Source organism: Coregonus clupeaformis, chromosome 12, assembly GCF_020615455.1.
Source record: "Coregonus clupeaformis isolate EN_2021a chromosome 12, ASM2061545v1, whole genome shotgun sequence".
Classification (NCBI taxonomy): domain Eukaryota; kingdom Metazoa; phylum Chordata; class Actinopteri; order Salmoniformes; family Salmonidae; genus Coregonus; species Coregonus clupeaformis.
In genome coordinates, this window is record NC_059203.1 from 39,143,552 (window position 1) to 39,287,730 (window position 144,179).

General features: G+C 44.6%; 3 protein-coding genes and 1 pseudogene across 3 annotated transcripts; 2 read left to right on the forward strand and 2 right to left on the reverse strand.

Annotated features, from left to right (window-relative positions):
• Window positions 1–1,081: 1,081 nt before the first annotated feature.
• LOC121578530 lies at window positions 1,082–4,239 on the forward strand. The gene is made up of 2 exons (XM_041892897.2): window positions 1,082–1,186; window positions 2,454–4,239. Exon 2 carries the CDS (start codon window positions 2,498–2,500, stop codon window positions 3,797–3,799), a length of 1,302 nt encoding a protein of 433 aa, XP_041748831.1. The 5' UTR covers window positions 1,082–1,186; window positions 2,454–2,497; the 3' UTR covers window positions 3,800–4,239.
• Window positions 4,240–16,558: 12,319 nt separating this feature from the next.
• Window positions 16,559–32,151, forward strand: LOC121578778 (annotated as a pseudogene).
• Window positions 32,152–33,385: 1,234 nt separating this feature from the next.
• On the reverse strand, window positions 33,386–36,391 carry LOC121577622 (G-protein coupled receptor 84). The gene is made up of 2 exons (XM_041891365.1): window positions 36,227–36,391; window positions 33,386–35,386 (listed from the first exon to the last, which is right to left on the reverse strand). The coding sequence occupies exon 2, from the start codon at window positions 35,383–35,385 to the stop codon at window positions 34,150–34,152; it is 1,236 nt and encodes a 411-aa protein (XP_041747299.1). The 5' UTR covers window position 35,386; window positions 36,227–36,391; the 3' UTR covers window positions 33,386–34,149.
• A 1,850-nt stretch (window positions 36,392–38,241) lies between these two features.
• On the reverse strand, window positions 38,242–102,109 carry LOC121577621 (zinc finger protein 385A-like). Its single transcript, XM_045224068.1, has 8 exons — window positions 101,830–102,109; window positions 84,886–85,049; window positions 76,745–76,855; window positions 48,031–48,202; window positions 46,909–47,232; window positions 40,187–40,374; window positions 39,254–39,340; window positions 38,242–39,087 (listed from the first exon to the last, which is right to left on the reverse strand). Exons 1-8 carry the CDS (start codon window positions 101,837–101,839, stop codon window positions 38,821–38,823), a joined length of 1,323 nt encoding a protein of 440 aa, XP_045080003.1. The 5' UTR covers window positions 101,840–102,109; the 3' UTR covers window positions 38,242–38,820.
• Window positions 102,110–144,179: the final 42,070 nt, after the last annotated feature.

The window sequence follows — 144,179 nt, forward strand, 5'->3', positions numbered from 1 at the left end:
AGAGAGAGAGAGAGAGAGAGAGAGAGAGAGAGAGAGAGAGAGAGAGAGAGAGAGAGAGGTGAAGGGAACTGGCCGGTAGTTTCATCACACAGCAGCAGATTGGACATATCACACAGCAGCAGATTGGTCATCCTGCAAGCAGAGAGCACAGGCGCAAAAATGTACTCATCTACTTTCTGAGTTTAGTTTATTGTCATCTCTAAAACAAGCTGTTATGTACATGTGTATGCTGCTGTTACACCCATCATTGCATAAAAAAATGGAATATACAGTAAATAGCAAAAACGGACTTCAAATAACTAAATATTTTGCGATTGTTTGATTACTGAACCATCAGGATGCTCATTAATTCAATCTGGAACATATTGTTCAGTTCTCTTATAAAACACTTGGCCAGCACAAGAGGAGGGAATGGGATGTACCTCGGCTGACACAACAGGACTTAGACAAGCGTGAGAGAGGGAATCCAAGTACTGTATACTGATGGCATCCTCAGGGCAGAACTATACTCTGCTGAAAGCTCCCAGTGCCAAAGACATGGGCTTTCATCCTCTTTCTATAGAGAGAAAGACTAAGTGAATAGGGCCTCTGGAGAAAAAGGAGGTGCATTTTCCCTTAGACTTCAACACGAAGGGTTCTTGTTTGTAATGAACAGGGGTGTTGGAGTGTCTAGTGTGTTGAGAGGGGTATGTTCTGCGGTGGTGCCGTTGTGGTGCTGTAATTTTGGCAGTAAAACTTCAAATAAAGGGGGTTCATTGAGTCAGCTTTGTTTAATTTTGTAGGACTAATGATCGGTGGGATTGATGAAGTCTTCACACTGGATGACCTTCATCTCTCCCGCTTCTTGACCAGAAAGAAAGATCCGCCCAGGGCACGCAGTAAGATTGCTGCCACGTATCTGGGCCAAAAACAGAGAGAGAGAGAGAGAGAGAGAGAGAGAGAGAGAGACAGGGGCAAACAAACAAAACAGCTTTAGAAAACATGGACCCTCTCCACGTGAATCAATATTCTAGCCTTGTCCTAACTGTTGAGCAATGAGGCCAACTCAGAAAAAGAGAGAGGGAAAGAAAGTGGGTAAGAGAGAGGGAGGGGTGAGGGGTGTCATCGTTTGGGCAAAAGCTGTGTTAAATAGTGAAGTAACCTGGCTCTGAGTATCACACACCAGGCATTTGGACGGACATTTGAGGTAAGTGTTGAACAACTGTTTATTAAGATGCATATTAAAATATTAATTGTTTATTTTTAATGTAAGTTGTGGGTGAGTAAACTGTAAACTATTGAAATGACATTATAGTTAGATAACAGAGAACATCGAGGGTGGTAAAAATGTAATTTTCTACTTCATAGCTGTCTGATAAATGATTGGAAAATGATCAGTCAATACTACAACTTTGGACTATAAAATACTTTGTTCTTCTCCACATCAAAACTCACATCCGTCTGATGAAGACAGACAACCAATTATATTCAAAAATAATATGAGACATTTATGAAAAGTCAAAGAAAAGTGAAGAGGCATACTAACTGCTTTACAAACTTCTTAGGGCCGGGACCCCTTTTGTGATTGCAAATTCATCAGGGACCCACTCATAATCAGAATACAACTCGAGTGAGACAAATAAATTATAGCAAACAATAAGTTTTACTGCGACTTCGGCAGTGTATGGTCAGACGAACCAAGTCATGGCCTTGGGATGGAACATTTAAAAGACCTGCCTCTTGGCGTTGGATAATGTTTTGGGGAGTTTTCAAGCAATTCCTGCAATTCTACACATTTTGTCATGGGGCAGAGATATTTTGTTATTGCAGCTATAAAGCTAATATGCAATTCTACAAATGTGTCATGCAATGAGGCAAAGAGAAAATTGAGCAGTTTTAAACCTTAAATTACATTTATGTAAAATAAAATATTGGGGAGAATACATGAAGTATTGAGATGAAAAATGTATAATTGGTTGAGTATTGTGGATACCAATATCCCTGTAAACCTCCCAGGCCCATGTTGCCCAGGGTTAAGAACATAAATTGTAGATTAATAATATGACCTTGTTTTCTATTGTATTGCACCCTCTAAACCTATTCCACGGATCCCTTGGCCAAAATTAATTTAATCTGTTGTTGTTATTAATATTCTCTGTGTACCCCACTTTGAGAACCCCTGACATAGACAACATGATATTCAGGAAAGCACATTGCTGTATTTGTTTTGAAGGACATAATGCAGCAGCAAAGAGGGCTTAGCTAGAGAGCTAGAGTTGGCAAAAAGCCAGTTGGAGTGTTTGCCCCTTCGCATGTTGTGATTAATTCCTTCAATGACAGACCAAGCCAAAGCGAATCGTTTAACAACCACATTGGTTTTGACAAATAACAAATGTTGAGTAAAAGTTTACGCAAATGTGCTATTTAAAAAAACATTGATTTTGACTAACTGTGTTCCTCAATGTCTTCCCCAGATTCCTGTGTGCGGCTGTATTGGAGTAGAACTCTCACAGGTAAAATGATGCATCCTAAGATGAAGTGGCTGTTTCTGATCCAACTACTGCTGATTGAACAGGCTCTGTGCAGGACACCAACTCCCCCTGCTCTGAAGAACACTCTCTTAGGGGAGGGGGACACTATCAAAAAGGGGCAGCAGTTGCTCATTGGGTCCCAGACCCAGCTTAGTCTTCCATCAGGTGCAGCGGAGAGTGCGGCCCCTGAAGAGTGGGTGGTGCAGGATGAGGCCAGGGCCCAGTCTGCCCAGCGTGTCGTCACCACGCTGAAGGCTAAGCTGCAGGGCCGAATCCTCATCCAGGCCAACACCAGCTGTGAAGAGCTGCTGTCTGCCTCCACCCTGCAGGACCTCTCCTCCACCCTGTTCCCCCGGGAGCTCCTGGGCCTCTCCCTGGTGCCGGTGCTGGTGGTGGCAGGCTGTCCCCGGGAGGCCCAGACCCTGGTGCTCAGGCTGTACAACCTGCTGGGGGTGGAGGACACTGAGGAGCTCCTCATAGAGGTGGAGAGTCTGATGGCGAGGGGAGCACCCCACCCCAGAGCCACAACACCCCATGCCTCACATGTAGGGAAGATCCAAGCAGAGCGCCACCTCCGGGCAGTGATGTTCAACATCCAGCAGCTGGCCAGGGCTGGGGAGGGCCGTAGGGGGCATGGGGCCTCTAGAAAGGGGAAGCAAGAGGAGCAGTGTCAGGGCTGGACCAGGGTGAATGGGACCCTGCTGTTGGGGAATGTGATGGAGGGAGCCACAGGGGGGCTGGAGGAGGCGGTAAGGGCCTGTGAGAGCCTGGGGTCCCAGTGTGCGGGTGTGTCCCATAACAGAGGGCAGTACCAGGCAGTTCTGAAGCCAGGCAGCCGGGTGGTGCCCACTGAGGACTCTGACTCAGAATGCTGGATTCGACAGTGCCAGGTGCAGGAGGAGAAGTCACCTGTGGCCTCAGGGCGGCGGGCACGGCGCAGCCCCCAGCGGAACTGCGTCAACAAGAAGGAGGAGCGCGTGTACAACGTGGTGGAGTGGATCCCTGTTGTCAGCACCCTTTACAACCTGGGCACAGCCGTCTACTACACCTCTGTCAACTGCTCCGAGATGGCCAAGGAGAGAGCCATCCTCAGCGCCGTCGACCTGGGCACAGATGCCCTCATGGCCGTCACTGGGGGAACGGTGGGCGTGGCGGGCTACGTTGCCGGGGCAGGGGTGAAGACGGGGGTGAAGGCTGGGATCAAGTACCTGCTGTCCTCCATGAAGCAACAGGAGGACCTGATAGTTAATGAGTACAGTTGGGAGGAGGGAGTCATTATCATACAGTAAACAGCCAGTAGCCTGGTAGGTAGCCAGATATGATTTTGCTTCAGCCAATGGCAGCATAAAGAGATGTTGCGACCAGGAAGTGGTCTCAGGGAACTCCTGAGTCAACCCTCTCATACCACCTTGACCTCTCCTCCACCCCATCCTCTCAACCCAAACCCCTCCTCTCCTCCTTCAGTACTATTGATCAGGTCAGACTCAATTTCCACCTCTGATACTTCAAGTGCAGGGACTATTGTAACGGTACTACCTTTCAGTTGATGTGTTGTTGTTCTGCCTCCTCTGGAAACAGATGGTGCAAAATTCAAGCTGGCTATTTGTAAAAATGTAAACTCATTGATTTATAAGCAACTTTTCATTGCCATGAAAGTGTGCAACTGCCCTTGAACAAAAATCATTGATTGATTAAATGATAATTCTAGATAGTTGTTTTTTTACGACTACCTTTGAGTGTCTTCTTTGACCAAATCCAGAACTTCATCATTATATCAGGTAAGAATTATTGTACTAATGAGTCATGACTGATTGAATATAAACTTTTAGCTTAGTCATTGCAAAGGAACTCACAACACTTTTCCAGAGCCTTTCAGTGTGTTTACCATGTTAATTCCTTAGTCGAGGAACTTGAAGCTCTCGACCCGCTCCACTACAGCCCTTTGTTTCTGTATGTCGCTCTGAATAAGACTATAATGTAATGTCAAATTATGTGACTCATTACAGCACAATGGTCAGTAAAAGCAATTATTACAGTTGTATATTGTTATACTTCCAACATGTAATCATTTGTATTTTTTATGAAAGGACCTGCATGAGAAAGCAAGCTGACAGTCATTCACTGGAAGAAAAGGACGTGCCAGAACTTTGGCGATTACTAAGTATTTTTTTAATTGAGCAGAATTACTGTCTTACCTCAATTAGCCACAAAATCCCTAGTTTGAAAGCAACTGTTTTTCTAGAAGCTGTGATGCGCCATTTTCCCTACATTTTCCCCCACTTGGGCCAGCCCCCTAGCAATTCAAGTTCTAGCCAATGAGCTTCAGCCCCTCGACATTTGAGTGACAGCTAGCAAGATGCACACACAGCAGAGCGAGAGAGAGAGTAATGACATGTTTTACATTCCAAATCAAATCAAATTTTATTTGTCACATGCGCCTAATACAACTAGTGTAGACTTTACCGTCAAATGCTTGCTTACGAGCCCTTCCCAATGATGCAGAGTTTAAAAATAATAATACAAATTAAATAGTAACACAAGAGGAATAAAATACACAAGAATGGAGCTATATACAGGGAGTACCAGTACCAGATCAATGTGCAGAGGTACAAGGTATTTGAGGTAGATATGTACATGAAGGCAGGGTAAAGGATCAGGATAGATAATAATAAGAGTAACATAAAGACCAGAGTAGCAGCAGCAAATAATGAGTACAAAAATGTGTATGTGTGTGTGTGTGTGTGTGTAATATGTATATAAGTGTCTTTGTGTTGTGTCGGTATGCGTGTGTGTGTTGTGTGTGCGTATGTAGTGTATGTGAATGTGTGTGTATATGGTGTGAATATACAGTGCCTTTGGAAAGTATTCAGACCCCTTGACTTTTTCCACATTTTGTTACGTTACAGCCTTATTCTAAAATTGATTAAAATGTTTTTCTTCCCTCATCAATCTACACACAATACCCCATAACGACAAAGCAAAAACAGGATTTTTGACATTTTTGCTAATTTATGAAAAATAGAAAATGGAAATATCAGATTTACATCAGTATTCAGACCCTTTACTCAGTAATTTGTTGAAGCACCTTTGGCAGCGTTTACAGCTTCGAACCTTCTTGGGTATGACGCTACAAGCTTGGCACACCTGTATTTGGGGAGTTTCTCCCATTCTTCTCTGCAGAACCTCTCAAGCTCTGTCAGGTTGTATGGGGAGCGTTGCTGCACAGCTATTTTCAGGTCTCTCCAGAGATGTTAGATCGGGTTCAAGTCCGGGCTCTGGCTGGGCCACTCAAGGACATTGAGACTTGTCCCGAAGCCACTCCTGCATTGTCTTGGCTGTGTGCTTAGGGTCGTTGACCTGTTGGAACGTGAACCTTCACCCCAGTCTGAGGAGCAGGTTTTCATCAAGGATCTCTCTGTACTTTGCTCCGTTCATCTTTGCCTCGATCCTGACTAGTCTCCCAGTCCCTTCCGCTGAAAAACATCCCCACAGCATGATGCTGCCACCACCATGCTTGCGTAGGGATGGTGCCAGGTTTCCTCCAGACATGACGCTTAGCATTCAGGCCAAAGAGTTCAATCTTGGTTTCATCAGACCAGAGAATCTTGTTTCTCATGGTGCAAGAGTCCTTTAGGTGCCTTTTGGCAAACTCCAAGTGGGCTGTCATGTGCCTTTTACTGAGGAGTGGCTTCCATCTGGCCACTCTACCATAAAGGCCTGATTGGTGGAGTGCTGCAGAGATGGTTGTCCTTCTGAAAGGTTCTCCTATCTCCACAGAGGAACTCTGGAGCTCTGTCAGAGTAACCATCGGGTTCTTGGTCACCTCCCTGACCAAGGCCCTTCTCCCCCGATTGCTAAGTTTGGCTGGGCGGCCAGCTCTAGGAAGAGTCTTGGTGGTTCCAAACTTCTTCCATTTAAGAATGATGGAGGCCACTGTGTTCTTGGGGACCTTCAATGCTGCAGAAATTTGTTGGTACCCTTTCCCAGATCTGTGCCTAGACACAATCCTGTCTCGGAGCTCTACAGACAATTCCTTCGACCTCATGGCTTGGTTTTTGCTCTGACATGCACTGTCAACTGTGGGACCTTATATAGACAGGTGTGTGCCTTTCCATATCATGTCTAATCAATTGAATTTAGAAAAGTTTGTGGTCATACGCACATCCTTAAAAACGTAGGTGCTGGGCTAATGAAGAATACTAGTAAAGAACAAGATGGCCCACACACTCTTAAAGCTCCCAATTCACTGCTTTATTGACAAAGTTTAGATCCGAAACAGATCTTTGTCAGGTCAAACAAACAAACAGAGTGCTCACATCCCAAAATATACACATTTCTTCTCACGTGATGCATGGTCGGTGCAAAAACAATGTGTACCTCTAATAATTTGATGTCAATGAGATGGACACATGTAGTAGTTACAGAAAATAATATATATTTACAAAATGACCAAGTAGGAGACCTGGAAGGCAAGACAAATCAAAGTGACATATTCATATAAGAACTGGTCTGATCTCTTGGTTCAGACCTTTAGGAGACATGGTACACAAACGGTGAATCCAATACAATTCTCTTCTCAATAATAGATTTTCAGTATCTCCCCCCTCCTAGGAGTCTTAACATGTTCGATACCAATGTATCTCAGAGAGCTAATGTTGTGACGAACCTCCATGAAATGCGCAGCCACAGGGTTTCTCTGGTCAAGGGTCCTGATATTACTCCTGTGTTCTGCTATCCTTGTTTTCAGAGCTTGTTTAGTTTCTCCTACATAGCACAGACCACAAATACACTTGATCATGTATATCACATTTAATCTTAATGGCCTTGCCCGTAATAGGGTGATTGAACATTGTGCATTTGCTCGTAAAGTTACACTGGGTACATCGGCCACATCTATAATTATCATCCAGCACATAGTCTAGGAAGGGACTACATGGCACTGGTGGAAGATGTTGGGGGCGCGTCTGAAGACTACCCGCGGGGTTCTTTAAACTTATTTTCCAATTGTGGATCAGTGCTCAAGATGTGCCAGTGTTTTTTAATGATATGGTCGAACTGTTTGCCAAGTGGGGAGTACTGAAGGAAGCATTGAACGCATTGGTCAGGAGGGCGGGTGGTTTGGGCATGAGGCTGTCATCCTGGGTCATATTTTTATAACGATCCCTTGCGTCATGCAGCCATTCCTCTGGGTAACCCCGCTGTCTGAAACGTTCATACAGCTAATTGGCTTATTTGTCATAGTCACTGTGTACTACAAATCCTGCGTATGTGACTGTATTTGCTGATGGGGAGGCTCTTTTTTAGGGGTGTAGGGTGGAAGCTGTCTCCGCATAACAGGGAATTCCTGTCCGTCGGAATCCTGTATAGGTCCGTGATAAAGCCACACCCCTCCCTCTTTATCAAAATGTCAAGAAAACTAGTTTCATGCGCATCAGAGGTGAGGGTGAATTTCAGATGTTCACTGCTTGTATTGATGAAGTTCCTCTGCTGTGCCCTGGAATAGAAGGAATACGTAATCAATTAAGCGTTTCCAGAGCCTGATATGGCGCAAGAATGGATTGTTAGGGCTGAAAATCACATTCTTCTTAAACAACCCAACATACAGATTGGCATAATTCCGTGCCATTCTACTACCCATAGCAGTTCCTTTCTGTTGAATGAACATTTACATTTTAGTCATTTAGCAGACGCTCTTATCCAGAGCGACTTACAGTTAGTGAGTGCATACATTTTTTGTTATTTTTGTTTTTTCATACTGGCCCCCGTGGGAAACGAAACCACAACCCTGGCGTTGCAAGCGCCATGCTCTACCAACTGAGACATGTCATTTTCAAACATGAAAAAGTTCTTAGTCAGAAAAATCTCAGCAAGTTCAACAATACAGTTAGTGGTAGGGAGTGTGCCAGTGGGTCGTTGACTAATGTCAAAGTCGCGTCAATTCAAATCTGGTATTAGGAACAAAAGAGGTCAACACGACTTCTAAGATATACTAGTTATTTTAATTAATGCAAAAACCTTCAATGGTAAATATGATGTTTCGTATATACGGGCTCTCTGAGATGCCTCGCAGGACACCCCAGAGAACTAAAAACATTGTTTCAGATGCAATACTCAAATACTCTGACAGAGGGAATTTCCCACTTCTCTGCTGGCCAATTAGAGTAGAGGACTGAGTGTGGTTTAAACTTACTCAGCCAATCCATTGATGCACCCCTGTTGCCAGCCTCTTCTGTTACCAGGCATACGTTCCTCATAACAACCTGTCATAGTGAGAAGAGCCAGCTCCCTTAGACATCATTCCTATGTCCAAGGAAGGTTCACAGATCACAAAGAACCAGTATAGTCTAGCATTTGGAGACACATCCTTATCTCCCTTTACCCCCTAAAACAGCTCTTCACATCAATCACAGCCTCCCAGGTGTCACAGCCTACATTAGCCCAGTCAAGAATGCATTCTTTCTAAGTTAGTCATCCCATCAATTTAGGAGAATAATAAATCCCCAATACTAAGATAGTGTGCCATGGCTTCTAGGCCTCCCTGGTGGGGTATATTAGTATACAGGGGTTCAACATCAAAGCAAGATATAAGCATCTCCCATTGATATTGTGCATTGTCTTGAGGGTGTTAATCATGTCCATAGAATCGTGTACATATGCAGGGGGTGACGCCACACTGGGTTTTAGAAAGAAATCTACAAAAGCAGAAATGTTTTCAGTCAATGAGCCAATGGAGGCCACAATAGGTCTCCCTGGTAGATTATCCAATCGTTTGTGGATTTTTGGTAAGGCATGGATAATGCTCCTGATTGGATTGTCTACTTTCATTAACTCATTATTTTTGCACAATGTCTCCTCTTTCCACAAGAGACTTCAGCTTGCAGTGAATCTCATCTTTGAACAGTGGTGTGGGGTCACGTGACAATTTCTGATAGAAAGTGATGTTCAATTGTCCCCGGATCTCATTCACATAGTCATATAATATATATATTTTTAAATCATCCAATGCTTGTCTCTGTTCTTTAGGGAGACTCTGTATTCTCATTTCTTATTCAGAATCTGACATATTTTTCCACCAATCTGCAATATGTTTCTAGGGAGGGATTTCTGTATCTGGGCTTTAACGGCAAAAGTTGGATTTCCCATAAATCCGTAGTACCGGAATTGACCATATAATTAATCAATTTATGTTGTATTCCGCACCAAACTTAAGAAAAAACAATTACTCTGCATATATTACTCTGCATATAATGTATATAATAATTGTATTTTGCATTTTAATTAGATCTGTGATAGTGTAGGTACAGTGGGGGAAAAAAAGTATTTAGTCAGCCACCAATTGTGCAAGTTCTCCCACTTAAAAAGATGAGAGAGGCCTGTAATTTTCATCATAGGTACACGTCAACTATGACAGACAATCTGAGAATTTTTTTCCCAGAAAATCACATTGTAGGATTTTTAATGAATTGATTTGCAAATTATGGTGGAAAATAACTATTTGGTCACCTACAAACAAGCAAGATTTCTGGCTCTCACAGACCTGTAACTTCTTCTTTAAGAGGCTCCTCTGTCCTCCACTCGTTACCTGTATTAATGGCACCTGTTTGAAAAGACACCTGTCCATAACCTCAAACAGTCACACTCCAAACTCCACTATGGCCAAGACCAAAGAGCTGTCAAAGGACACCAGAAACAAAATTGTAGACCTGCACCAGGCTGGGAAGACTGAATCTGCAATAGGTAAGCAGCTTGGTTTGAAGAAATCAACTGTGGGAGCAATTATTAGGAAATGGAAGACATACAAGACCACTGATAATCTCCCTCGATCTGGGGCTCCACGCAAGATCTCACCCCGTGGGGTCAAAATGATCACAAGAACGGTGAGCAAAAATCCCAGAACCAGACCTAGTGAATGACCTGCAGAGAGCTGGGACCAAAGTAACAAAGCCTACCATCAGTAACACACTACGCCGCCAGGGACTCAAATCCTGCAGTGCCAGACGTGTCCCCCTGCTTAAGCCAGTACATGTCCAGGCCCGTCTGAAGTTTGCTAGAGTGCATTTGGATGATCCAGAAGAGGATTGGGATAATGTCATATGGTCAGATGAAACCAAAATAGAAATTTTTGGTAAAAACTCAACTCGTCGTGTTTGGAGGACAAAGAATGCTGAGTTGCATCCAAAGAACACCATACCTACTGTGAAGCATGAGGGTGGAAACATCATGCTTTGGGGCTGTTTTTCTGCAAAGGGACCAGGACGACTGATCCGTGTAAAGGAAAGAATGAATGGGGCCATGTATCGTGAGATTTTGAGTGAAAACCTCCTTCCATCAGCAAGGGCATTGAAGATGAAACGTGGCTGGGTCTTTCAGCATGACAATGATCCCAAACACACCGCCCGGGCAACGAAGGAGTGGCTTCATAAGAAGCATTTCAAGGTCCTGGAGTGGCCTAGCCAGTCTCCAGATCTCAACCCTATAGAAAATCTTTGGAAGGAGTTGAAAGTCCGTGTTGCCCAGCGACAGCCCCAAAACATCACTGCTCTAGAGGAGATCTGCATGGAGGAATGGGCCAAAATACCAGCAACAGTGTGTGAAAACCTTGTGAAGACTTACAGAAAACGTTTGACCTGTGTCATTGCCAACAAAGGGTATATAACAAAGTATTGAGAAACTTTTGTTATTGACCAAATACTTATTTTCCACCATAATTTGCAAATAAATTCATTAAAAATCCTACAATGTGATTTTCTGGATATTTTTTCTCATTTTGTCTGTCATAGTTGACGTGTACCTATGATGAAAATTACAGGCCTCTCTCATCTTTTTAAGTGGGAGAACTTGCACAATTGGTGGCTGACTAAATACTTTTTTCCCCCACTGTAGTTTATTTATTGGCCTGCATGTGTCCAATAGAAAATAAACAGGTATGTCCTGTCTGCACAACCATTAAAATGATCAGAGAGAAAAAATTAGAAAATCCTTTGAGCCTTAGTAGTTGCTCAGTGAAACATTGTTGACAGTATAAAAGAGATGTTATTCACAGTACACTCAGAAAATAAGAGTGCTTTGGGGCACCATTTCTGCCTGTAGGAGAACCAAATAAAAAAAAGGTTCCAGATCAAACCATTTAAGATCAGATAAAACACTTTCTTTCTGAGAGTCTAGATTATTTATTGTAACACAGCTCACTCTCTTTATTGACAATCAGGTAAAACAGAGAATGACTGTTGTAGCCAAATGTTGGGCGCTGGGACAGCATCAGTGGACTAGACTGGGAAGGCTTACTGTCCATGTCTACAGGGGCGCCAGGGATGTGACCCGGCAATAGTGCAACCAATACAACTATACTACTTTGGCAAGACTGCCCTACAAAAGCAAAACGCTGTAACTATGAATTTGGTAAAACATCTTTGATCTGTTGTAATGGTTTCCTGACACAAGAACAAGCCAGTTGATCAGAATATATCATGGATTATCAGAAATTGCTGTCTGTCCAGACAGAAAAATAATTTGAAGTCAGATTTAGCAGTAAAGTAAATTGAGTAGTTCCTGCATTTGACATTTGTAGGGCAGAAGTGGGAGCCTAATAGTCATATCTTACTATCAATAAATAGCAACTATACAATAAAATATAGGCCTACAACATTTTACAATCATGGAGGAACCCAGTCTAAGTAGGCTACCCCTCAAGTACAGCCATAGAAATAAAATAACATAAACTATTGCATTAGGTAAAACTGACCTCCTAAATCTTTCTGTTGAGCACTTTGGCATTACAAGCCAGTTGTTAAAAGTACTCCTAGGGTCATTGGAAGTACTATACAGATACCCAGTTTCTGTCTGGTTCTCTGCTAGTCTGGAGTCAGGCCAATAACTAACTCCAATAACTGAATCAGCCTTCTTAATCAGTTTTTGATTTTGTTCCTAATGTGGACAATTTAATATCCAAAATAACCCTCTACTTACTACCTTATTCTGGAATTATTATGATATTCAACAATTAGCCTAGGATTTTGTGTTCATATTGACAGATTATAAAGATGCACATTGCCCATCTACAAAGAAACGTGTCCAAACTGTGCCCAAAACCTTGGGGTGAGGGCTAAAAAATTTAAGTTCTGTGGGGCCCCACAGACCTACAAAGAAAGAAAAACACAGAGGCTGGAAACAATAGGGGAAAAAAATCTAACAAGGGGGTCCAAGACTGAAGCTGAATTCGTCAAAGACTGTGGATAATGCATACGTCCATGTGAGTGAAAATATTGTCGTTACAAGCATATCTGCTGAAATTTAGTTTGTTGAGGCAGAATGGAAACTTTTTTGTAAGACAATAACTTTTCAACCCTTTGAATGTACAGCCACGAGCAAGGAGACTTGTGTGACTTTCCTTTGACATTGTACAGAAATAACATACTTTGTGGTTTCAGCTTCATAGTCTAAAGGCAGCAGGGTATGTCCCCATACTGCTTCCGGGGAAAAAGAAGAAGACGGGGGGCCCAGGTCCTCACCACCTCTAGGGACCTGTCAGAGGAGGAGATGGTGGCCTTAACTGCCCTTAGATTTGTGTTTGAGAAGTTACTCTACTGTACGCATACTTGGTTAATATACACTGAGTGTACAAAACATTATGAACACCAGGTGAAAGCTATGATCCCTTATTGATATGACTTGTTAAATCCACTTCAATCAGTGTAGATGAAGGGGAGGAGACAGGTTAAAGAAGGATTTTTAAGCCTTGAGACAGTTGAGACATGGATTGTGTATGTGTGCCATTCAGAGGGTGAATGGGAAAGACAAAAGATTTAAGTGCCTTTGAATGGGCTATGGTAGTAGGTGCCAGGCGCACCGGTTTGAGTGTGTCAAGAACTGCAACGCTTTTGGGTTTTCCACGCTTAACAGTTTCCCATGTGTATCAAGAATGGTCCACCACCCAAAGGCCATCCAGCCAACTTGACACAACTGTGGGAAGCATTGGAGTCAACAAGGGCCAGCATCCCTGTGGAACGCTTTCGACACCTTTTAGAGTCCAAGGTGTAACTCAGTATTAGGAAGGTGTTCTTAATGTTTTGTACACTCAGTGTACATGCAACATAATGTCATATTGCAATGAGAACATAGCATTTTACAAACAACATCATATGACTCTATAAGAGAATACCCCAATAAAGTGCCATAAGGGATGGATGCAGATTAACGCAAATATTATTTACTTAGTTTATAACCAATGATGCTACACTAGCCGAAGTATTTTTATGAAAAAAAGCATGTTTTTAAGTACCATCGCGCTCAAACAAAAAATGTTGGTGTGTTAAACCAATATACATAGAATGAAGGGTGGTTTGCACACAAAATATACAAAACTTCTGAACTTCCTCTTTCATTGTTTTGCCTTTCAGCAGGCAAGGGAATAAACTAACACAAACATTTCGGTGTCCACCTTCTTCAGCGTATGTCTGGTTTCAGATATCAGTTATCTAAAGTGAGACACAGGCGTAAATGATAGTAAACAACAGGACCAAGTTTTTCAAAACTTTTCTAATCAGATTTCGGCAATTGGATTGGATTAAATGTTAGAATTGGGTATTTCAAAACTGAGAATGAGATTCTAATCCTTGACACAAGTGTGAATGATAGTAATCAACAGTTGATTAACAGTTGGTTGGCATTCTCACATGTTTTCGGAGTGGATCATGTACTCACCTATAACAAAGACACTTAAAATATATAAAATCTATAGTGAGCAAATATTGGCTGAAGTTGTATCTATTCACACCCTTACATTTATAAAATTTCCATTCAAATGAATAAACAATTGATTCTCAAATGACATCTTTGTTGTAAAACCGTAAGCACCAGGAGAGTGCCAGAATCTCCGTCTACAGTTATGGACCTGTGTTTGTCATTTTAGCCTTTTTATTTTTCCCAGAATCACACAGTGCCATCAAAATTCAAATTCCTATGATGTACAGTGGGGAAAAAAGTATTTAGTCAGCCACCAATTGTGCAAGTTCTCCCACTTAAAAAGATGAGAGAGGCCTGTAATTTTCATCATAGGTACACGTCAACTATGACAGATAAATTGAGGGAAAAAAATCCAGAAAATCACATTGTAGGATTTTTTATGAATTTATTTGCAAATTATGGTAGAAAATAAGTATTTGGTCACCTACAAACAAGCAAGATTTCTGGCTCTCACAGACCTGTAACTTCTTCTTTAAGAGGCTCCTCTGTCCTCCACTCGTTACCTGTATTAATGGCACCTGTTTGAACTTGTTATCAGTATAAAAGACACCTGTCCACAACCTCAAACAGTCACACTCCAAACTCCACTATGGCCAAGACCAAAGAGCTGTCAAAGAACACCAGAAACAACATTGTAGACCTGCACCAGGCTGGGAAGACTGAATCTGCAATAGGTAAGCAGCTTGGTTTGAAGAAATCAACTGTGGGAGCAATTATTAGGAAATGGAAGACATACAAGACCACTGATAATCTCCCTCGATCTGGGGCTCCACGCAAGATCTCACCCCGTGGGGTCAAAATGATCACAAGAACGGTGAGCAAAAATCCCAGAACCACACGGGGGGACCTAGTGAATGACCTGCAGAGAGCTGGGACCAAAGTAACAAAGCCTACCATCAGTAACACACTACGCCGCCAGGGACTCAAATCCTGCAGTGCAGATGTGTCCCCCTGCTTAAGCCAGTACATGTCCAGGCCCGTCTGAAGTTTGCTAGAGTGCATTTGGATGATCCAGAAGAGGATTGGGAGAATGTCATATGGTCAGATGAAACCAAAATATAACTTTTTTGGTAAAAACTCAACTCGTTGTGTTTGGAGGACAAAGAATGCTGAGTTGCATCCAAAGAACACCATACCTACTGTGAAGCATGGGGGTGGAAACATCATGCTTTGGGGCTGTTTTTCTGCAAAGGGACCAGGACGACTGATCCGTGTAAAGGAAAGAATGAATCGGGTCATGTATCATGAGATTTTGAGTGAAAACCTCCTTCCATCAGCAAGGGCATTGAAGATGAAACGTGGCTGGGTCTTTCAGCATGACAATGATCCCAAACACACCGCCCGGGCAACGAAGGAGTGGCTTCGTAAGAAGCATTTCAAGGTCCTGGAGTGGCCTAGCCAGTCTCCAGATCTCAACCCCATAGACAATCTTTGGAGGGAGTTGAAAGTCTGTGTTGCCCAGCGACAGCCCCAAAACATCAATGCTCTAGAGGAGATCTGCATGGAGAAATGGGCCAAAATACCAGCAACAGTGTGTGAAAACCTTGTGAAGACTTACAGAAAACGTTTGACCTGTGTCATTGCCAACAAAGGGTATATAACAAAGTATTGAGAAACTTTTGTTATTGACCAAATACTTATTTTCCACCATAATCTGCAAATAAATTCATAAAAAATCCTACAATGTGATTTTCTGGATTTTTTCCCCACATTTTGTCTGTCATAGTTGACATGTACCTATGATGAAAATTACAGGCCTCTCTCATCTTTTTAAGTGGGAGAACTTGCACAATTGGTGGCTGACTAAATACTTTTTTCCCCCACTGTATGTAGATTTTCTATGATGTAGGCATATAGCCAGTCGCATTTCAACCACATTATTTTACTGTACCTGGTTGTACTGTACACAGGCTTTTGTGGCCATACGAGGTTATTGAAAGTTAGTAGCCTAACAAGTTTCTACAAGGCCACAGTCACATTTGCAATCAAATTATTTGAAACATTGCAAATACTGTTGTATATGTCATTTGTAATTTTGAAAATGTGTAATTGTATGGTAATAAAATATGACATTTGTTTCTACCACAAAAGTGTATTACTTTATAGTATGCATGGTTTTCAGTATCGGCTTGTGAGCCAGCCAACCAGGAGGAGGCAGCTGAGGAAGGGCACGTGGTGATGGGAGGATGCAGAGTAGGTGACCGTTGTCACCATAGAGGACGCAGCTGAGGGGCCCGTGGTGATGGCGGAGCAGGTGACCGTGGTCACCGTGGAGGAGGCTGGCTGTTGAGGAGGGGTCCGTGGTGATGGAGGAGGCGGAGAAGGTGACCGTGGTCACCATGGAGGAGGCAGTTGAGGGGGGGCCTGTGGTGACGGATGCAGAGCAGGTAACCGTGGTCACCATGGAGGAGGGAACTGATCCCAATCAGGGCAGGTGAGCGAGAAAGCTGAATCTTAAGCAGAAATAACACTGGGGACTCTGTCAACCACGTGCGACAGCAGTAAGCGTTAATTCACATAGACAGTGTAGTGTATGCCAGCATAATTGTCAGGAAAAGCCATTATAAAGAGTTGTATTCTCTTTTGAAATCGAAGTTACCTCATTCCTCTAGTTTTCCAGATGTAGCTTAGGCTACATGCCCATGATCTAAATAAACAGGAGTAGCTGGTGCATTTTATTTCAAATAGGTATCCAGCCTATTTGTCAGATAAACCATAGGATACAGCTCAAAATATATTTTTTAGCCTTATAACTTTACTTAGCAGAGTAGGGAAGATCATAACAATTCCTTGAACTCTTTCTACCAACAACCCACTCAATCTCTAGACCAGATTTGATCAATTTGAACCACTTAGTTTGAACTGTACAAATTGAATCAGCTGTAAGCAACAACGATGATAAGGTCAAGAAAATGACACTGACGATGTGATATCATTCCGAAACGCAATCAAGTTTATAAATGTAGAATAACGTTGCATTCATACATTGCTTCATAAGCACTAGTCTATACATAATGTTGGCTTGCAATTCAATGTATTTACACTAAATAGACACTTTTTAAATTAACTTCACAAGCATGTTGACATTTATTGTCCTCAGTCTTGTCCTGGAGGCAGAACTGAGCCCTTAGATAGGCCTGGCTATGTTGTAAAAATTCATGACAACAAAAATGAGCTTTTTGGTCATAAGTTACGGTTAGGCATTAGAGTTAGCGGTGTGGTTAGGTTTAAAATCTGATGTTATGACTTGGTGGCTTTGCCAGCTAGTGACCACTCTGCAGAGCTGCCTCCAGAACAAGATTCATGACGAAAAATGCTAACCTGCACTTCACAATTCCAGACTCGGTAACAATGTACAAACAGTCTATTTTCTGAGAATTTATAAGCTCATTTTACAGTGAGAAAAATAGCTTTCTAATTTGGCTTTCTATATACTTATGATGCCGTTGAAGCTCATGGCCCTGTGTAGCTCAGTTGGTAGAGCATGGCACTTGCAACGCCAGGGTTGTGGGTTCGTTTCCCACGGGGGGCCAGTATGAAAAAAATTGATGCACTCACTAACTGTAAGTCGCTCTGGATAAGAGTGTCTGGTAAATGACTAAAAATAAAAAGAATAGCCTGTCTGTTTTCTCTCATTGACTCCCATGCATTCTATTTCCAGCGTAAGCATGCTTGTTCACACACGTATAGAAAAGGCTCTCTGTGTGATGTGGGCTTTACCCATAGTGAATCAGCCTTTCCCAGTTCACTCCCTAACTCTTTCCCTTGGCCCTAACCCTTAGATGTTTCTATATGTGTAAAGTGTAAGCAATATGGTGTAAGATCCACCACTTTCCTGATTATACCTATCCAGACCCTTCAGACAAATCTAAGGGTTAAGTCAGGGCCAAGGAGGTGGGGTAGGGAGTGAATTTGGACCACCAAATAATCTGTATGTGCCACCTAAGAGTTTAAATACCAATCATGTCTGTGTGTGTTCATTCAGGTTAATTTCACAGTGGAAGAGAAGCAGGGGTCCATGGAGGACACTGGCACTGCAGAGTGCCAGAAAAGACAGAAACCGAATAAGTGCAAAGGTACATGGACCTATCTTTAATTTGTCACTGACTATTTTCTCCACTGTACACAATGCGAGTATGGGCTGTCATCTCTATAGTACAGCACGGTTGTCTTAGTTGTTTATTAATGTACCAGCAATGACAGTGAAAGTCGACTAAGTTATCAACAGCATGGCAACGATTAAAACACATTACCATTCTATCATGTGTAAAGAATAAAATGAATGATGACTGAAATAAAATAAAACATTTTTTTTTTTCATATTTCAGAATGCAAGGATAGGAACTCTAAGAACAGTGCAGACAGTGGTGAAGTCCAGAGTTAGGGAGGTTAGTTAGAACGGAATCTAAGAGAGGAACAGGGAAGAAAAGTTATGACATGGATGTTATTATGCAATAAACAGAAAACTGGTGAAATTGTTAGATTTTCTGTAAACAGTAACAATATAGGTCACTTCTATTTGACCTGCACCTAGTTATTTTCAAGGAAGTACAGTCAGTATAGTCAATTCCATCATCAATTGAGTAAATTTGTGAATTTAGTAAAAGGTGTTGTAAATTACACAAAACCACAAAGCAAGTGATTTCAAATAATACTTTTTTTTTAAAATTCTGTTCATAAAGGGGCAGAGAGAAGATTTCATCAGATGGAAGCCATGCTCCTGGTAAGTAGGCTGCTATGCCAGAGTTTTGTCACTTTTACTATCTATTGGGACATATGCAAACATAAAAGTTATTTCTTGAATTCTTCCATTTGATCTTGATGTGGTTTGTTCATTTTGTTGTTGTTGTTGGTTTCATTGCAGTGGCAGAAAATGGCAGAGCACCTGGGTCCACCTACCTACCATCTCCTACAGCCCACTCCTGTCCCTATACCTGTGAAGGAACGCTCATTCTCTCTATCTACTCCCCCACTTATCTCCATATAATAAATATTCTTCAGTTTCCAATGTGTGGTCTGTGGTTTATGAAGACATGGTTAAGAATTATTAGGATCCAATATAATCCTATATTATTGTTTAATGGTAAACATAAACATCTACATGCAGTATGATAGAGCTACAAGTTGTACAATGAATCAGGAGAGCAGCAGATATAGCAGTCGGCAGAGCCAGGAGGACACAATGGTAGATGTCATACATGTAGCCTGTCTATATGCAATGGGACCAGGGAGGACAACAAGGTGTGCCTCCATGACACTACAATTATTGTAATCTACCCAATTAATATTGGTGTATCAACATTATTACATGTGTAGGCCTAATATCAAAGAGCCTCCTCAAATGCCACCCGTGCGACATCCCGCTCTTTGCTCAAGCTCATTTCTCTATTTGGTTGAACATAAAAATTACTGTATGTTAATGTAGAAAAAAACGTACCAAAATGGGTGATCATATACTGTGAGACAATCAAATATATATAGTAGATTCACACATGATAGAAGTAAATTGGTATACATTGTGGATGGTTGATTTTCATTATAGTGGGAACTGCGTTAAATTGTGCAAAAGCAAAAGGCAAAGCCTCCACAGTTAACACTCAAATGTTTTTCTTAATTATCTGCTTTAATTCATGAACATCTCAGGTGCGAACAAAGCTGATATTATTATGTATCAACTAGATGTGTATTTATATTTACACAATTGGTATACAGACAGGAAAAAGAGAATTACAGTTTACAGTTTAGAATGTGCAGACACCGGAGTAGCTATGTAATCATATTTCTATGGGACCCACACAGGCCATATATAAACTAGCTACGCCATTAAATATCTAATAAAAAGGCAAAATAGTTTATTCTGTTATATGTTATGTATTCTATGCAGTTATTGTTTATTTTACATTGGGTGCGGTATTCAACGCAACCACAGAACGAACACAACGGTCAGTTCCGGTACTACGGAATCATGGGAGATTGAGTTTCACAGTCCGTCACTCACTGCCAGACACTTTTAAATCATGAAATACCTCAATAATTCGCTAAAAATATTTCCATGTGCTTACACGATTTATATTATTGATTATCTTTTTACATAATTAATAACGGCGAGGAGCTAGCTAAAAAGGCCCAGCGTTCACTGGGGTTGCAACCGTCGGGAACCAAAAAGCTAACGTTAGCATACAAGATACTGTTGGCCCGAGCGAATAAATATCACTTCTTATCTACAAGATGAACCAATTTACCTCACTGATTGAAATAAAGGAGTTTAGAATTATGCGGGCCGAAATACAGAAAATACTAGATTATTTGTCATTTCTTGTCCAATAACTTACCTCGTTCTCACTGTAAAATAGCTAACGTTAGCTAGCTTCAACCAAATAAGCAGTTATGTTTATTTGTACTAATAGCACAAACTCAGGGCGCATCGAGTTTAAAGACATTCAGAAGGGGCGTGGTATTGATGGAGTTCGATGCGCCAAGAGTTTGTGCTATTAGTACATTATTAATGAGAGACTGGGTTGAGTCATGGGTTGCTATTTCGCTGTTCCCTCGTTATCAATTACTCCCTCTGCTAAATTGAACTAGTCCCACCCTGAATTGCCTATCCTAGATTGGCATGTTCTTTTGACCAATTATGCTTACTAAACAGTGTTGTCGAGAAGGACCAATAAGCTTCCCCTATTTTGTAAAGGTGGAAACTGTACTTCCGTATTTGAACCATGTCGGCTCTTTCGATCAAAATAAAATAGCAATAAGAAACAAAATGGTGCCATGCAGGATTAAACAGATGGGTATTCAGATAAGATTTACTTGGGTTCCAGCCCATGTGGGGGTGGAGGGGAACGAGGCGGTAGATGAACAGGCTAAACAAGCACTTAGTAGTGGGGATGTTGATGTTGAAGTGTCAATGAGCAAGGCAGAGGCAAAAAGACAGATATACAGTGATGGTAATGTATATCTGTATCTCTATAAAGAGATGTCAGGAGCAGTGGAATAGAAATAATAAGGGAAGGCATGTATTTCAAGTACAGAGGAAAGTCGGGAGGACGGCAGGAAGGGACAGAAGAGAGGAGGCTATTTTTACAAGATTAAGGATGGCACACAGCCAGTTGAATGAGACATTAAACGTGATAGGAAAGCATCCATCAGGAAAGTGTGATTATTGTCAGGAAATAGACTGTGGAGCATGTATTGCTACAGTGTGGGCAGTATCAGAGGGAAAGAGAGAGGATGAGATTTAGTATGAGGGAGGGGATACAGGAAATTAGTTTAAAGAGTATATTGAGTAGAGCGTTTTTCTTTATTTTTACTATTTTCTACATTGTAGAATAATAGTGAAGACATCAAAACTACGAAATAACACATATGGAATCATGTATTAACCAAAAAAGTGTTAAACAAATATATTTTATATTTGAGATTCTTCAAATAGCCACCCTTTGCCTTGATGACAGCTTTGCACACTCTTGGCATTCTCTCAACCAGCTTCACCTGGAATGCTTTTCCAACAGTCTTGAAGGAGTTCCCACATATGCTGAGCACTTGTTGGCTGCTTTTCCTTCACTCTGCAGTCCGACTCATCCCAAACCATCTCAATTTGGTTGAGGTCCGGGATTGTGGAGGCCAGGTCATCTGATGCAGCACTCCATCACTCTCCTTCTTGGTAAAAAAGCCCTTACATAGCCTGGAGGTGTGTTGGGTCATTGTCCTGTTGAAAAACAAATGATAGTCCCACTAAGCCCAAACCAGATGGGATGGCGTATCACTGCAGAATGCTGTGGTAGCCATGCTGGTTAAGTGTGCGTTGAATTCTAAATCAATCACAGACAGTGTCACCAGCAAAGCACCCCCACACCATAACACCTCCTCCTCCATGCTTTACGGTGGGAAATACACATGCAGAGATCATCCGTTCACCCACACCGCGTCTCACAAAGACACGGCGGTTGGATCCAAAAATCTCAGACCAAAGAACACATTTCCACAGGTCTAATGTCCATTGCTCGTGTTTCTTGGCCCAAATAAGTATCTTCTTATTATTGGTGTCCTTTAGTAGTGGTTTCTTTGCAGCAATTCGACCATGAAGCCTGATTCAAACAGTCTCTGAACAGTTGATGTTGAGATGTGTCTGTTACTTGAACTCTGTGAAGCACAGGCTGGTAACTCGAATGAACGTATCCTCTCCACAGAGGTACCAAGAGGAGCCCTACACTCTGGCCAGCATCATCCTATGGTTCCTGGGGAAAGAGAAAGAGATCCTGCATTGTGCTGAGCTGGCTGAGCAGGTTAGACAAACAGTCCCTTTAGTTTAGGAACGTACAGTAGGTATATTATAAAACAGATAATTATAGGAAGGACTAGGGTTGTGCTGTATACCTACGCTACCAGAGCCTTAGGAGGAGGTACAGCATCTGATTTGAAAGACTGTAGGGTCATCATCATCATTACCATGTTTCTTCATCCTCCTCTTCCTATCAGGTCCTGCTGCTGCAGGTCCAGCAGGACCCCATGGAGACAGACAGCCAGCAGAACATTGAGTGCAAGATGAAAGACCTAAAAAAAGAAAGTTCAGGTGAGCTTCCATGTGAAAGTCTGTGTATAGGTTGCCATGCCTGCCATGATATGAGCATCCTACAGTGAGGGAAAAAAGTATTTGATCCCCTGCTGATTTTGTACATTTGCCCACTGACAAAGAAATGATCAGTCTATAATTTTAATGGTAGGTTTATTTGAACAGTGAGAGACAGAATAACAACAAAAAAATCCAGAACAACGCATGTCAAAAATGTTATGTCAAATACTTATTTCCCTCATTAAAATGCAAATCAATTTATAACATTTTTGACATGCGTTTTTCTGGATTTTTTTGTTGTTATTCTGTCTCTCACTGTTCAAATAAACCTACCATTAAAATTATAGACTGATCATGTCTTTGTCAGTGGGCAAACGTACAAAATCAGCAGGGGATCAAATACTTTTTTCCCTCACTGTATAGGGGGTCTCCTCTAATGTTGCTGCTAAACTTTTGATTATGATTACATACAGACCGCCACTGACAGTTTGTCCATATATTTTTGGGTTGTAAATGCAGTGCATGGAACAAACAGTGACATGTCTGGAGGAACAGCAAGATGAGTTTGATTTTAAATACCTGACTCATCACATGGAAGGTGAGCTCATCTCATCTCATCGACGGGGCTGTAGTGGAACAGGTTGAGAGCTTCAAGTTCCTTGGTGTCCACATCACCAACAAACTATCATGGTCCAAACACACCAAGACAGTCGTGAAGAGTGCACGACAAAGCCTATTCCTCCTCAGATCCTCAAAAAATTCTACAGCTGCACCATCGAGAGCATCCTGACCGGTTGCATCACCACCTGGTATGGCAACTGCTTGGCCTCCGACCGTAAGGCACTACAGAGGGTAGTGCGTACGGCCCAGTACATCACTGGGGCCAAGCTTCCTGCCGTCCAGGACCTCTATACCAGGCGGTGTCAGAGGAAGGCCCTCAAAATTGTCAAAGACTCCAGCCACCCTAGTCATAGACTGTTCTCTCTGCTACCGCACGGCAAGCGGTACCGGTTGCCAAGTCTAGGTCCAAAAGACTTCTCAACAGCTTCTACCCCCAAGCCATAAGACTCCTAAACAGCTAATCATGGCTACCCGGACTATTTGCACTGCCCCCCCCACCCCATCTTTTTACGCTGCTGCTACTCTGTTAATTATTTATGCATAGTCACTTTAACTCTACCCACATGTACATATTACTTCAACTACCTCAACTAGCCGGTGCCCCCGCACATTGACTCTGCACCGGTACACCCCTGTATATATAGCCTCCCTACTGTTATTTTATTTTACTTCTGCTCTTTTTTTTCTCAACACTTTTTTGTTTTATTCTACTTTTTTATTAAAATTAAATGCACTGTTGGTTAAGGGCTGTAAGTAAGCATTTCACTGTAATGTCTGCACCTGTTGTATTCGGCGCATGTGGCCAATAAAATTTGATTTGATTTGATTTGAGCTCATTTGAGGTCTGTCCTTTGTATCTGGCATAGTCTGTTCAGCAGAGGTTAGACTGTGAGGGCTATGTACTGTAAGTGGTGGTATTAACCTTATCAGATTTGAGCTGTTTCCCTAAAGCCCATCCACCTACAGTGGGGAAAAAAAGTATTTAGTCAGCCACCAATTGTGCAAGTTCTCCCACTTAAAAAGATGAGAGAGGCCTGTAATTTTCATCATAGGTACACGTCAACTATGACAGACAAATTGAGAAAAAAAAATCCAGAAAATCCCATTGTAGGATTTTTAATGAATTTATTTGCAAATTATGGTGGAAAATAAGTATTTGGTCACCTACAAACAAGCAAAATTTCTGGCTCTCACAGACCTGTAACTTCTTCTTTAAGAGGCTCCTCTGTCCTCCACTCGTTACCTGTATTAATGGCACCTGTTTGAACTTGTTATCAGTATAAAAGACACCTGTCCACAACCTCAAACAGTCACACTCCAAACTCCACAATGGCCAAGACCAAAGAGCTGTCAAAGGACACCAAAAACAAAATTGTAGACCTGCACCAGGCTGGGAAGACTGAATCTGCAATAGGTAAGCAGCTTGGTTTGAAGAAATCAACTGTGGGAGCAATTATTAGGAAATGGAAGACATACAAGACCACTGATAATCTCCCTCGATCTGGGGCTCCACGCAAGATCTCACCCCGTGGGGTCAAAATGATCACAAGAACGGTGAGCAAAAATCCCAGAACCACACGGGGGGACCTAGTGAATGACCTGCAGAGAGCTGGGACCAAAGTAACAAAGCCTACCATCAGTAACACACTACGCCGCCAGGGACTCAAATCCTGCAGTGCGAGACGTGTACCCCTGCTTAAGCCAGTACATGTCCAGGCCCGTCTGAAGTGCATTTGGATGATCCAGAAGAGGATTGGGAGAATGTCATACGGTCAGATGAAACCAAAATAGAACTTTTTGGTAAAAACTCAACTCGTCATGTTTGGAGGACAAAGAATGCTGAGTTGCATCCAAAGAACACCATAGCTACTGTGAAGCATGGGGTTGGAAACATCATGCTTTGGGGCTGTTTTTCTGCAAAGGGACCAGGACGACTAATCCGTGTAAAGGAAAGAATGAATGGGGCCATGTATCGTGAGATTTTGAGTGAAATCCTCCTTCCATCAGCAAGGGCATTGAAGATGAAACGTGGCTGGGTCTTTCAGCATGACAATGATCCCAAACACACCGCCCGGGCAACGAAGGAGTGGCTTCGTAAGAAGCATTTCAAGGTCCTGGAGTGGCCTAGCCAGTCTCCAGATCTCAACCCCATAGAAAATCTTTGGAGGGAGTTGAAAGTCTGTGTTGCCCAGCGACAGCCCCCAAAACATCACTGCTCTAGAGGAGATCTGCATGGAGGAATGGGCCAAAATACCAGCAACAGTGTGTGAAAACCTTGTGAAGACTTACAGAAAACGTTTGACCTGTGTCATTGCCAACAAAGGGTATATAACAAAGTATTGAGAAACTTTTGTTATTGACCAAATACTTATTTTCCACCATCATATGCCAATAAATTCATAAAAAAATCCTACAATGGGATTTTCTGGATTTTTTTTCTCATTTTGTCTGTCATAGTTGACGTGTACCTATGATGAAAATTACAGGCCTCTCTCATCTTTTTAAGTGGGAGAACTTGCACAATTGGTGGCTGACTAAATACTTTTTTTCCCCACTGTATGACCCTAGTCAATGTCCTTCTGTCATAGAGGTGTGTTATGAAGTCTACAGGGTGACATGTGTAACCCCATTCTATTGCAGTTGATGTGTTGGCTTGAACATTACATTTTACATTTACATTTTAGTCATTTAGCAGATGCTCTTATCCAGAGCGACTTACAGTTAGTGAGTGCATACATTTGCATACATTTTCAACATGACTCGGGTTGTTGTGTGTAGGCACCACCAACGAGGAGGAGGAGAAGAGGGAACAGATGAAGGTGCTGCAGGCTCTGCTCAACAGTCTGGACACCTCCAGGAAGGTACAGGGACATCTCCCACACACAATCCTCTATATCACCTTAAATAATGTACCTCTTAGGCACATCTAATGCCAATGAATTCAGACATGATGTACTGTATTATTAATATTGTTCACATAACATGCATTTCCCCTGGCTCTCCCCCTCTCTCTTCTTCCCCTCCCCCCATCTCCCCTGTAGAGCATGTTGTCAGGTATGGGCTTGCTGCTGGATGATGCGGAGGAGCTGCTGTTTGTGCTGGTGAGGGAGGAGCTGGTGCAGTGGCAGAGGAGGCAGCAGAAGGCCTGCATTGGCGCCCCAGACAGCACCTGCCTGGACCAGCTGGAGAAGTGGTACAGTACAGCTAACCTAGCTATTCACCTCCGTAGATCTACCTGACCTAAACAATCTCTAACTAACTACTATAACTCTGTGGAATGTTCAGTACATCTGCCCTGGCTTGCTTAAGGAGGGACTACAAACATTCCCTCTCATCAAGTAAAACAAGCCTTTCCTAGAAAGAGCCTACAGTGGTAGACTATGTTCATTCCAGTGTGTTTGACCTCTGACCCCTCTTTGTGATCTCCTGTATGACCGTTATTTGCCCCCTGTCTGACCTCTCTCTAGGTTTACAACGGAGGCGGAGTGTCTGTTCCAGGTGCGTAAGTTCCTTAAGAAGCTGGAGGAGCTGACGCTCACTCACGCTCACACACACACACACACACACACACACACACACACACACACACACACACACACACACACACACACACACACACACACACACACACACACACACACACACACACACACAGGTTACATATAAATTACATCTTGCTCTAACTATACAGACATATTGTCTGTCTGCATTGTTGTCTCACACATTTGTGCACATGTATACGTGCACACATTTGTACACATGCGGTTGTACACATACAAGCAACAGAATGTATTGGCTACATTCACTTATTTTCACAAACATGTACATACACATACATATGTATGACAGAGAAACACTCTCACGCTGCATGTTCACGCCATGATATGTGCGAGGACTACATGCGGTGTGCACTTCTCTCTCTCTCTCTCTCTCTCTCTCTCTCTCTCTCTCTCTCTCTCTCTCTCTCTCTCTCTCTCTCTCTCTCTCTCCCATACCACACATTCACTCTCACAAAAACACACACACACACACACACACCTGGCTTTAATAAACTAGCTAGCCAGTCTACTTGTGCCTCATTACACACACACACATACACACACACACACAGTCTTGTACAGCAAACCTTGTGGGGACACACAATTCAGTCCCATTCAAAATCCTATTTTCCCTAACCTTAAACCTAATCCGTACTCTTACCCTTACCCTAACCTTAACCCAAAAACCAAACCCTAGCTCCTAACCCTAAAACTAACCCTAGCTCCTAACCCTAACCCATAACGTAATTCTAACCCTAACACCAATTCTAACCTTAACTCTAAACCCCCTAGAAATAGCATTTGACCTCTTGGGGACTAACCTGTTGGTCAAATTTTTGTTTGTTTACTATTCTTGTGGGGACTTCTGGTCCCCACAAGAATAGTAGACACAGATACAGAGACAGACACAGACAGCTAAGCTAGCTAGCTAAGGTGTAGGCAGTAGTGACAGTATGACAATGTATGATGGGTTTTGAAGTGTGAGAGAATGTACCCTACCCTTTTTATTATCCTGCTGATGATACGATACAGTAACTTTGATTGGGCAAACAGGAAAAGAATCAGATTGAATAGCCAAGGAGCTTGAATCAAAATATATAGCTAGCTAGTTTGTAATTAATTTATGATTTCGGAATAGGGGAGGGTTTTAATAGTGCAGATAAGACAGTGCCGCGAAAGCCTGATGTGATGACAAGTGTTACAAGCTGGCATCCACCGAACCGATGTGAAAGTGCTCCTCCTACGTTAATAAGATTAAAAACTATATTTGTACTCTGAATTTGTCGATAATACATACAGATTATGAATGCAATGACATTGTTTTGTTAAAACTAGATGAAATCCCCAAACAGCGAAAAATCAACATTTTGACAAAAACATAATTTATGTGCAAATTAGTCATGGCGACTGATTATGATAGCGCGTGACACAAAATTAATACAAGCGCACAGAAGATTGTTCTGCTCCCTTTTTCTTACTGTTGTTCACAGAAGGTATTTTGTGTTTTCAGTGCCTTTGTGGTGGAGACTCAGCCCTCTGTGCCGCAAGTTAAAGGGCCCTTGATCCTGCGTACCAATGTTCAGTTCTCTGTCAAGACCAGGTCAGTACTTCAGACCAACTGTCCCAGTTATGACAGCTGCGAAATAACCAGTCCATCCATGAAGTGAATGTGACATCCATTTACAATTCCATGTGTTTCTTTCTAGATTCCTTGTCAAATTTCCTGAGCTGAACCACGCCATGAAAGTGAACGTGTCCATCGACAGGTGAGATGGAACCTTTGGAAAATCAAATCAGTAGTTTTTTACATATTAGATGCCTGCCTTATGTAGTTCTCTCATTGCTTTAGTCCAGACAGATAATCACTATTGATCATTGCTTTGTTTCTTCAGAATATTGGCAGAAAGTGAATTAAGTGACCCCTAGTGGCCATTACACTGAAGTGTATGTGGATGTTCCTCTCTCTCCCTTTCTTTGTGCTATAGGGAGTTCCTCTGCTATAGGGAGGTTCCTCAGGGCAAAGGGTAAGTTGTGACACTCAGGACTTGATTTGTTCCAAATTCCAAATGTAAAAACATGACAGCAAATGAAGAAAATCAAATGTGTCTCAACAAATACATGTTCTCCACTGTTATACATTTACTCGCTCACTCCATGTTCTCCTGGCCTGTAGGTACCGGCAGTTCAATGTCCTGGGGACCTACAGTAAGGCCCTGAACATGGCTGAGAGTATGAGTGGAGGCATGGTGGCAGACTTCAGACATCTGGTGAGTCAGTGGGACAGACAGGCTTTTGTTGGCAGAGAGACATGTTACACAGCGCTATGTGGAAATGTACCAAGAAAGTTTAAGCAGTTTACTTGCTTCAAGGTATAGTCAGCGATGCACAAGGTAAACAGCAATATTGGGTCAATTTCCACAGCTAAGAGCATTGAAGCGCGAGGCTAAACTTCTATAGTGTTTCCGGTCCTGCAGCTATCACGTTGTAGCTATTGAAACGCACCCGTGCACATGCTCAGATACTCTGTGATACTCAGTCAGTGTGTCCTAGTGCATCACGCTCATCTGTAACATCTGCGGTGCTGCTTGTGGCAACGTCATAACGCTGCGTCTCAGTTTAAAAGGGTTTGAGGGATCGATTATGATATCAATTAGCTGATATGTTATGCAATTTTGTCATCACAATTGCTTATAGCAGAGATGGACTAACCAAACCTGATCTAATTGGTGTTTGCAGACACTGAAGGAGCGGAAATCTGGTGGAGGGGGCAAGGGGATCAATGACGTAAGTTTACATGTATCCACTTTGAACACTCAACTCAACTTTAGGAAAAACTCTACTTCAGTCATACTGTAGAATTAGAACAGCCGGTGTGTTTGATCCTGAGCCTTGATGTGTGGTGATGAACCTCTCTGTGCCCACAGCTCTCTCTTAGCGTCACAGAGGAGCTACACATCATCAACTTTGACACCGAGTTTCTTCTGCACGACATGTCTGTCCCATTGGAGGTGGGTCTTCCTATCATTCCCTGCGCCCTCATTGGCTATCAGCCTTTGATGTTGTGACACAGTAAGGGTGGTCTGGTCTGACTGTATAGGTTTCCCTTAATGAATGAGTCTGCTAAAATGCCAATATAAATGTCATATAAATGTAATAAGGTCCATACTACAGTAATCTGTCATACTAATGCATATTACTTTGTCCACTTCACCCCACACCAGACATCCTCTCTCCCTGTGGTCATCATCTCTAACTCCAGCCAGCAGCAGTGCCTGGGCCTCCGTCATCTGGTTCAACATGCTGAGCCTCCAGCCAAAGGTGTGTTAACCCCCTAGAGTCGATTTCCACGGCCCCGCGGAAATCTAGTTAACATAATAAAAAAATCCCCAGCGAAATCCGTCAATTTAAGCTAGAGATGCATGGATGTATCTCAATCCACCGCATCCGCTTATGTCGCTCTTCCACATCTGCGGTGAAAGGTGGCAGAGCTAGAGCGGTGTTTGTCAGACCAGGATACATCCCGAAAATCGGTCTTCTCAAGAAAACGTCTGTAGCCCGAACAGTTTGGGCTACTCACTAATATGACCCCTCTGTCGAAAGGTGAGTCGCTCATGAACATGTCGGTTGTTTTACACTAGGACGCTCACAAGACTCATCTGAAGGTCCCCCGGTACCAGTTTTTTTAAATGAATGGAGATAGTTTAGTGCCAAAAATAAGGGGTTAGGGTTTAAAGGGGATAAATCATTAATTGTGTGTGGATGTGTTGTGTGTTTCTACAGAACGTTCAGTTTTTTGCCAACTGTCCTGTGGCTATGTGGCCCCAATTAGGGGAGATGTTGAGCTGGCAGTTCCTGTCCTCCACAACACGGGGTCTGGACTCTAATCAGCTGGACATGATCGCATACAAACTCTTTGGTACGTCTACTATTCATCTCTCCCTAGGTATGTAAGGTACCTTTACAGTGCTAGCCCCTCAATGTGTGAGGTATGTTTACAGTGCTAGCCCCTCAATGTGTAAGGTATGTTTACAGTGCTAGCCCCTCATTGTGTAAGGTATGTTTACAGTGCTTGCCCCTCATTGTGTAAGGTATGTTTACAGTGCTAGCCCCTCATTGTGTAAGGTATGTTTACAGTGCTTGCCCCTCAATGTGTAAGGTATGTTTACAGTGCTAGCTTCTCAATGTGTAAGGTATGTTTACAGTGATTGCCCCTCATTGTGTAAGGTATGTTTACAGTGCTAGCCCCTCATTATGTAAGGTATGTTTACAGTGCTTGCCCCTCATTGTGTCAGGTACCTTTACAGCGCTAGCCCCTTCATTGTGTCAGGTACAGTGCCTTGCAAAAGTATTCATCCCCCTTGGCGTTTTTCCTATTTTGTTGTATTACAACCTGTAATTTAAATTGATTTTTATTAGGATATATAAAGTCCACCTGTGTGCAATCTAAGTGTCACATGATCTGTCACATGATCTCAGTATATATACACCTGTTCTGAAAGGCCCCAGAGTCTGCAACACCACTAAGCAAGCGGCACCACCAAGCAAGCGGCACCATGAAGACCAAAGAGCTCTCCAAAAAGGTCAGGGACAAAGTTGTGGAGAAGTAAATAATAATAATGTTTGACATGCGTTTTTCTGGATTTTTTTGTTGTTATTCTGCCTCTCACTGTTCAAATAAACCTACCATTAAAATGATAGACTGATCATTTCTTTGTCAGTGGGCAAACGTACAAAATCAGCAGGGGATCAAATACTTTTTTCCCTCACTGTACATGGTACATTCTATACAGGCTACTACTTTGCTTCTGTAACAGTAGAAATGCTGCCTGGTCAATATGTTGTGCCTATCGGGTACAGCATAATAACCTTTTCTATGTCTAAATATCTCGCTCTTGCAAAGGAATGTCGATTTTTTCTATGACTTTTTGCACTATGGGACATGACTGTGTTCTGACAAGACAAAATATGTGAATTAAATTGTTGTATAATATAACAATGCCTTCATACAACTGGAGCCTCACTTGGTGTTTGTGAAAAGGTATTGAACTTTTTGCACTTCTTGTCTTGTATAGCATTTGTGATTACCACTTACCTAATGATTATGATTAACTTATCCCTCTATGTACTAATCCACTGTGGGTGTACAGGGTTTTATGGCACAGCATAGGCTGCCGACAGTGTGATCATTAATGAGGGAATTGGTGTATATACCACTATTCACAGGTCAGGGAATTATCTGGAAGTGAAACGTCACCACAGGCAGCCTGTTGTTATTGTTTTATTTGGTACTAGCAGCAGCAGGGAAGCTGCAAACTTTGGTCTGTTTGTCCAGTACTCATTAATACAGCAAGGATAGATGTGCATTACCATGTATTGGGCATCTGTATCATTTCTTTGTTTATTTTACAGAGCACTGTAGCTCGAATGATGGCAGTAATGATAAATGGGTTCAGAAACGTATATTGACCTGTGGCCCAACCTGGCATTAAAATACATATTCTGCTTCAACCCTGAAGTGTGGCAATACCAAAACCAAGGAGATTTGTCTAGTCTTCAGTTATGTCACTGTGACAAATATCTACTGAGTTAGTAACAATAAAAGTAGGCTAGGATGAGACAAGTTATCGAAGGAAAAACTATTTGAGCTGCGTTATATACAGAATGTTGCTCAGTATCAAAGAATCTCAACATTGTAATTCAGACTTACGCTTCGAACACACCGACTGCGTCATTGCTTTTGGTACACCAGAAGTACATTAATTTCCAATGGAACGCTGCATTTGCCTTGCAGCATTGCGTTGCAGAGGCAATTGCAGTGCGTTCTGTGTGGTGCATATGTTGGATTTATCGAACGTATGCGTCAAACTGTATGCGTAAACGGGTTGACAGAAATGGTAGCAGAAGTGAATGATGCACACATATCTAGATGATGCTGCATACTATTTTACGCAATGACGTGGTCGGTGTGTTCAAAGCGTCAGGGTATGACAAATCCAATCACATATACCAATATGACTGCTATGATTACAAATATTCTCAACTACCAGGAGGTGAAGGTCAACTTAATCATGTCATGAGGACATTGTGAGTTGCACCATCACTTTAGGACATGCAAGTTGAGAAGTCTTTCAAAAGTTCTGCTTTAGGGTGGGCAGAAGTTCCCCAAGTTGTGTAAATGAAATGTCCCATGTGTAAAAGGAGAATATCCTATGTTTCCAAATAAACGGTACTAGAAGTAATGAGAAGATTTGTATTAATATAACAATTTTATTATAGCATCACTGTCCAAATTCGTATGTATTTGGACAGTGATGCAAACATTTATAATTTGGCTCTATACTCCAGTATTTCGGATTTTAGATCAAATGTTTCATATGATTTGACAGTAAAGAATGTCACCTTTTATTTGAGGGTATTTATTTTCATACATATCTGAATTACTGTTTAGAAATTAAAGCACTTTATAGATCTAGTCCACCCATTTGAAGATCTCATGAATATTTGGACAAATATCACTTATAATGTACCAAAGTTGTTAATTTTGTATTTGGTCCCATATTCTTAGCACACAATGACTACATCAAGCTTGTGACTCTACAAACTCTTTGGATGCATTTGCAGTTTGTTTTGGGTTATGTTTTGCCCAATAGGAACTTAATGATGAATGGAGTAATTTTTTAAAGATGTTTCTGAACATTTCTAATTCAATCCTGATGTTGCCATGATTAGGAAAAATCATGAATCAATCATGAATAATGATGAGTGAGAAAGTTAGAGGCTACAACAAAACATACTAACCTCTCACCATTTACCAATAATGGGAGAGATTTTGGGGGTGTATGATCTTTGTCCCTCTAACTTTCTCTCATCATTCACAATCTTGTTGTTACAATCTGTTTGTAACTGAAAGAAAAGCAAGCATAATCTTAGCCCAAAATAAATTAGCCCTTTCCAAAAATCACAGAATGGCTGATTTTTCCCTTGCTCGGTGACTAAATGTGATATTCAGGAAGAAGGAGAGGAAGTTATAAAGGAGGAAGTAGCTCCTTCCATACCAATGCCAGTGATAATTACCAATGTGTGGTTGCCTTATGTACCTTTATTGAATGCACTGACTAAAGTCAGTCTGAATAATTGCATCTGCTAAACAACCAAAATGTAAAGGTCACCGTGTCCAGAGGTGTGTAAAGGGTGTGGCGGCCCTTACCAGAAGGGCCCGGTAGGCCTGTCCAAACTGGCGGTTCATTACAGCGTAGAGCACAGGGTTAATACAGCTGTTGAGCCAGGTGAGATTGGCACAGAACATGTGGAGCACCTGGGGGGCGCGGTTCTGCTTATCAGCAATGTTCAGCAGCAGGAACGGGACAAAACAGCCCACAAAACACAGGAAGACAGTGAAACACATCCGGGTCACACGTCTAAACTCAACATTGTCCCCTGAAGAGGTGGTGGTGGTGGAGCAGGTGGGGGCAGGAGTGGCCGAGTGGGGCACAGGGTTAAGGGCAGGGGGGAGGTCCTGTCCCCCTGCTAGGTGAGCTGAATGCGAAGTAAAAGCAGAGCCCAAGGTGGAGTGGGAGGACTGGGCTTTCCCAGGGTGCACCTTCACCTCGCCACCCAGTTCCCCCTGGCTGCTCAATTCACAGCTCTGGGTGGTGGCCACCCCGCTCCCGACTCCACTATCCCCCTCCGTCCCTTGTTCTGATGAGTTCGGCTTCTTTCGTGACGAGCGTCGGCTAAACCGGTAGCGGACCAGCGCCTGTGCCGCCACCCTGACTCGCCTGTAGATGAGCAGGTAGAAAAGCCCCACGCAGCCCAGGCCGATGAAGAAGTAGAAGAAGAGTAGCACGGTGGTGTAAGGGCGCCCCCTGGTGCGGTGGAAGCTGCAGGTGCACACCTGCGGGGCGAATACGTAAACGGGCCAGAGCGGGCCGAAGCTGGCCAGGCCCAGGGCCCAGGTGGAGGGCAGGAGGATGGCCAGACCTCGCCCAGCAAACACCCGCTCAAACACATCCCGCCTCGTTACCAGCAGGTACCTGCTGGCTGCGATCAGACACAGGGTGATGATAGAGACAGAGTTGGAGAGGAAAAGGAGGAGGCCGAAGACGCTGCACCAGAGAGGGCCGCCCCTCCAGCGGAGGTGTAGGTAGGAGTCGACAGAGACGGGCTGCAGCAGGGTGCAGTACAGCAGGTCCGCCAGGGCCAGGTTCACAATCAGCACGTTGAAACGTGTCCGCAGCCGGGTGTCCGTGGCGAAGGCCAGAATGGTCAGCATGTTCCCCACCGTCCCAACTATGGTCACAACCGAACCCCACAGCACGCCGAAGTAGCGGTAGGCCTCCACCGAGGGGTGGTAGCAGGAGAAGGTGTCATTCTGCACGTCGCCTGTGATGTTCTCCAGCATCCTGGGAGGAGAGAGTTATCAACTTTATTGCTCCCCAGGCCAGGGGGAAGTTGGATTGGAAACACAATTATATAAATCATATAAAATTGATTCAACATCAGATACACATAACAAATGTATTGCACATCACATAATTTACACATTATACACAGAGAGAGAAGGGAAATTCCGAAATCATCAGCTGTCAGTCAAAAAATGTATGTGGTTTGATGTTCTGTGCATATCAGATCACAGCTAAAAATTTAATTGTTTATTTTTCCACATTCCCAATACGGCATGGAGTAGATATACTGCAGCTACTTCAGCATGACTACAGAGGCAAAAATGTACATTATTTTTTGAATTAATTATGTGTAAAATAAACCGTATCTTATACAGTATTTATTTTACGAATTGATCAAATTGAGGGGTCACATGCCCCCTCAATGGACAAGACACTTCAATAGACATGACGCCCCTGGTTGCTGTATTATAATATGACAAGTGAAATCCATGCTATCTAACACTAGGATTGTATAGCAGACTTGACATTATAATCCAATGCCTTTGATGGATTAACCATTAACTTCAGTTACAGTTCCTGGAAATGAACTGTTAAAACCATAATAAATACAAATGTAGATGTCAGACAGTTCTGTCAGATGTCAACTGCTGTACAGTAGAGTACAGGAAAGTACACTCCAATTGATAATAGTTCTCTCTTTGGGGTGAATCATTAACTCACATTACAGAAGTTGCTCTGAAACTGGGAACATCAACTACCACAGGTAGTGTTAACACAGGAATATTACTTTCAAACAGAGTATCACCACAAATAACAGAATAAAACTTTATTTCTCACCTCAGTTCGGAAGCTTTCTGTCAAGGAGTCTTTGTCTCTCTGCAGTGTCTTGGTATTTGGGTTGTTCTGTGTGTCGTGGTTGTTCTGTTGTCTAAAAGTCTTTTTGCAGTTTATCTGTCACTCAACTGGTTCCTTCTCTTTTTCACCTCTTTTGAGCTTCCTCTCATCTTGTCATATGTGACGCATGGGGTGTGTTTTCTGTTTCATAACGGATCTGTTACTTAATTCTGAGTTTTTACAGCACAGAATGTGTTATTTTCTGATTTCTTCACCTACTGGCTACTGTATCCTCATTTTGTTAGAAATAGTATTGAGTCAAAGCTCACTCTGCGCTACTAGTCAAACATAAGACATCAAAACTTAAAAATCAGTATTCAAAAGTATTTCTATGAACATACACTGTACGTATATGTACACTGTACAGTATATAGCATCACCACCACAGTCATTTTGTAAATAATTTATTCATCTTCAGTTTGTTTATTCAACAATAAGGAAGCTCTTTTGCCCACATTGCTAAAACAGTCTACATTTACAGTAATTATTCAATATTATCTCAGAAATAACATTTAATATATTTTTACACATAATGAATTTCTTTATTGCAATGAACAAGAGTCGTTAGCAGGAGTGCTGTAAGTATTGCTACAATTTCCCAGTCCTTTACCCTTCTTATACTGTATGAGAAACTCAGAAATACTTTGGTGGCTTTACAGTGACAACAGGCTCCAACCCAAGCCTGCTCATTTATATGGGTTAGTGTGAGATTGGGTACGGATACATGAGGCAGAGTAGGACAACAGTCTGCTCTTAAAGTGGAAATATATTATTAATTCCATTACTCTGGAGGAAATGTTGGCTTGATATTGCATATTATACTACTATCCCTCACATCACTGCTTGTGATGAGCATGTGAGAGAAAATACAGGTTCATGGTCTTATTCATTTCCCCTCTGTGAACTGTAACGAATTTATCCTACTTTTTCACTTCAAAACATCCTCCATCACAGTGTTTCTCACTCACTCCACACTCAACATGCTACCATCTGGGTATAGGGTCAGAGGTCAGCAATGGAAGGGAAAACCCACCTCCCTTGTGTTCTCACTAGAAGAGCCTGGTGCCATCAGATATCCATAAGGCTCCCCCTGTTGTTAACAGTGTAGAAACAATTCCTTTAACACCCTAATACACCACTGTGTTGGGACTGTGCAGTCATACTTAAGCTTTGAGTAAAGGAACTGAAATTAGCTGTCTCGTTAAATCGTTTCCAGTTTGAATGAAAGGGGTCACCATTGAGGCATAGTGTGCTTCATCTATCTCTATCTATCTCCAGAATACACACATACTCACACACATGGAAACACAACACTTTGACACCAGCCATACAAAATAATATTGACTCCTCGTAACAGCTCCATCTTGGCCAGTCTCTTAGGCAGATGTCCCACTCTCCCTTTCTCTCTGACTTCTTACAGACAATAAGACTGCCAGTGGAGGTCTGCTAGGAAAACAACAGTTAAATGGTTTATGACAAGTCCATCATTTTTCACTGCATTCATTATTCACATTTCTTAAAATGTCTTATTCACATTTCTTAAAATCGTTTTGCTCTATCTTGGTGCATTCAGTACACAGTTCTGCCTTGAGTCACAGCAGGGTTTAGAAGCCCTCTCTTTTGTTTCTCTCTCTCCCTTCCTTACTTCCTTCACTTCTCTCTCTCAGCTGATCTGACAACAGAGGATATATAGACTAACATCTATTATCCACAACACAACACTAGAACATATATCTAGAACCTGAAAACATACAGTACAACGTACCTTGTACCTGGATCTGCAGAGCAGGGACCTAATCTAGAACCTGGAACTACAGAGTGGGTTATAGATGTAGGATCTTAATTTGATCCAGTTTGCTACAGCAGGAAATAATCCTGCAGCAACAGGAAATGTGAATTATTATGTGGATTATAATTAATGGACATTTTTGTAGGGGTTGATACATTTTTTCGTAAGGGAAAGTCAAGTCTGAAATTTCAAAGTGGAAATGTAAAACTTCATAGGCCTTTTTAAAACTCAAATACACTACTTCTGCAACAGGTTGATCAAATTGAGATCCTACACCTGTAGGTAGGTACTGCACTTGGATTATTGAACACCCCAACAGGGTTTTACTGTATGAAACTTATATTGCAGATGGCTTTGGGTGGGTGAGCACTGAACCAGAAATACAGAGATGTGGAGGAAACATGAAATAGAACAGAGCTCAGTCTACTGAGTCAGCCTCAGCCATGTTTGACCTGTACAAATATTTTTAACTGAAGGTTGAAGGAGGGTTAAGGGAGGGAAAGCGTTGACAGAAGGTCCATCTGAGTCTGTCATGCATCCTTCCTCTTTAAAATGGCTGCAAGCTGTCCATCCTTTGCTTTGGAAGTTATCAAACAAAGAAGGGTGGAAGGGTGGAAGGGTGGAGAGGGAGAGGCACAGTCTTTCCTACGTCAAATATTAATGTTCTAACATCTGTCTTATCTATCAATGGTTTTCCCTGTTTACTTCACAGTGTGCTCCTTCCTGATAGGCCCCCATCACACCACCGTCAATAAGGGGAGAAGAGGATTGGCCCATGGGTGGTGCGCATAGGCCCAGGGGCGGGCCGTAGGAGGCGGAGGTGCGTGCCTTGTAGTGTGCCCTGTAGGAGGTGGTGGTGGGGGTGGTAGTTCTGAGGGTGAGAAATGGGACCAGGGGCACGCAGCTGAGCCAGCTGATTGGAGGAGGCAGCGGCTGCCATCGCCACAGCAACAGCCAGGGGGTTAGGCAACAGTCCATGGCCCAGAGTTTTTGGAAGTTCCTTTGAGAAGGATGACTGTGAGATCCAGAGAGGGAAACAGTGTAAAGGTCAAAATGAGAAAGGTGAGAGAAGAGGCAGACTGTGGTATGCTGTCTATTTGACAATCCAGAGCTAAATTACTGAATCATCAAATAATGATTAAAAGTATTGCTATAGCCTATACACATAATTGGATCATTACCACAAAGTCTGTGCGATTCTTGTGCCGGCTAAGGAGGGGATTGGGCTTCCCTGCAACTCCATCCCGATGCCTTCGACTGGATATATGCTGAAGAGCAAAAGAAGTGGGGTGTTATAAGTTTTCTTCTTTCTCCAAATGTGCATCCTTCTTTCAGTGAGGTATCTGAATGATGAATTAAGCTATAGGTGTAGGGTAAAGTTGCCTCTAGATGCTGATCTGTGGCAGTTTTGCATTTCCTCCACTAATGGTTAAGGTTAGGATTGTGGGGAGGAGTAGCTGATCCCAGTAGTGGAAAATGTACCCAGGTGTCATATTTGAGTAAATGTAAAGAAACCTTAATAGAAAATTACTCAAGTAAAAGTGAAAGTCACCCAGTAAAATACTACTTGAGTAAAAGTCTAAAAGTATTTGGTTTTAAATATACTTAAGTATCAAAAGTAAGTGTAATTGCTAAAATATACTTAAGTATCAAAAGTAAAAGTATAAATCATTTCAAATTCCTTCATTTACGGATAGACAGGGGCAGTGTGCAATTACAAAACTCAGACATAATTTACATAATTTATAAACAAAGCATTTGTGTACGGCAGATCAGAGGCAGTAGAGATGATCAGGGATGTTCTCTTGATAAGTGCGTGAATTGGACCATTTTCCTGTCCTGCCTGAGCATTCTAAATGTAACTAGTACTTTCGGGTGTCAGGGAAAATGTATGGAGTAAAAAGTACATTATTTTCTTTAGGAATGTAGTGAAGTAAAAATAAAAGTTGTCAAAAATATTAATAGTAAAGTAAAGTACAGATACCCCAAAAAAACTACTTAAGTAGTACTTTAAAGTATTTTTACTTAAGTATTTTACACCACTGGCTGATCCTAGATCTGTACCTAGGGGAAACTTCACTCTGGAGCAGTGGTCGTGGTGCTCACTCACTCACCTGTTTGAGTTGCAGCTCAGAGTTTACCCTCACGTTGCAGATCTCACAGTGGAAGGTGCGTTCCTGAGTGTTGTGGTCCGAGGGCAGCCCCCCTGCCTGCTCTGGGCTGAGGTTAGGGCACAGCCGAGGGTATGCTTTGATGGGGCCCAGCCCACTCCACGCCTCCAGGATGGTTTTGTGTTTGGTACCTGTCACCCGTGTAGAGAGTGGTAGAGAAGGAAATATTTGTTGTTGTTGTTTGTAGATTTTGTAAGTTCACATCCCATTGATAAAACTAGGGCTGATAACTCCTTGACTTAATTTTCTCTGTGGAGGGTTATGTAGGCCTACATTTCATGATGTTCTTTGATATTTGATGTATTTCTTGTACTATTAAGAAATTACAGAACTATATAGTTGTAATATGGAATAGGCTACCCTGACCTTTGTTTAGATTATTGAATTATTTTGCACCATAAATTAGATTTTGAGTAGCCTACACATCCATAGGCTACTGCGTGTGTCAATGGAAATGAGTCTCCCAAGGCAAGCCTTTCTCGCTGTTTACCTATCAGGATATATTGTCTTCCTCGGTTTAATGAATAACATATTGTTTTTGTGTTTACAAAATTATTTGCAGGATTTCTTTCATCATAGGATGACACAGGATGGGAGCACCCGGCCGCACTAGGTCACCCAGAAGCCAGGTAAGCGTTTAGATATATTTGTATTAGTATGTTCCTTAAACTATCATTTGTTTGTGGCTATCATTGTAATTAACCTAGTCCCCAGGCTAATTGGGCGGAAGAATATGGTGAACGAGATCACATTGTAGGCTAATTGACAGTAGAAAGACGAGTAGGCCTAAGCACTATAAAGAGTCAGAAAGTGTGGTGACATTGACTAGCCACTAGAGAACACACCCAAACATTTTCAGGATTAGGCTATTCAACACTTTTGGTAACCTATCTCCTGCTCTGTTATTGTCATGTAATAAAAAACCATTATCTCCTATTTCTCTTGTTCACTCTCATTTCACACCTCCTTTTGGCTCTTTTTTTTTGGAACATTTCCTTCTCTCCTTTCTCAGTCTAGTACAGGGATGGGCAACTGGCAAAACAAAATGTAGCTTAGGGCTCCCAAAAGGCTAGGGTACACAGACTGGGCCCCACATGATGAGTTAAGATTTTTGGTGGACCCCACCCCCATCAAAGTTGCCCATCCCTGGTCTTGTCTATAAACTCAGCAAATAAAGAAACGTCCCTTTTTCAGGACCCCGTCTTTCAAAGATAATTCGTAAAAATCCAAATTATTTCACAGATCTTCATTGTAAAGGGTTTAAACACTGTTTCCCATGCTTGTTCAATGAACCATAAACAATTAATGAACATGCACCTGTGGAATGGTCGTTAAGACACTAACAGCTTACAGACGGTAGGCAATTGAGGTCACAGTTATGAAAACTTAGGACACTAAAGAGGCCTTTCTACTGACTCTGAAAAACACCAAAAGAAAGATGCCCAGGGTCCCTGCTCATCTGCGTGAACATGCCTTAGGCATGCTGCAAGGAGGCATGAGGACTGCAGATGTGGCCAGGGCAATAAATTGCAATGTCCGTACTGTGAGACACCTAAGACAGCGCTACAGGGAGACAGGACAGACAGCTGAACATCCTCGCAGTGGCAGACCACGTGTAACAACACCTGCACAGGATCGGTACATCCGAACATCACTCCTGCGGGACAGGTACAGGATGGCAACAACAACTGCCCGAGTTACACCAGGAACGCACAATCCCTCCATCAGTGCTCGGACTGTCCGCAATAGGCTGAGAGAGGCTGGACTGAGGGCTTGTAGGCCTGTTGTAAGGCAGGTCCTCACCAGACATCACCGGCAACAACGTCGCCCATGGGCACAAACCCACCGTCGCTGGACCAGACAGGACTGGCAAAAAGTGCTCTTCACTGACGAGTCGCGGTTTTGTCTCACCAGGAGTGATGGTCGGATTCACGTTTATCTTCAAAGGAATGAGCGTTACACCGAGGCCTGTACTCTGGAGCGGGATCGATTTGGAGGTGGAGGGTCTGTCATGGTCTGGGGCGGTGTGTCACAGCATTATCGGACTGAGCTTGTTGTCATTGCTGGCCATCTCAACGCTGTGCATTACAGGGAAGACATCCTCCTCCCTCATGTGGTACCCTTCCTGCAGGCTCATCCTGACATGACCCTCCAGCATGACAATGCCACCAGCCATACAGGTCGTTCTGTGCGTGATTTCCTGCAAGACAGGAATGTCAGTGTTCTGCCATGGCCAGCGAAGAGCCCAGATCTCAATCCCATTGAGCACGTCTGGGACCTGTTTGATCGGAGGGTGAGGGCTAGGGCCATTCCCCCCAGAAATGTCTGGGAACTTGTCTGGTAACATCTCACAGCAAGTACTGGCAAATCTGGTGCAGTCCATGAGGAGGAGATGCACTGCAGTACTTAATGCAGCTGGTGGCCACACCAGATACTGACTGTTACTTTTGATTTTGACCACCCCTTTGTTCAGGGACACATTATTCCATTTCTGTTAGTCACATGTCTGTGGAACTTGTTCAGTTTATGTCTCAGTTGTTGAATCTTGTTATGTTCATACAAATATTTACACGTTAAGTTTGCTGGAAATAAACGCAGTTGACAATGAGAGGACATTTCTTTTTTTGCTGAGTTTACATTAGAGGTAACTGCCAAAATAAAGGAAAAACATGAGCAAATGAGGTATACAAAGTATATTGAAAGCACGTGCTTGGTGCTTCCACACAGGTGTGGTTCCTGAGTGTACTAAGCAATTAACATCCCATCATGCTTAGGGTCATGGATAAAAATGGCTAGAAGAAGAAATGTCAGTGACTTTGAAAGCGGGGTCTCAAAGGAGCATAGGGGGTTTAAAGGGTGTGTGTGTGTGTGTGTGTGTGTCTCAGTCACCGGATCTCAACCCAATTGAACACTTATGGGACATTCTGGAGTGGCGCCTGAGACAACATTTTCCACCACCATCAACAAAACACCATATGATGGAATGTCTTGTTGAAGAAAGGTGTCGCATTCCCTCCAATAGAGTTCCAGACACTTGTAAATTTATAATCTATGCCAAGGTGCATTGAAGCTGTACTTGCGCCTCATGGTGGCCCAACGCCCTATTACAGTTTTTTCTGAATGCTTAAGCGCTAATCGTGATTCTTGTAGCACAATTTCTAAAACTATTAATACGTATAGCAAAACCACTCACTGAGTTTGCAAAACTAAAAGCACAAACACTGCTTTGCACTCAGTTTACAATTTTGTAACACACACTTTGCAAAACTGTAGGCACAATTCACTGCACAACACTATTTTTGCAGAACTTTAAACACAACTCACTGCTTACACTGAATTACCAAATTTCCAACACACTCCTAGCAAAATTATACACATGTATGGCTATCATTAACACTATTTTGCCAACTGTCTGGCACACTTGCACATGTGAAAACTGTTGTAGATAATTAGTTCACTTTGCAATCAGCCTAAGCACTATAAATAAGCCACAGGTAAGCTGTCTGTGTGGAGTACAATGGAAGGAGCAGTAAGAGGGAGAAGAGTGAGAATCAGAGGAGGCCGAGGAGGCCGAGGGAGAGGACGTGGAGTTGAAGAAGTTGGAGGAAGAGGACGTGGAGTTGAAGAAGCGAGAGGGTTAGAGGAAGTTAGAGGAAGAGGACAAGGAGGAGCAAGAAGAGGACGAGGAGGGGAAAGAGGAAGGGTAAGAAGAGTAAGAAATAGAATAACTGATGACATCAGAGCTACAATAGTGGACCATGTCATCAACCATGGGATGACCCTGAGGGAAGCTGGCCAACTGGTTCAGCCTAATTTGAGCCGCTACACTGTGGCAAGCATCATTAGGACATTTCGAAATGAGAATCGGTAACTACTTTGTAGCACTGCCATACTCTAATGAGAAACACAACAGTACCATACATGCAAAAATACTGAAATTGTTACTTTACAGAATTGCTAGACGTCCAGATGTTGGGGGCAGAGGAAGAATGTTCACTCCAGAGCAAGAGACCCATATAGTGAACATGGTGATTGCCAATAATGCAATAAGACTGCGCGAAATACAGCAGCGCATAATTGATAATGACACCATCTTTCAAAATATACACAGTGTAAGTATTTCTGCACTAAGTCGTGTACTTGCGCGCCACAGAATAAGAATGAAGCAAATTTACAGAGTTCCTTTCGAGAGAAACACAGAACGTGTAAAGCAACTGCGATATGACTATGTGCAGGTAAGCTATAGTGTCATTGGTTCTGAATTTGGAAGTGCATACTGTAGTGCTGTGCATGGGCCTGATGTGTTGCATTTGTTTTGTCTTGTCCAGAGAGTGATGGACCTAGAAGCAGATGCCATGGGACATGAGCTACTTTTTTGTAGATGAGGCCGGTTTTAACCTCAGTAAAACCAGGAGACGTGGCAGGAACATTATTGGACACCGTGCCATCATCAATGTCCCAGGACAACGTGGTGGTAACATAACCATGTGTGCAGCTATAAGCCAAAATGGTGTTGTTCACCATCATGCAACCTTAGGCCCATACAACACTGCACACATTATTGCATTCCTGGACACCTTACATGACATGCTCACTGTTCAGAGACCAGAGCATACCCGATATGTCATCATATGGGACAATGTTAGTTTCCATAGGGCTGCTTTGGTCCGCAACTGGTTTACAGACCACCCATTCTTCATGGCACTCAACCTCCCTCCATACTCTCCATTCTTAAATCCCATCGAGGAGTTCTTCTCTGCCTGGCGCTGGAAAGTGTACGACCATCATCCTCATCAACAGGTAGCCCTTTTACAGGCAATGGAGGAGGCATGTGGAGATATTGACCAGGCATCATGTCAGGCCTGGATACGGCATTCAAGGAGATATTTTCCCCGGTGCCTTGGACTGGAGGATATCGCATGCGATGTGGACGAAATTTTGTGGCCGGACCCAGAAAGACGACATGATGTAGGCTGATTGTTTTTCTTTTTTTTGTGAAATTACTATTTTGTGTTCTGACTTTGTCTTGGTTTTGATGAGTGTGAATAAACACCAATACTTGAAGTTTGGATCCTTGTATGTTTACATGACACTATGACAAAAGTATGACCTCAAATTGACATCTGTACACAGAGAAAGCAAAAAAGCCAGATGTGTTTTGTATTCATACCATCAGTGTGTAGTTGGCACATTGTGTGCTTAGTAGATGATGGCTTGTGTTTACTGTTTGATACGAAAACACAATTTTTAAGAAGGTGTGAAGAGTTAATCTAGCTGTGTTCGCTTTTGCAAGAGAACTACAATGTTTTGATAATTGGGTGAAAGGTTTTCTTATTTGTGTGTAGAGTTTTGCAAAAATAGCCAATAGTTACAAAAAATGTGCTTAACCAATCAGAAAAAACTGTAAGACACTTTATGTTGGTGTTTCCTTATTTTGGAAGTTACCTGAATGTACTTCTTCTCACCCAATTCTACTCTCATCTTCTCTCTTCATCCTCCCCTCCTCTATACTGTTTTCTTTCCTGATTGATCCCTCTTTACAAGCACACATGCTTTTTTCTTTTTAGAAGCCCAACTCTGGCAGCTCACTCAATGGCCTAAGTTCATTAACCATTTTCAAAACCATTTCCAGACTGTTTTCTTTAAATACCAAAACTATTTACTCACGCCCTGTACAATTGCTTGGATACTGTTTATAGCTCAACAACCCACATTTGTATATTTTAAATCAGGCCCTCACAAATGTGGAATCTCCTTAGTGTGTGTTCATAACTGTGGACAAGCCCAAATGACTATATGTGCAACTAGTTATTTGACTCCGTATACATAATGTTTTATGCACTGTGCATCATTAAACATAACAGTCATATTCTGGTAACCTGCCAGTTTGTAATCATGGATGTCAGTAACTACGTATATGTAATTACTTCCAGGTGTGTGTTTTAGAGGGATGGCTTTAGGTAACACAAACATAACTAGTTGTCCCATGTGGCTCAGTTGGTAGAGCATGCCACTTACAACGCCAGGGTTGTGGGTTCGATTTCCTTGGGGGACCAGTACAAATGAAAATCTATGCACTCAGTACTGTAAGTCACTTTGGATAAGAGCATCTACTAAAATGATGCATTGTAACTAAAAGAAACTGTAGCTGATTAAATGCTATTTAAAATGACCCAGACACATAGAAGGATTGTCCTGTCTCTCTATGTGGTGGATGAAAGCTGTTCTTGTGTCATTTGAGTTGAGCTGGTTCCTCTAGCCTTGAACACACTGAAATATTCATTGGTGACTCTTCTTCCCTGAGAGTGTGACTTAGTTTATGTTTGTGTATTATGTGTGTGCATCAGAAGCCCTGGCTTAATATTGCAACATTTGGCCTTGTGAAGTTATTCAACCGCGATGGCTTAGCCGTGGTTTGCAGTGTATTCATAAATCATTGAGTGGAAGAAAATATATTTTTGTGTGACAGTGGTATCCCATGAGTCAATATCAGAGATCAGGCCGTGAAGAACACATACAATGTGTTTGTAAAGGCTCAAGTGTCACTTTGTGTGGCTAAATTTGAGCCTGCTGCAAAGGCAATATCTATCTAGGCTGGAACGCTCAATGACTATAGACTTTATTACACATTGCGTTATCAGTTCTGTCTTTGGAAGGAGCCTTACCTTTGTTGTGCGCCTCTAGCTGAGAGAGTGAGTTGACGGCCACTTTGCACAGTGAACAGTAGAGCAGCTTCTTGGCCTTGTCCTCCTCAGACTCCCCTGAAGAGAGGCTGGGGGCCGGGGACGGGGTGTCAGGGGGACCCGCCATGGGGGTGTCCACCTGGGGGGCACAAAGGGCCGGGAAGGGGGTGGAGGTGGTGGGCATGGGTGTACTCAGAGGGGGCAGGGATGGACACACAGGGAGCAGGGGGGTGTCTGGGACAAACATGGGGATGGGGCTGGGTGTCACGTCTGAGCCGTTTGAATGTGGGCGGGACTGGACGTCATCTGTGAAGAGAACAGATAGTAAATAGAATGTTTTCTACCATATTGTGTAGAGCACACCAGATAATATTATGATGAGTATGATAATGATGGTGCTGCGGCACTAGTACAGTACTATGTCTGAACCTACAGGGTCAAAACTCTGCCCCAGGGGGCCACACATCTGTCTCCCCCATCTGGAGTGAGTCGGGGTAGGAGGAATACCTTGGTCATGTCAGGTTATTCAGGTTGGAGAGTGTTAAAGGAGGGTCAGTAGAACAGCACAGTACTCTTAATGTTATTGCAGGTTAACCACTGTATGTAGCACAGGGTCATCTTGCCTGCCAATTGAACCAAGACATAAACAAAATACACGTTTTGAGAGCAAATAGAGCCTTTATGGAAAAATCATCAGAACAGCATCCTCATACTAGATAGTATTTAACCACAGACACAATCAAATCTGCCAGTTTTTTCTCTCCCAGTCTTTCCTGTGTGACAGTATGTGTCAGGGGAAGCTCTCTGTGGTGCCTCAGTTTTTTTCCCAATCTGATGACAGCCCTCCCTCCCTCCCCACCACCCTCCTCTCCTCTGCTGGCCAATCCCAGTGACTGATGCCTGGGAAGCTGATCCTTGTCAGTGCTGACAGAGGCGTCTCTTAGCAGACAACCCCCTGTAAGACTCTATTCTGTTTCACCCCTGACATCTGACTAAACAGCTGTACTTTACACACACACAGACTGAAATGTGTGTGTATTTAGGTTATATCTCTGTGTGGGTTCAGCATGTGTGTGTGCGGTGTAGAGCATAGATGGTGCTTACCCTGTTTGCTAGGGTCAGGGCCTGGGCTGGATGGTGAGGGGCCTGGTGGAGAGGGGGAGGCGGTGGGGGGAGCGGCCGGCTTGTCACCTTCCTGGGGGCGAGTCTTGGAGGTCTCAATGCCTTTTACCCTCCGAGCGTGGCGGTTCCCCTTATAGTGGGCCTCTGCCTGGCTCTGAGGAGAGAACATGGGGAGGAGAGGGTATGACATCCTAATCCACATGGGTATTATTATTCACACACACCTGAGCGCCATGCTTCTCTGATATCTGCGTATATCGTTACAAAAAATATATACCCAATCTTTAGCAGGTGACATGATTTGCTCACCTCAATAGCAGCCTTAGCATGGCCATGGGACACCACGCACTCACACCCATGCTGTTATATTTTAGCTCTACGGTTGTGTCCTATGCTCCTGTTTAGTGCAGTATCTATCATCCACAGGCCTATTTATTGAGACCCAGGAGTAAACTCTAGCCACAGTGTTGACTGGCTGTCTCTCAGCAGATGGATTTAGGCTGTCATGTGAGCCCTGTGCTGTCCCTGCTCTGTACCTGCCTGTCCCCGTAGCTGACTGACTGGCTGGCTGACTGGCTGACTGGCTGGAGCACTCTTCAGCAGTTCAGCAGATCAATTATGCATTCATATCTGATTAATTTATCACTGAGATCCCCAATTTCTGCCCAGCCTGCCCGTTCCGCTGTCATTAGAGATGAGGGTTTTATAACTATCCTTGTTCAACACAAAATAGCACAACACACAGCAACTGAGGAGCACACACTATCTGTGGTTTGTTGTCAATGTGAGAACTACACTGAGTGTACAAAACATTAGGAACACAGTTCTGAAACTGGTCAGCAGTAATCATTCTTTAAGCATTCTAGAATATTCCAAACCCTATATAGTACTATAATGTCCAGGACACCTCTACTCTAGTCTGTCTGTACAGAGGAGGATTATTGAATGTCCTGGTGGTTCCTCATCTGTAAATGACTAATTACTGAACTGAGCCTGTGATGATTATCGAGTGGTGAGAATGGGATTATCTAAAATAGACCCAGAGGTGTGAGGAAACACTGACAGCTGCATCTACACTACTGCTGCTCAAGGAGGAATAAGGAACGCGAGTAGCCAGAGTGTTACCAAGGGAGGGTGTGTGTAGGCAGCTACAAGGCAACAAAGAGAGCTGGGGCTTGGAGGCAGCGAGGGAGTGAGGGGGGCATCAACGAGGTGAGGGGGCTGCTGGGACGTGTCAGGGATGCCTCCCTAAGCCCCAGGCATTAATTGCTGATGACAGAGATACACATATAGCCCCAGACCTGATTGGCGATGACAGAGAAGTAGATATAGCCCTGAGTCTGTAACCCAACTCCTCGGAGGGTCTTAGACTCCTGCTCCTCAAAGCCCACAGATTAGACATGAAAGAGGAGGGGTAACCCACTCAGCAACAGTTATGTTCTCCAAAGAGACAGACTTACAGAGAAACGCCTGACGCTCTCTCTCCACTTTCTAAGTCATTGCCTCTCTCTCACTTCTCTCCCACTCTACTTCACTGTTTCAGATTATAACCCCCCCTCTGTCTTTCTCTCTCTCTCTCTCTCTCTCTCTCTCTCTCTCTCTCTCTCTCTCTCTCTCTCTCTCTCTCTCTCTCTCTCTCTCTCTCTCTCTCTCTCTCTCTCTCCTCTCCTCTCCTCTCTCTCGATGGAGGAAAGCTTTGGTTTTGAAGCTCTGTCCTGACCTTCAGTGTTCAGGTCTTGGGGATCAATGAAAGTCAAAAATCAATTACAACTGAACAGTTGACAACAGAGAGGGGAGATGGACAGGGAGACAGGAAGAGGGGATAGAGCAGAGGAAGTCTAGAAAGAGATTAGAAGGAAGGAGGAAAGAGAGATCTTTAGGGTGGGTCATGGGAAGAAGTAAAGAGTTATAAAAGAGGAGTAAATGATGTTTGGAATGGGTTTAAGATGGATGAGGGTTTAAGAAGTAGGGGAAAGATTTAAAAGAGAGAAAATGAGAACGAGAGAATGTCACTGAAATCCTTTTCTCTCTGAGCAGGATGCGGCTTTGATGTTTTATCTATAAAGTGACAAAGGCAGAGGAACCAGAGAGAACTGGTCTAGCAGCCAAATCTACTGTACAGCCTACAGGCAACATGATGGAGAGGAGAGGAGAGGAGAGGAGAGGAGAGGAGAGGAGAGGAGAGGAGAGGAGAGGAGAGGAGAGGAGAGGAGAGGAGAGGAGAGGAGAGGACGAGGGAAATGCAGAAGAGACGGGGACACAAGAAGTACACCAGAAAGAGAGAAAGAGATAGAGAGACATCATTATGTATGAAGAAGAGGCAGAACAAGGAATCGAGAAGGAAGCAGGGTCTATCTTAGGGACTGACAATGACAAGAATGAGGGGACTGCGAGAGAGAGAGAGAGAGAGAGAGAGAGAGAGAGAGAGAGAGAGAGAGAGAGAGAGAGAGAGAGAGAGAGAGAGAGAGAGAGAGAGAGAGAGAGAGAGAGAGAGAGAGAGAGAGAGAGCGAGAGAGATATCTCAGTCTTTGGAGACTTTGTGTTATGATTATGTTATAATAATGATTACATGGTTGTGTTGTGAATGTGATGGTTTGTTTGGTGCTTACAGGTCCATCGAAGCTGTGGCTGTAGTAGTCAATCAGACCCTGTTTCTCCAGCCGGTAGAACTGGAGCCAGTACATACACCTAGGTTGGAGTCATTAAAACTCGTTTTTCAACCACTCCACAAATTTCATGTTAACCAACTATAGTTTTGGCAAGTCGGTTAGGACATCTACTTTGTGCATGACACAAGTAATTTTTCCAACAGTTGTTTACAGACAGATTATTTCACTTATAATTCACTGTATCACAATTCCAGTGGGTCAGAAGTTTACATACACTAAGTTGATGTCATGGCTTTAGAAGCTTCTGATAGGCTAATTGACATCATTTGAGTGAATTGGAGGTGTACCTGTGGATGTATTTCAAGGCCTACCTTCAGACTCAGTGCCTCTTTGCTTGACATCATGGGAAAATCAAAAGAAATCAGCCAAGACCTCAGAAAAAAAATGCTAGACCTCCACAAGTCTGGTTCATCCTTGGGAGTGATTTCCAAACGCCTGAATATACCACGTTCATCTGTACAAACAATAGTACGCAAGTTTAACACCATGGGACCACACAGCTGTCATACCGCTCAGGAAGGAGACGCGTTCTGTCTCCTAGAGATTAACGTACTTTGGTGCGAGAAGTGCAAATCAATCCCAGAACAACAGCAAAGGACCTTGTGAAGATGCTGGAGGAAACAAAAGTACAAAAGTATCTATATCCATAGTAAAACTAGTCCTATATCGATTTAACCTGAAAGGCCGCTCAGCAAGGAAGAAGCCACTGCTCCAAAACCGCCATAAAAAGCCAGACTACGGTTTGCAACTGCACATGGGGACAAAGATCGTACTTTTTGGAGAAATGTCCTCTGGTCTGATGAAACAAAAATAGAACTGTTTGGCCATAATGACCATCGTTATGTTTGGAGGAAAAAGGGGGTCACTTGCAAGCCGAAGAACACCATCCCAACCGTGAAGCATGGGGGTTGCAGCATCATGCTGTGGGGATGCTTTGCAGAACTGAAAAAGCATGTGCGAGCAAGGAGGCCTACAAACCTTACTCAGTTACACCAGCTCTGTCAGGAGGAATGGGCCAAAATTTACCCAACTTATTGTGGGAAGCTTGTGGAAAGCTACCCGACACGTTTGACCTAAGTTAAACAATTTAAAGGCAATGCTACCAAATACTAATTGAGTGTATGTAAACTTCTGACCCACTGGGAATGTGATGAAATAAATAAAAGCTGAAATAAATCATTATCTCTACTATTATTCTCACATTTCACATTCTTAAAATAAAGTGGTGATCCTAACTGACCTAAAACAGGGAATTTTTACTAGGATTAAATGTCAGGAATTGTGAAAAACTGAGTTTAAATGTATTTGGCTAAGGTGTAGGTAAAATTCCGACTTCAACTGTATATATATACAGTGGGGGAAAAAAGTATTTAGTCAGCCACCAATTGTGCAAGTTCTCCCACTTAAAAAGATGAGAGAGGCCTGTAATTTTCATCATTGGTACACGTCAACTATGACAGACAAATTGAGAAAAAAAAATCCAGAAAATCACATTGTAGGATTTTTAATGAATTTATTTGCAAATTATGGTGGAAAATAAGTATTTGGTCACCTACAAACAAGCAAGATTTCTGTGTCACGGTTTCGGCCGAGGCTGCTCCTCCTCCTGGTTCGGGCAGGCTTCGGCGTTCGCCGTCCCCGGAGTACTAGCTGCCACCGCTCTATGTTTCTGTATTTGATTGCTTTTGTCTGTCTGTCACACCTGTGTCTGTTTGGGTGTTGATTACGTGTCTTATAAGTTCCTTGTTTGCTCTAGGGTAATTGTGTGTTGTTATTTTGTTGCCACCTTGTCGATGCTACGTGTTTGTATTCCGTTTTGTTTCATGTTTAGTGTTTTACGCGTGTGCGTAATTTTCCCTCGCCACTTCGTGTATTTTCGAGGTCGGGGTTTTCTACTCGTGTGTTTTAGACGATTAAAGTCTTGTTGGACTAAACCTCTGTTTCCTGCGCTTGACTCCTCCACCACATCCACATCGGTTTAGTGACAGAACAACACACCATCATGGAGTCAGCAGGAACAGCGGCGACACCCGAATCCCTGCTGGACCGGATCAACTTCCAGGACGCCATGATCCGGCAACTCGGGACCGTCATGGACGAGGTGTCCAACACACTGTGCCGATTGGTGAATCAAGAGGTGGCCAAGGACCCTTACAACAACTCATCACCAACGGCCAGTCCTCCTCTCTCAGCACCGGAACCCAGTGGCATTCGGCTCTCGCTCCCGAGGGCATATGACGGTTCTGCAGCCGGGTGTCAGGGATTCCTCCTGCAGGTGGAACTTTACCTTGCCACCATACACCCGGCGCCCTCGGGATACGAGAGCGTCTCCGCCCTCATCTCCTGTCTCTCCGGCAAGGCGTTGGAGTGGGCCAACGCCGAATGGAGGGGAATAGACGCCGCAACCATCACCTACGCGGAGTTCTCCCGCCGCTTCAGGGCTGTCTTCGATCATCCACCTGAGGGGAAAGCGGCGGGAGAGCGTCTATTCCACCTCCGACAGGGGGAAGAGGAGCGCACAGGAGTTCGCACTGGAGTTCCGGACACTAGCGGCGGATGCGGGGTGGAATGAGAGGGCCCTCATCGACCAGTACCGGTGTAGTCTACGAGAGGACGTTCGTCGGGAGCTGGCCTGCAGGGACACCAACTTGTCGTTTGACCAGTTGGTGGACATTTCCATCCGTCTGGACACCCTGCTGGCTACCCGCGGACGTCCCCGAGTGGGGGTCATCCAGTTCACCCTCCAGCACCCCCGAGCCGATTCCCATGGAGCTCGGGGTGCTGGCGCTAGAGAGAGGAGGAGAGGGAACCCGAGGGGGGCCATCCCCTGCACCACCTGCGGTCGTGGAGGACACACTGCGGCCAGGTGCTGGGGAGGGTCTCCTGGGAGAGGTGACAACGGGCCACGCACTGGGGAGTCATTTCAGGTGAGTAGCGCTTACCCAGAGCTCTCTGTTGGTCACATGAGTATTCCTGTGAGGTTTCCACAGGTGGCACCTCATTCCCAGCATAAGGCGCTAGTAGATTCAGGCGCAGCTGGGAACTTTATTGATCGGGCATTTTGTAGTAGGTTAGGAATTCCCCCTTTGGCCGGTAGAAGCTCCATTTCCTGTCCACGCCTTAGACAGCCGGCCGTTGGGGTCGGGCCTGATCAGGGAGGTCACAGCACCACTGACGATGACGACGCAGGGGGTCATGAGGAGATCATTCAGTTTTATCTGATTGACTCTCCTGCGTACCCCGTGGTGTTGGGCCTTCCCTGGTTAAGCACCCATGATCCTACCATAGCGTGGCAACAGAGGGCTCTTATGGAGTGGTCTGCCCAGTGTGTAGGGAGATGTCTAGGTGTTTCCGTAGGGGCGACCTCGGTAGAGAGTCCGAACCAAGTGCCCGCACTGCGCATTCCCCCCGAGTATGAGGATTTAGCACTCGTGTTTAGCAAATCGAGGGCAACACGGCTACCTCCTCATAGACAGGGGGACTGTGCGATAAATCTCCAAATAGGAGCGGCTCTTCCACGGAGTCGTGTGTATCCCCTGTCTCAAGAGGAAACAGCGGCTATGGAGACATACATAACCGAGTCCTTGGCACAGGGATACATACGGTCCTCTACTTCCCCAGTCTCCTCGAGTTTCTTCTTTGTGAAGAAGAAGGACGGGGGATTGCACCCGTGTATTGATTATCGTAGTCTCAATCAGATCACAGTTAAATACAGCTACCCACTTCCACTGATTGCGACGATGACGGAATCATTACGTGGAGCGCGGTTCTTCACAAAGTTGGATCTTAGGAGCGCGTACAATCTGGTGCGCATTAGGGAGGGGGATGAATGGAAGACAGCATTTAGCACCACCTCGGGTCATTACGAGTATCTCGTCATGCCATACGGGTTAATGAATGCTCCTTCAGTCTTCCAATCCTTTGTTGACGAGATTTTCCGGGACATGCATGGGCAGGGGGTAGTAGTTTACATCGACGACATCCTAGTGTACTCTGCTACTCGAGCCGAGCATGTAGCCCAGGTGCGCCGAGTGTTGAGAAGACTGTTGGAGCATGACTTGTATGTCAAGGCAGAGAAATGCCTGTTCTTCCAGGAGTCCGTCTCCTTTTTGGGTTATCGGTTGTCCGCGTCTGGTGTGGAGATAGAGGTAGACCGGGTATCGGCCGTGCGTAATTGGCAAACTCCAACCACTGTAAAAGAGGTGCAGCAGTTCTTGGGTTTTGCTAATTACTACCGGAGGTTTATTCGGGGTTTTGGACAGGTTGCAGCTCCCATTACGTCCCTGCTAAAGGGGGGTCCGGTTCGTTTGCAGTGGTCGGCTGAGGCGGACAGGGCATTTGTCAAACTGAAGAACCTGTTCGCCTCGGCTCCGGTGCTGGCGCATCCGGATCCCTCTTTACCATTCCAGGTTGAGGTAGACGCGTCCGAGACCGGTATTGGGGCAGTCCTGTCACAACGGTCCGGCGCGCCACCTAAACTCCGCCCCTGTGCTTTCTACTCTAAGAAGCTCAGCTCGGCGGAGCGCAACTATGATGTTGGGGACAGGGAGCTGTTAGCCGTAGTCCAAGCCCTAAAGGTGTGGAGGCATTGGCTTAAGGGGGCTCAACACCCTTTCCTCATTCTGACTGATCACCGTAACCTGGAGTACATCCGGGCAGCTAGGAGATTGAACCCTCGTCAGGCTAGGTGGAATATGTTCCTAACCCGGTTTGTTTTTAAGATCACATACATCCCAGGGTCCCAGAATGGTAAGGCAGACGCCCTGTCCCGGCGGTATGACACGGAGGAGAGGTCCAACGAGCCTACTTCCATATTGCCGGAGTCTTGTTTGGTGGCTCCGGTGGTATGGGAGGTCGATGCGGAAATCGAGCGGGCACTGCGTACCGACCCTACTCCCCCCAAGTGTCCTGTGGGGTGGACGTACGTCCGCTCGAGGTCCGTGATCGTCTTATTTATTGGGCTCATACATCACCCTCCTCTGGACATCCAGGTATTGGCCGGACCGTGCACTGTCTTAGCATGAAATACTGGTGGCCAACGTTAGCTAGGGATGTGAGGGTTTATGTCTCCTCCTGCTCGGTGTGTGCCCAGTGTAAGGCGCCTAGACATTTGCCCAGGGGTAAGCTACATCCCCTGCCCGTTCCACAACGACCATGGTCCCACCTATCGGTGGATTTCGTAACAGACCTACCCCCTCCCAGGGGAATACCACCATATTGGTCGTTGTGGATCGGTTTTCCAAGGCCTGTCGTCTCCTTCCCATGCCGGGTCTCCCTACTGCCCTACAAACCGCTGAGGCCCTATTTACCCATGTGTTCCGGCACTATGTGTCCCCGAGGATATTGTGTCTGACCGAGGTCCCCAGTTCACTTCCAGAGTTTGGGGAGCGTTCATGGAACGGTTGGGGGTCTCGGTAAGCCTTACCTCGGGGTACCACCCAGAGAGTAATGGGCAGGTGGAACGTGTCAACCAGGATGTGGGTAGGTTTTTGAGGTCCTATTGCCGGGACCGGCCGGAGGAGTGGTCGAGGTTCATCCCCTGGGCAGAGATGGCCCAGAACTCTCTCCGTCACTCCTCCACCAACTTAACACCTTTCCAGTGTGTTTTAGGTTATCAGCCGGTCCTGGCACCGTGGCACGAGAGCCAGATCGAGGCCCCTGCGGTGGACGAGTGGATTCGGCGCTCGGAGGAGACGTGGGACGCTGCCCATGTCCATCTGCAGCGTGCCATCCGTCAACAAAAGGCGAGCGCCGATCGCCACCGCAGTGAGGGACCGGTGTACGCACCGGGAGATCGAGTCTGGCTCTCGACTCGAAACCTGCCCCTCCGCCTGCCCTGCCGGGAAGCTGGGTCGGCGGTTTGTGGGGCCCTTCAAAGTCCTGAGAAGATTGAACGAGGTGTGTTACAGGTTACAACTGCCAATTGAGTATAAAAATATTAACCCCTCGTTCCATGTGTCTCTTCTCAGGCCGGTGGTAGCTGGCCCACTCCAAGAAGATGAGATAGGAGAGACCCCTCCGCCCCCTTTGGACATCGAGGGGGCCCCCGGCGTACAGGGTCCGGACCATCTTGGACTCGAGGCGCCGGAGGAGTGGTCTCCAGTATCTCGTGGAGTGGGAGGGGTACGGTCCGGAGGAACGGTGCTGGGTGCCCAGGAGGGACATACTCGATCCATCCCTCCTGACTGAGTTTCACCGTGGGCATCCCACGCGCCCCGGGTCCGCGTCCTCCTGGCCGTCCCGAGGCCGGGGTCGTGCGCGCGGCTGGAGCCACGCGTCAAGGGGGGGGTACTGTCACGGTTTCGGCCGAGGCTGCTCCTCCTCCTGGTTCGGGCAGGCTTCGGCGTTCGCCGTCCCCGGAGTACTAGCTGCCACCGCTCTATGTTTCTGTATTTGATTGCTTTTGTCTGTCTGTCACACCTGTGTCTGTTTGGGTGTTGATTACGTGTCTTATAAGTTCCTTGTTTGCTCTAGGGTAATTGTGTGTTGTTATTTTGTTGCCACCTTGTCGATGCTACGTGTTTGTATTCCGTTTTGTTTCATGTTTAGTGTTTTACGCGTGTGCGTAATTTTCCCTCGCCACTTCGTGTATTTTCGAGGTCGGGGTTTTCTACTCGTGTGTTTTAGACGATTAAAGTCTTGTTGGGCTAAACCTCTGTTTCCTGCGCTTGACTCCTCCACCACATCCACATCGGTTTAGTGACATTCTGGCTCTCACAGACCTGTAACCTCTTCTTTAAGAGGCTCCTCTGTCCTCCACTCGTTACCTGTATTAATGGCACCTGTTTGAACTTGTTATCAGTATAAAAGACACCTGTCCACAACCTCAAACAGTCACACTCCAAACTCCACTATGGCCAAGACCAAAGAGCTGTCAAAGGACACCAGAAACAAAATTGTAGACCTGCACCAGGCTGGGAAGACTGAATCTGCAATAGGTACGCAGCTTGGTTTGAAGAAATCAACTGTGGGAGCAATTATTAGGAAATGGAAGACATACAAGACCACTGATAATCTCCCTCGATCTGGGGCTCCACGCAAGATCTCACCCCGTGGGGTCAAAATGATCACAAGAACGGTGAGAAAAAATCCCAGAACCACACGGGGGACCTAGTGAATGACCTGCAGAGAGCTGGGACCAAAGTAACAAAGCCTACCATCAGTAACACACTACGCCGCCAGGGACTCAAATCCTGCAGTGCCAGACGTGTCCCCCTGCTTAAGCCAGTACATGTCCAGGCCCGTCTGAAGTTTGCTAGAGTGCATTTGGATGATCCAGAAGAGGATTGGGAGAATGTCATATGGTCAGATGAAACCAAAATAGAACTTTTTGGTAAAAACTCAACTCGTCGTGTTTGGAGGACAAAGAATGCTGAGTTGCATCCAAAGAACACCATACCTACTGTGAAGCATGGGGGTGGAAACATCATGCTTTGGGGCTGTTTTTCTGCAAAGGGACCAGGACGACTGATCCGTGTATAGGAAAGAATGAATGGGGCCATGTATCGTGAGATTTTGAGTGAAAACCTCCTTCCATCAGCAAGGGCATTGAAGATGAAACGTGGCTGGGTCTTTCAGCATGACAATGATCCCAAACACACCGCCCGGGCAATGAAGGAGTGGCTTCGTAAGAAGCATTTCAAGGTCCTGGAGTGGCCTAGCCAGTCTCCAGATCTCAACCCCATAGAAAATCTTTGGAGGGAGTTGAAAGTCTGTGTTGCCCAGCGACAGCCCCAAAACATCACTGCTCTAGAGGAGATCTGCATGGAGGAATGGGCCAAAATACCAGCAACAGTGTGTGAAAACCTTGTGAAAACGTTTGACCTGTGTCATTGTCACGAATGCTGATGTGGATGCAGTGGTGGAGTGAAACGCAGGACACAGAGGAATAAGTCAAAACGACTTTACTATAACCTCGAAAGGTACACACAAAATAAACGGCCTCAAAATACACTAGAGGCGAAACAAATACGCAAGTGCGTAAAAACAACACGAAGTGCCAAGGTACCGAACCTATACATCTGTCACGCTCGTCGGGAACAGAGGAGGACCAAGGCGCAGCGTTGAATGCGAACATATTTATTTATATAATGATCACACGATCAAAACAACAAAACGAAAACGTGACGTCCCTGGTTACATACACAAACCAACACGGAACAAGAAACCACAATGAATGAATGCCTAACGGCTACCTAAGTATGACTCCCAATCAGAGACAACGAGCTACAGCCGTCTCTGATTGGGAGCCACCCTGGCCAACATAGATATACAACTAGAACCAACACACATGAAAACTCACACCCTGGCTCAACATACTAGAGTCCCCAGAGCCAGGGCGTGACAGTACCCCCCCCTAAAGGCGCGGACTCCGACCGCGCCAACCAAATACCACAGGGGAGGGACCGGGTGGGCACTCCGCCTTGGCGGCGGATCCGGCTCCGGGCATGATCCCCACTCGCTCTCTAACCCCCCAAGGTACCCCTGGTCCGGTCTGGCCCTGCTGACCGGAGCTGGACTGCACACTGGTGGAGCGGATTGCTCTAGCTCCGGCGTGAAGCAGCTGACCCGTGCTGAACCAGGCACCAGTGGAACAGGCACGGCCTGTGCCGGACTGACGACGCACACCACTGGCTTGGTGTGGGGAGCAGGAACGGCCCGAGCCGGGCTGACAAAACGCACACCTGACTTGGTGCGGGGAGCAGGGGCGGGCCGAACCGGGCTGACGAAACGCACCACTGACTTGGTGCGGGGAGCAGGAACGGGCCGAGCCGGGCTGACGGGCGCACCACTGACTTGGTGCGGGGAGCAGGAACGGGCCGAGCCGGGCTGACGAAGCGCACCACTGACTTGGTGCGGGGAGCAGGAACGGGCCGAGCCGGGCTGACGAAGCGCACCACTGACTTGGTGCGGGGAGCAGGAACGGGCCGAGCCGGGCTGACGGCGCACCACTGACTTGGTGCGGGGAGCAGGAACGGGCCGAGCCGGGCTGACGGCGCACCACTGACTTGGTGCGGGGAGCAGGAACGGGCCGAGCCGGGCTGACGAGCGCACCACTGACTTGGTGCGGGGAGCAGGAACGGGCCGAGCCGGGCTGACGAGCGCACCACTGGCTTGGTGCGGGGAGCAGGAACGGCCCGAGCCGGGCTGACGACGCGCACCATTGGCCTGGTGCGGGGAGCAGGAACAGGCCGGACCGTACTGGGGACACACACCACTGGTCCTACGCAGGGATCTGGAATGGGCCGGACCGGACTGGTAACACACCCCAGTACCTCTCGCCGTGCCTCTACACCTTCCATCCCCTCTTCGACCAGTGGCCCCCGTAACCTGGCGGCCTCCTCTGCCAACCCGCTGGGCCGCTCTGCCGCGGTCTCCTGCTGGCCCGTCGTCCACGGCGTTAGCCCCCCCTAAAAATTTTCTGGCCGTTTCTCCTACCCGTGGACCAGGTCTCCATGTCCCTCGCCAGCCTTTCGCCCTTTTGCTTCCATGTCAAGCCCTTCTCTTCCTCACCCGGCTTGACCCAGTCGAGGAGGCGAAGGAGATCTGCTAGAGATCTCCCTGGCGATGGCTCCTGGACACGCTGCTTGGTCCAGTCTTGGTGGTTTCTTCTGTCACGCTCGTCGGGAACAGAGGAGGACCAAGGCGCAGCGTTGAATGCGAACATATTTATTTATATAATGATCACACGATCAAAACAACAAAACGAAAACGTGACGTCCCTGGTTACATACACAAACCAACACGGAACAAGAAACCACAATGAATGAATGCCTAACGGCTACCTAAGTATGACTCCCAATCAGAGACAACGAGCTACAGCCGTCTCTGATTGGGAGCCACCCTGGCCAACATAGATATACAACTAGAACCAACACACATGAAAACTCACACCCTGGCTCAACATACTAGAGTCCCCAGAGCCAGGGCGTGACAACATCCATGACAAGCGGACAATAACACACAAAATACAAACATAACATAGGGGAACTTATAGGTGACATAATCAATACAGAATACGAAACAGGTGCACTAACTAGACATGACAAAACAAACATCGAAAACATCAAACGGTAGTAGCTAGTACTCCGGGGACGACGAACGCCAAAGCCTGCCCGAGCAAGGAGGAGGAGCAGCCTCGGCGGCATCCGTGACAGTCATTGCCAACAAAGGGTATATAACAAAGTATTGAGAAACTTTTGTTATTGACCAAATACTTATTTTCCACCATAATTTGCAAATCAATTCATAAAAAATCCTACAATGTGATTTTCTGGATTTTTTTTCCTCATTTTGTCTGTCATAGTTGACGTGTACCTATGATGAAAATCTTTTTAAGTGGGAGAACTTGCACAATTGGTGGCTGACTAAATACTTTCTTTCCCCACTGTATATATATATATATATATATATAGAGAGAGAGAGAGAGAGAGAGAGAGAGAGAGAGAGAGAGAGAGAGAGAGAGAGAGAGAGAGAGAGAGAGAGAGAGAGAGAGAGAGAGAGAGAGAGAGAGAGAGAGAGAGAGAGAGAGAGATAGATAGATAGAGATAGATAGATAGATAGATAGATAGATAGAGAGAGGAGAGAGAGAGAGACTCAGACAAATATTCAGACCTAAGAGAATCTTTCTTTCCCCAAATTATCATTCAGTACAAAGAATTTGAAACTATAGAAGAGGAAGAAAAAAACAAATATTTATTTTGACAGCCAAATATGTGTCCTCCTGCCACAACCTGAGGGACAGCCAGTGAAAAGTATAATGTAATGTCAATAATATTTCCTGTTTTGTTTTGGCTTTCATACCATGTCATGTGTCTTCTCAGTCATGTTGAGACTGGTCGACTACTATTGCTTTAATGTATTAATATTGTTGTTGTAGTTGCTGTTAATGGTTATCCCATTTCCACTACTACTATTACAGTTTTTCTGAATTGCTAAAACACTAAACCCCATTCTCTGAACAAAATGCTCAGGGCCTAAACACATTTGTCGAATCAATCAGTCTTTTTGCAAAACTCTAAACACGTTCTCACTCACTAAAACACATTTTGCACTGTGATGCACTTGTGTTACAAAATGGTTGTCATCGTTTACACACAACGACTCCAAATTGTTCACACTTGTTTCTAATGATGTGATCAAACCAATTGTACAGAATATAAGCCAGTTCAGAGTGCACAGGTGGCACAGGTGCGTTGAATGTTGATACCAACAATGGATGGAAACAATCTGAGAGGCATAGGAGGAAGAGTACGTGTAAGAGGTGGTGGACGAGGAGGAAGAGTTTGAGGACGAGGAAGAGCAAGACCAAGAACAGTAATTTCAGAAGACATTCGAGCAACTGTGATAGACCATGTTGTTGTTCATGGAATGACAATGAGGGAAGCAGGACAAAGAGTACAACCCAATTTGAGCAGATTCTCTGTGGCCACCATAATCAGGACATTCAGAGAAGAGAACAGGTCATTGTTTATTTTTATTTTGGTCATTGAAAGTTTACTGTATACATTTGATTCAGTACATCACTTTGTCAATAGAAAGGGGACTGGGGAAAAAAAGAATAATGTTATCACCATACAATATTTTACGTATAGAAGTAATGTCCATTACTATTTTTACTGTATGTATACCTTTGTAAGTGCATTTTCCCTTTTTGTAGAATTGCAAGACTACCACATGAGGGTGGAAGGCCTGCTATGTTCTCCCAACAGCAAGAGGCTCTCATTGTTGATATGGTCCTTCAAAACAATGCCATCCGACTGTGTGAAATACAGCAAAGAGTTGTTGAACACAATGTAAACTTTGAAGGAATCAACAGTGTCAGCCTTTCTACCATTGTCCGTGTCCTCCAGCGCAACAGGGTATGCATGAAGCAAGTGTACAGAGTACCCTTTGAGCGCAACTCAGAAAGGGTCAAATATCTACGATTTCAGTATGTGCAAGTAAGTGTACACTCAGACACTTTCAGCGCTGATGCTTACAGTACAATGCTATGCTACTAGCCTACTGTTACTGTAAACTGCACTATATTGTAGTGTATGTAAATCAGGAGTGCATACAAATGTGCTATTGCAGAAGTCTGTCTTTCTGTATCACTTACTAAACTACTTATTTATCTATTTTTATATATAGAGAGTGTTTGAATTGGATTCCATGGAAAGGCCCCATAAATACATTTTTATAGATGAAGCAGGGTTCAATCTGGCGAAGAGGAGAAGGAGAGGCAGGAACATAATTGGCCAACGTGCCATTGTGGAAGTCTCTGGCCAGGGTGGTGGCAATGTCACCCTTTGTGCATCTATAAGTAATCGTGGGGTTCTTCACCGTCATGCAACCCTGGGGCCATATAACACTGAACATCTTCTTACATTTCTGGGTGGTCTTCGGGATGTTTTGTTTGAGCGTGAGCAGCAGGATCATCAGCAGGCAGTGCATCCTGTCTATGTTGTAGTTTGGGACAATGTCAGCTTTCACTGTGGTGTCCGGATACGCGAGTGGTTCAACATCAACCAGCGATTCATAAATGTTTGCCATCCACCATACAGCCCTTTCCTCAACCCAATATAATAGTTTTTCTCTGTGTGGCGGTGGAAGGTCTATGACCGAAACCCATTGTGACGTCACGAGAGGCTACACAGCTTTCAGCGGGATTGCTCAAGTAGTGCAAGGAGACAAGGTTCAAACAAAACAAGGATTTTATTATAGGTCTTGGGAAATTAACGAAAATATAACCAAATTCTGTTCTCTTGTGGCTCTTTAAGGATTAACAGTTCAGGGATGTCTCTTCCACATCCAAAATCATAATTCTCACTCGCTCAGATAACTTTTCCCCAGCCTTACTGTAGTCCACGTTGCAGCTAGTGGCCAACCCAGCAAAAAGTCCTTCCAAATGTCTCTCACGTATTTCCACAGGTGCATATATCCAAAGGTGAGTATTTCCCAAAGGTAAGTATCTCCAAATCCTTATATTCCTCATGGAAGTGGACGTGCAGCACTCTTGTCCTCCAGAGAGCCCAGGTTGGAGACTGTGTCTCTTCACCCCCCCACACACCCCCTCAGTGTGTCTCTTCCCTTCCCAAACCTTCAGCTCATCAGCTCCTCATTTGTTTCAGCTGCGTGGGAAGATTGGCCATAGAGGGGTGGAGTTCCCGACCATACCAGCAGATGGAGCCATAGCTGTCTGGGTTTGCAGCCACCTCAGGGGGATGTAACGTCCCTCCAGGACACAGCCTCTCGTGACATCACACCATATACCAGGGAAAATCTCTTACAGGCAATGGAATTGGCCTGTGGTGACATAGGTGTGGAGTGTTGTCAAGGCTGGATCCGGCACACCAGAGGGTTTTTCCCCCGTTGCCTGGCAAGGGACAATGTTGCCTGTGATGTGGACGAAGTCCTCTGGCCGGAACCAGCACAAAGACGTGATGCTGAGGCAGAATGAATCTCTAATTGACTTTGATTTCGCAGTTGCACAACATTTTTGAGTGTACTGTAGTGTGCATTTCATTTAGAGTTTTCTTTGTTCTTTGGGCTTTTGCAGTTGGACTGCTGTATTTTTATGCAAGTGCTGAATATACAGACATTCAATTCTGTATTACTTGCAGTACTTACAGTATACAATATATTCACTGTACTAAGTTGTGATTACTATACTTTTTGTTTTAATTGCAAAATGCGTTTACTATATAAAATAAATAAATACATCTGTAACTACATGCCCTAGACACCGTGTTCTCCATTTTTTTATGTAGTGTCTAATGAACGCTCTGTAGTGTTTATATATTGACTGGCTGTGTGTATGATCTGAAAGCATTGTTTGATTTTGAGCACAGATTAAATGGTTTTGAGGCGATTGTTTGATTTTGCCGGAAGAGTCAGGGGTTTTGTGAATGTAGTTTGAAGATTTGGTTTTGTGTTTAAAGTTTTGAGAAAATGGGTGAAGGTTTCAAGAAATGTGTCTTAGCAATCGAGAAAAACTGTAATATTGCTGTTGGTCCCACCATTTTTGGCAATGTAAGTAATTTAACTTGCCATGTCAATAAAGTACATTGAATTGAAGAGAGAGAGACAGACAGACAGAGAGAAGGTGTCCTGCTTTGTGGTGCTGCAGTGGTAACGATGACCAATGCAGCACAATAAAGAGGCATGTGACATCAGTCTTGCAGCAGAGAGAGCCGGGCTGAACTCTGACAGCCTATCCTCTATGGCTGGTGGCTGCTTGGAATGAATTGCAATTTCATAATTACCCCATGTGGCCACATACAGTATATAACATTACTGGTGGCAGACTGGCAGTGTGATAGGTTTGCTTCTGCATTGCTTATATTGCGTGGTCCTCTGTAGCTCAACTGGTAGAGCATGGCGCTTGTAACGCCAAGGTAGTGGGTTCGATCCCCGGGACCACCCATACACGAAAATGTATGCACACATGACTGTAAGTCGCTTTGGATAAAAGCATCTGCTAAATATTATATTATATATATTAATCAATCCAGATATTTTGGTTTGGTTCAGCTTCAGCCTATAATTGTCTCTCGTTTAGCAGATCATGAAGTTTAATCCTTGGCTTAGCCAGTATTGACTGACAGAAAACACAATTCAGTGAGAGTGCTGCCAGTACTTTATTTTGAATATTTATAGCAAAGAATCTTATTTATAGCAGGAAAGACAATGTATGCTGGCTGGGGTATGACATTAGAAACTTATGGAAAGTATTATATAATAGTGTCTCTAACCTTGCTTCTGAAATGCAGGAGTGCTGCAATCACAGATCCTTGGCTGTATACTGTGAGCAGACTATTCTTTCATTATTAAAGAACGTCCATTGTGCTCTTAGCTCACAGCATGACTTCCCCTCTCAGATTACTCTGGAGAGTGACGGCACTGGACTGGTAGAGCAGATGCAGATCAGGACTTTCTCATACACACTGACTGTACTGATGATGATGATGATGCATAAAGCGTCCAGTTGAACACACACATACACACCACACTGCAGTACACTACTCTAAGCTGCTACATACAGGCACAGACGGACAGACAGACAGACAGACGACACACACACACAGGGTTGACGACAGTGACACCTAACCTTACAGCAAACAATTTTACTTTACAGTAAACCCTCGACCACAAAGCGCCACAGAGGGTGGTGCGGACAGCCCAGTACATCACTGGGGCCATGCTCCCTGCCATCCAGGACCTCAGAGGAAGGCCGAAAAATTGCCATAGACTCCAGCCACCCAAGCCATAGACTGTTCACTCTGCTACCGTCCGGCAAACAATACCGGAGAATCGGCTCTCGGACCCCCAAGCCATAAATAGTTCAATAAATTGTTACCCGGATTATCTGCACTGACCCTATCTTGCACTGACTCTACGCACACTCACTATATATACATACTATATACACACTCACACACGCACTACACTGACACAACAACAAAAAAAACACACATTCACATACACTAGATACGCAAACACACATAACACACACACGCATACCGACAACACAAACACACACACACACACACACTTTTACACTCATCATTTGCTATTATTATCTATCCGGATGCCTAGTCACTTTACCCTGCCTTTATGTACATATCTACCTCAAATACCTCATAACTCTGCATGTCACGAGTTACAAAGCCAGAACCCAGAAGCAGACCAGGACAAGGTAAGTTGAAACGAAGGTGAGTGTTTATTTACAAAGTCAAGAGTGATGCTGAATAATCCAGGGAACAGAGCGGGCGGCGTTGATTAGTTGTTGGGGGTGCAGTGGTTGATCCAATCATGGCTCGGCAGCCGCCGACCACCAGGCAGAGGTTGGATGAAGGTTCCGGACGAGTGACTGCAGATGGAACAAAACGGAGGTAAGTAAACAACCAAACCAACAAGGTGCAAAACAACAAAACTAACGCTAGAAGCTCTAAGACTGATACTCTGGTAAACCTACTGTTCATGGCTAACGATCCGGCAGGGGAATGGATGTTAGGCCAGAGCCTAAGAAGGGTGATGATCAGGACCAGGTGTGCAGATTGCTGACGGGATGCAGGTGCGGAAATCAGAGCGCTCCCCGGAGCGTTCCAGAACCCTCGGGAAACTGGAGATCACGAGCAGAAAAACTAGTCCACAGACAGGACCCGACTCAGACTGCCGGGATCGTTACAGTACCCCCCTCCGACGAACGCCACCGGGCGGACTCCCGGAGCGCCAGGATGGAGGCGGTAGAAGTCACGGATGAGGTCAGCATCTAGGATCTGTCGCCGCGGAATCCAACTCCTCTCTTCAGGACCATACCCCTCCCAGTCCACGAGATACTGGAACCCCCGGCCCCGCCGTCTGGAATCCATGATGCGTCGCACCGTGTAGGCAGGACCACCTCCGATCATCCGAGGAGGAGGAGGAGGAGGCGGAGGAGGCAACAGAGGACTGAGGAAAACAGGCTTGAGGCAGGAGACATGAAAGGTGGGATGGACTCTGAGCGTCCTCGGGAGTTTGAGTCGAACTGCCACCGGATTGATCACCCTCTCCACCACAAACGGACCAATGAACCCCGGTAACAACTTCCTAGACTCAGTCCGTAAAGGAAGATCCCGTGTGGCCAACCAGACCCTATCTCCGATGGTATAGGTGGGAGCGGGGATCCGGCGACGATTCGCCTGGAGCTGATACCGGTCCGAAACTCTAAGGAGTGCCTTTCTGGCCCGATGCCAGGTCCGGTGGCAACGACGAATATGGGCCTGAACAGAAGGCACTGAGAGCTCCTTCTCCTGAGAAGGGAACAAGGGCGGTTGGTAGCCATACAGGCACTGGAAGGGAGACATCCCAGTGGCAGATGTAGGGAGAGTATTGTGGGCATACTCAACCCAAGGCAACTGAGAGACCCAGGAGGTGGGGTTGGAAGAGGCCAGGCAGCGTAGCGTGGATTCCATCTTCTGGTTGGCTCTCTCCGCCTGACCATTAGATTGGGGGTGAAAACCAGATGTGAGACTGACTGTAGCTCCAATGGCCAAACAGAAGGACTTCCAGACAGCAGAGGTAAACTGAGGGCCACGGTCGGAAACGATATCACTGGGCAAACCGTGGACCCTGAAAACCTCCCTAACCAGGATCTCGGACGTCTCCGAGGCAGAGGGGAAGCTTGGCAATTGGCACAAAGTGGGCGAACTTGCTGAATCTGTCCACGATAGTCAGAACGACCGTGTTCCCCTCAGAAGCGGGCAACCCAGTGACAAAGTCCAGGGCCAGATGCGACCATGGTCGCCGGGGAATAGGAAGGGGGTGAAGTAGTCCAGAGCTGGGCCGATTGGTACTCTTATTCTGCGCACACACTGGACAGGCAGCAACATAACCCCGAGTATCCTCGGCCATGGCAGGCCACCAAAAAGCGTCTGCGAAGAAACGCCATCGTCCGAGCCACGCCAGGGTGACAAGCCATCTTGCTGGCGTGGGACCATTTGAGGACCGCAGGGACGAACCGACTCAGGCACAAACAACCGACCGGGTGGACCGTTACCGGGACCGGGCTGCGTCCGAAGGGCCGCCATCACCTCCTCCTCAATCTTCCACCTAACAGCTCCCACGACGCAGTTCCGGGGGAGAATTGTCTCGGTCTTGGACCCACTCTCCTCCGTCTTGGAGAACATCCGAGACAAGGCGTCCGCCTTGCCGTTCTTAGATCCAGGTCGGAACGTCAGGGGAAAAATTGAATCGTCCGAAAAACAACGACCACCTGGCCTGACGGGGAGTTGAGAGCGTCTAGCCGATTGCACGTAAGCAAGATTCTTGTGGTCAGTCCAGACAATAAACGGTTGCTCCGCCCCCTCCAACCAGTGGCGCCACTCCTCCAAGGCAAGTTTCACCGCGAGAAGCTCCCGGTTACCCACATCGTAATTCCTCTCCGCAGGCGAAAGGCGACAGAGTAGTAGGCGCAGGGATGGAGTTTACTGTCCGTGGAGCATCGCTGCGACAGGATGGCGCCAACTCCCACATCAGACGCGTCCACTTCAACGACGAACTGACGGGCCGTGTCCGGTTGGAGAGAATCGGTGCGTTGGTGAATCGCCTCTTCAAATCCAGAAACGCTCGATCCGCCTCGGATTCCACTTGAAGCTCCTGATACTGGAAGTCAAGGCAGTTAACGGAGCGGCCACACGGCTGTAATCCCGGATGAATCTGCGGTAGAAATTCGCAAACCCCAAAAATCTCTGGAGCTGCAATCTCGTACCGGGCTGGGCCCATTCCAGAACCGCTCTAACCTTCTCCTGGTCCATCCTAATCTCTCCCCTGGAGATGATGTACCCGAGAAAGGATGTCGTGTGGGCGTGAAACTCGCACTTCTCGGCCTTCACGAACAGGCGATTCTCCCACAATCGCTGCAGAACCTGCCGGACATGCTGGACGTGGTCGGAAGGTTCCTTCGAGAAGATCAGAATGTCATCCAGATAAACAAACACAAAGAGACCGATCATGTCTCTCAGGACGTCGTTCACCATACTCTGGAATACCGCTGGAGCATTGGTCAGTCCAAACGGCATCACCTGATACTCGAAGTGACCCATCGGTGTATTGAAACCCGTCAACCACTCGTCTCCCTCTCTGATCCGGACCATGTGATACGCATTGCGTAGGTCTAGCTTGGTGAACACCGTAGCACCCTGTAAGGAGTCGAAGGCAGAACTCATCAAGGGCAGGGGATACTTGTTCTTGACCGTGATGTCATTCAACCCCCGATAATCAATACACGGTCGAAGAGAGCCATCCTTCTTACCCACAAAGAAGAATCCTGCCCCCCAGGGGTGATGACGAGGGACGAACGAGACCAGCAGCTAGGGACTCCTTGATGTAGGTCTCCAAAGCCTCACGTTCAGGGCGGGAGATACTGTATAACCTTCCCTTAGGGTAGACAGCTCCAGGGAACAGGTTGATGGCACAATCATATGGTCGGTGGGGAGGGAGTGACAGAGCCTTCTGCTTACTGAACACTTCCCCCAAATCGTGATATGTCTCGGGAACCAGGGACAAATCTGGGGGTTTAGCCTCAATCACCTGACTGGGAACCGAATGGGGACAGGCAGTCTTGAGACAGTTAGCATGACAATCAAGGCTCCAACTCGTTACCTTGCCCGTCACCCAATCGAACGTGGGATTGTGTTCCTTCAGCCAGGGGTATCCAAGGACCAGAGGAACATGGGAAGACGGCAGAATGAAGAATGAAATCATCTCCGAATGATTCCCCGACAACAGCATCTTAACCGGTTCAGTCCTCATCGTGATACGTGCCAGACTACTGCCGTTCAGAGTGGTCGCTTCAATGGCTTCCCGCAATTGCTCCTTGGAAAGCCCCAGCTGTTCCACCAACTCGGCATCAAGAAAGCTTCCATCGGCACCTGAATCGATAAAAGCGTTAATCGCTAAGCTCTGATTCCTGTTCACAAGGGTAGCCGGGAAACGGGGTCTGACAGAGGTATTGAGAGGTCGAAACTGGCTCGCTAAAAGTCCTCCCAACTTTAGCGAGCCGCGCAGTTTGACGACCGCCGGGAACAGGTGGCGAGGTAATGTCCCGAACCACCACAGTAGAGGCAACAGTTAGTCCTACGTCTGAGTTGGCGTTCCTCCTTGGTTAACCCGTGCCGCCCTACTTGCATTGGTTCCGAATCGGGAGACAGGACCTCTCCACTAATCCTGTGTGGTGGACGATGATCGACGTATTCTGGTCCAATCCCCGACCCGACTGGAACCTGAGAAGCTGATCGATTGGACGGACCCCATTGCTTCTCCCTCCTTCGCTCTCGGACTCGATTATCCACCCGAATAGACAAGGCTACCAAGCTGTCCAGGTCACTAGGCTCGGATAGGAGATCAACTCATCCTTGAGCTGCTCCGACAGACCCTGGTAAAAGGCCGCTTGCAGAGACTCCTCATTCCACCCACTCTCCACAGCCAACGTCTTGAACTCGATCACGAAGTCGGCCACGCTGCGAGTTCCTTGGTGAAGCGAAAACAGGCGCCTAGCTGCGTCCCTCCCTCGGACGGAATGGTCGAAAAGCTTCCTCATCTCGGCCGTGAACCCCTGGTATGAAGCCATGCAGGGGTCTTGTCGTTCCCAAACGGCTGAAGCCCACTCCAGCGCTCGACCACGCAGCAACTCAATCACAAAGGCTATCCTAGCCTTGTCTGTGGCATAAGAGTAGGGCTGTAGATCGAACACTAACCCACACTGCATAAGGAAAGAAACGGCATCTTCCCAGCTCCCCCTCATATTTATCCGGCGTCGGCACCTTGGGCTCACGGAAGGACACCGCTCCAGACGCGGCAGGCGAGATGGGTGAAACCGGTAGTGGATCCTCCACCGGAAACTTGCGCTGGTTCTGGACCTCCGTCAGACCGGTAGAAAGGTTCCGAACTGCCAACGCGATCTCCTGTAGCTCCGTGCTATGATGGCCCAACATCTTCTCCTGATGGGTAATGGCATGGCGAACAGAGTCCAGGTCCGCTGGGTTCATTACTGGCCGGATCGTTCTGTCACGAGTTACAAAGCCAGAACCCAGAAGCAGACCAGGACAAGGTAAGTTGAAACGAAGGTGAGTGTTTATTTACAAAGTCAAGAGTGATGCTGAATAATCCAGGGAACAGAGCGGGCGGCGTTGATTAGTTGTTGGGGGTGCAGTGGTTGATCCAATCATGGCTCGGCAGCCGCCGACCACCAGGCAGAGGTTGGATGAAGGTTCCGGACGAGTGACTGCAGATGGAACAAAACGGAGGTAAGTAAACAACCAAACCAACAAGGTGCAAAACAACAAAACTAACGCTAGAAGCTCTAAGACTGATACTCTGGTAAACCTACTGTTCATGGCTAACGATCCGGCAGGGAATGGATGTTAGGCCAGAGCCTAAGAAGGGTGATGATCAGGACCAGGTGTGCAGATTGCTGACGGGATGCAGGTGCGGAAATCAAGAGCGCTCCCCGGAGCGTTCCAGAACCCTCGGGAAACTGGAGATCACGAGCAGAAAAACTAGTCCACAGACAGGACCCGACTCAGACTGCCGGGATCGTTACACTGCACATTGATCTGGTACTGGTACTCCCTGTATATAGCTCCATTCTTGTGTATTTTATTCCTCTTGTGTTACTATTTTTAGTTTTATTATAATTGTTTTAATTCTGCATCGTTGGGAAGGGCTCGTAAGCAAGCATTTTACAGTTAAGTCAACAGCCGTTGTATTTGGCGCATGTGACAAATAACATTTGATTTGATTTGAGTGTGTACTACAGAACGTGAGAACATGGGGGTCCAGGAGAGTGGGTTAGAGAGGGTAGATAGATATACTATGGGGTGCAGCTGTTATGGCGTTTCAGACACTCCTCTATGTTTCCACCGCCCTTTCCCGAAAAGTATTTAGTGCTTTATTCATTGGCATGCATCAATATTTTTAGCCAGGCTCATGTGTCAAACTTGTGTTTGGCTTAGAGGTGACAGCATCAGCCATAAACACTGGGTTTCCCCTGAGCATAGAGACTTTTACTGTATGTTTATGGGATATATCCATCACTCAAGCTAATGTGGTCCAATGTACCCTGGCCTGCACTTTCTATACCCATTGTGAAGCACTACAAAAACGTATAATATTGCACAACAATAATGTGGAATACACACTATGAAGCAAATTGCCTAAGCCTTCTACAGTGAAATTGTTATACTCAATGCAGTCTATGACAGGAAAACAGTTCTTACTACATCTCACTGGTGATAAAACTCTCCCACCTGTGTAGGGGAGGGGGAGGGTTGGCTCAGATTTGACCTTATCTCCACATCTGTTTACAGTGAGTTTGTGTTCTAATACACACAGCAGCAAGGAGAGAGTATCATATACAGAGAAAATAATGCAGAGACAACAGTTGTATGTGGTTACAGTACAATATTTGGGATTTTCAACAAAATCCCAAATTGTTTGCATAGTCAATTTACACGCAGCTCTGATACACACACTTACCCCACCAGACATGCCACCATGGGTCTTTTCACAGTCCCCAAATCCAGAACAAATTCAAGAAAGCGCACAGTATTACATAGAGCCATTATTGCATGGAACTCCAATCCATCTCATATTGCTCAAATGAACAGCAAACCTGGTTTAAAAAAAACTGATTAAGCAACACTTCATGGCACAAAGCCTTTCCCCTATTTGACCTAGATAGTTTGTGTGAATGTAATGATATGTAGGCTACGTATGCCTTTTGTATTTCATTTTAATTGATGTATTTCTGTCCTTGAGCTGTTCTTGTCTATTAATGTTCTGTATTATGTCATGTTTCATGTTTTGTGTGGACCCCAGGAAGCTAATGGGGATCCTAATAAAATACCAAAATACCAAATACACATAAAGACATGCAATCAAACTGAGCATTGGTTTATGTGCTTATTTCACATGTAATGATGTGTACAGAGCTGAGGGCTTCTGTCTTCATGACTGTATATTTCAGAAGGCAGTCCGTGTCATAAGCACCTATCAGCTGTTAGACCCCCACTCTGTCTACTGGAATGTGTGCGGAACCATCCAAGATCCTAATCACTTTTCCATGCCGATGGAACAAACCTCTCTGTAATACCCACAAGGGATGTACTGTATATGTTATGATTTGTTGTTATACTGTGAAAGTATCAGTTAACACCGCTGGCTGATTTATGTGAACACTTAAACCCCATCTTCTATTTCATCAATTCATTCTTTTTTATATATATATATTTTTTTTTTTTAGGGGGTAGATCAGCTTAATATTGCAGATAGATTGTAACTTCCATCAATGTAATTGTCTGCATCACTTCCAATCCCCCATGTTTTATATATATATATATATATATATATATATATATATATATATATATATATATATATATATATATATATATATATATATATATACATATATATATATACACATACACATACATATATATACATATATATATATACACATATACACACATACATACACACATACATACACACATACATACATACATACACATACATATTCCCCTTTATTACTTTCCAACCCCACCACCCTTTCCCTACCTGGAGTAAACTAGTGAACAACTATGCTTAGGCCTCTACTTCCAGCTTATACTTACTATCTACATTTTATGGACACAGTCAATTTTACAATAATTATATTTTGTTTGTTTTTTCTCCTGAACTTCTTCTACTCTCAACCTCTCTGATCATTTTCATGATGCTTCTATATGCCATATCTTTCTAACTGTGCTCTTTCACAAAAGCTCCCAACCTACAACCTATATACTTATTATGGACACAGTATGCTTACATGATTAGTTATCTTGTTATTATTTGCTGTTAGTTGTTATTAGTCCCATCCTTCAACTCCATTCAACACCACCCATCTATCTCTAAACACCATTCATATAGGATTTCTATTTGCCATATATTTTTCAACTGTACTGTTATGTTTTACAAAAGTTCTGAACCTTTCTATTCTCATTGTTTCTACAGATTGTGAATTGAAAATAAACATTTTTGCTAAAAGTATTATTATATTATTGATCGATTGACTATGACTTTTCAGATCACCCAGTAATGCTATCTGCAAGGTTAGATCCAGGTAAATATTGCAATCCTTTAGTCATTCCTGGACCTGTGTCCAAAAACAAGCTACAAATAGACAGTACCAAAACAAATGATCTAATGATTCTGTCTCTTCATCTGTTCATTCTTTAGTTATACTCCCTCAGTCATCCTCTTTTTGGGTTGGTGACCTGTACAAAGACTGACATGCTGGAATATTCTTTGTCAGCATTCACTACTTTCTCACTTTCACCCAATGACCAGATCAAGTCAGTTTTTTGTTGCATCACATTCACCCTCGCTGACCCCTCACAAGCCCTCTATCACAACTATCCCCATGATGCATTATATAAATAAAAGCAGTGGGTGGTCGTCCTATTGCTTTCTGCTGATATATCAGAAGCTCTTGGCCGTCAGTCGTTCTAGTGTGTTTCCTTTAAAGACATCCCCACAAAGTGAAACACTCAATCCAACCTCAACATCTCATGCTCCCAGCCCCCTGTGCTCTAGTCCCCCAGTCCCCTGTGCTCTAGTCCCCTAGTCCCCTGTTCTCTAGTCCCCTAGCCCCCTGTTCTCTAGTCCCCCAGCCCCCAGATCTCTAGTCCCCTAGCCCCCTGTTCTCTAGTCCCCCAGCCCCCAGATCTCTAGTCCCCTAACCCCCTGTTCTCTAGTCCCCTAGTCCCCTGTTCTCTAGTCCCCCAGCCCCCAGATCTCTAGTCCCCTAGCCCCCTGTTCTCTAGTCCCCTAGTCCCCTGTTCTCTAGTCCCCCAGCCCCCAGATCTCTAGTCCCCTAGCCCCCAGATCTCTAGTCCCCTAGCCCCCTGTTCTCTAGTCCCCTAGCCCCCTGTTCTCTAATCCCCCAGCCCCAAGATCTCTAGTCCCCTAGTCCCCTGTTCTCTAGTCCCCTAATCCCTTATTCTTTAGTCCCCTAGTCCCCCAGATCTCTAGTCCCCTAGTCCCCTGTTCTCTAGTCCCCTAATCCCTTATTCTTTAGTCCCCTAGTCCCCCGTTCTCTAGTCCCCAAGTCCCCTGTTCTCTAGTCCCCTAGTCCCCTGTTCTCTAGTCCCCTAGTCCCCTGTTCTCTAGTCCCCTAGTACTCTGTACTTTATTCCCCCAGCCCCCTGTTCTCTAGTCCCCCAGCCCCCTGTACTTTAGTCCCCTAGCCCCCTGTTCCCTAGTCTCCCAGACCCCTGTACTTTAGTCCCCTAGCCCCCTGTATTTTAGTCTCCTAGTACCCCAGCCCCCTGTACTTTAGTCCCCTAGCCCCCTGTTCTCTAGTCCCCCAGCCCCCAGATCTCTAGTCCCCTAGCCCCCTGTTCTCTAGTCCCCTAGTCCCCTGTTCTCTAGTCCCCCAGCCCCCAGATCTCTAGTCCCCTAGCCCCCTGTTCTCTAGTCCCCTAGTCCCCTGTTCTCTAGTCCCCCAGCCCCCAGATCTCTAGTCCCCTAGCCCCCAGATCTCTAGTCCCCTAGCCCCCTGTTCTCTAGTCCCCTAGCCCCCTGTTCTCTAATCCCCCAGCCCCCAGATCTCTAGTCCCCTAGTCCCCTGTTCTCTAGTCCCCTAGTCCCCTGTTCTCTAGTCCCCTAATCCCTTATTCTTTAGTCCCCTAGTCCCCCGTTCTCTAGTCCCCTAGCCCCCTGTTCTCTGGTCCCCTAGCCCCCTGTTCTCTAATCCCCCAGCCCCCAGATCTCTAGTCCCCTAGTCCCCTGTTCTCTAGTCCCCTAGTCCCCTGTTCTCTAGTCCCCTAATCCCTTATTCTTTAGTCCCCAAGTCCCCTGTTCTCTAGTCCCCTAGTCCCCTGTACTTTATTCCCCCAGCCCCCTGTTCTCTAGTCCCCTAGCCCCCTGTTCTCTGGTCCCCTAGCCCCCTGTTCTCTAATCCCCCAGCCCCCAGATCTCTAGTCCCCTAGCCCCCTGTTCTCTAGTCCCCTAGTACTCTGTACTTTATTCCCCCAGCCCCCTGTTCTCTAGTCCCCCAGCCCCCTGTACTTTAGTCCCCCAGCCCCCTGTTCCCTAGTCTCCCAGACCCCTGTACTTTAGTCCCCTAGCCCCCTGTATTTTAGTCTCCTAGTACCCCAGCCCCCTGTACTTTAGTCCCCTGTACTTTAGTCCCCCCAGTCCCCTGGCCCCACAGCCCCCCAGAGCACAGTTGCATAATATTCACAACTCCTGGGAAGTGCCAATAAAATGGTGTCAAACAGAGAGACGGTGATGTAAGCTAAGTAGGGCGCCGAGAAATCACAGACATCCCGACATCCTCACCTGACACCTGCTCCAGCAGTCCAGTCAATCACTGACATTTAGGTCAGGTTATGCTGTAGTGCATAGATGGATGTGTGGAATACTGAGATGGATGCCTGGATGAATGTGTGGATTGATGGATGCATGGGTGGATGCATGGATGGATGGATGGATGGATAGATAGTGCCTTACTGCCTTACTTCTGAGTTGAAGCGGATCTGGCAGACATTGCAGGAGATGATGGGTCGTTTGGTCTTCATCATGGGGGGGCCGAAGGTGTGGTTCATCACTGCCTTCTGTACTGGGTCCATCTGGAGGGGGAGGGGGCAGAGAGCAGGAAGGTTATATGGATAATCTAAGTACTCTGAGTAGGGGAGCAGATAGACATAGTAGGTAATTGTGCCATGGTGGTTGTAGCAGAGTTATTGAAACGCTTTGAGAAAGGCCCCTATGGTGGGAGAGAGGTATTGAGGGGGAGGGGGGAGGGGGGAGGGGGAGGAGAGAGAGAGAGAGAGAGAGAGAGAGAGAGAGAGAGAGAGAGAGAGAGAGAGAGAGAGAGAGAGTTAGAGAAAGGAAGAGAGCCCTGATTGAGGCTGACAGGAGAGTGTGTTTTTTTCATCAGCATCTGCCAGAGCTGTCTGTGCCTTGGGTCTTGGGTGCTGTTCAAATGCTTTATTTGATAGTGGGGTTAGAGGGCCCTGATTACAGACTCTCCCTCCTACATAAATTATCACTTTGTTTTGGGCTTCTGTGTCCAGCAAAGCAACACAACAGTATATCTATCCAACAGTATAGCATGAGGATCAAGGAAACTGTATGGCTAAGAAGTTAAAATGGTCTCCTATAGAGAGAAATAGTAATGGGAGTAGTGGGGTCATTTTGTAGGCACTAACTCCGCCATGGTTAATTCGACAAAGCCTGTCAGGAAAATTAATGGCGTTTTTGAAGGGTTTTAGGATAAACGCCGAAAATAAGGTCTGTGGTACACACAGGATTAGGAGATTTTATACGTTTTGTTCTGTGAGATAATCTTCATCAGCTAATGTAACTTTTTGTGAATTTCTAAGAATTTATGTTATAATAAAAAAACACATAAATCACATAAAGGCTTCATAATTCATTAAGCTCATGTTAGCTTCAAGTTCCTCTGTGTCCAAATCACTAAAGACTTAAAATGGTCCAAACACATGCGCACAGTCGTGAAGAAGGCGCAACAGCGCCTTTTCCCCCTCAAGAGGTTGAAAAATCCTCAAAAAGTTATACAGCTGTACCATTGATAGCATATTGACTGGCTGCATCACTGCCTGGTATGGCAATAAAACAGCCCTCGATCACATGGCGCTACAGTGGGTGGTGCGGACAGCTCAGTACATCACTGGGACCGAGCTCCCTGCTATCCAGGACATCTATATCAGGCGGTGTGGTAGGAAGGCCTGGAAAATCGTTAATGACTCCAACCACCCAAGCCATAGACTATTCTCTCTTCTTCCGCACGGCAAGCGATACCGGTGCAACAAATCTGGCACCAGCAGTGTCTTGAACAGCTTCTATCCCCAAGCAATACGACTAATAAATAGCTAACAAAATAGCTATAGGGATTATCTGAGTTAACCATGTATCTTTATTTATTTATTTTTGCACTGTCTCTCACACACACACTCACTCCATCATCTTCTCACTCACAAATAATATGTACCTACAAAATACTGACTCTACATGCACGCACACCCACTCACATACAAGCTGCTGCTACTCTGTTTATCTTATATCCTGTTGCCTATTTACCTTACTCCTATACATATCTACCTCCATCACTCCAGTATCCCTGCACATTGTAAAAACACTTCACAGCTCTTTAGAAAGACATGTTGACCATGTGGATCTGACTCAAGCCAATCCAGATAGCTGATGTTTACAGTGGTGAACAAAATAGCCCCAAACAGGATACGTGAGCATTCTGAGGGTTCTGACCACTCTTTTAGGTAACCACAATCCAGGCTGGGTGTTTCTCAACTCTGCAGCCAAAAGGACTGAGGTTTTATTCAACTTCTAATCACTGACTGCTTATGTGAACTTAAACTGCAAAATGAGAGGCTAGTTTCACTTTCAACTTCCAAACATCAGACAAAACGTCTAATTATTCTCCCATATATAATTGGTTGAATACAGTTCCTGTCTATATTTATACTCCTCTTCCTTAACCTGGAGTTCTCTTTGTTCCCCTCGTCACAAAAAACGTCATATTGCTCTCTCTCTCTCTCTCTCTCTCTCTCTCTCTCTCTCTCTCTCTCTCTCTCTCCTGATGTTTCATACGAATATTTAAACCCTGAGACCCCACCTACCACTTCCCATCCACTCTTCACTCTCTTTTTCTCTCTCCTCTCTCCTCTCTCCCCCTCTCTCAGTTTTACAATATAAAAGGTCCTTGTCCTAGAATACAGCTGTCTGACTCCAAATTAATTTGTTTGCACTCATCGTTCTCTCACTCTCTATTTGCCAACAACAAGGTGTTTGATCTGTGAAGACACGGTGTGTGTGTGTGTGTGTGTGTTTACGTGCATGCACGTGTGTGCGTGTGTGCGCAAACAAGACGGTCAGTCATTGTACTCACCTATTCATGTCCTACTGTCAATTGTGGTTACCCATGTGGACTACTCTTTTTGTTTTGTAACATCTCTCTCTCTCTCTCTCTCTCTTTCTCTCTCTCTCTCTCTCTCTCTCTCTCTCTCTCTCTCTCTCTCTCTCTCTCTCTCTCTCACTCACTCTCACTCTCTCTCCCTGTAGCCCTCTCAGGCTGATTGAACTCTCTCCTTCCACCCCTCCATTTCTCTCTCCACCCGTCTCTACGTCCTCTCTGCCGTTATGACCTCAGTCATTAAGTCACTATTTTATGTCCCTTCTTTCATTCCCTCCTTTCTTCAGACCTCCACACATACTGTACACCATATGGGGCTGGCAGAGAAATCATGATATACTCTACTCTGTACTCTCGATAGAGGAGGGCAGCACTTGCTCCATTGGATAGTATGATAGCAGACTGTAATATGTGGTGCAACCAAACTCTTCATAAGTTAATCATGGAGCATTCAGTCTAGCAGCCAGGCTCACAGAGCATCCATAACTTGCTCCCTCACTGCACTGCCTGTTTATTGTTCTTATTATACACTGTCTCAATAACAGGTCCTCATGAGAATGGCACTAATTATCTGACAACAACTGGGAAACTCTAGTGGTTCTCTCAACCTCATCAATTACTAATCAATGCTCTGTGAAGAGCCTCTGTTCTAGCACCCTCTATAGGTTATCAGGGTTAATATGTTCTGTCATAGTCTCACTGGCTGTAATAACCACTCAGACAGAGTGGCCATAATGTAAGTGCCCTTGCTGACAGAGCCTCTGTATGTTTTAACTGAACTGGAGAGGATTGAGTGAAAGTGAATGAATGGTCCTAGCAACTAGGACTATGTAACTGGACTCAGTGCCATGTAAAGATGAATGTGTGTGTGTTTGTGAGAGGGACTGCTGAGAGGGTCTGCTACATGTGTGTGTAACAGGGTTGGTTATATTTCCACTTGACACTGCAGAAATGTGTATTTAATGTTCATTTATTCTAATTGGTTGGTTTAAGTCAGATGTCAATAAGGGGTAATGTCATTGGCTATGTTTGCAGTTAGGGGGAGATTGCAGAAAGTTCTAAAATGGCAATGGAAGAGGAATATTGGGACAAGGACACAGAAAGGTGGATTTCTCAGGAGAAATGGAGGGGGAAAAAGAGGAAGAAGAGGTTGAAGAGAATGAGGAAAGCAGAGGGTAGAGTTGAATTTGAGGAAGATACAAATGGAGATTGGGTGTCAAGTGCAAACAGAGTGAGCCGTGCACCAGACCGAGTTCTGGATGTGAAATGGAAGTGAATGAGGGTGAGTTAAGTGAGGTAGAAGGTGTGGTGAAGAGCTCGGAGCCCGAGCCTGGCATCGATGGACATGATAAAGAAGAATCTGGTCCAGTGGGAGTGACATTTTTGGAGAAAGTGGATCCTTCCCTTTTGGCGGATCTATTTGTGGTTTCAGGGTGGGTGGGAAAGGAGTTGGGTGCAGTTGAATCAGGGAAGGTAACCTGTAGTGGACTTGTGATATTTGTCTGTTTCTTCTGCCCAGAGGGAGCCGGCGCTCCATGTCACGCAACTTGGGTCAAGATCTGTTTCTTGCTTGGCGCTTAGGAATAGGGCACCATTGAAAGGAGTGATTTCTGGGGTGGAGGTGGAGCAATTGAAATGCAAGATTCCTGGTGTTTGTGACATCCACCATTAGGGCGCGATGCAGACCCGGTGGTGAGCGTGGTGAAATAGGGGAGTCACTATCAGTCCTTTTGAGTTTTGAGTCAGAGTCTTTACCCGACAAAGTCACGTTAGGATATATCAGTTATCCTGTTATTATCCTGAGCTTTTGTACCGAATCCACTGCGCTGTTTCAGGTGCAGAGTTTATGGTCATATTGCAGCAGTGTGAAGGAGGGAGATGCCAATATGTGGGAAGTGTGCAGGAGGGCATGGGACAGAGGATTGTGTAGTTTCGGTGGATACAATTGTGTGTGTCAACTGTAGAGGTGCCCATGTTGCTGGGGATCGGAATTGTCCGATGCGAGAGAGGCAGGTTGAGGTGGCCAGAGTCAGAATAGTGCAGAAGGCGTTGTATGCTGAGGCGGTAAAGAAAGTAGAGGAGGATGAGTCAAGGATCCTGAGAGGATCCCCATGAGTAGTAGATATGTGCCAGAACAGAGGGATAGGCCAACAAGTGATATATGCTTCAGTAAGGTTGGATTCTTAGCGTTCATAGCAATGTTTAATAACTGTACCGCAGAAATGGAACGTAAATTGCAGAAAATAGATTTTGTGGTGGCAGCAACAAAGAAGTATTTGGGTATACGAGATTTACAGGGTGTGTTGAGTCCTCTTAGGACAATGTCTTCTTAGATCGTTGGCATGGTGTAGGAGCAGATAGGGTCAAAGTAGTGGAATGAGGTAGTGGGTTTTTAATGAGTGTAGGGTTAGATGCAAGTTATTTATTATATTTTTGGAAATAGTGGTACAGTGGGGGGAAAAAAAGTATTTAGTCAGCCACCAATTGTGCAAGTTCTCCCACTTAAAAAGATGAGAGAGGCCTGTAATTTCCATCATAGGTACACATCAACTATGACAGACAAATTGAGATTTTCTCCAGAAAATCACATTGTAGGATTTTTAATGAATTTATTTGCAAATTATGGTGGAAAATAAGTATTTGGTCACCTACAAACAAGCACGATTTCTAACTCTCACAGACCTGTAACTTCTTCTTTAAGAGGCTCCTCTGTCCTCCACTCGTTACCTTTATTAATGGCACCTGTTTGAACTTGTTATCAGTATAAAAGACACCTGTCCACAACCTCAAACAGTCACACTCCAAACTAGGTAAGCAGCTTGGTTTGAAGAAATCAACTGTGGGAGCAATTATTAGGAAATGGAAGACATACAAGACCACTGATAATCTCCCTCGATCTGGGGCTCCACGCAAGATCTCACCCCGTGGGGTCAAAATGATCACAAGAACGGTGAGCAAAAATCCCAGAACCACACGGGGGACCTAGTGAATGACCTGCAGAGAGCTGGGACCAAAGTAACAAAGCCTACCATCAGTAACACACTACGCCGCCAGGGACTCAAATCCTGCAGTGCCAGACGTGTCCCCCCTGCTTAAGCCAGTACATGTCCAGGCACGTCTGAAGTTTGCTAGAGTGCATTTGGATGATCCAGAAGAGGATTGGGAGAATGTCATACGGTCAGATGAAACCAAAATAGAACTTTTTGGTAAAAACTCAACTCGTCGTGTTTGGAGGACAAAGAATGCTGAGTTGCATCCAAAGAACACCATACCTACTGTGAAGCATGGGGGTGGAAACATCATGCTTTGGGGCTGTTTTTCTGCAAAGGGACCAGGACGACTGATCCGTGTAAAGGAAAGAATGAATGGGGCCATGTATCGTGAGATTTTGAGTGATAACCTCCTTCCATCAGCAAGGGCATTGAAGATGAAACGTGGCTGGGTCTTTCAGCATGACAATGATCCCAAACACACCGCCCGGGCAACGAAGGAGTGGCTTCGTAAGAAGCATTTCAAGGTCCTGGAGTGGCCTAGCCAGTCTCCAGATCTCAACCCCATAGAAAATCTTTGGAGGGAGTTGAAAGTCTGTGTTGCCCAGCGATAGCCCCAAAACATCACTGCTCTAGAGGAGATCTGCATGGAGGAATGGGCCAAAATACCAGTGTGTGAAAACCTTGTGAAGACTTACAGAAAACGTTTGACCTATGTCATTGCCAACAAAGGGTATACAACAAAGTATTGAGAAACTTTTGTTATTGACCAAATACTTATTTTCCACCATAATTTGCAAATAAATTCATAAAAAATCCTACAATGTGATTTTCCGGAATTTTTTTCCTCATTTTGTCTGTCATAGTTGACGTGTACCTATGATGAAAATTACAGGCCTCTCTCATCTTTTTAAGTGGGAGAACTTGCACAATTGGTGGCTGACTAAATACTTTTTTCCCCCACTGTATATAGGTGTAGGGTTAATTAGTGGTACAATTTAATTTTGTATCACAAATGTAACGTGATTGACCACACACTACCGCACAGTAGGTGGCGGCATGCACAAACAAAATGTGCGAACGCTATGATACCAAAGAAGAAGAAGAAGAAGGAGATCACGAACGTCAATTCTTTCCAGTCTGATATTGACATGCAAGCCGGTAGGTCATGTTCTGAAATACTGTATTCTATTTTCATATTTACAATATGTACGAGTTCACTATGTACAAACAAGAAATAAGACAATAAAACAGAAAACTTGAGCATGCATAACTATTCACCCCCCCAAAGTCAATACTTTGCAGAGCCACCTTTTGCAGCAATTACAGCTGCAAGTCTCTTGGGGTATGTCTCCATAAGCTTGGCACATCTAGCCACTGGGATTTTTGCCTATTCTTCAAGGCAAAACTGCTCTAGCTCCTTCAAGTTGGATGGGTTCCACTGGTGTACAGCAATCTTTAAGTCTTACCACAGATTCTCAATTGGATCTGGGTCTGGGTTTTGACTAGGCCATTCCAAGACATTTAAATGTTTCCCCTTAAACCACTCGAGTGTTGCTTAGGGCCCCCAAAATGCTAGGGCCGGCCCTGTGTATGTGTACGGGCATGTGGTGTTCGTGCTTGAGTGTGTGTGTGTGTGTGTGTGTGTGTGTGTGTGTGTACGTGCCCAACCATGTTTGTCACAGTGCTGACCTTCACATGAAACACAATCTGGAAATGAACTCGCTGATTATGGGGAACGCTGGCTGTTCGTCTTATTAAATTGATTAGCCATAACTCATTGTATTTCAGTAAAATGCTCGCTGGGGCATTTTGTGAAAATGCAGAGCTTTATTCTGCCACAGGGAGAGCAAACAATTGTCAGCTTATTATTGAGGATCATTATATAAATCCACTTAATCAGAATACATCACCTCTCTTCAGTTACAAGAAGACCCCTCCAAATGACAGACATATTCATCCCAGAGGAATATTATGCGAAACCAAAGCCAATTACAATTAATATTCTATCAGACAGCCTGCAACAAGACAGCACCAGTCGTATATTTAAGCAATAAGGCCCGAGGTGGTGTGGTATGGCCATTATACCACGGCTAAGGGCTGTTCTTAAGCACGACGCAACGTGGAGTGCCTGGATACAGCCATTAGCTGTGGTACATTGGCCATATATCACAAACCCCCGAGGTAGAATAGAGTAATGACTGACATTGCTAAATTATATTACACAGCTTTTAAATACATATCATAATAACCAAATGTAGCCTATCAATAGCTGCATATAGAGATAAAGAATGCCAACCTATAGGCCCTGCATGACCCCAAAGCATTTAAAAACGACACTATGTCCGGGCCAGTATAAATTATTTTCGTGCCAGTACATTTTGGGCCAGCTGTGAAAAAATAAGTTAATATTGGACCCTGTCATAGCCTACGAATAGGACTCAGAGTTTTACCTGACTAGGTCATAACTGACCTGACTAGGTCAAAACTCCAGGCCCCAGAAAAGACATGTACACATTTTGCCACACAGCTTTTGATCCTTGTGCGACTTCTGAGTTGACACAGGCCGTAGGGGGGTCTACGTCTGTGTGTGTGCTGTGTTGGTGTGTGTCTATGCTGTGTTAGTATGACAAGTGTGTGTGTGTTTGTATGTATGGCATGCATGCGTGGTGTGTGCCTAAACATGCCTGTGTGTGTGTGGAGTGTGTTTACTCACTGTTGAGTAACTGTTGGTGTTGAAGTTGTGGAAGAGGCCCATGCTGTGTTGTGGTGGAGCTGTGTCCATGGGGAACTGCAGGAACTGCTTCATGTCCAGCGGGGGCGGGATCATTGTGGGGGTCCTGAGGAAGGCAGGGACCGCCCCCAGACGGTTCATGCTGCCTGGAGAGAGACAGAGTGGGAGAGAGATGGTTTATTCAGAATATATCTAAACAGTCAGTGGTCTTTTCTATTGTTTCTTAATGTAACCGACTACCAGGGTTGGGTAGGTTACTTTCTAAATGTAATCTGTCACAGATACTAGTTACCTGTTCAAAATTGTAATCAGTAACGTAATTTTTGGATTACCCAAAATCAGTAATGTAATCTGATTACTTGCTTTTGGATTACTTTCCCTTTAAGAGGCATTAGAAGAACACCAAAAGGATCCATCAAACACATTTAGTCTGTCATCATAGTGGTCTCTGACTTGTGGTCAGGTGAAACAAACTTGTGCCTTTTTTCAATGCTGAATTGAATTTCATTGAGAAAACAAAAAGGTGTCATAATATATCATTTTTTTCTCGCAAACATCCTTTCTAAATTTGAAGTAATCCAGTAAGTAATCATCTAGGTTTTCAAAAGTATCTGTAATCTGATTACAATATTTTGTAATCAGATTATACAACCCTGCAGACTACTCCGTCACCTCCCGAGAAAAGGTGTTGGACGTCAGTTCTCCATAAATGTTCAGCAGTACTGGGGTGATGATTTGTAGTGTAAAAGGCTGATGTGTGTACTGCTGTGCTGTAACAGCTAATAATGTGCATTGCCATACTGCTAATCCACAAGACTCAGTTTCAATCCCCCACTCTTGCTTACAAACTACCCCCCCCCCAAATAATAAAATACATTCCCACAAATAATTAAAAAACAAATCACATTTTGATAAACTCCCATATCTATTGGGTGAAATACCATGGTGTGTCATCACAGGAGCAATATTTGTGACCTGTTGCCACAAGAAAAGGGCAACCAGTGAAGAACAAACACTATTGTAAATACAACCCCTTTTATATTTATATATGGGTGAGAATTTAATCAATTTTGAATTCTGGCTGTAACATAACAAAATGTGGAATAAGTCAAGGGGATGAATACAGTACTTTCTGAAGGCACTGTATAGAATGACTCACTCAGTACTCTGCTCAATCCCCCCTCTCCTCAATCACTAATTTACAGCATCTCAGAAGTGAGATTGAGAGAGAGAGAATGAGAAAGAGAGAGAGTGGGGTGGAGACTAGCTCTACACCTGACAGCCACCTCTCCTCTAATCAACCATTCACTCTGAGCCCAACTCCTCTGGGAGAGAAGAATAAACACAGACCTTCACTCTGCATCATCCATTTCCTCTTCCCTTCTCTTCTCCTGTGCTGTCTCTCTCTCTCCATCCCTCCCTCCCCCTGCGTTCTCTCTGCCGGTTAAGCAGTGGTGAAAGCCTGCACTTGAAGAGTCTACTGTGACGGGCGGGGAGGTTAAGCTCCTTAAGCCTCACAGCTGGAGTACTGCAGATATCAGCCTAGCTCCTCTGTATTCCTCCATCTCTCTCTCTCTCTCTCTCTCTCTCTCTCTCTCTCTCTCTCTCTCTCTCTCTCTCTCTCTCTCTCTCTCTCTCTCTCTCTCTCTCTCTCTCTCGCTCTCTCTCTCTCTCTCTCTCTCTCTCTCTCTCTCTCTCTCTCTCTCTCTCTCTCTCTCTCTCTCTCTCATGGGCTCTCTCTCCCTCACTGTGCACTGCTTTCTCTCTCCATTTCACGCTCTCTTTTTCTGCCTCTGCTTCTGTAACCCCCCCACCCTCCCTTACTCCATCCCTCTCCTGTTGGCTGTTCATTCCTCTTCCCTCTCTCTGTCTCCATCTCTCTCTCTTTTTATTATCTTTCCTTGTCGTCTTTTATTCCGGGTGCCATTGTGACTGTAGCTACTTAACACATTTGCTACGTTTGGAAAACCGGTCACATATCCGAAACACTGGGAGCAGGAGCTATTTTGGTTGTGAGAGAGGAAGTTCCTTTGAATATGAGAGACTTGAAGAGGATCATCAATGTGCTGTCAGTTTTAGAGTTAGAGACAGTGCACGCTCTCTCTCTCTCTCTCTCTCTCTCTCTCTCTCTCTCTCTCTCTCTCTCTCTCTCTCTCTCTCTCTCTCTCTCTCTCTCTCTCTCTCCCTCTCTCCCTCTCTTTCTTTCTCTCCCCAGAAGCTAAAAGGCTGTCACAGCTGAAGCTCAGCTGCAACCAGTCTAATCGGTGTGTGGCTGCTGATCCTGACATGCCTCCAAGTCTCTGTAGTGAGGGAGGAAAAGAGAGAGAAAGATCTCCTGAAAAATAAAGAAAGAGAGAGAGAGAGTCCCCTAAGCTAGTTGGCAACACAATTAGACCCAACCAAATCATGAGAAAACAAAAAGATCATTACTTGACACATTGGAAAGAATACCAAAAAAAACAGAGCAAACTAGAATGCTATTTTGCCCTAAACAGAGAGTTCACAGTGGCAGAATACCTGACCACTGTGACTGACCCAAACTTAAGGAAAGCTTTGACTATGTACAGACTCAGTGAGCATAGCCTTGCTATTGAGAAAGGCCGCCGTAGGCAGACCTGGCTCTCAAGAGAAGACAGGCTATGTGCACACTGCCCACAAAATGAGGTGGAATCTGAGCTGCACTTCCTAACCTCCTGCCAAATGTATGACCATACTAGAGAACATATTTCCCTCAGATTATACATTCCCACAAATAATTAAAAAACAAATCACATTTTGATAAACTCCCATATCTATTGGGTGAAATACCATGGTGTGTCATCACAGGAGCAAGATTTGTGACCTGTTGCCACAAGAAAAGGGCAACCAGTGAAGAACAAACACTATTGTAAATACAACCCCTTTTATATTTATTTATTTTCCATTTTGTACTTTAACTATTTGCATATCGTTATAACACTGTACATGAAATGTCTCTATTCCTTTGAAACCTTTGTGAGTGTAACGTTTACTGTTCATTTTTGATTGTTTATTTCACTTTTGTTTATTATCTATTTCAGAGGGAGAGCGAGAGGGACAGAAGCATTGGAGGGGAGGGGGTGGAAGAGGGAGGTGGTGTTGTCGGGGGGAGTTGGCTGAGGGTTTAAATAACCTTATGACACGTACGTCAGGAATCCTGCAGCTCACATGATGGTCGTAATCACCTCTCCTAAACCGACCTCAGTCAGGACTCGTTTCAAAACCATCTGTAACTGCACACTTACCGTAAACACCACAATGGGAAGTGGCTGAATGAGAGAAAATATCATGTAGGACAGAAGGAGATGAGGAAGAAAGAGGAGGCGATGTAAGGAGGAATTACATGATCAAAGAAGTGTTGGATGAAACGACTTCCACTGTTAAGAAACTAAAAAACCCTGTTAGAAACTCTGTTCGAAACTCTTTTCTCAACTCACTTCTCCTGCTTCTGCACAGTTCTGTCTCTGCGTGCGTTGGTTAACAACCAGTTTAGGTTACATGGAATCAATATCTATAGGTCAACGGCAGGTAGCCTAGTGATTAGCGAGACAAGCCAGCAACTGGAGGGTTGCCACTTTGAATCCCGGGTCTGGCGGGAGAAATCTGGTGGGAAATGAGCTGGCAACCGGAGGGTTGCTGGTATCAAAATCCTGCCATTGCCTGCCGTTGTGCCCTTGAGCAAGGCACTCATCCCCCCACAACAACTGCTCCATGGGCACTGATCCAACCTCTCCATCCTGTATATGTATGTGTGTCTTTCTGAGGGGTTGGGATAATGTGGAAGTCAAATTTCCTTTGATTAATAAAGTGATCTTAATCTTAATCAAACCATGTGCTACCATATCATGAACATACATTTACTCAAAAGACTAATTACATATACATGTAACATTACACGCTACACACACATAAAAACATATTACACCCATACAGTACTAGTGCATAAACATGTTCTAGAAGCATATAGACACATGATATCGTACATCTGCCTGAACAGATGTTATCTTAGCCAAACAGACAGTGGCTGGACAGCAGAACAACCTCCCATCCAGTCTTAAGTGATTTACAATGGCATCAGATCAGTGAACACACCTAAACACACACAGACACACACACCAGAGGAAGCTGGTGGGAGGAGCTATAGGAGGACGGGCTCATTGTAATGGCTAGAATGGAATCAATAGAACGGTATCAAACACATCAAACATATGGAAACCACATGTTTGACTACGTTCCATTTATTCCAATCCAACCATTACAATGAGCCCATCCTTCTATAGCTCCTCCCATCAGCCTCCACTGACACACACACTCCTCTTCTCCAGTGACGAAGGCGAGAGAGAGCATCGATCTGACATGGTCTGAAGGGCACTAAAGTGTTAAATCCCTGCCAAACTCTATAAATATGCATCCCTCTCTCCTTCTCTCCTTTAAGACAGTCCTGTCCTGTCGATCCTCCCCTATTCCCACTCCTCATCGCTTCTCCCCCAAATGCAAATGTTTGGCTGAGGAGAAGATCAATGGTAGCGTAATAGCTTATTGGATTGTACAGGGGTTATGAGAGAGGTGGAGGAGACATAGAGATAGAGAAGGAGAGAGAACAAGATAGAGGGAGAAAGAGACGTGCAAGAATAGAGAGAGATGGAGTGAGTGCGACTATGAGACGGAGAGACAGTCTGACTAGGTTGACATGCGGATTGATATCTTTACTTCTTCCTCCACCTCTACTTTATCCCGACCTCACAAACATCATCATGCTATAATGCAATAATTAGTTGATGAGTTGATGAAGACAATGACCGTCTGATCGAGATACAGTATTGTTGTACTGTAACACAACAAATGTGATTTGACAATTTATTGGACACTTTTACTCTTCGTCTGTAAACAACAGCTGAGCTGACACTGAATACGTGATCATATTAAATCCCCAGAGCAGGGTTCCCCAACTGGCGGCTCGCGGGCCGAATTTGGGTGGTTTTATTTGGCCCCCAAAGTTTTTTGGTGAAGGGGACATAAAAGACTGTAAAAACACCAGCAAATCAGCTCCAAGTGATTTTAATTTTGGATATCTGTTCCAAACTATTTCCACGCATAACAGAGAGATATATGTGATCATATACAAATGTAAGCAAAACATATACAATGTTTTAGTCAAATATTACATCTGTTTGGGCTTCTTGCGGTCAATTTAGAGTCTACAAATTATTTGTAATTATGTTCTGGCCCCCTAACCATCCACTCAAGAAAAGATCAGCCCGCGGCTGAATCTAGTTGATGATCCCTGCTCTAGAGTCTAAGGACCAGGGGCTGGGTGTCACGCCCTGGCTCTGGGGACTCTGTTATGTTGAGCCAGGGTGTGTAGAGTCTATGTTTTGTGTTTCTATGTTCAGGATCTAGTTCATTGTGTTTCTATGTTGGCCGGGGTGGTTCTCAATCAGAGGCAACAAGAATCAGCTGTTGCTTGTTGTCTCTGATTGGGAACCATACTTAGGCAGCCGTTTGGGCATTTGTGTTTGTGTGATCTTGTTCCGTGTTGGTTTGTGTATGTACCTAAGGACTTCACGTATCGTTTTGCTGTTTTGTTCGTGTGGTGAATATTTAATAAAGTATGTTCGCATTCCACGCTGCGCATTGGTCCAATCCTTTCGACGATCGTGACACTGGGTTTCTAATAAGCAAACATATGGAATTGTTTTAAGATAGTCATACCAAGGATGCATTTAAGGACCCCTGTAGGTATCCCAAAAATATATAAAAAATTGATTTGATGAAACATTGAATTTGGCCTTACTGCTATTAGCCAATAGAAACACATTGAATAACATATTCATACATGGCAAAGAGATAGTCCAAAAATGTGTCAAAAGGAAGTAGGTTTTGGTGTTGCCCACTTTTTATTTTTTTACCTTACTGTGTTTAACCCCTTCTATTTTGGCACTAAAGTACTTCCATACTTCCATTCATTTTTTAAACTGGTACCGGGTTACCTTCAGGCGAGTCCCATGATGCTTGTGGGGGTCGTAGAGCAAGACAACTGACATGTACATCTTCGTGAGAGTCTCACCTTTTGATGGTGGGGTCATATTCAGACGCTACAGACGTTTTCATGAGAAGACCGATTTTCGGGATGTCTCTACCTCTGCCACCTTCCACCGCAGATTCGGAATGCTGACATCAGTGGATGTCATGGATTGAGACGCATCCCAACCTTAAACAGACAGATTTAAATGAAGCTTTTTTGATAAGGCTAATTAGATTTCCGTGCGGGCGCAGACATCGATTCTAGGGGGATAATTATTCATGTCCACCGTCCTGACTCACAGATGACAGACACCTGACACAACTACTCACAGTGACAGACTGACAGATGGCCTAGGGATGCTTCATAGAGATGTTAAAATATACTGTAAATTATGTTTTTTTTACCTGTAGAAATTATATACAAGTAAACATATCATTATCGGAGTGCTGCCTTACTACTTTAGGGTAGTGGCAATGTAGATGTACTGTATCTCAATTGACCTAGACACAATGTCTGACCTCCATGAATTCCCAGTCTCCCCCGACAGTCTAGCAAGAGCACATGGCTCACAGACACTCATGCACACACACATATACACATACACGTTGGTTTTACTGTTCAAGTGGGGACCAAAAAATGCATTCCCATTCAAAATCTTATTTTCCCCTAACTCTAAACCCCAAATCCTAACTCCTAACCATTTAGCAGACGTTCTTATCCAGAGCGACTTTACAGTTAGTGAGTGCATACATATTTTTTTTTCATACTGCCCCCCTGTGGGAATCGAACCCACAACCCTGGCGTTGCAAGCGCCATGCTCTACCAACTGAGCTACACAGGGCCAGGGCCTAATCGTAACCCTAGTTGTAACCCTAACCCTAAACCTAACCCCATAACCATGAAATAGCATTTTTCCTTTTGGGGACCAGTGAAATGTCCCCACTTCTCAAATTATTTTGTTTTACTATCCTTGTGAGGACTTTTGGAACCCAAAAGGATAGCAAAGTTAGACCACAAACACACACACACACAAACACACACACAAACACAAACACACAAACACACACACACACAAACACACACACACAAACACACACACACAAACACACACACACACGTTTGTTTTTCTATCCTTGTGGGGACCAAACATCTGATTCCCATTCAAAATCCCCTAACCCCTAAACCTAAACCTAACCCTTAACCTAACCATAACCATAACCCCAAACCCCTAAACCTAACTCCTAACTCTAAACTTAACCCCTAACCCTAAAATAGCCTTTTTCCTTGTGGGGACCGGCGAAATGTCCCCACTTGTCCGAATTTCACTTGTTTTACTATCCTTGTGTGGACTTCTGGTCCCCACAAGGATAGTAAAACCAAACCCCTCCCCCCAGACTCCCCATGCACATACACAGCTGTGAGTAAGGCTGCTGAAATTGGCAATTCATTTACCCAATTCAGACGTAATGATCACAGAGGTAATGTCAAAGTCAGTGATGTAGTGGAGCCTCTCAGTATTCCCTGCCTGTCTCTGTCTCAGTTTCTATCTCACTCTGCTCAGGGGAACCAGGGGCTACTGATATGTCGTCTCCCCACCACCTCCCCCAATGAAAACCTGATAACGGCAACGCCGCAAGGTCCCCATAAACCACTGCATCGAGCCCAAGCTACACACACACACTCACACACATTCAAACACACAAACACACTGTAGATTATTTTAGCATTAAGCTGAGCACATGATGATGACAGTCTGCCCACATCAGCATGTCAATGGGGCTGCTGCTGCACAGCCGGCTGTGAGCTGAGCTTGCTAGCTAGCTACTGTACTGGATTACCACAAGCTCCTGACAAAAGGCTGTTTAACTGCTGCCAGAGAGCAGGGAGGGGAGGGCATGGATGATAGCATAGAATGAGACAATTGTGGACGGACTACAGATCCCTTATCCACTAAATCTGCTGGATTTCTCCTGGCCATTGTGAGATGATTTACTCTGCGCAGACAGCCGTTCGGGAGATAGATGATTACAATTATTATCAGGGCAATCAATCGCACAACGCAGTTACAGAGATGGTTTGTTATTTAGTCCTCAGTTGCTCTGCAGCCAAAATGCTACCCAGGAAAGTATTCTATACACAACTGCTTGTCACAGAACCACAGTGCTAATGTTTTCGTGCAGGGGAAAGATAATCCTCTCTCTGTGTCGCTTTCTGCCACTGTGAAAGACTGGGAATGAAATCGTATTTTACTGCATCTTAGCTTACCCTCCAGCCAAAGGCAGCTTTTTCGACCTACGCAGGGGGCACACACACACACACAAGCATGTGCACGCACACACACACACACGCAAGCATCCACATGCAGGCAAACACACACATACAAACACAAACACACACACAAGCATACAACACACACATAACGTTGATTTAGAATCCATGGGGAGTGTAACTAGCTAAAGTCACAGACATCTGATGCTGATGACTTCTTCAGAGGAGGAATGGTAACTTTATAAGAGAAACACACACAGCGCACACACAGCGCACACACAGTGAACACACAGCACACACACACACACACACAGTGCACACACAAAGCACACACACACTTATGAATTATTATAGTTGTCATTGGAAATGAGTACATGCCTAAATTAGGTAGATTTATTCAGTCAGCGCCTAGGACGAGATGTTCTCTCGTTATCTCTCCTCCAGTCCTAAACTAAAATTACAGCGCCATCAGAAGTTAATTCTTAATAGACACACAATAACTACCAGGGCACAATGTGTTCCTGTGATATCACCTCACGGGCCTGACATTCATTCACATAATGATCTATTCGTTTTCCTTTGGAGGCAAGCTCAGCAGTACAAAGAGAGAGATGCATAGAGGATGTGAGGGAGAATACATAGTTAACTTCAGTCTTCACCGGGCTTTAATGATAGATGTTCTGCACCTCAGTAGCCAGGTTTAAATGCTGCCTCAGAGCTCACTGGGAACTTTGACAAGTGCTCTCACTGTGTGTGGGGAAGAATGTGAGTTTGGGAGAGTTTGGAAAAATTGTCAGGGATTTAGAAGTGCGTATGTGATTTTAAAGTATTTTTAAAAATAGAATTCTGCACAGTGTGTGTCTGTATATTCGGTCTGTCATTAACTGTGTGTTTGCGTGCTTGTGTTTGCATGCGTGCGTCTGTGTGTGTGTGTGTCTGTGTGTGTGTGTGTGTGTCTGTGTGTGTGTCTGCTAGGCTTTCACTGTGCAGTAGTTGAACACAACGATACTCTCTCCCTGCCGCATCAGACTCCTCTGCAGTTATTTATAAGACACTCTTTATTAATGAATGAAATGTTACACACACATACAGTACCGTACACTACACATGTACAGAGTACTCTCACACACATACACACACACACCCATGCACGCACACACACACACACACACATGTTACGGAGTCTAGTTGATAGGTAATCGACTAACTGGGCTGTTCCCCGGACCCCGTATGTAGGGACTTATACAATACTTGACATTTGTGTCTGTCTTTATTCTTTAATCTAACACACTGAAACAGCACACACACACACACACACACAAACACATACACAGACACTGACACATTGGCTGATTACATATGATGTTAGGCTACTGAGGGCATTGTGATGATGATGGTGCAGGGCGGTGTTCCATTGGGTGAGCACCTCCATAATTTACCGAGCTGCACTCCACTGAGACAGACAATGATAACAATGCACCCTTAACCAAACCCAAGGACACCTTATCCACTGGATCTGCTGGATTTGTCCTGGCCATAACATTGAACGATCTGCCACCAAAAGACGGCAGCATGTTTAGGACAGCAATTCAGAGGTCTGTGTTTGAGGATCAGAGAAGTAACGTTGCAGGCCATTTAGACAGGACACTATGTGGATTGGGTTACCCTCCTACCTTAAAGAATTATTCTTTGGCATGTCGCATTTTCTCTGTCACTCCCTTTCTGTTGCCTTTTTTCCAACCCCATAGAAATGGAGTCTCAGTAAAATGTCTGAAATGATGTGTGTTTTGCCGATCACCATTCACAGACCCAGCAGTCAATCGCATCTGATTAAGATTGAGAGACAGGGACAGGATAGGGTGGAATGGGATGGGGAGGAGGAGATGGTAAACTCACAGATTGGGGGGAGGAAGGAAGAAATAAAGAGAGAGAGCAGATAATAGCATTGGGGCAGATGGAGAAGAACGGGGGGAGGTCAGAAAGTGGAGGAGAGAGAGATGGGGAGGAAGTAGATGAGATGGAATGAGAGAGATGTGTTGGTGGGGAGGGGGGCGTACTGCATATTTTGAGGTGAGCCCAAGGTGACCACGGGTTAATGGACAGAGGATTTACCATCTACTGGTAGCTATAGCCATGCAGCTGAGCTCACAGACCGCTAGAGAGAGAACGAGAGCGAGAGAGAGAGAAAAGTGGTCTTGTCAATCAATGCATTTCAGACATACTGCTGGTATAGCCATGCAGCTCAGAGACGGCTATAGAGAGAGAGAGAATGCTGTCAACCACTGCACTGCACATGTAGGCTACTGTGTAGTCAGTTTTGTCATTGCGCTAATACTATAGTCGGACCCAAGGCTAAATACATGTATGAGATGTTGCCAACGGTGTGGTCATTCTTAATTATCCAGTTACGGTACAGTAAAATGTGCTTTATTTCAACATCTGGTCAGGGTCAGTTGAATGGAAATTCTGTGTGTGTTTTGTGTGTATTCGCCCTTGCGTAAATGTGGTGTTTCCTGTGTATGTCCTACTCTGTGAGGGTCTCATTGGAGTCATTGTGTCATCTTGGGCCAGCGTCAGTGTTGAACAGTCCAGCAGTGACTGCAGTGTGTTGTGTTAGAGTGTCTCAGAGTATGTGTCAGTGTGTGTGTAGGGCTCTGCTCCAGAATGGGCTTAGCCCAGGTCACAGCTACTGAGACGGGGTGACAGGGACACATGAGTCACGCATTACAGAGGGGCAGGACAACCCAAAACCAGCCCTGTGTGTGTGTGTGTGTGTGTGTGTGTGTGTGTGTGTGTGTGTGTGTGTGTGTGTGTGTGTGTGTGTGTGTGTGTGTGTGTGTGTCTCTGTGAGTTTGACCTTATCTGAGCTGAAAGTCTCTGCTAGCCTGCTGGTAGCTTTGTGACAATAAAAAGAGCCTTGACAAGCGTTCTGCATGGCTCAGTTGGTAGAGCATGGTACTTGCAAAGGCAGGGTTGTGGGGTCGATTCCCACTGGGGACCAGTATGAAACAAAAGTAAGAAAATTTATGCACTCACTAATGTATGTTGCTCTCGATAAGAGCACCTGCTAAAATGTAAAAAAAGAAAAAATGATGTCTGTCAAATGCATGGGAAGGCAGTGAAGTTTACCCATCTTAAATGTCATTATGTTTCATCCCTCACTGCATTGCCTTTATTTAAAGGTCATGATGTTCTTTATGGACCCCTTTTGCCTTTGGACGGCTGGAGTGTGTGTGTATGTGGTGAGTTTTGTGTGTGTGTGGTTTGGATTATGTTGGGGTAACGTGTTTTCACACTAATTAGTTCCTTATTCAGTACAGTGACAGAGGCCGTCATCATTTTTTGTCAAGCTCAGCTCATCCTTGCGTCAGAAGAAATAGTGGCTCATCTCTAAATAAATAAAGACCTCAAACTCTCCAGTCTAAAATATTCATTATGAAAATCTAGCAAAGGTTCCTAAACTACATTTACCATTCCCCCTGCGCAAGAAGAGATCAGATAGATTTATAATACTAGCAGGCTCCAGTGCTGAATACCAACATGTTAGGATGTTTCCTTTCAACGTTGGTGAGAGATGGAGGTAGCTGAGCAGAGAAAAAGAAAATAAAGAGATAGAAAGAAGGGAATGAAATGCTCTGACTTTTCCTTTCTTACCTAGAGGAAGAGGTGGGAGGCTGAGGGTGGATGTATAGAGGAGGGAAGCTGTGGTTGATGGACAGAATAGTGACAGATAGAGGACAGTGCTGATGTAGGCACATATAGAGTGGAAGAGGCAGAGGCGGTGCTGACTGACAGACATTCAGTAAGAGGACACTGTGAAAGCCAACCACTGTTCACTAAGCACACCACACACACTCACAGACACGCACGCATGCACAGAGAGACAGAGAAGAAGAAAGAGAAAAAGAAAGGGAGACCATGGTGAATGGAGGGAGAGAGGAAAGAAGATAAATCACAGGAGAGATGATGAATGTCTAACATGAAACCTACATGTGTAAGGTCAAACTGATAGCTGACATGTTTATTTGAGGTTATCATCTCCTTCCATTGGTGAGAACATTTACACTGACAGCCAGGCATCACAACCGCTCTTTCTTTCTTTCTTTCTTTCTTTCTCTCTCTCTCTCTCTCAGCCCCCCTCTCTCAATTCAATTCAATTTAAGGGCTTTATTGGCATGGGAAACGTATGTTAACATTGCCAAAGCAAGTGAAGTAGATAGTAAACAAAAGTGAAATAAACAATAAACATTAACAGTAAACATTACACTCAGAAGTTCCAAAAAAATAAAGTCATTTCAAATGTCATATTATGTACAGTGCCTTGCAAAAGTATTCATCCCCCTTGGCATTTCTCCCACTCCGTTGCATTACAACCTGTAATCCAAATTGACTTTTGTTCGGATTTCATGTAATGGACATACACAAAATAGTCAAAATTGGTGAAGTGAAATGAAAAAAATTACTTGTTTTCGAAAAATTCTAAAAAATAAACAAACTGAAAAGTGCTGCATGCATATGTATTCACCCCTTTGCTATGAAGCCCCTTAATAAGATCTGGTGCAATCAATTATCTTCAGAAGTCACATAATTAGTTAAATAAAGTCCACCTGTGTGCAATCTAAGGGTCACATGATCTGTCACATGATCTCAGTATATATACACCTGTTCTGAAAGGCCCCAGAGTCTGCAACACCACTAAGCAAGGGGCACCACCAAGCAAGCGGCACAATGAAGACCAAGGAGCTCTCCAAACAGGTCAGGGACAAAATTGTAGGAGGTACAGATTTGGGTTATAAAAAAATATCAGAAACTTTGAACATCCCACGGAGCACCATTAAATCCATTATTAAAAAATGGAAAGAATATGGCACCACAACAAACCTGCCAAGAGAGGGCTGCCCACCAAAACTCACAGACCTGGCAAGGAGGGCATTAATCAGAGAGGCAACAAAGAGACCAAAGATAACACAGCGGAGATTGGAGTATCTGTCCACAGGACCACTTTAAGCCTCTCTCTCTCTCTCAGCCCCCCTCTCTCTCTCTCAGTCCCTCCCCTCTCTCTCTCAGCCCCCCTCTCTCTCTCTCTCTCTTTCTCTCTCAGCCCCCCTCTCTCTCTCTCTCTTTCTCTCTCTCTCAGCACCCCTCTCTCTATCTCTCTCTCTCTCTCTCAGCCCCCGCTCTCTCTCTCTCTCAGCCCCGTCCCCTCTCTCTGAGCCCCTCCCTATCTCTCTCAGCCGCCCCCTCTCTCTCTCAGCCCCCCTCTCTCACTCTCTCTCTTTCTCTCTCAGCCCCCCTCTCTCTCTCTCTCTCAGCATCTCTCTCTCTCTCTCTCTCTCTCAGCCCCCCTCTCTCTCTCTCAGCCCCCACCCTCTCTCTCAGCACCCCTCTCTCTCTCTCTCTCTCAGCCCCCCCTCTCTATCTTTCTCAGCCCCACCCTCTCTCTCTCTGAGCCCCTCCCTATCTCTCTCTCAGCCGCCCCCTCTCTCAATTCAATTCAATTTAAGGGCTTTATTGGCATGGGAAACGTATGTTAACGTTGCCAAAGCAAGTGAAGTAGATAATAAACAATAAATATTAACAGTAAACATTACACTCAGAAGTTCCAAAAGAATAAAGACATTTCAAATGTCATATTATGTCTATATACAGTGTTGTAACAATGTGCAAATAGTTAAAGTACAAATGGGAAAATAAATAAACATATATATGGGTTGTATTTACAATGGTGTTTGTTCTTCACTGGTTGCCCTTTTCTTGTGGCAATAGGTCACAAATCTTGCTGCTGTGATTGCACACTGTGGTTTTTCACCCAGTAGATAAGGGAGTTTATCAAAATTGGGTTTGTTTTCTAATTCTTTGTGGATCTCTGTAATCTGAGGGAAATATGTGTCTCTAATATGATCATACATTTGGCAGGAGGTTAGGAAATACAGCTCAGATTCCACCTCATTTTGTGGGCAGTGTGCACATAGCCTATCTTCTTTTGAGAGCCAGCTCTGCCTACGGCGGCCTTTCTCAATAGCAAGGCTATGCTCACTGAGTCTGTACATAGTCAAAGCTTTCCTTATGTTTGGGTCAGTCACAGTGGTCAGGTATTCTGCCACTGTGTACTCTCTGTTTAGAGCCAAATAGCATTCTAGTTTGCTCTGTTTTTTGTTAATTCTTTCCAATGTGTCAAGTAATTCTCTTTTTGTTTTCTCATGATTTGGTTGGGTCTAATTGTGTTGTTGTTGTTGTCCTGGGGCTCTGTGGGGTCTGTTTGTGTTTGTGAACAGAGCCCCAGGACCAGCTTACTTAGGGGACTCTTCTCCAAGTTAATCTCTCTGTAGTTGATGGCTTTGTTATGGAAGGTTTGGGAATCGCTTCCATTAAGTGGCTATAGAATTGAATGGCTCTTTTCTGGATTTTGATCATTAGCGGGTATCGGCCTAATTCTGCTCTGCATGCATTATTTGGTGTTTTTCGTTGTACACTGAGGATATTTTTGCAGATTTCTGCATGTAGAGTCTCAATTTGGTGTTTGTCCTATTTTGTGAATTCTTGGTTGGTGAGCGGACCCCAGACCTCACAACCATAAAGGGCAATGGGTTTTATAACTGATTCAAGTATTTTTAGCCAGATCCTAATTGGTATGTCAAATTTTATGTTCCTTTTGATGGCATAGAAGGCCCTTCTTGCCTTGTCTCTCAGATCGTTCACAGCTTTGTGGAAGTTACCTGTGGCGCTGATGTTTAGGCCGAGATATGTATAGTTTTTTGTGTGCTCTAGGGCAACGGTGTCTAGATGGAATTTGTATTTGTAGTCCTGGCAACTGGACCTTTTTTGGAACACCATTATTTTTGTCTTGCTGAGATTGACTGTCAGGGCCCAGGTCTGACAGAATCTGTGCAGAAGATCTCTCTCGCTCTCTCTCTCTCTCAGCCCCCCCCCCCTCTCTCTCTCTCAGCCCCCCTCTCTCTCTCAGCCCCCCCCCCTCTCTCTCTCTCTCAGCCCCCCCTCTCTCTCTCTCACCCCCCTCTCTCTCTCTCTCAGCCCCCTCTCTCTCTCTCTCTCAGCCCCCCCTCTCTCTCTCTCAGCCCCCCTCTCTCTCTCTCACCCCCCTCTCTCTCTTCTTTCTCTCTCTCCACACAGCACTATTCCTCTCTCATTGTCAACATAATTAACTGTCATTACTTTGACCACGGACGACTGTTTCAGACTGCTGGCTGTAGGTGTCTCCTTGTGAAGGGAAATTATATATCATTCACCATACATGTCATTTAGATCATATGTCAGACAGTATGTGTTTAAAGATCTGACGTGGCTGAAGGTGGGAGTTTCCAGCCTCAACACGGCGGAGCCTTCATGATGTACTCAAGGTCAATTCGAGATCAAAGGAAATATATGGCTCTGGGGAAATGCATCCATATGCACACACATAAACACACACTCTCAAACAAGCAAGGACTATATGCATAGACACACACACACAGGAGCTAACCCTCCACAACTGCAGGGCAAAGTGGCCAGGAAAATAGATCATATTTGACATAAATTCTAATCAGAAGCCCATATGAGTGTCTCCAATTATTCACCCTCTGACTTAGAAGGCTCTGACTGGAAATACAGAATCATTAAACAACCACAAGGACACACACACACACACACACACACTCACACAAACACACACACACACACACTCACACAGTGTTGGCAGGAAGGACATCAAGCTGTATTGCGTTCCGGTGTCATTGGACACCAGGGTCAATAATGTATTCATCCTCTCCAAGCCTCACTAACCTCAGTGAAAAGAAAGTGTGTGAGCTTGTGTGTGTGTGTGTGTGTGTGTGTGTGTGTGTGCAAGTGTGCCTGTGTGTGTGTGAGACCCCTGAATGTGTAGAACAAACAGAGGGGCCTCACATTCATTTCTCGTAGATTGACTTTCTGCTGTGTTAGCTCATTAAATTATCTGAGAATACAACAGACTGTGTGTGTGTGTGTGTGTGTGTGCGCAAGCATGCATTAAGCAATGTGGGTCTGAGAGCGTGAGAGCTCGTTAACAGACTGCTCCTCCACTGTCTCCAGTCCTCCTGAACCTACGTACCATTGTGATCATTGTATACTCATGTAGTCTACTGAACCAGTACGCAGCATAAAACAACTGTAACACGGTAATACTTATAGGAGCTTATCAGCTTAAAACAACTGTAAAACGGTAATACTTATAGGAGCTTATCAGCATAAAACAACATAGCAATGCTCATTCATCCCTCTTAGCTCTCTACCTGAAAGCACCTTTTTCCGATTATCCATTTCCTACTGATCATACTATTCACCATTCATTTGATAGTCCACTTATTTAAACAGTCATCACAGTGCAGCTGTATGTAATCTTGACAAGGTTTTACATATGGTGATAGTAGGTATTTATGTGTATAGTACAAGTAGCCTACCTACACAACAGTATAAACTTGAACACAGTTAAAAGTACCGACTTAACCAGCTAATAGAGTTTCCTTAGTAAGTGACACCTGAAACCTTACCCCAATAGAGAGATACATTTCAGTCTGGGGAAAAATACAAAAATGTAACCTAAATACAAGGACTTTATCAACTATCATCAATCTGCCACTTACCCAGAAGCATCCTGTAGTACCCTTCCACTCTCCCCCCGTCAATTCCAGTTTAGATGCTCTGCTTAAGGATCCTCTCTCCTCTATGACGTTTATCCTCTTTCTCTGAAATGCTAGCTATTCTTTACTACTCACTTATTTGTTACATCAATTGATGGAGAGGAAAAACTTGAAAATGATGGAGGATTTGTCCAACTCCTCAATAGTCTGCACTCTGTCTGTCTGTCTGTCTGTCTGTCTGTCTGTCTGTCTGTCTGTCTGTCTGTCTGTCTGTCTGTCTGTCTGTCTGTCTGTCTGTCTGTCTGTCTCTGTCTCTGTCTCTGTCTCTGTCTCTGTCTCTGTCTCTGTCTCTCCAGGTGAAGGTCTTCAGAAACAGGATCTGGTTGTTGCAGTTATGTGGCTTTGCTGTTGAATGCAGCTGAATGGTGATGCTATAGGAGTACCACAGCCATCCAAACCTCAGTATAAACCACCACAGTATTCTCCAATGTGGTGTTAACTGCAGTGTATCCCCGGTGATGCATTTACTCCAGCAGCAGCAACACCAGAGAATTCACTCTAACAGAACCTCTCTTCAGTGGAGAAACCTCTGCACTACTGCACGCCTGTGAAACACTGCAAGCCTCTCTCTCTCTCTCTCTCTCTAATTTTTTTTGGGTTGGGTATAACCTAAAGGCGCCTTACATTCCTGTGCTCTGATTGGTGGAGGCCTGGGCCAATCAGAGTGGCCGGCTCATATCGCATTCTGGGGGTGTTAGAATCAGGAGGCAGACGTTAGCCTGAGTAAGAATGCCGCAGTCGCTTTTGCTCTCCCCCTCTCTCTGTCTCCTTCTCCCCCTCTCCCCCTCTCTCTGTCTCCCCCTCTCTCTGTCTCCCTCTCTCTGTTTCCCCCTCTCTCTGCCTCCCTCTCTCCCTCTCCCCATCTCTCTGTCTCCCCCTCTCTCTGTCTCCCTCTCTCGGTCTCCCTATCCCCCTCTCTCTGTCTACCTCTCCCCCTCTCTCTGTCTCCCTCTCCCCCTCTCTCTGTCTCCCTCTCCCCCTCTCTCTGACTCCCTCTCCCCCTCTCTCGGTCTTGGTCTCCCTCTCCTCCTCTCTCGGTCTCCCTCTCCCCCTCCCTCCCCCTCCCTCTCCCCCTCTCTCGGGCTCCCTCTCCCCCTCTCCCCAGCTCTATGTCTCCCCCCTCTCTCGGTCTCCCTCTCCCTCCTCTCTCTGTCTCCCTCTCCCCCTCTCTCGGTCTCTCTCTCCCTCCTCTCTCTGTCCCCCTCTCCCCCTCTCCCCATCTCTGTCTCCCTCTCCCCCTCTCCCCCTCTCTCTGTCTCCCTCTCCCCCTCTCCCCCTCTCCCCCTCTCTCTGACTCCCTCTCCCACTCTCTCGGTCTCCCTCTCCCCCTCCCTCTGTCTCCCTCTCCCCCTCTTTCGGGCTCCCTCTCCCCCTCTCCCCAGCTCTATGTCTCCCCCCTCTCTCGGTCTCCCTCTCCCTCCTCTCTCTGTCTCCCTCTCCCCCTCTCTCGGTCTCTCTCTCCCTCCTCTCTCTGTCCCCCTCTCCCCCTCTCCCCATCTCTCTGTCTCCCCCTCTCTCTGTCCCCCTCTCCCCCTCTCGGTCTCCCTCTCCCCCTCTCTCTGTCACCCTCTCCCCCTCTCCCCCTCTCCCCCTCTCTCGGTTTCCCTCTCCCTCCTCTCTCTGTCCCCCTCTCCCCCTCTCCCCATCTCTCTGTCTCCCCCTCTCTCTGTCCCCCTCTTGGTCTCCCTCTCTCTGTCTCCCTCTCCCCCTCTCTCCCCCTCCCTCTCCTCCTCTCTCTGTCTCCCTCTTCCCCTCTCTCGGTCTCCCTCTCCCCCTCTCTCTGTCTCCCTCTCCCTCCTCTATCTGTCTCACTCGCCCCCTCTCTCGGTCTCCCTTTCCCCCTCTCTCTGTCTCCCTCTCCGCCTCTCTCTGTCTCCCTCTCCCTCCTCTCTCGGTCTCCCTCTCCCCCTTTCTCTGTCTCCCTCTCCCTCCTCTCTCGGTTTCCCTCTCCCCCTTCTCTGTCTCCCTCTCCCTCCTCTCTTTCCTATTTTCCATGTCTCTACCCATCAGTGGCTCTCTCTCTGGCTCTCTCTCTCTTGCTCTCTTTAAGGGAATTTAAATTGTCCCTTTTACCCTCTGTTTCTGACAGCACAGTATCATATATGAGTCAGAATTTGCTCAGTGTTTCCCATTTCGAATAATATTTTCTTACTTGGTGTGTGTGTGTGTGTGTGTGTGTGTGTGTGTGTGTGTGTGTGTGTGTGTGTGTGTGTGTGTGTGTGTGTGTGTGTGTGTGTGTGTGTGTGTGTGTGTGTGTGTTTGTGTGCGTGTGTGTGTGCTTGCGTGCGTGCGCGTGCGTGTGACATACTGTATGTATCCATCCTCTGTTTCCCTGTATTCATCTTAAACTAATTTTAAGCTCCCATCAGTGTTTAGTATTAGTCTGCACTGTGTGTGTATTAGTGTGTACTGTGTGTATTAGTGTGTACTGTGTGTATTAGTGGGTACTGTGTGTATTAGTGGGTACTGTGTGTATTAGTGTGCACTGTGTGTATTAGTGGGTACTGTGTGTATTAGTGGGTACTGTGTGTATTAGTGGGTACTGTGTGTATTAGTGGGTACTGTGTGTATTAGTTTGTATCTGCTGACAGGACAGGTAGTCATACTGAGTGTACATGTAGTCTAGAAGAACTGTGTGGACAGAACAATAGAGAGATAAGAGAGATAGAGATGGGATGGGGAGTGACAGATTGAAAGGCTGGTGGAGGGGATGGAGCGGGGGGGAGAGATTGAGATACATGCAAACTGACCAGGGATGAAGGGATAAGGTGGAGGGAAGGATAAAGATTGAGTGACATAGCATGATGAAGGAAGAGGTTGACTGTTTAAAAATCAAATCAAATAAATAATGAAAAGGTTGACAGTGGTGTCACAGGCCAAGGTTTTGAAAAAAACACATCATTTAGAAACGTACCAGAGATTCATTCCTATAATTATCATTCTCTGATGGGAAATACTGACACCAATGTCCTGCCATCATCCAGCTTATTACATACACAGCATTGTAATACATGCACACCAATTGTGTTCAATCAACCATTTACACTAACAAACAATGTTTCCAAATCCCTCACGAATCTTATTGTGATTCAGCATGGAGTAGACCATCTCTGACCCAGACCCTTTCTCACTTTGATGTGGCCAAAAGGCATCAGTGAAAAACAATTCTGTAGCTGGGCAATGGGACAGGGTGTCTGTTTATAGTGTAGGATTGTGTGTGCGTTCCTGCTTTCGTGTGTTTGTGTGTGTGTGTATTTGTGTGTGTGTGAAGGCTATATGGTTTCCTCATTAGTAGAGTCAGTGTGAATAATGCAGGTAGGGCTGTTGTTGTGGCCAATGGTCCAGGTGCTAATGGGGCTGTCTCTATGTCTCTGGGCCAAGGGGCAGACACTGCACAACTTTAATGGATGTCACCATGCGAGCCTGAAACCAGACCTCTGGGCTCGGGTGACACACAAGGGAAAGGAGGGAGTAGTGTGTGTATTTGTGTGTGTGTGGTATGAAAGGAGTATCAGAAACAGAGGGTGAGGAGGAGTGAAGACTAGTTCAGTGGTAAAACAATACATAGGTAGCAAAAATAGAGAAGCATTGAAGTGTTTTGATCCCAGCCTGAATGACTGTCTCAGTCCGAAACGTTTAAATTACGTGTCTTTAGTTTCATATAGTGTCATTTAAAGTTCTTCAGGATTACTCAATGAAGCCTTTGAAAGGATGTTATTGGATGCCTTGATATGGTCATCTGTCTCTTTTTACTATACCTCTCTCCTCTCACCATATCCCTCTCTCCTCACCATATCCCTCTCTCCTCACCATATCCCTCTCTCCTCTTACCATATCCCTCTCTCCTCTCACCATATCCCTCTCTCCTCACCATATCCCTCTCTCCTCTTACCATATCCCTCTCTCCTCACCATATCCCTCTCTCCTCACCATATCCCTCTCTCCTCTTACCATATCCCTCTCTCCTCTTACCATATCCCTCTCTCCTCGCCATATCCCTCTCTCCTCACCATATCCCTCTCTCCTCACCATATCCCTCTCTCCTCTTACCATATCCATCTCTCCTCTCACCATATCCCTTTCTCCTCTCACCATATCCCTCTCTCCTCTCACCATATCCCTCTCTCCTCTCACATTTTAGTCATTTAGCAGACACTCTTATTCAGAGCGACTTACAGTTAGTGAGTGCATACATTTTCATACTGGCCCCCCGTGGGAATCGCACCCACAACCCTGACGTTGCAAACACCATGCTCTACCAACTGAGCTACACGGGACAATATCCCTCTCTCCTCTCACCATGTCCCTCTCTCCTCACCATGTCCCTCTCTCCTCTCACCATGTCCCTCTCTCCTCTCACCATGTCCCTCTCTCCTCTCACCATGTCCCTCTCTCCGATTGCAGTGATAAAAGCCATAACTATGTCAACAAGCTAACTTTAATTTGAACCCTGATCATTAAGAGTTGGTTCAGAAGCTGGACCAAAGGTTAATCAAGACCTCACCTGACAACTAAAGACTTGTAATACCAGTGAGAGCCTACGGCACAACGGCCCCACAACGTGTCTTTGAACCGGTCTGAGCCAGACCAAAGTGGGCTAATGCAACGTAAGAATGCCATCAGTGCCATGGGGTTAACCCACCCAATGGCATTATGAGCAGTGATAGGACTACACACCACACCTCAAAACAAATACACATACATTACCAGTCAAAAGTTTGGATACACCTACTCATTCAAGGGTTTGTATTTATTTTTACTATTTTCTACATTGTAGAATAAAAGTGAAGACATCAAAACAATGAAATAACACATATTGTCACGACTGTCTGTGAGATGCGGTAAACGAAGTCAGGCGCAGGACACAGAACTCTCGGATACGTACTTTTAATACGAAAAGGATCCAAAAGGACACAGAAAATAACTCCACGCAGGGAGGAAATAACCCGCTCACAAAATAGACAACCGTGAAGGGGAAAACAATCACACACAAAGTACAGATGAGAGACAGGGGTAATTATAAGGGAAACTGTCACGATCGTCGTAATGAGTGGACCAAGGCGCAGCGTGAAATGCGTACATCTTTTATTGAGTACTATTAACAATGACAAAACAACAAAACGAAACGTGAAGTCCTCGGTCATAAACACAAACCTACACGGAACAAGATCCCACAAATGACAAGTGCACAACAGGCTGCCTAAGTATGGTTCCCAATCAGAGACAACAAGACACAGCTGCCTCCGATTGGGAACCACCCCGGCCAACATAGAAACACATGAACTAGAACATGAACACATAGAAAACAAAACATAGACACTACACATAGAAACTAACACCCTGGCTCAACATATAAGAGTCCCCAGAGCCAGGGCGTGACAGTACCCCCCCCCAAAGGCGCGGACTGCGACCGCGCCAACTAAACCCAAAAGGGGAGGGGCCGGGTGGGCATTCCGCCTCGGAGGCGGATCCGGCTCCGGGCGTGACCACCACTCTCTAACTACCCCCCCGTAGCGCCCCTGGTCTGGTCCCGCTGGCTGGAGCTGGACTGGACATCGGTGGAGCGGATTGCTTAGGCTCCGGTGTGGAGCAGCTGACCGGTACCTGACCAGGCACCGGTGAAACACTGGCTTGGTGCGGGGAGCATGAATGGGCCGGACCGGGCTGACGACGCGCACCACTGTCTTGGTGCGGGGAGCAGGAACGGGCCGGACCGGGCTGACGACGCGCACCACTGTCTTGGTGCGGGGAGCAGGAACGGGCCGGACCGGGCTGACGACGCGCACCACTGGCTTGGTGCGGGGAGCAGGAAAGGGCCGGACCGGGCTGACGACGCGCACAACAGGCTTGGTGCGGGGAGCAGGAACAGGCCGGACTGGGCTGGCGACGCGCACCATTGGCTTGGTGTGGGGAGCAGGAACAGGCCGGACCGGGCTGGCGACGCGCACCACTGGCTTGGTGCGAGGGGCAGGAACAGGCCGGGCCGGGCTGGCGACGCACACCACAGGCTTGGTGCGAAGGACAGGAACAGGCCAGGCCGGGCTGGCGACGCGCACCACTGGCTTGGTGCGAGGGGCAGGAACAGGCCGGGCCGGGCTGGCGACGCGCACCACAGGCTTGGTGCGAGGGGCAGGAACAGGCCGGGCCGGGCTGGCGACGCGCACCACAGGCTTGGTGCGAGGTGCAGGAACAGGCCGGGCCGGGCTGGCGACGCGCACCACAGACTTGGTGCGAGGGGCAGGAACAGGCCGGGCCGGACTGGGAACACGCACCACTAACTTAGTGCGGGGAGCAGGAACGGGTTGGGCCGTACTGGGAACACGCACCACTAACTTTGTGCGGGGAGCAGGAACGGGTTGGGCCGTACTGGGAACACGCACCACTAACTTAGTGCGGGGATCAGGAACGGGTCGGGCCGGACTGGGAACACGCACCATTAACTTAGTGCGGGGAGCGGGAACGGGTCGGGCCGGACTGGGAACACGCACCACTATCTTAGTGCGGGGAGCAGGAACGGGTTGGGCCGTACTGGGAACACGCACCACTAACTTAGTGCGGGGAGCAGGAATGGGCCTGACCGTACTGGGAACACACACCACTGGCCTTGTGCGGGAATCAGGAACGGGCCGGACCGGACTGGTGACACACACCACTTGCTTGGTGCGAGGAGCGGGACTGTGTTTCCTCATAAACCTCTGCTCCCTCTGCTGCCTACTCAGTTCCTCTCGCCGTGCCTCCACACTCTCCTTCTCCCTCCTGACCAATGGCCCCCGTAACCTGGTGGCCTCCTCTCCTAGTCCACAAACTCGCCCTGTAGCTGCCTCCAGCAGCCCCGTCGTCCATGCCGTGTGCCCCCCCAAAAAAATTATTGGGGTTGCCTCTCGCCTGTCCGACGACGACACTGTTGGCGCCGTACCTCCTCTCTCGCCAGGGCTTTAACTTTAGCCCATGGCCCTTTGCCCGCGAACATGTCCTCCCAGGACCACCATTGGCCCACCTGGGCCATCGCCAACCTCTCCAGCTCCTTACCCGGCGTTTGCTCCTGCACACGCTGCTTGGTCCTTGTTTGGTGGGATCTTCTGTCACGATCGTCGTAATGAGTGGACCAAGGCGCAGCGTGGAATGCGTACATCTTTTATTGAGTACTATCAACAATAACAAAACAACAAAACGAAACGTGAAGTCCTCGGTCATAAACACAAACCTACACGGAACAAGATCCCACAAATGACAAGTGCACAACAGGCTGCCTAAGTATGGTTCCCAATCAGAGACAACAAGACACAGCTGCCTCCGATTGGGAACCACCCCGGCCAACATAGAAACACATGAACTAGAACATGAACACATAGAAAACAAAACATAGACACTACACATAGAAACTAACACCCTGGCTCAACATATAAGAGTCCCCAGAGCCAGGGCGTGACAGAAACAATTAACATAATGACGAACAGGTGTAAACAATACAGACAAAACTAAACAAACACCGATGACATCGAACGGCAGTAGCTAGTACTCCGGGGACGACGAACGCCGAAGCCTGCCCGAGCAAGGAGGAGGAGCAGCCTCGGCAGAATCCGTGACACATATGAAATCATGTAGTAACCCCAAAAAGTGTTAAACAAATCAAAATATATTTTATATTCAAGATTCTTCAAAGTAGTCACCCTTTGCCTTGATGATAGCTTTGCACACACTTGGCATTCTCTCAACCAGCTTCATGAGGTAGTCACCTGGAATGCATTTCAATTAACAGGTGTGTCTTGTTAAAAGTTAATTTGTGGAATTTATTTCCTTCTTAATGCGTTTGAACCAATCAGTTGTGTTGTGACAAGGTAGGGGTGGTATACAGAAGATAGCCCTATTTGGTTAAAGGCCAAGTCCATATTACGGCAAGAAAAGCTCAAATAAGCAAAGAGAAATGACAGTTACCTCTGCTGCAGAGGATAAGTTCATTAGAGTTAACTGCACCTCAGATTGCAGCCCAAATAAATGCTTCACAGACTTCAAGTAACAGACACATCTCAACATCAACTGTTCAGAGGAGACTGCGTGAATCAGGCCTTCATGGTCGATTGCTGCAAAGAAACCACTACTAAAGGACACCAATAAGAAGAAGAGACCTGCTTGGGCCAAGAAACACGAGCATTAGACCGAAGGAAATCTGTCCTTTGGTGTACAAATGTGAGATTTTTGGTTCCAACTGCCGTGTCTTTGTGTGACGCAGAGTAGGTGAAGCATGGAGGAGGTGTGATGGTGTGGGGGTGCTTTTCTGGTGACACTGTCTGTGATTTATTTAGAATTCAAGGCACACTTAACCAACATGGCTACCACAGCATTCTGCAGCGATACATCATCCCATCTGGTTTGCGTTGAGTGGGACTATCATTGTAATGCGCAGGAGGAGATGGCTGCCGTTTTACGGGCTCTTAACCAATTGTGCTATTGTGTGAGTTTTTTCGTGTTATTTATAACTTTTTTTGTAAATAACGTTTCTGTCACCATCTCTTATGACCGAAAAGAGCTTCTGGATATCAGGATAGCGATTATTCACCTCGTACTGGACGAAGATTTTTTCTTTAACGAGTCGGACGCAAAGGATTTACTTCAGACACCCGACAAGGCCCAAATCACCGTCATTCGCAGGAGAAAGAGACGGAGATATCGGGGACGTCGGTCGGGGTGCATTGTAAGGATCCGGCGGTGAGTAGGTAATCTGCCTCTACCATCAGTCCTATTAGCCAACGTACAATCATTGGATAACAAAATAGACGAGCTATGATCATGAATATCCTACCAACGGGACATAATAAACGGTAATATCTTATGTTTCACCGAGTCGTGGCTGAACGACGACATGGATAACGTACAGCTGGCGGGGTTTACGCTGCATCGGCAAGATAGAACAGCTGCCTCCGGTAAGACAAGGGGTGGCGGTCTGTGTATATTTGTAAACAACAGCTGGTGCACGAAATCTAATATTATGGAAGTCTCAAGGTTTTTCTCGCCTGAGGTAGAGTATCTCATGATAAGCCGTAGACCACACTATTTACCAAGAGAGTTTTCATCTATATTTTCCGTAGCTGTCTATTTACCACCACAAACCGATGCTGGCACTAAGACCCCACTCAATGAGCTGTATAAGGCCATAAGCAAACAGGAAAACGCTCATCCAGAGGCGGCGCTCCTAGTGGCCGGGGACTTTAATGCAGGGAAACTTAAATCCGTTATACCTCATTTCTACCAGCGACAGAGACGCGTACAAAGCTCTCCCTCGCCCTCCATTTGGCAAATCTGACCATAATTATATCCTCCTGATTCCTGCTTACAAGCTAAAACTAAAGCAGGAAGCACCAGTGACTCGGTCAATAAAGAAGTGGTCAGATGACGCAGATGCTAAGCTACAGAACTCTTTTGCTAGCACAGACTGGAATATGTTCCGGGATTCTTCCGATGGCATTGAGGAGTACACCACATCAGTCACTGGCTTCATCAATGAGTGCATCGATGACGTCGTCCCCACAGTGACGTGCATACGTACGTACCCCAACCAGAAGCCATGGATTACAGGCAACATCCGCACTGAGCTAAAGGGTAGAGCTGCTGCTTTCAAGGAGAGGGACTCTAACCCGGACGCTTATAAGAAATCCTGCTATGCCCTCCGACGAACCATCAAACAGGCAAAGCGTCAATAAAGGACTAAGATTGAATCGTACTACACCGGCTCTGACGCTCGTCGGATGTGGCAGGGCCTGCAAACTATTACAGACTACAAAAGAAGCACAGCCGCGAGCTGCCCAGTGACACGAGCCTACCAGACGAGCTAAATTACTTTTATGCTCGCTTCGAGGCAAGCAACACTGAAGCATGCATGAGAGTATCAGTTGTTCCGGATGACTGTGTGATCACGCTCTCCGTAGCCGATGTGAGTAAGACCTTTAAACAGGTCAACATTCACAAGGCCGCAGGTCCAGACGGATTACCAGGACGTGTGCTCCGAGCATGCACTGACCAACTTGCAAGTTTCTTCACTGACATTTTCAACCAGTTCCTGACTGAGTCTGTAATACCAACATGTTTCAAGCAGACCCTGTGCCCAAGAACACTAAGGTAACCTGCCTAAATGACTACAGACCCGTAGCACTCACGTCTGTAGCCATGAAGTGCTTTGAAAGGCTGGTCATGGCTCACATAAACACCATTATCCCAGAAACCCTAGACCCACTCCAATTTGCATACCGCCCCAACAGATCCACAGATGATTCAATCTCTATGTACATATTACCTCAATTACTTCAACTAACCTGTGCCCCCGCACATTGACTCTGTACCGGTACACCCTGTATATAGCCTTACTACATGATTCCTTATATGTTATTTCATAGTTTTGATGTCTTCACTATTGTTCTACAATGTAGAAAATAATACAACTAAAGAAAAACCCTTGAATGAGTAGGTGTGTCCAAACTTTTGACTGGTACTGTACATGGATTCTTAGTTTTATACATCCTTAATTGCTTGCATACAACACTACTTTAGCCTATAGGCCAATTATCACCATGGAAACAGCCCTGAGATCATCCTGATGATCCTGTGACCCGTCAGTGTGAACCAGGGGATCGCGTCCCAATCTCCCCTCTTCACACCATAGCACCTCGCCTCTTATAGAGTAGTAAGTTATTTTTATTGATGAATCTTTTTAGTAGATATAACTGTTCGCTGTAGAGTTTACTCTCCCTAGTGGTGTGTTTAGACCAGTGTCATGAAATGAAAGTGGTTGATCATACATCTACTGAAACACAGTTTAAGGTGCATTAAATAGATTTATGTGAAAATTATAAGTTGCTTTTCATACTGTACGGTACATCTACTGCTCCCTCTCACACAACACACTCTGTAATGTCTACTTTCACATAGGCATGTTATGTCTCCTTGAACAGTAAGGAGTGCTCTCAGAGCTCCTACTGTGTAGATAACACCAAGCATGAACAATACTACAGCTAATGTCATCAGAGTATATTGTGTAGATAGTGTTGGTAAGGCCACAACCTTGTGTTATTATGTGGCGTGCTTTTACAGTAGGTTCTCCTACTTTGCTGTGAACGAAGCTAAACACTATTACATGTTCTACCATCTACACATCTCTTTCTCATTGCCAATCATCCTCTTAAAGTTTCAAGTTTTATTAGTCGTATGTACGGGATACGCATGGTATACTGTACATCGTCCAACGAAATGCTTACTTGCAGGTTCCTTCTCGACAATGCAACAACAATATTAAATAATAAAAGATAAGAATACGAACACAAAGTTTATGGCTTAGTAGAATAAAAAATTTTTTTTTGCATCAGTATAATACAGGAAGGCACAATTTAAGGTCCAATATTTACACGTGTATTGGGGAAGGGGGGATGGGGCATCTAATTGTGCTCATGATCTCTCTTTCTCACACATTCTCTCACCAATGAATCCCTCTCCATATGTTTTTGTCATATCCCTGTTAACCACAGAATCCTCTTCTCCCTGACTTGTTGTTAAGGGATGTGTTTCTTAGGACTATAAGGTGGTCTATCCAAAACAGTGGCATCTCTGTCCTCCTTTTCATCCCCCTGTCTTTACTTTCCTCCCTGCACTCCTTCTCTCACTGTGGTGATGAATGTAGAGACTGCTAGGGAAAGGTCAGAGTGCAGGTAGGTGTAACGTGAAGATTCAGCCATAGAGGGTTGCTTACAGTGGGGGAAAAAAGTATTTAGTCAGCCACCAATTGTGCAAGTTCTCCCACTTAAAAAGATGAGAGAGGCCTGTAATTTTCATCATAGGTACACGTCAACTATGACAGACAAATTGAGGGAAAAAAATCCCGAAAATCACATTGTAGGATTTTTAATGAATTTATTTGCAAATTATGGTGGAAAATAAGTATCCTACAATGTGATTTTCTGGATTTTTTTTCTCATTTTGTCTGTCATAGTTGACGTGTACCTATGATGAAAATTACAGGCCTCTCTCATCTTTTTAAGTGGGAGAACTTGCACAATTGGTGGCTGACTAAATACTTTTTTCCCCCACTGTATGTCTCATCAAAGATCGACATTCTCAGAAATCACACACAAACAAGCATGCACACACACACACACACACACACACACACACACACACACACACACACACACACACACACACACACACTTTCACACTATAAACTCCAATATGCTGTCATTACTCAAAACTTTTGAGGAAGCCAATTGCAATTAATATATCTTAGTACACTTACAGAATTTCTGGAGGCCACATTTCTTTCGAAATAATTTTTCGCGACCCCACCCCACCTCAAATCTAATTTATATTTTTACATCAGCAAATAACCTTAAATTCATTACATTTAATCTCTTATCAAAATGAAAAGAAACCAATAAAAACATTTACTCAATACAATTGTATTTATCTAATTACCTTTCTCAAAAACGTTTATACATTGTCCCATTCAATAATCTGTAGTCGTCATTTTTTTCTCTCCTAAAAATGTATAAATAAATAAACATATATAATGTTGGCGACCCTACTGCATTTCCCCACAACTTAGAATAACACTGCTGTAAGGGGTCCAGATTTGAGTTGTATCAGCTTGAAAATGTTGAGTAACGCTCCCACTAAGCCACGCCTCCAATATAATTTCCCAGTGTGCCTTGTCTTTTTGAGTGAATTGTAGTGGCTTAGTGGTTAAGAGCACTGTGCCAGTAACCGAAAGGTCGCTGGTTCTAATCCCTGAAACGACTAGGTGAAAAATCTGTTGATGTGCCCTTGAGCAAGGCACTTAACCCTAATTGCTCCTGTAAGTCGCTCTGGATAAGAGCGTCTGCTAAATGACAAAAAAAATTGAGTTATCACCCATGACTGTGTTTCTTAGTGACAGAGACATGGTTGTTGAATTCATTCATTTTCAGTCCTTGTGGCCTTCACCAAGTGCGTTCCTTGGCTAATCTTATCTTTATAATTAAACTCTTCATGACATTACATATCTCATAAAGCCTTATTTTGAGGCCTAACTAAAATGTTCCCAAAATTCCCAGAATGTTAAAAAAATGCCTTGGGGTTTACAGTGCAGCTACTACCGTAAAAACACACAGCGTCCTCTGCCCGTGGGTAGCCCTGTCACAGTTACCAGAGACTTTGAAAAACAACTCACTGCTCACAGAAATCTCTCACTCCTGATTCTATAGACTATTATATGAGCCGAAGCTATACATTTTACCCTATAGCCTACATTCAGAATGTAAAATTGGGATATTATATTCACATATCCATACCGTCACAGACAGGCCGTTGCCTGGACCATATTCCTCCAAAAACAAACTGCCAGACCACGTTGTATAATGGGCAATTCCACGCCAGGAACGACCAAAAAATATGTTTGGTATCACAGATTGTTCTGACAAATCTCACATATAAATCTAATTGGGAGGAAGGATGTTTGATATGCTTTTTACATTTGTATCACAAACCATTTTTGAGAAAATCATGATGAAAGTGCCCATTTTTGGCCCTTTTTTTAACTACATGGCTCCTGTAAGTCCCTATGATCCATAAACCGTACATGATACAGACAACATCTTGGTGTCATTATACTCCTCATAGTGTGCTCTTAAATATTGGGTATGTATAGATTCTGAAAAACCAATTGTTCATAAAAATATCTTGAATGTTTCGTTTTAGATTTTGCTTATTTGTAGACGTATTGTTTGGAACAATATACTCTTCAAACACATATAATTTCCAGAGTGAGTGATCTCCTACTTTTAATGATATGACCCATTTTATACATAGAAACTGACATTATAGGTCATTAACCAATCACATTCAGCAAATTACCAGCAGAGGGATTTCCCTTTGAATCCATTTTCCCATTCACTGGTGCTCATATAATTGGTCATAACTTCAAAAGTAGCAGAGCCCCCACTCTGGAAATGTGATGTACTTGTAGAGTATATTGTTTAAAACAACATGTCTAAAAAAAAAAGGGTACTTTTGAGATTTCAAATTATATGATGTTTTTATGTTGAATAAATTAATGTGATATTTATTTTCTGGGAATCTAGACAAACTCCATATTTTAGAGCACACTACAAGTAGTATAATGACACCAAGATGTTGTCTGTATCATGTACGGTTTATGGATCATGTGGTCTTACAGGAGGCATGTAGTTCAAAAAAGGGCAAAAAATTGGCACTTTCATCATGATTTTCTAAAAAATGGTTTGTGATACAAATGTAAAAAGCATATCAAACATCCTTCCTCCAATAAGTTTTTATGTGAAAATTGCCAGAACAATCTGAGATACAAAAATATTTTTCGGCCCTTCCTGGTGGGGTAGCATGTAGCTCAGTTGATAGAGAATGATGCTTGCAACGCCAGGGTTGTGGGTTCGATTCCCGCGGGGGACCAGTATGGGAAGAAATATATGAAAATGTATGCACTCGCTACTGTAAGTCGCTCTGGATAAGAGTGTCTGCTAAAGTGTAAATGAATCGCCATATTGCTAAGTGTTGATATTGTGGTAAATGTAGTATTGACAAACAGCAGTGTCAGTATTGGGGTGAATGTAGTATTGCAGCTACTTCAGGGGATAGTAAGAACAGCCAACATTACAGCAATCTAACCACAGTACTCAAAATAGTTACCTCACTTGGAATTGCTTGTAACAGGGTCATTACAGTATTTTACACTAAATAGTGTAACAGAGGTTAGAAAATGTGACATCATAAACTTTTTTAGGTAACATTTTACTTAAACTCTTCGCCATAATCACTTCATTACGATGTCGTAAACATGTCTTGAAACTTTATAGCATGTGTCATATCTTGTCATGACTTATGCCAATTTTATGACACGGATATTAGCATGTGTTGTGACATATTGGGATATTTTCTAGCCTTATGACAATATTTTGAATTTTTAAGTGTCCTTACCTGAGCCCCACATTGGCAGCTCCTCTCCTCTTTGGTTGAATGGATCCAGTACTTCAAAGTTGTACAGATTTCCCAGAAGAAATGTGTATCAACCAGTATAAATGAAGAGAGAAAATACTGTATGTCCTCTTGTACAGAGAGGGATGAGAGGACAGAATCCAAGCAGATTCTTTAGAATTACATGTTACTGTAGGAGAACATGTCAATCAAAATACTATAGAGAGCTAACCGCATAAACACAAACTCAGAAAGTGAGGGGTCTTCAACCCCTCCTTGTTTTTACACCCCCGGAGAGAGAACGGAACAAGTGCACAAAATTCCAGCAGCTAATTCTGCTTCTTAAGACAGGGAACTTAATATGTGAGGACAACTGTGAGGGCGGAGGACAGAGCGAGAAGGAGGGGGACGGAGGGAGCAGGCATAGAATGAATGATGACAAATTCAAAGGAGAGAAGAGTGGATAGAGGGGAGGAGGGAGGGGGTTAAGAGTAATTTAAACTAGAGAGAGAGAGAGAGAGAGAGAGAGAGAGAGAGAGAGAGAGAGAGAAGGGGACTGGGCGATAGAAACAGAGAGACTGTTGAGGGAGTGAGGGAAGTGAGATTGGCAGATGAAATCATAACACAGGGAAAGTTTGTTTTGTTTGACTTAGAGATGAATTCACACACTGGTTTTAGCTGCCTCTCCAATGAGCTCCTGTGTCAGCCACACTAGATGTTGTGAATGGCTGTGGCTCCATCGTGACCTGTGCAACATAACTAGAGTTTACTCACATCCATCGTCACTATAATTCATTGAACACACCATGGAGAGAGAACAGGCAATACAAATACCAGTCCATCTCAATGTCTCCTCTTTCCACTTGTCATCTAAGCTTACCAACTCCCTTAGATAATTCCTTACCCCCACTACCTTAGACCTAAACAGACCACGGAAGAGTCTTTTTGACACTCTCACACTTTCACTCTCTGATCGGCTCATCATTTATGCTATTCCTTTTTTGGACTCTTTTTGAGTTGTAGTTCATTTATCTAAAGGGTAGAGTTGCTGTAATATTACTGGATCACCTGCTGTTTGTTATTAGCTTATGTCATATGGTATGATACACTGATATAGAGACGAACACAGGACTCCTGATCCCTAACAAGTTAACTCCTGCTACTGCACCGACAGTAGTTTTACAGGAAATGTAGATCCGATGTCGGTAAATGTGCTTGCAGGGTGTCATATAAGAGAGGTAAGGGAGGTGGGGGTGGAGGTGGGAAGGGAGTGAGGTTGACGCATGGTGTAATGTCGAGTAAATGTCAATCTAATTCTAATGTGCTAAATGGCCTTCTTAGAAGTCAGTTCTTCCCCTCTCCACCTCTTCAGTGTATTTTACCTTGCCAGTGAAATGACATGTGGATTGACTGGCATTAGATAACTGGGTATTGAATATCTCATTATTTATTTTAAGATGTTTAAGTGACATATTAAACATTGAGGGCCAGTTTCCCAGACACAGATTAGGCCTAGTCCTGGATTAAAATACCTGCTTAGTGGAAAATCTCCCTTGAGATAGCTTTATACCGCAGGTCTTGGATTAACCTGTGTCCTGAAAAACTGTCCCTAAATATATCAGAATAGTCCCACTGAGCACAGACGTCAATTAAACGTCTATTCCACATTGGTTCAACGTAATTTCATTTAAATGGAGTGGAAACAATGTTGATTCAACCAGTGTGTGACCAGTGGGGTAGTACTTTTGAGTTTTGAGTTGAGTTTAAGAATGAATCATGCATATACTGTATGTATGGGTATTAGTTTTATTTGTATTGTTAGTTATTTAATTGCCTATAGGAGATCCTTAGCATTAAGTAATGGGGTATTTATGTGCATGTATATTCCAGGATTATGTCTGAGTGATGGATGGATGCAGTAAAAACAGTAATGCGTCTGTCCTGTTAGGCTTGGCAGAGCCCCACAGTGTCAATACTGAGCAGGAGAATGTCCATGTAAACTCATATGTTCAGGAAGGTCAGACAGCCGTCCGCTGCAAAGTTTATCCTGACCTATGGACATACATTTGCATTCGGAGACACACACATAAGTAACACACACACACACACACATATATAAAATCCCCCCTCGCCCCTGGGCCCGACTCTGGCCACCTTCCATGGGGGGTAGGGTTGCGGGACAGTAAGGAAGGCCAACAAACTGGATCAGTACATTTCACCATCGGAGAGCGTTAGGATAGAGTTACAGGGGCACACACTCCCTATCTCTCCCTCCCCTCCCTCTCGCTTGTCCGCTGCCTCTCTCTAATAAAATGTTTACAAGAACATGGTGGCCATAAAATATGGCAACTTAACGAAGGACATCTTAGTTTTCCCTGACTCTGATCTATATCTGTTCCTTAACATGTGTATTTTATATGTACCAGCATGCCAAAGGCCCAAGATTGTTATTTCTTGCATTTTGAAAGTAGCCTTCTCTTTGTAATGACATTGGTAAGTTTTAAAGTGCAATTCTTATAGCAGGAAATTACCATACGTGTAGGAAAACAAGTTTGGTGGTCTATGTAATCCAATATTTTGTCCAAAACATGTTCAGGAGGACCTAGCACTTATTTATTATGAAATTTAAGCTTTGGTTTAGCAAAAATGATACATCCATAGCCTATTTTACACAGTCTATTTTAAACAGAAATCCATTTATGTGTAAACTATAAAGCATGCAAACTTGTCCTGGAGGATACATAAAACTCTATCTACCATATTCTCTCTCATTTTTCCTTTAATGTTTCCTTTGAAGATGTAACCTGTGTGATTTCTTGATTAATCATTTTTCTTGTCTGACCATGGTCATTAATTATAGATTCTGATGATAGCGCAGGACTGTATGCAGATTTCTGATAGAGCCAATTCCCCTGCTAGCTTCATTAGCCTAATTATTCCATACGAGAAGAAGCTCACTTATTCACTGAGTCTACGTGCAAATGGGTTAGCTGCTCCACTGCTACAGTAGAGAGCGTTATGTCTAATAGATGAGATTGGGAGATTCCCTCCCACTCCTTCCTCTGTTCCCCCTCTCTCTACTCCCACTGTTTTCACTCCTCATGGTCACAGTAGAAGAACTTTGAAAGTGGTTGTGAATATGAATCACCTGTAAGAAAAATTACGTTGAAAAGACATCTGAAATAGATATATTCCAGATGTTGACGTTAGGTTAATTTTAAGTTCTGAATGAAAGGTGAAAAGACGTATTTTCCGGTCGTTTTAAAATCCGTATTTTCCAAACATTGAAACAACTTATTTTCCGGATGTTGAAAATATGTATTTTCCGGATGTTGAAAATATGTATTTTCCGGACGTTGAAATCTGGTTCATTTTTGGTTCTGAATGAAAGTTTAAAATACGTAATTTAAAATACATATTTTTGGGTCATTGATTCTATGGCCAAGTTTCAACTGCACATACATTTTAAATGAAGTAAGCATTATATCACAATAATAATCTCTTCATCCATTTAATATTGGAAGGAGCAGTGAACTGAAGATAGCAACATTTTTATTATTACTCCAATCTGTCACATGCACTTGCATCTGTCACTTTTGTAAAAGCTTTAAAACTGGCAGTGATGATGTTCAAAGTAGTCCAACCTACAGAATAAACCAACTGACCACTTTAACATTTACATTTTACATTACATTTACATTTACGTCATTTAGCAGACGCTCTTATCCAGAGCGACTTACAAATTAACTGCAATAACATTCTCAGTAACTGTAACATAAAAAAAAGAATATTGCTATGACTGTGACAGGTTGTTGTTTATCTACCTGCAAAGCATACTGGGTATTATTTTAATGAGCTCAGTAGAGCACATTAGAGCACAGTAGAGTACTGTAGAATACAGTACAGTAGTGTGGTCCTCTGTAGCTCAGCTGGTAGAGCACGGCGCTTGTAACGCCAAGGTAGTGGGTTCGATCCCCGGGACCACCCATACACAAAAATGTATGCACGCATGACTGTAAGTTGCTTTGGATAAAAGCGTCTGCTAAATGGCATATTATTATAGTGTTTAATTCAGTGGAGTACAGTACAGTTGAGTTTAATTCAGTAGAGTATAGTACAGTCTAAAATACATATTTTCCAGAGGTTGAGATTAGGTTAATTTTAAGTTCTGAATGAAAGGTGAAAATACGTATTTGCCAGACGTTTAAAATACATATTTTCTGGACGTTGAAAATACGTATTTTCCAGACGTTGAAAATACATATTTTCCAGACGTTGAAATCAGATTCATTTTCGGTTCTGAATAAAAGTTGAAAATACATATTTTCCGGATGTTGAAAATAGGTGTTTTCCGGACGTTGAAATCAGGTAAATTTTCGGTACTGAATTAAAGTTTAAAAGATTTCATTATAAAGACGTTGAAAACATGTATTTTGGGGTAATTGATTCTATGGCCAATATTCAACTGCACATATTCTCAATGAAGTAAGCACAATAATAATTTCTTAATCCATTTAATATAAGAAAGAGGAGCCATCTGAAGGTTGCAACATAGAATATTTATTATAGCTCCCATCTGTCACATGCACTTATTTGAGCTTTCTCAAAAGCTTTAAAACTGGCAGCGATGATGTTCAAAGAAGTCCAATTTACAGAATAAACCAACAGACCACTTCAACTACAATAACATTCTCATTAACGTTTACAGAAATATATTTTTTTTTTCTATGACTGTGATATGTTGATGTTTATCTACCTTAGTTGAATGCACTGACTGTAAGTTGCTCTGGATAAGAGTGTCTGCTGAATGACCAAAATGTAAATGAAAAACAAACACTTGCAAAGCATGCTGGGTATTATTCTACTAAAATCTGAACGAATCATAGACGTTTGAACAGCACAGTACAGTACAGTAGAGCACAATAGAGTACAGTAGAGTATGGTATGGTACGGTATACAACAGGACAATAGAGTTTTATACATTAGATCACAGTACACTACAGTAGAGTTTAATTCAGTAGAGTACAGTACAGTTTAATTAAGTAGAGTAGAGTACATTAGAGTAATACTGTACTATACTCTACTGTGCTGTACTCTACTGTACTGAACTATACTTTACTTTACTGTACTCTACTGTACTCTACTCTACTGTACTATACTGTACTTTTATTTTCTTTACTGTACTGTTCTGTAATGAACTGTATGCTGCTGTGCTCTAGTGTACTGTACTATGCTGTAATGTGCTGTCCAAACTTGTGAAACATAGATGTCTATGATTCGTTCAGATCTGGTCCATTCCGGACCAGACGAAATCTGAACCAAACATAGATGTCTATGATTGGTTAAAAAAATCCATGTCCATGTACGTTGAAATCAAGGTCGGTTCGGACCGTCCAAAAGACGCTGGCATCAGTACGTGCTTAGTGGGTCTGCAGTGCGCCTCTTCATGTTGTCCTGCTGTGCTGTGCTGTGCTGTGCTGTGTTCTGTCTGAAAGAGACAATGAGTTGTCATGTTATATCAGGGGTGTCAAACTCATTCCATGGAGGGCCCAGTGTCTTCTGGTTTTTGGTTTTTCCTTTCAATTAAGACCTAGACAACCAGGTGAGGGGAGTTCCTTACTAATCAGTGACCTTAATTCATCAATCAAGTACAAGGGAGGAGCAAAAACCCGCAGATACTCAGACCTCCGTGGAATGAGTTTGACATGTGTGATAGATAAACGTTTGATGGACAAAAAATAGGTACTCCTATTTCATAATGCAAACCAAGGTCATTACGCTTAGGCTACTGCATTAGATCAAAAGAGTCTTATCAAATAGATTATTAAATGTTATAACCCTATCATATTGTCTGTGTAATTGAATTGCCTTATTGTCCTAATTTCATCATCAACCTGAATAACGTCGTTAGAGGAAACATTTTAAGGAGAGTCTCCACAGTCAGAAATCTCTCTTTCACAATCACCAGTAACACCATCCATTTTAGACTACTATGGCCATCTTGTGGCAGGACTGATGAACAGCCTCAGCTCTGGTCTACACGCTGTACCCCGTAAAAAGATTGTAGGACTGCAGTCTCATGCTAGGTGGCACTGTGACTCTATTATTGTAACTTTCAGCTATACAGTACTTGGACGATATGGGAACTGATCGGACATTGTATTGGCAATGCATTTTCTCAAGTTTGGCAGTGAGAAAAGGTCAGTGATGACCCTTTAGGTTATAGTACATTTTGAAAGATTGTATAATCCTGTAACTGTCAGGGATGTTTCGATGTTGACCAGTATGAACTCAGAATGTGTAGTCATAACGGCTTAATCTGCAGGCTTTGTCATTCCATCTATTTTTCAAGCTTTTTGTTGTTGTGGTGAACAAATACCTGACGTGTGTGTATGAGGATTGTGCAAAGCTGTATTATTGCACAATGAGTAAGTGCGTAACATAGTGCAGTGTAGTCTATGAGAGGGGATGAAGAGTTTCCTCCCCTACCCCTCTTTCCTCTGTCAGGATTAGTGTGTTAATGCAACGATTCGGACACTGACCTCTGATCAGCTGGTTAATACTTATTTATCCCTCCCAACAACACACACACACACACACACACACACTTAATGTATGTACATGTAATACGTATATGTTTATAATTGTAGATAATCCTCAGGTGGTACGGTAGTGTCCCACTCATAGATGTAGAGTAGCCTGTGTACAGACTTATCATGCCATATCATATTTAAATACACAAAGCGTGACAGATGTTGCCAGCCAATATTTCACACAGAGAATTATGAATACAGAACCTCTATCACTATGACCCTGCTCCGTCTGTTGCCCCCAGTCCCTGTTTACACCATTTTAACTTCATTTCCCCCACATTCACCCTGTTTTCTCACATACTAATCAGCCCCTCTCTCTCTGCTCAGAGCGACCAGTAGTCAATGTTGACTCTGTGTATGTGTTTCATTATGTGCTTGAAGTTCAGAGGAACAAGCATCAGAGTTAGCACACACGTACACATGAATGAACACATACAGATGTAGGATCTTATTTTGAGCCAGTTTGCTACAGCAGGAAAATATCCTTTATGTGGATTATAATTAGTGGACATTTTTGTAGGGATTGATGCATTTTTTTAAAGGGAAAATCAAGTCTGGAAATTACAAACTTCAGAAGCCTTTTTAAAACTCAAATACACTACAAGTTCCTGCATTGCATCTGTACACACACTTGCAAACACACACACACACACAAACACACACGCGTACGCACAGACACACAGACACACAGACACACACACAAGTTTGTTTTACTATCCATGTGGGGACCAAACAATTGATTCCCATAACTTTAACCTAACCCTTGCACTAATACTAACCTTAACCCCTAAACCTAAACCTAAACCTAACTCCTAACCCTAATTCTAACACTAACCCTAATCAAATCAAATCTAATGTTATTGCTCGCATGCGACGAATACAACAGGTGTAGACTTGACAGTGAAATGCTTACTTACGAGCCCATTCCCAACAATACAGAGTTTAAAAAAGTAAGACAAATATTTGCTAAATAAAAAATTGACATTGTAACACAATTAAAACAATAACGAGGCAATATACAAGGCGTACCAGTATCGTGTCAATGTGCAGGGGTACGAGGTAGGTGAGGTAATTGAGGTTATACCGTATGTACATGTAGGTAGGGGTAAAAGTGACTAGGCAATCAGGATATATAATAAACAGAGTAGTAGCAGCATATGTGAAGAGTGTGAAAGTGTGTCTATGTGTGAGTGTGTGTGTGGCGTCAATATGCATGTGTGTGTGTGTACATAGAGTGCAAGAGAGTCAGTGCAAAACAATTCAGATCAATAAATAATAAAGGGGGTCAATGTAAATAGTCCAGTTAGCCATTTGATTAACTGTCCAGCAGTCTTATGGCTTGGGGGTAGAAGCTGTTCAGGTGCTTTTTGGTCCCAGACTTGGCGCTCTGGTAGCGCTTGCTGTGTGGTAGCAGAAAGAACAATCTATGACTTGGGTGGCTGGAGTCTTTGACAATTTTGAAGGCCTTCCTCTGACACCGCCTGGTATAGGGGTCCTGAAAGGCAGGGAATTCAGCCCCAGTGATGTCCTGGGCTGTATGCACTATCCTCTTTTCGCCTTGCGGTCGGATGCCGAGCAGTTGCCATACCTAGCAGTGATGCAACCAGTCAGGATGCTCTCTATGGTGCAACTGTAGAACTCTTTGAGGATCTGAGGGCCCATGCCAAATCTGTTCAGCCTTCTGAGGGGGAAGAGGCATTGTCATGGCTTCTTCACGGCTGCATCAGTGTGTTTTTTTTGTGGGTGTTTTTTTAGGGGGTAGATCAGCTTTAATATTGCAGATACAGTTGAAGTCGTAAATTTACATACACTTTAGCCAAATACATTTAAACTCAGTTTTTCACAATTCCTGACATTTAATCCTAGTACAAATTCCATGTCTTAGGTCAGTTAGGATCACCACTTTATTTTAAGAATGTGAAATGTCAGAATAATAGTAGAGAGAATGATTTATTTCAGCTTTTATTTCTTTCATCACATTCCCAGTGGGTCAGAAGTTTACATACACTCAATTAGTATTTGGTAGCATTGCCTTTAAATTGTTTAACTTGGGTCAAACGTTTTGGGTAGCCTTCCACAAGCTTCCCACAATGACTTGGGTGAATTGTGGCCCATTCCTCCTGACAGAGCTGGTGTAACTGAGTCAGGTTTGTAGGCCTCCTTGCTCGCACACGCTTTTTCAGTTCTGCCCACACATTTTCTACAGGTTTGAGGTCAGGGCTTTATGATGGCCACTCCAATACCTTGACTTTGTTGTCCTTAAGCCATTTTGCCACAACTTTGGAAGTATGCTTGGGGTCATTGTCCATTTGGAAGACCCATATGCGACCAAGCTTTAACTTCCTGACTGATGTCTTGAGATGTTGCTTCAATATATCCACATAATCTTAGTTCCTCATGATGCCATCTATTTTGTGAAGTGCACCAGTCCCTCCTGCAGTAAAGCACCCCCACAGCATGATGCTGCCACCCCCGTGCTTCACGGTTGGGATGGTGTTCTTCGGCTTGCAAGCGACCCCCTTTTTCCTCCAAACATAATGATGGTCATTATGGCCAAACAGTTCTATTTTTGTTTCATCAGACCAGAGGACATTTCTCCAAAAAGTAAGATATTTGTCCCCATGTGCAGATGCAAACCGTAGTCTGGCTTTTTTATGGCGGTTTTGGAGCAGTGGCTTCTTCCTTGCTGTGCGGCCTTTCAGGTTATGTCGATATAGGGCTCGTTTTACTGTGGATATAGATACTTGTGTGCCTGTTTCCTCCAGCATCTTCACAAGGTCCTTTGCTGTTGTTCTGGGATTGATTTGCACTTTTCGCACCAAAGTACATTAATCGCTAGGAGACAGAGTGTGTCTCCTTCCTGAGTGGTATGATGGCTGCGTGGTCCCATGGTGTTTATACTTGCGTACTATTGTTTGTACAGATGAACGTTGTACCTTCAGGCGTTTAGAAATTGCTCCCAAGGATGAACCAGACTTGTGGAGGTCTGAAAGTTTTCTTCTGAGGTCTTGGGTGATTTCTTTTGATTTTCCCATGATGTCAAGCAAAGAGGCACTGAGTTTGAAGGTATGCCTTGAAATACATCCACAGGTACACCTCCAATTGATTCAAATGTTGTCAATTAGCCTATCAGAAGCTTCTAAAGCCATGACATCATTTTCTGGAATTTTCCAAGCTGTTTAAAGGCACAGTCAATTTAGTGTATGTAAACTTCTGACGCACTTGAATTGTGATACAGTGAATTATAAGTGAAATAATCTGTCTGTAAACAATTGTTGGAAAAATTACTTGTGTCATGCACAAAGTAGATGTCCTAACCGACTTGCCAAAACTATAGTTTGTTAACAAGACATTTGTGGAGTGGATGAAAAACAAGTTTTACAGTTTTTTTTGATTGCTTAAGCACGATTTTCAAAACAGGGCCCGTGTTTTCAAAACACTACACACAATTAGCACAACCACACACCCAATTAGCAAAACACTACAGATCCTTTGCAAAATTAAACACTCTTGTAAAAACTATACACTTCTTTTTAAAAACCACACTTTGTTACCATATGAAACACACACGTTTCACATTACTATACTCTGTTTGCACGAGTTACACTCTGCTGTGATAAACCTAAAACACTTTTAGCACTTCTACTTCCCTATGATTAGAGTAGGCTACTCTCAACAAAGTACAAATATAATGTAAATTCACCAAACACTACACAAGACCAATGTTGCAGACTGAAGAAACTCATTTATTTCTCAACACGCCCAAAATGTTGACATGGAGATTCATAATACTGTAACCAAACGTCACTTTACGTATTGTAAGTTCAAAAAAAATTTAAAAAAATAACTAGACATTGTCTCTTCGCCTAGCTGGATCTGGCCAGAGAATTTCATCAACATCGCAGGCAATGTTGTCATTAGCAAGACACCTTGGAAAGAAACGTCTTGAATGACGAATCCATCCTTGCATTGCTGCTACCTCCATCTGGTCACAGGCCAGGGGTACCTCAGCCTGGAGACGGAGATCATATACCTTCCACCGCCATGCCGAGAAAAACTATTCTATAGGGTTGAGGAATGGAGAGTATGGTGGAAGATATAGGACGGTGAAATGTGGATGTTGCTGAAACCAGTTCTGAACCAGAGCAGAGCGGTGGAAAGACACATTGTCCCAGACAACAATGTATTGCATATGATCGATTTGATGCTGTTATGTTGTGCAATTGGTCCAAGAATGTAAGTATGAGTGCTGTGTTGTAAGGGCCCATATGGGCATGGCGGTGGAGGACCCCATTCTGTGTAATGGCTGCACAGAGTGTTATATTACCCCCACGTTGCCCTGGGACATTGACTATAGCCCTGTGGCCAATGATGTTTCTTCCCCTCCTTCGTGTTCTCGTCAGGTTGAACCCAGCCTCATCTACGTAAATGAACTCATGCTGGATCTCCTCTCCATCCATTCGTAAAACTCTCTGAAAAACAGTGTCAGGCAAAATTGTGTAGTTCAGTGTAGATCTAGTATACATATTACAGTACAGTAAAAGATTATGAGACAGTATGCAAGATCACACTGCTAAAGTGAATACATACCTCTGCATAATCATGCCGCAGTCGTTTCACCCTTTCGGAATTGCGCTCGAAAGGCACTCGATACATTTGCTTCATTTGAATATGTTTTTTTTTTAGGATGCGTGCCAGTGTTGATGTTGAGACCTGATGGATATCGTTGAAAATGGCGTGGTTATTGACAATGTTAGCTTGGAGCTGCTTGAGTGTTATAGCATTGTTGGCCAAAACCATGTTTACTATCTCCCTCTCTTGCTGTTCTGTGAACATAGGAGGCCTTTCCCCTTGTCGTCCCTGACCCTCAATCCTATGTAGAAAAAAAACAGTATACAATAGTACAGTAATTTCACAGGAAAAGGTAACAGAAGTGCTGATTGTTTTTTTTATCATGTTTTTGATATGATGATATTTTTACAATACCTATTTTCCAGTCGAAATGTTCTCATCACACTTGCCACTGTATATCGGCTTAGATTTGGCTGTACTCGCAGTCCAGCCTCCCTCAGCGTCAGGCCGTGGTTGACAATGTGGTCAACCAGTGTTGCGCGGATCTCATTTGTCAGATTCGGTCCTCTTTGAGCACCTTCTTGTCTTCCTCTTCCTCTTCCTCTTCCTCCTCTTCCTCCCCCTCCTCGTTCTCCTCGTCCTCCTCGTCCTCCTCGTTCTCCTCGTTCTCCTCGTCCTCCTCCTCGTCCTCCTCGTCCTCCTCCTCGTTCTCCTCCTCGTTCTCCTCCTCGTCCTCCTCGTCCTCCTCCTCGTTCTCCTCGTCCTCCTCCTCGTCCTCCTCCTCGTTCTCCTCCTCGTTCTCCTCCTCGTTCTCCTCCTCCTCCTCCTCCTCCTCCTCGTCTTACTCTTTCTCTGACTCTTTCCATTGTGCTTGAAGACCGATGAACTCACCTGCTGCTTTTTATAGTGCTTATACACCTGATTGGTGTGTCTACAATTAAGCAAACGAGTGTTTGCACACCTGATGACTGTGTTGAACCAATTGGTTGGACGGTGTGGTAATTTGACAGTCAGTGCTTTGGTATTGCAAGGACGTGACTTCATGATAGATTTTTGTGTGTAATGTATGTTAAGTGTGTTTAGTGTTTTGCAAATCACTGTGTGTAGAGTTTTGCAACAAGTGTAAGGTTGACAATGTGCTTATAGTTGTGCAAATATGGGCTGATGTTTTGCTTCTTGAGTGTAAGGTTTTGCTAATAGTGTACTACTTTTAATTTTAGTGTGTAAGCAATCCAAAAAAACTGTAATGACTCCAACCTAAGTGTATGTAAACTTCCGACTTCAACTGTAGATTGTAACTTCCATCAATGCAATTGTATGCATCACTTCCAATCCCTCATGTTTTTTTCCGCAAATATATATATATATATACAGTGCCTTGCAAAGGTATTCATCCCCCTTTGCGTTTTTCCTATTTTGTTGCATTACAACCTGTAAATTAAATGGATTTTTATTTGGATTTCATGTAATGGACATACACAAAATAGTCCAAAGTGGTGAAGTGAAATGAAAAAAATTCTAAAAAATTAATAATGGAAAAGTGGTGCGTGCATATGTATTCACCCCCTCTGCTATGAAGCCACTAAATAAGATCTGGTGCAACCAATTACCTTCAAAAGTCATATAATTAGTTAAATAAAGTCCACCTGTGTGCTATCTAAGTGTCACATGATCTCAGTATATATACACCTTTTCTGAAAGGCCCCAGAGTCTGCAACACCACTAAGCAAGGGGCACCCCCAAGCAAGCGGCACCATGAAGACCAAGGAGCTCTCTAAACAGGACAGGGACAAAGTTGTGGAGAAGTACAGATCAGGGTTGGGTTATAAAAAAATACCTGAATCTTTGAACATCCCACGGAGCACCATTAAATCCATTACAAAAAAATGGAAAAAATATGGCACCACAACAAACCTGCCAAGAAAGGACCGCCCACCAAAACTCATGGACCAGGCAAGGAGGGCATTAATCAGAGAGGCAACAAATAGACCAAAGATAACCCTGAAGGAGCTGCAAAGCTCCACAGCGGAGAATGGAGTATCTGTCCATAGGACCACTTTAAGCCGTACACTCCACAGAGCTGGGCTTTACAGAAGAAGAAAAAAGCCATTGCTTAAAGAACAAAATAAGCAAAAGGCATGTGGGAGACTCCCCAAATATATGGAAGAAGGTACTCTAGTCAGATGAGACTAAAATTGAGATTTTTGGCCATCAAGGAACGTAAACCCAACACCTCTCATCAACCCGAGAACACCATATCCACATGTTGTGTAAATCAAATGATACAAACCCACAAAAAAACAATTTTATTTCCAGGTTGTAAGGCAACAAAATAGGAAAAACGCAAGCCACTCTACATATACACATACATACATATAAATACATATATATATATATATATATATATATATATATATATATATATATATATATACATGTACATATCCTTTTTATAAATTGATTTTCCTTTATTGCTTTCCAACCCCACCACCCCTTCCCTAATTGGAGTAAACTTAGGCCTCTACTTCCAGCTTATGCATACTATATACATTTTATGGACACAGTCAGTTTGACAATAATTCTATTTTGTTTGTTTTTACTCCTGAACTTCCTCTACCCTCAACCGCTCCGATCATTTTCATGATGTCCATCCGGTTTGCCTCTACATGCCATATCCCCCAAACTGTGCTCTTTTTTACAAAGGTTCTCAACCTATATACTTATTATGGACACAGTATGTTTTACATCAGTTATTTTGTTGTTATTAGTTGTTATTAGTCCCAATCTTCAGCTCCATTCAACCCCTCCCATCTATTTCTTAACACCATCTATATTGGATTTCTCAACTGTACTGTGATGCTTCACAAAAGTTCTGAACCCTTCTATTCTCATTGTTTCTACAGATTGTAAATTGAAAATAAACATTTTTGCTAAAAGTATTATTATATTATTGATCGATTGACTATGACTTTTCAGATCACCCAGTAGTACTATCTGCAGGGTTAGCTCCAGGTAAATATTGCAATCCTTCAGCCATTCCTGGACCTGTGACCAAAAACAAGCTACAAATGGACAGTACCAAAACAAATGATCTAATGATTCTGTCTCTTTGCAACCAAATCTGCAGAGCTGGGAAGATTGTATCCCCCATATAAATAACATTATATTGGTTGCAAGAATTTTGTATAATAATTTAAATTGAAAAATTATATGTTTTGAATCCGGCGTCGTTTTGCATATCAGTTCATAAACCATTTGCCATGGAATCGGTATGTCAAAAATCTCTTTCCAACTATTTTGCAATATATATGGGACAGCTGTCAATATTTTGGTCCTTAAATGAAACTGGTATACTTTTTTATTTATCATAATTTTCTTTAACCAATTATGGTCTTTAATGCAGGGCCGACAGACAAGTTCCTTACTTTTTTCCCCTTCCACTTTCCTCTTCCATTTTTGCAGTAATGCTGCAATTATTTGGTTGTAATTTTGGGTAGAGCAGACATTTCCACATGTTTTTGTTAGCTGCATGTGCGACATAACTCTTCCAGTTCTACCTATGATATCATTTACAAATATTCTACCTTTTTCAAAAAAAAAATTCAAAACATAATTTGAGTTTAACCACAATATTTGTTGCATTATTTGTTCTGTCGTTTCTGGAGGATTAAATTGAAATTGCAACCAACTTTCTGTGGCTTGTTTTAGAAATAGTGATATTTGGGAGATTATTTCCTTTTCAAATAACTGAAAGTGAGAAGTTGTAATCTGAATAAAGGGAAAAAGGCCATTCTTGAACATGGGGTGAGACAATCTCACTAATTTGCTAGAGAACCAGTTCGGACTTAAGTATGACTTTTGTATGACTGAAGCTTTTAGTGATAGGTCTAATGCTTTAATATTTAATCATTTCTGTCCTCCGAATTCATATTCATTATATAAATAGACCCGTTTAATTTGATCTGGCTTGCCGTTCCAAATAAAATGGAATATTTTTTTCTCATTTAATTTTAAAAACTGTTCACTAGGCGTAGGCAAGTCCATAAGCAAATAGGTAAACTGGGATAATACTAAAGAGTTAATCAGGGTGATTTTTCCACAAATAGACAGGTATTTACCTTTCCATGGTAGCAAGATCTTATCTATTTTTGCTAACTTTCTATTAAAATGTATTGGAGTGAGATCATTTATTTATTTTGGGATATGTATTCCGAGTATATCCACTATATTTTTTAGTGATCCAATACGTAATATAGTACATTTCTCATAATTTAGTTGTAATCCAGAGAGGTTAGAAAATGTATCTAGATCCTCTATGAGGCTGTGGAGGGATTCAAGTTGTGGATTTAAAAGAAAACATGAATCATCAGCAAACAATGACACCTTTGTTTTTAAGCCCTGAATTTCTAATCCCTTGATATTATTGTTGGATCTGATTTTAATAGCTTACATTTCAATGGCCATAATAAATAGATATGCGTGGACAACCTTGTTTCACTCCTCTTGACTTTTTGCAACTTTCTGAGAAATAGCCATTATTTACTATTTTATACCTAGGGTTACTATACATGATTTTAACCCATTTTATAAGAGATTCTCCAAAATTGAAATGGTCCAGGCATTTATATATAAACTCCAGTCATACTTTATCGAAAGCCTTTTCAAAGTCAGCTATGAATAGCAGGCCTTGTTTCCCAGATTTTTCATAGTGTTCTATTGTTTCCAGTACTTGCCTTATATTATCTCCAATGTATCAGATTAGAATGCGCTATACATTTTGCTAGAATTTTTGCATCACAACACTGAAGTGTAAGGGGCCTCCAATTTTTTTAATGGACAGGATCTTTATATTCCCCACTTGTATCCTGTTTCAGTAATAATGAAATCAGACCTTCTTCTTGAGTGTCTGATAATCTACCATTTACATAGGAGTGGTTAAAACATGCTAATAACATGCTAATAACGGTCCCCTGGAGTTTTCCCGGACTTAAAGTCTTTAATTGCATCCAGAAGTTCCTCCTCTGTAATTTCACCTTCACATTATTCTTTCTGTATGGCTGTTAATTTTACATTATCAATAGAAAAAAAAATCCATACAATTAGCTTCAGTTAGAGGAGATGGAGGCGACTGAAATGAAAACATATGCTTAAAGTACTTTGCTTCCTCCTTCAAAATATAATTTGGTAAATCATGGGTGACTGTCATTTGTAACCAGTTTCAGTCAATTCTTTTTGGTAGCATTTCTATGTTGAAAATTTGGTGCATTTTTCCCCATATTCCATCCAGTTTGCTTTATTTTTTATAATATGTTACACTTACATTCCTCCATTTTTTATTTTTTTTTCTCTAATTTATTCTGAGCCTCTATGTTACAGTTTGTATTGCTATCTATCTGTTCTGTTAGACCTTCTATTTCCTTATATGGACTCTTTTGACCTAAATTGCTTTTGTTTTCGAGATGAGTACTGAATTGCATGGCCTCTAAAGGCACATTTAAAAGTGTCCCATGCAATAAGGGGATTTGCTGTACCTATGTTATGATGGAAAAATGCAGTTATAAATTCCTCTGTCCTAGTTAAAAACAAGTTATCGTCCAATAGGCTTTGATTACATTTCCAATATCCTTGCCCACGTGGAAATTCAGTAAGAGTAATGTATATGCCAGTTATATGATGGTCCGTCCGCATTCTGTCCCCTATCAACACTTTTTAAACTTTTAGTGCCAAAGAGAATGACATAAGAAAGAAGTCAAGACGACTAGCTTGATTGAGTCTCCGCCATGTATATCTCACTAGGTCAGGATATTTAAGCCTCCATATATCCACTAGTTCTAATGTATCCATGACATTCATGATTTCCTTAAGAGCATGAGGGTGATAGTTTGTGGTGTGATTTCCTTTACGGTACATTGAGCTGTTTAAAACAGTGTTATAATCTCCTACCATATTAATAGAGTTTTGTATTGCTTGCAGGGTTGATCATTTATTATATTGTCACTATTCCGTCGTGGATGTGGTGGAGGAGTCAAGCGCAGGAAACAGAGGTTTAGTCCAACAAGACTTTTAATAGTCTCAATAACAAGAGAACAAACCCCGACCTCGAAAACACGAAGTGGCGAGGGAAAATTACGCACACGCGTAAAACACTAAACATGGAAAAATGACACGGAAAACAAACACGTATCATAGACACAGTGGCAACAGAATAACAACACACAAATACCCTAGATCACAACACGGAACTTATAAGACACGTAATCAACTCCCAAACAGACACAGGTGTGACAGACAGACAAAAATAAATCAAACACAGAAACATAGAGCGGTGGCAGCTAGTACTCCGGGGACGGCGAACGCCGAAGCCTGCCCGAACCAGGAGGAGGAGCAGCCTCGGCCGAAACCGTGACAGTACCCCCCCCTTGACGCGCGGCTCCAGCCGCGCGCCGACCCCGGCCTCGGGGACGGCCAGGAGGACGCGGACCCGGGCGCGTGGGATGCCCATGGTGAAACTCAGTCAGGAGGGAAGGATCGAGTATGTCCCCCCTGGGCACCCAGCACCGTTCCTCCGGACCGTACCCCTCCCACTCCACGAGATACTGGAGACCACTCCTCCGGCGCCTCGAGTCCAAGATGGTCCGGACCCTGTACGCCGGGACCCCCTCGATGTCCAAAGGGGGCGGAGGGGTCTCTCCTATCTCATCTTCTTGGAGTGGGCCAGCTACCACCGGCCTGAGAAGAGAGACATGGAACGAGGGGTTAATATTTTTATACTCAATTGGCAGTTGTAACCTGTAACACACCTCGTTCAATCTTCTCAGGACTTTGAAGGGCCCCACAAACCGCCGACCCAGCTTCCGGCAGGGCAGGCGGAGGGGCAGGTTTCGAGTCGAGAGCCAGACTCGATCTCCCGGTGCGTACACCGGTCCCTCACTGCGGTGGCGATCGGCGCTCACCTTTTGTTGACGGATGGCACGCTGCAGATGGACATGGGCAGCGTCCCACGTCTCTTCCGAGCGCCGAATCCACTCGTCCACCGCAGGGGGCCTCGATCTGGCTCTCGTGCCACGGTGCCAGGACCGGCTGATAACCTAAAACACACTGGAAAGGTGTTAAGTTGGTGGAGGAGTGGCGGAGAGAGTTCTGGGCCATCTCTGCCCAGGGGATGAACCTCGACCACTCCTCCGGCCGGTCCCGGCAATAGGACCTCAAAAACCTACCCACATCCTGGTTGACACGTTCCACCTGCCCATTACTCTCTGGGTGGTACCCCAAGGTAAGGCTTACCGAGACCCCCAACCGTTCCATGAACGCTCCCCAAACTCTGGAAGTGAACTGGGGACCTCGGTCAGACACAATATCCTCGGGGACCCCATAGTGCCGGAACACATGGGTAAAGAGGGCCTCAGCGGTTTGTAGGGCAGTAGGGAGACCCGGCATGGGAAGGAGACGACAGGCCTTGGAAAACCGATCCACAACGACCAATATGGTGGTATTCCCCTGGGAGGGGGTAGGTCAGTTACGAAATCCACCGATAGGTGGGACCATGGTCGTTGTGGAACGGGCAGGGGATGTAGCTTACCCCTGGGCAAATGTCTAGGCGCCTTACACTGGGCACACACCGAGCAGGAGGAGACATAAACCCTCACATCCCTAGCTAACGTTGGCCACCAGTATTTCATGCTAAGACAGTGCACAGTCCGGCCAATACCTGGATGTCCAGAGGAGGGTGATGTATGAGCCCAATAAATAAGACGATCACGGACCTCGAGCGGAACGTACGTCCACCCCACAGGACACTCGGGGGGAGTAGGGTCGGTACGCAGTGCCCGCTCGATTTCCGTATCGACCTCCCATACTACCGGAGCCACCAAACAAGATTCCGGCAATATGGAAGTAGGCTCGTTGGACCTCTCCTCCGTGTCATACCGCCGGGACAGGGCGTCTGCCTTACCATTCTGGGACCCTGGGATATATGTGATCTTAAAAACAAACCGGGTTAGGAACATATTCCACCTAGCCTGACGAGGGTTCAATCTCCTAGCTGCCCGGATGTACTCCAGGTTACGGTGATCAGTCAGAATGAGGAAAGGGTGTTGAGCCCCCTCAAGCCAATGCCTCCACACCTTTAGGGCTTGGACTACGGCTAACAGCTCCCTGTCCCCAACATCATAGTTGCGCTCCGCCGAGCTGAGCTTCTTCGAGTAGAAAGCACAGGGGCGGAGTTTAGGTGGCGCGCCGGACCGTTGTGACAGGACTGCCCAAATACCGGTCTCGGACGCGTCTACCTCAACCTGGAATGGTAAAGAGGGATCCGGATGCGCCAGCACCGGAGCCGAGGTGAACAGGTTCTTAAGTTTGACAAATGCCCTGTCCGCCTCAGCCGACCACCGCAAAGCGAACCGGACCCCCCCTTTAACAGGGACGTAATGGGAGCTGCAACCTGTCCAAAACCCCGAATAAACCTCCGGTAGTAATTAGCAAAACCCAAGAACTGCTGCACCTCTTTTACAGTGGTTGGAGTTTGCCAATTACGCACGGCCGATACCCGGTCTACCTCTATCTCCACACCAGACGCGGACAACCGATAACCCAAAAAGGAGACGGACTCCTGGAAGAACAGGCATTTCTCTGCCTTGACATACAAGTCATGCTCCAACAGTCTTCTCAACACTCGCGCACCTGGGCTACATGCTCGGCTCGAGTAGCAGAGTACACTAGGATGTCGTCGATGTAAACTACTACCCCCTGCCCATGCATGTCCCGGAAAATCTCGTCAACAAAGGATTGGAAGACTGACGGAGCATTCATTAACCCGTATGGCATGACGAGATACTCGTAATGACCCGAGGTGGTGCTAAATGCTGTCTTCCATTCATCCCCCTCCCTAATGCGCACCAGATTGTACGCGCTCCTGAGATCCAACTTTGTGAAGAATCGCGCTCCGCGTAATGACTCCGTCATCGTCGCAATCAGTGGAAGTGGGTAGCTGTATTTAACTGTGATCTGATTGAGACTACGATAATCAATACACGGGCGCAATCCCCGTCTTTCTTCTTCACAAAGAAGAAACTCGAGGAGACTGGGGAAGTAGAGGACCGTATGTATCCCTGTGCCAAGGACTCGGCTATGTATGTCTCCATAGCCGCTGTCTCCTCTTGAGACAGGGGATACACATGACTCCGTGGAAGATCCGCTCCTGTTTGGAGATTTATCGCACAGTCCCCCTGTCTATGAGGAGGTAGCCGTGTTGCCCTCGATTTGCTAAACACGAGTGCTAAATCCTCATACTCGGGGGGAATGCGCAGTGCGGGCACTTGGTTCGGACTCTCTACCGAGGTCGCCCCTACGGAAACACCTAGACATCTCCCTACACACTGAGCAGACCACTCCATAAGAGCCCTCTGTTGCCACGCTATGGTAGGATCATGGGTGCTTAACCAGGGAAGGCCCAACACCACGGGGTACGCAGGAGAGTCAATCAGATAAAACTGAATGATCTCCTCATGACCCCCCTGCGTCGTCATCGTCAGTGGTGCTGTGACCTCCTGATCAGGCCCGACCCCAACGGCCGGCTGTCTAAGGCGTGGACAGGAAATGGATCGTCTACCGGCCGAAGGGGAATCCCTAACCTACTACAAAATGCCCGATCAATAAAGTTCCCAGCTGCGCCTGAATCTACTAGCGCCTTATGCTGGGAATGAGGTGCCACCTGTGGAAACCTCACAGGGATACTCATGTGACCAACAGAGAGCTCTGGGTGAGTGGGGCGCCTACTCACCTGAAATGACTCCCCAGTGCGTGGCCTGTTGTCACCTCTCCCAGGAGACCCTCCCCAGCACCTGGCCGCAGTGTGTCCTCCACGACAGCAGGTGGTGCAGGGGATGGCCCCCTCGGGTTCCCTCTCCTCCTCTCTCTAGCGCCAGCACCCCCTAGCTCCATGGGAATCGGCTCGGGGGTGCTGGAGGGTGGACTGGGACGACCCCCACTCGGGGACGTCCGCGGGTAGCCAGCAGGGTATCCAGACGGATGGAAATGTCCACCAACTGGTCAAAGCGACAGGTTGGTGTCCCTGCAGGCCAGCTCCCTACGAACGTCCTCTCGTAGACTACACCGGTACTGGTCGATGAGGGCCCTCTCATTCCACCCCGCATCCGCCGCTAGTGTCCGGAACTCCAGTGCGAACTCCTGTGCGCTCCTCTTCCCCTGTCGGAGGTGGAATAGACGCTCTCCCGCCGCTTTCCCCTCAGGGGGATGATCGACGACAGCCCTGAAGCGGCGGGAGAACTCCGCGTAGGTGATGGTAGCGGCGTCTACTCCCCTCCATTCGGCGTTGGCCCACTCCAACGCCTTGCCGGAGAGACAGGAGATGAGGGCGGAGACGCTCTCGTATCCCGAGGGCGCCGGGTGTATGGTGGCAAGGTAAAGTTCTACCTGCAGGAGGAATCCCTGACACCCGGCTGCAGAACCGTCATATGCCCTCGGGAGTGAGAGCCGAATGCCACTGGGTTCCGGTACTGAGAGAGGAGGACTGGCCGTTGGTGATGCGATGTTGTAAGGGTCCTTGGCCACCTCAGAGTTCACCAATCGGCGCAGAGCGTTGGACACCTCGTCCATGGCGGTCCCGAGTTGCCGGATCATGGCGTCCTGGAAGTTGATCCGGTCCAGCAGGGTTTCGGGTGCCGCCGCTGTTCCTGCTGACTCCATGATGGTGTGTTGTTCTGTCACTATTCCGTCGTGGATGTGGTGGAGGAGTCAAGCGCAGGAAACAGAGGTTTAGTCCAACAAGACTTTTAATAGTCTCAATAACAAGAGAACAAACCCCGACCTCGAAAACACGAAGTGGCGAGGGAAAATTACGCACACGTGTAAAACACTAAACATGGAAAAATGACACGGAAAACAAACACGTATCATAGACACAGTGGCAACAGAATAACAACACACAAATACCCTAGATCACAACACGGAACTTATAAGACACGTAATCAACTCCCAAACAGACACAGGTGTGACAGACAGACAAAAGCAATCAAACACAGAAACATAGAGCGGTGGCAGCTAGTACTCCGGGGACGGCGAACGCCGAAGCCTGCCCGAACCAGGAGGAGGAGCAGCCTCGGCCGAAACCGTGACATATATACACCACCGTTCAAAAGTTTGGGGTCACTTAGAAATGTCCTTGTTTTCCATGAAAACATACATGAAATGAGTTTGAATAGGAAATATAGCTAAATTAATAGGAAATGTAGTCATTGACAAGGTTAGAAATAATGATTTTTAATTGAAATAATAATTGTGTCCTTCAAACTTTGCTTTCGTCACAGAATTCTCCATTTGCAGCAATTACAGCCTTGCAGACCATTGGTATTCTAGTTGTCAATTTGTTGAGGTAATCTGAAGGTAATCTGAAGAGATTTCACCCCATGCTTCCTGAAGCACCTCCCACAAGTTGGATTGGCTTGATGGGCACTTCTTACATACCATACGGTCAAGCTGCTCCCACAACAGCTCAATAGGGTTGAGATCCGGTGACTGTGCTGGCCACTCCATTATAGACAGAATACCAGCTGACTGCCTCTTACCTAAATACAGTGGGGAAAAAAAGTATTTAGTCAACCACCAATTGTGCAAGTTCTCCCACTTAAAAAGATGAGAGAGGCCTGTAATTTTCATCATAGGTACACGTCAACTATGACAGACAAATTGAGAAATGTTTTCTCCAGAAAATCACATTGTAGGATTTTTTATGAATTTATTTGCAAATTATGGTGGAAAATAAGTATTTGGTCAATAACAATAGTTTATCAATACTTTGTTATATAACCTTTGTTGGCAATGACACAGGTCAAACGTTTTCTGTAAGTCTTCACAAGGTTTTCACACACTGTTGCTGGTATTTTGGCCCATTCCTCCATGCAGATCTCCTCTAGAGCAGTGATGTTTTGGGGCTGTCGCTGGGCAACACGGACTTTCAACTCCCTCCAAGGATTTTCTATGGGGTTGAGATCTGGAGACTGGCTAGGCCACTCCAGGACCTTGAAATACTTCTTACGAAGCCACTCCTTCGTTGCCCGGGCAGTGTGTTTGGGATCACTGTCATGCTGAAAGACCCAGCCACGTTTCATCTTCAATGCCCTTGCTGATGGAAGGAGGTTTTCACTCAAAATCTCACAATACATGGCCCCATTCATTCTTTCCTTTACACGGATCAGTCGTCCTGGTCCCTTTGCAGAAAAACAGCCCCAAAGCATGATGTTTCCACCCCCATGCTTCACAGTAGGTATGGTGTTCTTTGGATGCAACTCAGCATTCTTTGTCCTCCAAACACGGCGAGTTGAGTTTTTACCAAAAAGTTCTATTTTGGTTTCATCTGACCATATGACATTCTCCCAATCCTCTTCTGGATCATCCAAATGCACTCTAGCAAACTTCAGACGGGCCTGGACATGTGCTGGCTTAAGCAGGGGGACACGTCTGGCACTGCAGGATTTCAGTCCCTGGCGGCATAGTGTGTTACTGATGGTAGGCTTTGTTACTTTGGTCCCAGCTCTCTGCAGGTCATTCACTAGGTCCCCCCGTGTGGTTCTGGGATTTTTGCTCACCGTTCTTGTGATCATTTTGACCCCACGGGGTGAGATCTTGCGTGGAGCCCCAGATCGAGGGAGATTATCAGTGGTCTTGTATGTCTTCCATTTCCTAATAATTGCTCCCACAGTTGATTTCTTCAAACCAAGCTGCTTACCTATTGCAGATTCAGTCTTCCCAACCTGGTGCAGGTATACAATTTTGTTTCTGGTGTCCTTTGACAACTCTTTGGTCTTGGCCATAGTGGAGTTTGGAGTGTGACTGTTTGAGGTTGTGGACAGGTGTCTTTTATACTGATAACAAGTTCAAACAGGTGCCATTAATACAGGTAACGAGTGGAGGACAGAGGAGCCTCTTAAAGAAGAAGTTACAGGTCTGTGAGAGCCAGAAATCTTGCTTGTTTGTAGGTGACCAAATACTTATTTTCCACCATAATTTGCAAATAAATTCATAAAAAATCCTACAATGTGATTTTCTGGAGAAAAAAAATCTCAATTTGTCTGTCATAGTTGACGTGTACCTATGATGAAAATTACAGGCCTCTCTCATCTTTTTAAGTGGGAGAACTTGCACAATTGGTGGCTGACTAAATACTTTTCTTCCCCACTGTAGTTCTTGCATAGTTTGAGCTGTGCTTTGGGTCATTGTCCTGTTGTAGGAGGAAATTGGCTCCAATCAAGTGCCGTCCACAGGGTATGGAATGGTGTTGCAAAATGGAGTGATAGCCTTCCTTCTTCAAGATCCCTTTTACCATGTACAAATCTCCCACATTGCCTCCACCATGCTTGACAGATGGCATCAAGCACTCCTCCAGCATCTTTTCATTTGGTCTGCGTCTCACAAATGTTCTTCTTTGTGATCCGAACACCTCAAACTTCAATTCGTCTGTCCATAACACTTTTTTTTAATCTTCCTCTGTCCAGTGTCTGTGTTCTTTTGCCCATTTTACTCTTTTCTTTTTATTGGCCAGTCTGAGATATGGCTTTTTCTTTGCAACTCTGCCTAGAAGGTCAGCATCCCAGAGTCGCCTCTTCACTGTTGACGTTGAGACTGGTGTTTTGCGGGTACTATTTAATGAAGCTGCCAGATGAGGACCTGTGAGGCATCTGTTTCTCAAACTAGACACTCTAATGTATTTGTCCTCTTGCTCAGTTTTGCACCGGGGTCTCCCACTTCTCTTTCTATTCTGGTTAGAGCCAGTTTGAGCTGTTTAGTGAAGGGAGTAGTACACAGCGTTGAACGGGATCTTCAGTTTCTTGGCAATTCCTCGCATGGAATAGCCTTCATTTCTCAGAACAAGAATAGACTGACAAGTTTCAGAAGAAAGTTCTTTGTTTCTGGCCATTTTGAGCCTGTAATCGAACCCACAATTGCTGATGCTCCAGATACTCAACTAGTCTCAAGAAGGTCAGTTTTATTGCTTCTTTAATCAGCACAACAGTTTTCAGCTGTGCTAACATAATTGCAAAATGGTTTTCTAAAGATCTGTTAGCCTTTTAAAATGATAAACTTGGATTAGCAAACACAACGTGCCATTGGAACACAGGACTGATGGTTGCTGATAATGGGCCTCTGTACCCCCATGTAGATATTCCATTAAAAATCAGCAGTTTCCAGCTACAATAGCCATTTACAACATTAACAATGTCTACACTGAATTTCTGATCAATGTGATGTTATTTTAATGGACAGAAAAATTGCTTTTCTTTCAAAAACAAGGAATTTTCTAAGTGACCCAACACTTTTGAACGGTAGTGTATATTTTCAAAGAAGCGTGGATCATCATTATTTGGTCCGTAAAGGTTAATGAGCCATATCTGTTTATGGTCCAATAACATATTTAAAATCATCCATCTACCTTGCGGATCTGTTTGGACAATTTGCACATTCGGATCAAAATTACTGTTAATTGATATCATCACCCCTTTTGAGTTTCTTTGCCCATGGGAAAAGTATATTTTCCACACAACTTCATCTAGAATTGTTGAATGAATTTCCTGTAAACAATAGATATTATATTCCTTCTCTTTGAGCCAGGTAAATATTGTTCTTCTTTTCTTAATATCTGCTAAGCCATTACAGTTATAACTGGCTATACTTATTTCACCATTTACCATAATGAGATACAAGTTTCAAATCTATTTATCATAACGTGTTTGTAAATGTATCATTAAAAGTACCATAGTGATTGAGTGTCCATATAGCTGTACCATGATATTTGCATTGCTACTAAGTAACCATCCAATTCTTTTCCACTATTCCCCCCGCTAAAGCCCCTCCCCATCCCAAGTTGGGTTGTCATCCCAGTGATCGGCAGACCACCCCCGTCCCCCCGGATCCCTAGGCCCCCCGAGAGGCCAGGACCAATCCTTTGAAAACAGCACACAGTGCCACCCACAAAACAGAAGCAGGTCAACCGCCAAAAGCATTTCCAATGCTCTCACCTCAAAGTGTCATTAGACTTAACAAACGAGGATCGAATGTCGTCAACCTTCTTTTCAAAGTGGTTGACGAAGTCATCCACAGAGAGAGGAGGAGGGGGGAGGATTCAGCAGAGAGGAAAATGTGGCAAAGAGCTTCCTAGGGTTAGAGGCAGATGCTTGGAATTTAGAGTGGTAGAAAGTGGCCTTAGCAGCAGAAACAGATGAAGAAAATGTAGAGAGGAGGGAGTGAAAAGATGCCAGGTCGGCAGGGAGTTTAGTTTTCTTACATTTCCGCTCCGCTGCCCGGAGCTCTGTTCTGTGAGCTCGCAATGAGACATCAAGCCACGGAGCTGGAGGGGAGGACCGAGCCGGCCGGGAGGATAGGGGACACAGAGAGTCAAAGGATGCAGAAAGGGAGGAGAGGAGGGTTGAGGAGGCAGAATCAGGAGATTGGAGGGAGAAGGATTGAGCAGAGGGAAGAGATGATAGGATGGAAGAGGAGAGAGTAGTGGGAGAGAGAGAGCGAAGGTTGCGGCGGCGCATTACCATCTGTGTAGGGGCAGAGTGAGTAGTGTGGGAGGAGAGCGATAGAGAAAAGGAAACAAAGTAGTGGTCGGAGACATGGAGGGGAGTTGCAGTGAGATTAGTAGAAGAGCAGCATCTAGTAAAGATGAGGTCAAGCGTATTGCCTGCCTTGTGAGTAGGGGGGGACGGTGAGAGGGTGAGGTCAAAAGAGGAGAGGAGTGGAAAGAAGGAGGCAGAGAGAAATGAGTCAAATGTGGACATAGGGAGGTTGAAATCCCCCAAAACTGTGAGGGGTGAGCCATCCTCAGGAAAGGAACTTATCAAGGCGTCAAGCTCATTGATGAACTCTCCAAGGGAACCTGGAGGGCGATAGATGACAAGGATATTAAGCTTAAATGGGCTAGTGACTGTGACAGCATGGAATTCAAATGAGGAGATAGACAGATGGGTTAGGGGAAAAATTGAGAATGTCCACTTGGGAGAGATGAGGATTCCTGTGCCACCACCCCCTCTGACCAGATGCTCTCGGGGTATGCGAGAACACATGGTCAGACGAGGAGAGAGCAGTAGGAGTAGCAGTGTTTTCAGTGGTAATCCATGTTTCCGTCAGCGCCAGGAAGTCGAGGGA

Excerpts from the sequence above, each read along its gene's own strand:
- LOC121578530 (XM_041892897.2), top strand. The coding sequence starts at position 2,498 with ATGATGCATCCTAAGATGAAGTGGCTGTTTCTGATCCAACTACTGCTG.
- LOC121577622 (XM_041891365.1), bottom strand. The coding sequence starts at position 35,385 with ATGCTGGAGAACATCACAGGCGACGTGCAGAATGACACCTTCTCCTGC.
- LOC121577621 (XM_045224068.1), bottom strand. Across the intron at positions 76,856-84,885 it reads ACACCAACAGTTACTCAACA|ATGGACCCAGTACAGAAGGC; the intron begins GTGAGTAAACAC and ends CTCCCCCTCCAG. Across the intron at positions 48,203-76,744 it reads AGATCCGCTTCAACTCAGAA|AGCCAGGCAGAGGCCCACTA; the intron begins GTAAGGCAGTAA and ends TTCTCTCCTCAG.